General features: G+C 55.4%; 5 protein-coding genes and 2 long non-coding RNA genes across 14 annotated transcripts; 3 read left to right on the forward strand and 4 right to left on the reverse strand.

Moving 5' to 3' along the window:
• Positions 1-1,223: 1,223 nt before the first annotated feature.
• LOC116575047 lies at positions 1,224-3,880 on the reverse strand. The gene is made up of 3 exons (XR_004279576.1): positions 3,788-3,880; positions 2,480-2,582; positions 1,224-1,326 (listed from the first exon to the last, which is right to left on the reverse strand). It is a non-coding gene; the product is annotated as an uncharacterized LOC116575047 (long non-coding RNA).
• GDF15 (growth differentiation factor 15) lies at positions 1,234-4,546 on the forward strand. Its single transcript, XM_032316122.1, has 2 exons — positions 1,234-2,013; positions 3,554-4,546. Exons 1-2 carry the CDS (start codon positions 1,770-1,772, stop codon positions 4,195-4,197), a joined length of 888 nt encoding a protein of 295 aa, XP_032172013.1. The 5' UTR covers positions 1,234-1,769; the 3' UTR covers positions 4,198-4,546.
• A 3,254-nt stretch (positions 4,547-7,800) lies between these two features.
• On the reverse strand, positions 7,801-11,504 carry LRRC25 (leucine rich repeat containing 25). The gene is made up of 3 exons (XM_032316114.1): positions 11,389-11,504; positions 9,978-10,771; positions 7,801-8,236 (listed from the first exon to the last, which is right to left on the reverse strand). The coding sequence occupies exons 2-3, from the start codon at positions 10,760-10,762 to the stop codon at positions 8,098-8,100; spliced, it is 924 nt and encodes a 307-aa protein (XP_032172005.1). The 5' UTR covers positions 10,763-10,771; positions 11,389-11,504; the 3' UTR covers positions 7,801-8,097.
• Positions 11,505-23,541: 12,037 nt separating this feature from the next.
• Positions 23,542-38,582, forward strand: SSBP4 (single stranded DNA binding protein 4). 5 transcript variants are annotated; one of them, XM_032316194.1, is made up of 18 exons: positions 23,542-23,818; positions 30,417-30,489; positions 30,861-30,922; positions 31,013-31,097; positions 34,681-34,770; positions 35,262-35,327; positions 35,553-35,612; positions 35,698-35,767; positions 35,920-35,987; positions 36,074-36,141; positions 36,442-36,487; positions 36,591-36,626; positions 36,731-36,785; positions 36,877-36,947; positions 37,042-37,120; positions 37,535-37,563; positions 37,726-37,949; positions 38,204-38,582. In XM_032316194.1, the coding sequence occupies exons 1-17, from the start codon at positions 23,787-23,789 to the stop codon at positions 37,933-37,935; spliced, it is 1,200 nt and encodes a 399-aa protein (XP_032172085.1). In that variant the 5' UTR covers positions 23,542-23,786; the 3' UTR covers positions 37,936-37,949; positions 38,204-38,582. The 5 variants fall into 5 exon arrangements, with proteins under 5 accessions (XP_032172085.1, XP_032172076.1, XP_032172089.1 ...); XM_032316185.1 differs by lacking the exon at positions 23,542-23,818 and adding an exon at positions 23,829-23,989; XM_032316206.1 differs by lacking the exon at positions 23,542-23,818 and adding an exon at positions 23,831-23,989 and having other exon boundaries at positions 37,726-37,833.
• LOC116575093 lies at positions 25,511-28,517 on the forward strand. The gene is made up of 2 exons (XR_004279613.1): positions 25,511-25,949; positions 27,954-28,517. It is a non-coding gene; the product is annotated as an uncharacterized LOC116575093 (long non-coding RNA).
• A 217-nt stretch (positions 38,583-38,799) lies between the features above and the next one.
• ISYNA1 (inositol-3-phosphate synthase 1) lies at positions 38,800-44,933 on the reverse strand. Of its 4 annotated transcripts, XM_032316152.1 has the most exons (12): positions 44,441-44,933; positions 42,582-42,629; positions 41,770-41,898; positions 41,460-41,621; positions 41,025-41,157; positions 40,707-40,900; positions 40,331-40,480; positions 40,032-40,247; positions 39,736-39,900; positions 39,528-39,641; positions 39,237-39,454; positions 38,800-39,099 (listed from the first exon to the last, which is right to left on the reverse strand). In XM_032316152.1, the coding sequence occupies exons 1-12, from the start codon at positions 44,648-44,650 to the stop codon at positions 38,898-38,900; spliced, it is 1,941 nt and encodes a 646-aa protein (XP_032172043.1). In that variant the 5' UTR covers positions 44,651-44,933; the 3' UTR covers positions 38,800-38,897. The 4 variants fall into 4 exon arrangements, with proteins under 4 accessions (XP_032172043.1, XP_032172034.1, XP_032172049.1 ...); XM_032316143.1 differs by having other exon boundaries at positions 42,582-44,933; XM_032316158.1 differs by lacking the exons at positions 42,582-42,629; positions 44,441-44,933 and adding an exon at positions 42,005-42,113.
• An 88-nt stretch (positions 44,934-45,021) lies between these two features.
• On the reverse strand, positions 45,022-118,994 carry ELL (elongation factor for RNA polymerase II). The gene is made up of 12 exons (XM_032316175.1): positions 118,816-118,994; positions 71,895-71,942; positions 65,341-65,462; positions 64,732-64,895; positions 62,389-62,663; positions 58,811-58,935; positions 54,626-54,722; positions 53,021-53,495; positions 49,639-49,705; positions 49,204-49,375; positions 48,018-48,062; positions 45,022-47,371 (listed from the first exon to the last, which is right to left on the reverse strand). The coding sequence occupies exons 1-12, from the start codon at positions 118,948-118,950 to the stop codon at positions 47,255-47,257; spliced, it is 1,842 nt and encodes a 613-aa protein (XP_032172066.1). The 5' UTR covers positions 118,951-118,994; the 3' UTR covers positions 45,022-47,254.
• Positions 118,995-128,474: the final 9,480 nt, after the last annotated feature.

Raw genomic sequence — 128,474 nt, forward strand, 5'->3', positions numbered from 1 at the left:
GTCTAGCCACTGGTGCCCCTTGCTGACCTGTCCCTACCAGTTCGGATTACTCAGCACTCTGGCTTGCCTTCAGGGCCCGGCCTCTGCAGAGGGCACGGCAGTGTGGCTGTGAAGTGGCCCCGGGCCTTGTCTGGTCGGTCCAAGCCCCGTTACTAAGCACTTACTGTGTGTGCCAAGCTGGTGAGGCAAGAGGCTGTCCTTCCCAACAGCCCCCGTCAGGATCGAAGTGACGGGGCGGGAACCAGTGTGTTTACAAAGCACCTGAAGGCCCAGAGCATCACGGAGCAAGGAGTGGGGGGACATTGGGACCCATAGCTGGGTGATGATGCCACTTCACAGAGGCTGAGATTGAGACTCAGGGGGGACTAAGTCTTCCCAGTGGGTGCTTTCTGGGGTTGGGGAAGTCCTGACCCTCTTCGCCCAGGGGGGACTTGCTGTGTGCGCCCCCCAGCACATCCTTGTGTCTCTCGCCTGCGCACACTCCATCACACTTGACACACCCCCTCCATCTATCTCACACAGCTTTCCGTCTTCTCTCTGGCCAGGAAGCTAGATGCAGGCACGAGGGGTGAGGCCAGGGGTCCTGAACCTTGGAGAAGGCTCTGAGGGGAAGACCTGGGTCTTTCTGGGGCACCCCTTGGCCGTCCACCATCTGGGGTCTGGATCTGACGCACTAGGGGTGAGGCCAGGGGGCCTGAACCTTGGAGAAGGCTCTGAGGGGAAGACCTGGGTCTTTCTGGGGCACCCCTTGGCCGTCCACCATCTGGGGTCTGGATCTGACGCACTAGCCCTCCCTGACCTAAACCCCAGCACTCCAATTCCCCGCCAACTTGCTCTGGGCCCAGAGCCAAGAGACTGGGTCGCAGAGTAGCTTCAGCTCTGGCTAAGGGCCTCCCTCCAGTCTGGGGCAGACAGAGCCAAGCACAGACATGCCCAGGGCTGTGAGGTCAAGGCTGGGCTGGGGGAAAGGATAGGGGTTGGGAGCACCCAGCTGAGCCTGGGAAGGTAGTGTCAGAGAAGGGGTTTTTTGAGTAGGGTTTTGAGGAACAAGTAGGAGTTCCCCTAAGTTAAGTTCTAACTTAACTTAGCTGGAGTTCCAGCTAAGGATGAGTGACTGCAAACACACCCAGTTAACTACATACCTCCTATGTATCTGGCCCTGTCCCTTCTACCTCATTTGAACTTGAAAGACTCAGTTCTCATTTTCCAGATGAAGAAACGGAGACAGGATGGAGAGGACTGACTTGATTTAGGTTGTATTTTCTAGCTCTTCCTGTCCTTTTCTCCTCTGCTTCCTTTGTTTTTCAACATCTTCAGTCTTTGGTCCTAATCAAGAAGGGAGAGCAAGAATCCCATGAGGGAGAACACCACCACTTAAGGTGCTGCTGTGGAATTTAGCATATAGTTGGTAGCTAATTAAGTCTTTTTTTTTTTTTTTTCACAAAAGCATTCTTTCCACCAGCCCACCAAGCTGGAAGTCCCTATCTCATAGAAGAGGATACTGAGGTTCAGAGAGGCTTCTAGGGGGAGGGTACCCCTGCTTCTCCAGGAGAAATCCCCCCAGAAGGGCCTCCCCCTGAAAAGCAGCCCAAGACTCAGCCAACTATGGTCCCCGGAGTGTTTACTCTGCACCCAGGGCGGAAGGGACCAGGCAGGCGGGGGCGGACAAAGTCCGGGGGTTATAAAGGCCAGTCCAGCAGCGTCCGGTGTCTCAGTTCAGAGCTCAGCTAGTTCGGCACAGCTGGACAAGGGCACCACACTCCTCACCCATGCTGCCAGTGCTGCTGATGTTCTCGTGGCTGCCTTCGGGAGGTGCCCTGTCTCTGGCCCAGGAGCGCCTCCCAGCCTTTCCAGGACCCTCAGATGCACACTCCAGTACGGACATCTCCAGAGCCCAGGAGTTTCGGAAACACTACGAACACCTGCAGACCAGGCTGCGGTTGAACCAAAGCTGGGGTGATTCAAACTCTGACCTCAACCTTACAGCTCCAGTCCGGATACTCACTCCAAAGCGTGAGTGAAATCTAAGAGACCTCTGTCCCCTAGGCAGCTACCATCATCTAACCAGTGGTTCTGAGTCCTAGGGGCCCAGGCCTGCCACCGAGCCTCTGTTTCCCCATCTGTGAAACAGACAAGAACAGCTCCCGTTGGGGCTGATGGGAGGCTGGTGGCCTGGTTTATGCCAAGACAAGGTGAGGCTTGGCCAAAGTGAGATGTTACAGATTGCAGATGGGGAAACTGAGGCTCAGAGAAGCCAGGGATGCTTCTGAAATCTCACAGAGACTGGAATGCCCTGAGACAAAGTCTGGCGGCAGGGTGTGTGTGTGGGGCGGGGGGGGACTTATCCTTGGATGTGAGGGTTGGGGGAGGGCGTACAATCCAGGAGAGTGGGTGCAGGGGAGCCAGCAGAGTGGACAAGAGGGGTGGGGGGAGCAGAGGAGAGCAGCATAGCCCAGGGGTAGACGGAATGTGCCTGTACTTGTTCCAGATCTGATGCAATCCCTTGACACGGCATCGCTCAAGTCGCATGTGGCATGTGCCTTAGAGAGGGAGGAGATATTCTCTTGCCATCCACAGAGGGTCTAGGGGGAAGAGAGGGCAGAAGGAGATCTGGGTTATGCTAGAAAGTGGGAGGGGTTAGGGGAGGAGTGTCAGGCCAGAAGGGAGCGTTACTATGGCACCCTAATCCTACTAGAGCTATGAGACTCCAGGTAATCTTCTTCTTGTCCTTTCTGAGCCTAGTGAGTCCAGGACCCTCAAACCCTAGTCCCCGAAGTATCTCCAACACCTGCACCAGCCTAGGGCCCTGAGAATCCTGGGGATCCAGATATCCTTCATTTTCATATATGGAAACCAAGACGCACAGCGTTGAAAACAAAGTAGCTAGCCCCAGCACTTAGTAGGCCTTCAGTGAAATGTTTTTGACTGCCACAAGAGGCAGAACCAGTGTTTGGATTTTAGTCCCTCTAAATATCATGTAGACATTAATCCTGCAAGTTTTTGTTTGTTTGTTTGGTTGGTTGGTTTTTTTTTTTTTTTTTTAGTTTTATTTATTTGAGAGAGAGAGAGAGAGAAAGAGCACAAGCAGGGCTAGGGAGGGGCAGAGGGAGATGGAGAAGCAGTCTCCCAGCTGAGCAGGAAGCCTGACATGGGGCTCCATCCGAGGACCCTGGGATCACGATGGGAGCTAAAGGCAGAGGTTTAGCCGACTGAGCCACCTAGGTGCCCTAATTTCATCAAGTATTTTCTAAATACCTACTGTATGCCAGACATGATGGTAACCAGGCAAACAGAAATCCCTGAGGGGATTCAGGAGGGGAGATGAAATGATACACAATGAAATAAAAGAAAATAAGGCAGTGCCTATTTTAGGCAGGCTGGGGGGATATGTAGCCTGCCATGCTGACAGTCAGGGGAATAGTGTGCTTGGAAGAGGAAGCAGCTTGTGCAAAGGCCCTGAGGTGGGATGCTGCCTGGCGCGTGGGAGGAAATGGGCACTCCGCGCCTGGCGCACAGTTGGCCCGTGGTTGACTGGCTTTCCTCTCTTCCTCAGTGCGACTGGGACCGGGCGGCCACCTGCACCTGCGCATCGCCCTGGCGGACCTGACCGAGGGGCTCCCCGCAACCTCCCGCCTGCATCAGGCGCTGCTCAGGCTGTCGCCGACGGAGCCCAGCTCGTGGGACGTGACTCGGCCGCTGCAACGTCAGCTCAGCCTTGGAGGTTCCAGGGCCTCCGCACTACACCTACGACTGCTGCCTCGGTTGAACAGGTTGCGAGCAACGTTACCTTCCGCACGTCCCCAGCTTGAGCTGCATTGGCGGCCAAGCGCGGCCAGGGGGCGCCGCGACGCGCATGCGCACGCCGGAGACGGTTGCCCCCTCGGGGAGGGACGCTGTTGCCGCCTGCAAAGCCTGCGCGCGTCGCTCGAGGACTTGGGTTGGGCCAACTGGGTGGTGGCGCCTCGCGAGCTAGACGTGCGCATGTGTATTGGCGCGTGCCCAAGCCAGTTCCGGTCGGCTAACACGCACGCGCAGATGCAGGCGCGCCTGCACGGCCTGAATCCCGACGCCGCGCCTGCGCCATGCTGCGTGCCCGCCAGCTATGAGCCGGTGGTGCTCCTGCACCAAGACAGCGACGGTCGCGTGTCGCTTACGCCCTTCGACGATCTCGTAGCCAAGGACTGCCACTGTGTATGAGCGGTGCTGGTCTTTTACTTACGGCTCGTGAGCAATGGAAGCGACCTCAGAGATCCTTGTCTGTCGAATGGGCTTGTGGGACCTGAGATACCACCTCTGCTGTCAACCCCCCCTTCCCACACCTCTGTATTTATAAGTTTGTATTTATTATTAATTTATTGGGATGCTCTCTGTGGGGACTGGAGGGCTGGGGAGGGCTAGTCTGACGGTGTGCGCTTATTTAAAACTGTGGTAATAAAAGTGAAGGTGTTTGACCTGAACCCCGTGGTGTTCAGGATGGAGCTGGTGACCTTGGGAGGAATCTTCCCCTCCCTGGCCTCAGTTCTTAGAGCCCTATTGGGGGCTCGATTCCAGGACCCTGAGACTATGACCCAAGCTGAAGGTAGAGCTTAATCCACTGAGCCACCTAGGCGTTCTTCCCTGGCCTCAGTTCTTACAGGGCACCTGTCTCTTACTGTCCTTCTGCCTCTCTCTGCATTGGAGTCACCTTTCCAAATACAGGCAGCCCGAGTCATGTCCATCTGCAGCCAAGTGTATCGTGTGTGATGTTGCCTCCAACCCAGAAGAGTCCCATCACTTCTATTTGGGGCATCTCCCTCCATGTTAATGGTACCTCTATTCTTTCATTTAAAAAGAGCAAGGGTGGTGTGGGGGGCACCGCCTGTGCAGCTAGGACAGCTGGGAGTTATGGGGCTCTGCCTGTGCTTGGTTTGCACCAGTCCACAAGCGACAGCATGGCAGCCATCCCCTCTAGCTGCTCACTGGTCACCACCCATGGTCATTACCAGCGCTATCTGTGATCCATTTTCAGCCACAGCTCACGCGGAAGTGCAGAGTACCCTGGGGAAGCCATCCCTCAGCACCCTGGTCTCCCCAGAGCTGACCAGGGTCACTGGTGGGCGAGCTTTTTTTTCAGGAAGTCCACTCTCCCATACATGGCTTCAGTGTTAGAGTCCCCAGAACTCTCAGGATCTCTCCAGGCCTCCAGAAACAGAATCACCTGTGACTTGGTTCTGGAAGCCATGAGGAAGCAGCTCCGTGGCCAGCCTGGCAAAGCCAACTCCCCACCCCAGTCCTGTGGCCACCCGGGCCACCAGGCCTCAGGCAGCGCTGGGCTCATCAGAGCCCTTCCCCTCTCTTCACCTCCCCTCCCCCAGACAAGGCCGGCTGCAGCAAGCAGAAGCAGTTTTTTTTTCTTCTTTTTTTTTTTTAATATCAAAACAGCAAAACACCAAAAAGGAAGTTGAGAGAACCCCACTCTTCACTATCCAAGCCACATGCATGCTCTCCTGACACCCCATAACTGGGTGCCCTGCACCAAGTGGAAAAGTAACTCCAAGCAGTCAGTTAAAAAAGAAAAAAAAAAGGGGGGGGGAGGAAATAGATATGTTGTGAAGAACATTTTCATGCACATGGCATCTCCCATTTTATCTAGTCTTTCTACTTAGGATCTTGGAATCCCCGAGATGTGCCAGGTCCGCCCCCTCCCCACACCCACCTGCCTGTCCACCCTGAGAATCTCCGGAGGGAAAGGTTATGGGGCCTGGGGGACCTGCTTGCAGCAGTGAGTGAGGTGTGTAGCCTGTGAATGCTGCCACCCAGAGGCAGACCTGAATGATTGTAAGTACCCCTGAATGTATTCAGCAAATGACAGCTTTGTGCCAGACCTTGACTGGGCCACTGAGGACACAGGAGGAACAAGACAGGCAAAAGCATTCCATCTGAGCCAGTTGAGTGAGGAAGACAAGTGAGTACAAAGAGAAATACTAAGAAGGTGGTGGATTGTGGTAGGAATTGTGCTGAGGAGTCAACCTGGGGAATGCATTAATGAGAGAAGAGGTGATGTAGATGGGGGGCGGTGGTGACATCTGAACCGAGACCTGGAGGAAGAACAGGACTCGGGGGACAGGTGGGGAATGGGCATTTGTGGAAGTCAGAACAGCAGGTGCAAAGGCCCTGGGGTGGAAATGAGCTCAGTGTTCAGAGGCAAAACTGTTGAAGATGGGGCCAGTGGGGTGGGTGGGGGCCAGAATCCACCGGTGGTGGTGAGGGGTGTGGGTATGTTTGAAGAGCCAAGGGTAGATGTGAAGGGTTGGGAGCTGGGGAGGGCTGGGATCTGATTTACCCTGGAGGTGAAGAAGGGAAATGATCAGGGACAATAGTGGGCATTATAACAGTGTCTAGGGTGGGGACGCAGGGGTTCAAGGAAGCTAAAGACCCTTACAGGTTCCCTCTCCCACCTCAGATCATTCCCAAGTTCTGGGGAACCCAAGAAAGGCTCAAAATTAAGCTCAATTCCAGGGTCCCCCAAAGCTAACAGATGCCCTGTAAGCATCTCCCCAGATATCAGCTGTTGCCTTTGCTGAACATTGTAATAGCGGTGTGCCTTTTCATATCTCTAGTTGCAATTTACCAAGCTGGTCCCCCTGCCCAGTATTCGTGTCCTCTCCACTTCTCAAACACTTACACATCCTTCAAAACCCACTCCATGTTTCCTTCTTATGCACAGCCTTTTCCAAACTCTTTCGTTTGTCTCCCTCTGGAGCCCTTGGCCCCATCCCTCCCTCCAGCCCAGGCTTAACCTTTCAGGACCGAGGGTGTCCGTGTCCAGCTGTCTCGCCTATACTGGAGGATTGACAGGAGCCAGGCTGGGAGCCCCTGACAGGAAACCCAGCTGAGGCACGAGTTTGGAAAAAAGTCCTGAAATACACAGAGCTCTGGGAGTGATTAACTCTGCCTGAGGAGGAACCGAGAAAGGCCTCAGTAGAGTGGCATTGAACCTGGCCTTGAAGGATGAGTTAAGACATCTCAGCTTATTAAGCTAAAGCAGCTACAGCGACTAGTTGCCTGTTGTACAGATGCGGAAACTAAGGGCCTGTTAGTGGCAGAGTCCAGACTTGGACCCATGCCTTCTGACACTCAGACCAGGGTTCTGCATCTGTATTAAGATGTTTAAGAGTGAGGGCGCCTGGGTGGCTCAATGGGTTCAGGTCATGATCTCAGGGTCCTGGGATCAAATCCCGCATCGGGCTCTCTGCTCAGCAGGGAGCCTGCTTCTCTCTCTCTCTCTCTCTCTCTCTCTCTGCCTGCCTCTCTGTCTACTTGTGATCTCTGTCAAATAAATAAATAAAATCTTTAAAAAAAAAAAAAAAGATGTTTAAGAGTGAGAAAAAAATGGAAGGAGATGGCATTCTGGGCAAAAGGAATGGCATGGGCAAATGGAAATTTCAGGAGTGAGGTGGGCTGGATGGTGAGGAGGCCTAGACCAGAAGAACAGAAGAGGGTAGTGATAGTGAGGTGAGTAGGGCAGAATTACGCAGGCCTCAACCACCAGGCTGAAGTCCTGGGGGAGGATAATGGGGAGCCACGGAGGGTGTGTGAGCAGGGGAGGGGCACAGTCCCATTCATAAGTTATAATGATCCCTTGGGGCTGGTGTGGGCTGCCCTGGGAGCTGAGCCGGGGTACCAAATGGCTGGGAACAGGGCCTGAAAGGGACAGAGGGGACGGACCAAGAGTGGGGAACAATTCGGGAATCAGAGAATCTGGCTTGGGGAGCTTAGGGAATCCCCACCTCAAAGAACCCACTTGCCCTGAGCCAGCAGCTTTGTGAGCCCTACGGCATTTATTAAGCTCAGTCTGCACACCAAGGGTGATGACAGAGTTCACGAACTGACCCCTCCTGTCGCCATACCGGAGCCTCTCCTCTTCCCCTTCCAGCAGCTTAAGGAACTGAGAAGCAGAGCAGGGGCTGGAGAGGGAGCTGAAGAACCTCCCTGGGGCCTCAGCGACGGTCCTTCCCTGTCCCCATTCCTCAGGTGGGAAGACTGAGGCCAGGGAAGAGTCAGAATGCCCCAAAGTCACATAGAAGGCAGCAGGCTGGAGGTCAGGGCATCAGAGGCTCAGCGCCCAGGGATCACATACTCCTCCTCATCCAGCGGGATCTTGCGCAATGACTGCAGGTTGCAGTAGACAGGCTGGGAGGCATGGTCCGGGCCCTCGTAGTTCATGTAGAAGTCGCTATCCTCTGTTGGGTGAGCCCTGGGGAGACGGATAGACAGGAGGAGGGGGGCTCTTAGGGGTAGGCACGTCAGCTTTGAGAGGCAAAGAAAGCTCTGGGTGCCTGAGTCCCCTCCTAGTATTTACATAGGAGGAAACTGAGGCACACGGCGGTATTCTCCCAGCCTCCCAACTTTGTCTGAGGAGAAGAGGTGGGGGCCAGGGATTCAGGGAAGATTCCATGGATTCAGCATTGTAATGCTCTGGTCCGAGGACCTCAAGCCCATGGTTGAATTGTTTCCTTCCTTAAAGTTGAGATAGTTGCTCACTTTTTACATTGACGTCTAGATTTTTTTTTTTTTTTAATCTTAACTCTAATTTTTCAGTTTCCTTTTCAAAAATCAGAAGCTCTGGTCACACCAAAGACATGCACACAGTGGCTAGGGCCAAACCAGTGCCCTTTCAGCTGGGAGTTGTTTTCATTAGATTCTCTAAAACAAGAGACTTTGTGACCTGTGACCTCGATACAAAAACAAATTGGAGTCTTAGTTTCTGAATCCATAGAATTGGTGTAGGAGAAGATAGCTTCTTAGTGATGTCTAACTGTATATGGCAGAGAAGAACATCCTCTTAACCCCTCCACCCCCCCCAAAAAAACTCTCCTGCTTCTAGAACATTCTAACTCTATTCTCTACTGGGTAACTTGTACCCAGCAACTACTCATTTTTTAAGAAAAAAACCAACCCAAACACATAAAAGCTTGTCCACAAATAAAAAAGAGTAGAAACCAAACTCATACTTGCCTCAAATTTGCTATGTTTTTGGGCCAGTCACTCCCCTGCCTCCCAGAGCCTCCATTGGTACAAGTAGGGTGAGAATGACAGATCCCGTTCTAAACAATGCCTTTGGTGGAGACTGATCCTGAGGCTTTGGTGACATTGAGGCAGAAGTGAGCATCACAGCCCAAGATGCCTTAGGGAGATGAGTGTATTCGACTCCCTCCTCCAGGCCACTTCTGCCTTTGAGCCCTATTTGCATCTGCTTTCCATATCCTCTCATTTCTCACCCACAGCTTCCCACCAGCCTCCCCACTTTGTGGATTCCCCTACCCACACCCATCCATGACTCTGTTCCATTCCTGCCTGGATTCTCCCAGGCCCTCTAGCCTCAGCTCTCAGGTCTTGCCTTCTCAAACTGATTCACAGAAGAGTCTCCATTCTCTCCCACCTCCAGGCCTTCACCCCTGTGGGGGTTGCCTCCTGCAGCAACTCCTTTCATTCCCTCACCCAACCTGGAAAAGCTGAACCCATCCAGCTAAGTCCAGCCAAGTCTGGAGGTATCAGGGCTTTGTGGGGGAGAGAAGGACACAGCTTTCTGAGCCTCTCTAGTGTCAAAGGGATATGTGGAAAGGGGAGCTGTCCCCATTTTACAGAGACTGAAAGAGAGGCTCAGAGATAGCCCTGGGTCACACAGGATCTAAGCCCAGGCCACCGACTACTTCTGCAAAGCCCCTACTCTGCCTAGAACACTTGCTTCCTCTCTCCCCATCCTTGGCCACCAGAAACTCAAGTTTGCAGGTCACGAAGGAGGAAACTTGTCTCATATACAGGAACTCGCTTAATTCTTATCCCAACTCTATTAGGTGGGGGCTGTTATTATCCCCATTTTACAGATGAGAAAACGGAGGCACTGAGGTAAATCGACTGGCTTACAAGAGATGGCACCAGGATTTGAACCCCGGCCATCTGGGCCAGAGTCTTACAGACAGATCTGAATCACTCACCCATGTTCGGCCCACTGGTGCCCGGCAGCTGGCTGGCCCACGAACACATTCTCATAGTCAGGGGTGCAGGGTCTGGGCACGGCTGCTGCTGGGGGCTTAGGGCTGAGGCCCCGGCTACTGTATCTCGGCTGCTTGCCAGAGCCAGACCGAGAACCATCCTGAGCAGCCCTTGTTTTGTTCACGTCCCGTTTACTGATCCTCCCACGGCCCCAGAGTCTCCAGGCCAGCACTAGGCCAGCAATGGTGAGCCCCAGGAGCAGGCTCCCACTGGCCACCAGTGCCCCGATGACCGATAAGGATAGGCCAGGGGGGCAGCCAGCCTCCAGGAAGGAGGAGACATTGTGCCAGCCACCAGTAGCTGTGTCCCTGCACTGGAGAGGTAGCCAGCCAGAGCAGTTGTCCTGTCGGATCTGGTGCCAGGATACTAGGACACAGCTGCAGTCAGCCTTCAGGTCAAGCGTACAGCGCAGGGCCAGCTCCCCATCCACGCGGTCCAGTGGGTTGTTCGTCACATCGAGGACACTCAGGTTTCCCAGCAGTTTAAAGAAGAGTGGTGGTAGCTCTCGAAGACCATTCCCAGACAGGATAAGGTGGAGCAGGCTCCTGGCCTGCAGAGACTGGTTCTGGGGCAGTCTGAGGCCTTGGCCACTGAAATTCAGGCATGTGTCTTTGAACTCTGTGTTCCAGTCCATGTTCCCAGACGACACGTTGCAGGAAAATGCTTGGCTGCCTGGATCCTGCAGCAGCAGTGGCAACAACAGCATCCACGCCAGGGAGCCCCCCATTCAAGCAACCTAGGCAGAGACACCAGAATCCAGGCCCGGACCTTAGCCTGTGGTCACCTCACCCTCACCTCCTGTGTTTTATTATTATTCTTATTGTTATTACTATCATCTCAGAGTGGCCCAGGCTGTTTCTGAAATGGTAAAACGCGGGCCCTCGCTTGGCGCCCCTCTGGTTGGCTCTAGCCTCTGGCTTCAGTCGCCCCCTCTGGGGAATGGGTACATAATCCCGGTGCCTGATGGTGCTGGAAAGCAGGAAAACCCGGTCCAGTCAGCCCCTCCCCTTCTCCCAATGGAGTCCCTTCTGGTTAAGTCTTCCCTTCCCCCCCACCCCCCATCACTAATATTTCAGGCGCCCTCATTGGTCAAGACGGGACCATATGCAAAATAAGAGGTTGCCCCGGAAACGGCCTGCAGGGGGCCGCGCTAATTGTTTCACAGAAAACTGCGGGGTGCTGGGAGTCTCGGGCTGGGGTTGGACGGGGCTGCAGTAAGGAAGCCCCTCCAGTCTGGCTTGAGGTCCCTTCCCGGACCCAAGTTCTAGCGCGTCCGTTCTGGTCCCACTGCCACGCTCTTGCCTCGGCGGTGCTGGAAGGATCTGGGGCGGGAGGGGCTGCGTGGTGGCTCACCTGGACGTGGGGGCTGAAGTGGTTGGCACCCTCCGTGGATCTGCTGTGGTCCGGGGTTCTCCTCAGGATCTGCACCCAGCGACTCAGGGAAGAGGAACTGGTGTCCGGGTGCAATGCTGAGGGGAAGAATGAAGACACTGAGACCCGCCCCCCTGCAAGGCCTGAGGCCCAGGATTCTCACGGGAGGGGGAGGGGCGACCTGCTTCTCTTTTGCTGGAACCCAGTGACTAAATGTCCCCCATTAATACCCCAACCAACCGACTGCTACCTCATCAACTCGCTTCCTGGTGTCAGCTCGGTTGACGCCCAGCCCGTGCATTCTGTGTTCATTCTACAATCACCCAGGCTGGACTTCCAAAAGGCCTCTGTACGACCAGGTTCTGCGGGAGCACCGAGTCCTCCGAGTGGACAGAGCTAGACACACACCAGACACACCCTGTCCAGTGGAGTCAATCAGGTCCAAGAGAGGGACACAGTCCTGGAAGGCTTCCTGGAGGAGGAAGCATTAGAATTGGGGCATCAACACGTGAGTGGGGTTTTGCTGAGGATTCCTAAAACCTGCCTTTGACTCTCCAAGCTGCTAGCCTCCCCCACAGCCTCAGAGCTTCTGTTCTGGTACAGGGATGCCTCCATGCTGGAGGGGGCTGTGAGGAGGGTGCCCTGGGGAACGAGACGGTTGAGTCTGGGGCTTGGAGGATGAGTCACACAGTAGCTGACAGAAACAAATGCAAGGAAGATTCCAGGCAGAAGTACAACAGGAGCAAAGCCCCCCCACAGCTCGAGAGAGCAGGCCCCTGGAACTGTGTGTTGAGGAGTGGAGCGGCTGGAGTGGCCGGGCTAAGAGGACGAGATGGTGGTGTGGGCAGGGGGTGGGCAATGCTGGCCTCAGAAGCCAGGCTGAAGACTGGGATGTTATTTCCAGGGCCATGGGGAGCCAAGGAAGATGTGTGAGCAGTGGAGGGGTACTGTGTTGTAAGATTCCTCTGGAGTGAGCCTGGTGTCTAGAGATGGGGAACCTGGGGAGGAAACCAGAGTCCCAGAGGAGGAGGGGGGCCTGAATCAGACCTAAGCGGCAGTAAGAAAAGTAGATTAAGGAGGAGATTAAGGGCCTGGAGAGGGTCTCAGCCTCACCGGGGTCCTGACATCAGGCCCACCAGGTTCAAATCCATCCCGGACCCTGCTCACAATGCAACTTCAACCACTCTGTGCCTCAGTTTCCACACCTGTAAAATGGGATAAATGCTAGAGCCTTCTCCCTGACTGTGGGAAGTGGAAGTCCACTCCCCCACGATTTCCCCTCTCCTCAAACTCTGCCCCTCTACATCTTCGAGCTCAGAGGAATTCACCAAAGGTTTTGAACTGAGACTTTATAGAAAGTTGCAAATCTTTGATCCAACACACCCAAAGGTACACACTCCGCACAGAAAAATTACAAAGCACGACTCTGGGGTACTGTGTGTGTTTTTCCCCTTTAGATTGGTAAAACTTCAAAAGCGTGATAATGTTTGGTGCTGGAGGGGCTGTGGGGACAGTGGCAGCCCCGTGCCCTGCTGCAGGAGCATCTGGGGCCCTGTCCCAGTGGAAGGCACAATGACACAGGCCACCAGAGTTACAAACACTTGTGCCTGCTAACCCAGCAGCCCAGTTCTGGGACACTCCTGAATAACTTGATGTTTACAAAGCGACAAGGGCAGCAGTAAATGGACATACAGTGTAATGTTACTCAGCCATAGAAAAGGACGAAGCCCTTACACGCGCTACATCATGGATGAACTTTGAAAACAACACTGAGCGAGAGAAGCCAGACACAAAAGACCACATAGCCTGTGACTCCATTGACAGGAAACGTCCAGAACAGGCAAATCCATGAGGACAGAAAGCGGGACTAGTGGTTGCCAGGGGCTGGGGAAGAGCCGGAGGGGGGTGGGAAGGGTCCGCTCCTGGGGACAGGGTTTCCAGTTGGGACAATGGAAATGTTCTGGAACTAGATATTGGTGGTACTTGCAAAACACTGGATTGTTCACTATAAAATGGCTAAAATGGTAAATTTTTTGTTAAGTGTCTTTTGCACCATTTAAAAAGAGGGAAGACAAAAAGATAGCACAGCTAAGAGATGATTCACTGTAACATTGTTGTTATGGGGGGAGGGAAGCAACCTAAGGGGTTGGGTAGGTGAAAAACAGCTCATCCATGGGGGGGGCGTGTCTCAGAGTCATAAAAACAAAATGATAGTGCTCTATGAACTGAGAAGGAAAGACTCATTCATCTTTTTCCACAAACCTTTATGAAGCACCTACTGTGTGCCAGGCACACAGTTTTTATCTGAACAAAACAGACAAAAAGCCTGGTCCTCATGAGCTTCTTGTAGCCATTGGAGAAACCAGCGATGTGCAGGATCTACCGGGAAAATAGGGGACAGGTAGAAGAAGCCATGCAGAGGAAAATAAAAGTGAGAAGCAAGCTGGGAAGGTGGTAATTCTTTTTTATTTATTTATTTTTAAGATTTTATTTATTTAGGGACGCCTGGGTGTGTCAGTTGGTTAACCATCTGCCTTCAACTCAGGCCACGATCCCAGGGTCCTGGGGTGGAGCCCCAGTCGATCTGTTTCTCCCTTTCACTCTCCGTCTGGGCTCTTTCTCTATCTCAAATAAATAAAACCCAGGGTGCCTGGGTGACTCAGTGGGCTAAGCCTCTGCCTTCGGCTCAGGTCATGGTCTCAGGGTTCTGGGATGGAGCCCCACATAGGGCTCTCTGCTCAGCGGGGAGCCTGCTTCCTCCTCTATCTCTGCCTGCCTCTCTGCCTACTTGTGATCTCTGTCTGTCAAATAAATAAATAAAATCTTAAAATAAATAAATAAATAAAATCCTTTTTTTTTTTTTTTTAAAGATTTTATTTATTTATTTGACAGAGAGATCACGGGTAGGCAGTGAGGCAGGCAGAAAGAGGAAGGGAAACAGGCTCCCCACTGAGCAGAGAGCCCGATGTGGGGCTCGATCCTAGGACTCTGGGATCATGACCTGAGCTGAAGGCAGAGGCTTTAACCTACTGAGCCACCCAGGCGCCCTCAAATAAATAAAATCTTTAAAAAAAAAAAAAAAAAGGCCAAAAAATAAACTCCTAGATTTCAATTGGCTAAAGAAACCTTGGATGAAACTGGAAAAACGAATATTCATGCTTCCCTCTTAACAGCAGGCAGATGACGGGAGAACATCACCCCCTATGTTTTTTAATTACAGCACTGAACTCAGCCAATAAACACACATAAAGACATTCAGGCTTTTGGGATAAGAGGGACAGAGGGGCAGCAGCCCGCCTCAGGCCTGGGTGTGGGTGGATGTCCCCCACATCCCACACCCTGGGTGGAGTAGGCAGCAACCAGCACTAAGGCCTCTTAGAAGAGGAGGAAATGAGGAAATGAGGAACTGCCGGGCACAGGGGTTATGTGGGAGGGGGGTGGCGGAGGGAGGCAGGCTTGGGGCCTAGGATAGTGGGTTCTGGAGGTGGGTGTGGGGGACCTGCGGGACCTGGAGTCTAGAACACTTACAGGGGTCTGAAGTTTGGGAGGCCTAGGTCCTGGGATTTGGGGGTCTCGAAATTGCTGGCATGTAGGGTGGTCCTGGGTTCTGGAGCATGCCAGCCGTCTGATGAGCCTGGGGCCTGGGTCCTTTTGCTGCTGCCCTAGCAGGTCATGGCCAGGCTATGGGAAGCAGGGCAGCTATGGGCTCCACTGCCTGAGGGGGACCAGAAGCTTCCAGAGGGCACATCTCTATACTCCGACTCCTCCCTGCCTGACATGCCCTGAGCCTGGATCTGAAACAAAGCCTGAGGGCCAGGAAGGGCCAGTCTCTCAGCACAGAGACTTCCAGAGGTCCTTAGGAACCCCTAGAGACCTTCAGAAATCCCCAGAGATACCTAGAACAGCTCAGAATCCCCAAGACACCAGGGTACTCGGAGACCTTTAGAGATCTTCAGAGACCCCCCAAAATAGCCAAGAAAACACAAAGACCTCTCACAAAGACAAAGACAGAGCTTCTGGGGATAACCTACATCCAGGGCCACCAATCCACAGCCCCTTCAATTTAGCCATATTTGCCCCACACCCTCTGACCCCCATGTACCTACCTGTGCTGGGTGAGGCCTCAGCCTGGGCCCTGCCCCCAGTATGCCGGAGACTGGTCTGCTGAAGTGGGATCAAGGGTTTGCCCTCCCCCACTATCCACCTCCCATCCAGGTCCTGGATCTCACACTTGTCCCCTTCTCTGGAGCTCTGGGGCCGCTGTCCTGGCATTTCCTTTCCCAACGTGTTCAAAGTGCAACCTTTGAATGCCAAGACATCCTTCCCCAGCACCCCCGGGGGGGCCTGGCTGCCCTGAGGGGCCCATCTCACCTGGGGGAGGGTGGAGGGCAGGGTGCCAGGCCACCCAGCCCAGCAGCGGAGGCCGCCTAGAGACCTGGGGATCTTAAGGTGTCTCAGAGGCTCTGGAGCCAGCAGATCAGGTCCAGGGGCAGGTGTGACAATCCAGGGCTCAGCTGGGGCCGCAGAGCTGACTTAGGGGCAAACCTGGACTGTGGGCCGACTTGGTGACCGCAGATCAGGGGTGCGTCCGTCAAACACTGCCTAAGGTCGGCTTGGCCACTTCACCGACGCATGACCCAGAACCGGTGCCTTCATCTCTCTCCGCCTCCGCTTCCTCCTCTGTAAAAGCCGGACAGTGAAAACCACCCCGTGGGGCGGCTGCGAAGGGCCGAGTAGCAGATGTGAACGCCTGGCACGGGGGACATGTGCGACTTAAGACGCAGGCTGAGTGTCTCATGGAGGAGGGGGAGGGGTGCATGAGGGCCCATCGATGCACCAACATCAAATTCAGAAGGTTAAAGCTGGATTTTTAACGATGCAGAAAGAGTCGGGGCAGGCGGCGGGGCGGGGGGGGGGCGGCAAACAAAACGTGGCACCGAGGCGGCTGCGGTCAAGGTCAGCGAGCACCGTCCACTGCTCGCTGCTTAGCCAAGGGCGCTCTGGCGGGGGGAGGCCACGCTGCTGGCCCGCAGGGCTCTCCTGGGGACAGTCCTCAACCGCAGGACGGAAGGCGAGCTGATTAGAAATGCCTCAGCTCCTCACCACCTCCGGTAGGACCTCACCGAGGCGGCCTTTGGCCTGTGGCTTGGAGGGCCCCCTGGGAGCCCCGTCCCTGGGAGTGCTGGTTGGCGCCCCCTGCAGGGCTCCCTCTCTCTCCTCGCGCCCCGACAGGGGCTGCGGGGAATGACTTCCCCAAACAGTTAAGCTCCCCGATTCTGTTTTTAGGGCCTGCTTCTCAGGGACCTCAAATTAAGACAGGTGGAGTGATTGGGACACCTGGCTGGCTCAGTGGGTAGAACACTCAACCTTTTTTTCCTTTTTCCTTTTTTTTTTTTTTTTTTTTTTTAAGATTTATCCATTCATTTTAGAGAGATAAGAGAGTTCCTGCTTTGTTGCTCAGAGAGGAGCAGAGGGAAAGAGAATCCCAACGCACACTTCCCTCTCAGCACGGAATGCAATGCGGAGCTCCATCCCCAGGACCCTGAGATCATGACCTGAGCCAAAATGAAGACTGGAGGGCATAATCAATTGACTGAGCTACCCAGGCGCCCAGAGCATGCAACTCTTGATCTCGGGGTCATGAGTTCAAGCCCCACATTGGGTGTAGTGGTTATTCAAAATAAATAAAAAATAAACTTAAAAAAAGAGAGACGTAATCTTCAGGATAACCGCTTGAGATAGGAACTGTCATTACCAGTTCATTGGAACTGATAAGAACCTTCCCCCATTTTACAGACAGGGAAACTGAGGCATGGCCTGTTTGAGTAGCTTGCCCAAAGCTCTACAGCAACTGAAGGTCAGCCCGGAATCTGTGGGGCTGACCATGAGGCTACACTGTGCTCAAACACAAGATGCATTTGTCTGCATCTACCTGGGGTGGGGGTGGCAGGGCGGCTGCAGAACTATTTCAAGGCACCCAATGAATCTCCATGTCACTCCCAAAGACATGGATTTGGACTTGAGTTCATGATAGCGATTCTCTGCAGCTGTGGCCTAAGAAGGTACTTTATTTGTTAGGCTTTATTTGTTTATTTTTGGTAAGATTTCTTTCCTTCCTCAAATATTTACTGAGTGCCTACTGAATGCAGCAAAACTTGTGACCTTGAGGAGCTGCTGTTCCACTGGGGAGGGCACCATGAGCCGTAAATTTTCAAATTTAAAAGCGGTTAGGAAGTAATAGCTCCATGGAGAAAAAGTTAAGGAGAGTGTGGGGGGATTTGGAGAGCAAGACGGGGTGGTTCACAGTTTTGAAAAGGTTAAGCAAAGAAGACCGCCAGAGGGGGGGAAATGCAGAAAAAAAAGGGGGGAGACAAAAGATATACAGGTCAGAGTTCAAAACGGGAAGTCTCTTAAGGTTGTAGGGGAACTGGGTGGGTTTTTTCTGTATTTTTCTCCTTTTTTGCTATGAAATAATTCAACATGTAAAAATATAAGTATGTATTTGGAAGCCAACTTGGGGGCATGGACAAGGTCAAGAGAAGCTGACAACATTCCAAGCCTGAAACTTGAGGTCTCAAGAGCTATTCTGAAGGGGTACCAGGGCAAGTCCTGCCCCTAGGAGCAGGTGCTGTGAGTCTCTGCTGTCCTCGTGTGGCCATACTCAGGACTGCAGGTGCCAGTGGCCTTGGCAGAGACAGAAAATTGGTCCCAGGCCCTTTGGACTGGTTCAGCTGGCTCTGGCTCTAGGAAGGACAGTAATGATGGGAGGATGGTAATGACAGTTGTGTCACAGTCAGGCTGAGACCCCTGAGGACACTGGTGGCCTCGGATCCCAGCACAGAGGGGACAGTGGTAATTTTTAATTCATTTGTTTAGCAACAGGTGCTTATTGAGCTCCTGCTGTGTGCCAAGCATTGCTCTGAGCACTGAACAAAACATTCAAATTCTCTGCCCTCGTGGGCCTCATGGATTACTGGTGACATACGAAATCAATGTGCAAAATCAACATTTTCGGGAAAATCCAATGTGACCCAGGTTGGAGGGCCTCTCTGAGAAGACATTGCTGGAGCTGAGGCCTGTAGGAGGAAGAGAAGCAGGACATGGGGAAGGGCTGGAGGAAAGGTGTCCCAGGCAGGGAGAACAGCCATGCAAAGGCCCTGGGCTGGGGTTGAACTGGATGCATACAACAGGATCATGGACAAAAAATACCCAATTTCTGGTGCTTAGCAAGCATCCATTCCCCAATGTTGTTATTAAGCTGAGGGACTCCTAAATGGAGAAGAAAAGATTCCTCCCCTTTACCTCCCAGAAAGAGAGTGGGACCTTAGAATGCCATGGAAACTCTTTCCTCTGCCACAGGAAGAGACTGGAGCTCTGGAGAGGGGAGGTAAGGGAGGGATGCTGCCAGTGCACCCCAACGTGGGACCTCCACTCTTTGCTGTGTGTCTTCAGGCAAGTTGCTTCCCTGTGCTGAGCCTCAGTTTTATCTGCAGAACTTTCTCTGTAGCTGCCACAGGCTCTCCCCTCCTTCATTCCTCTCTTCCCTCCTCCTTCCCCCCAGGCCTGAGGTTTCCACAAAATGCCTCCAATTTCCCAGACGCAGGCAGGGCAGGGCAGGCATGACAGTGGGTGAAGTGCTGCCTCTGGGTCACCCATGTGACTCCCTCAGTACCTCTCAGGGCTCAGTTTCCCCATTCTATAGCATGGGGAGAAGATAGGCTGCCTCCCCAATGAGGCTGCAGGATGGATTTCCCAGGGATGCTCTGATCCCGGGCTGAGTACACCAGTTTCTAATGACTGGTTTGGCTCTGGAATTCAAGTGCAGGAAGAAGAGGCAGGGACTTAATTTGTGGGCGCCGGAGCCCACAGAAAGTACTGGAAGCAGGGCAGTTTACTGGCTCAGGCTAAGCCTTGTGAAGGATGGACACAGGTGTTGGGGTAGGGGCCGGTGCTGTGGGTTTGGTTGGGGCTCCTCCTCCCTGTCCTGCTGGGTCCCTTTTCTCGCTTGGGTTCCTCCCAGCTCTGCACGCTTGGGAGTTCAGTCCTCCCCTGCTCAGAGACTCACAAGCGGACCTGCACAGCCAGGATTCAAACCCAGGCTCATCCTCCATCCGAGGAGTTCTGCCTCTGGTTAATCCGTCTTGGGAATATAGGAACCTGAAACTCCAAGGGGTTGCTGCCTCTTCAAGGATCCTACCCTATCTGAGGGAGCCTTTGCCTCTCCCTCCCCCAACATTCCTGGACTGGGGGCCTTGGTCCTCCCGCCAGGGCGGGAACTCCCACCCCTGCTCTAGCGCTCACCGGCTGTTGCGGCTTCTCCCTTCCCGGTGTTGTTTGGGTTTTAATTTTTGTGTTGCAGTTAGAAAATTACCCGTAATTACAGCTTCTGCGAGGAAACATCTCAGGGCCCAGACCCTGCTCCCAGCTGTGGCCCGCCTCCCCCGCAGGGCCGGGGCGGGGCTGCAGGAGCCGCCCTGAGGATCCCGGCCCCTCCCCACGCCTGCCACTTTAATGAGAAGGGAGGTGGGGGGCGCTGCTTCCATCTCCAGTGGAGAGGAATAACCATCATTAGGAAAACCCAAAGCCGACTTCCGAGCGACTCCTGCAACATATTCACCGGCCGCCAGAGCTGGGTCCGTAGGGAGGACAAATCCGGTGGGAGGCGGAGGCTGCCCTCAGATTATCTGATGCATCATTTTATCGTAACAGTGACAAATCCAACCAAGGCCGGTGCAGACAGAGTCCGGGATCTAGGGAAGATGCCCAAGGAAGGCAGGAAGAAGGGAGGGGAGGAGAAAGAGGGGAAGGAGGGAGAAGATGGGGGGACGGAGAAGGAACTAGAATAGGCTAAGCCTGGAGTCATACTGCCCTCCAGGCAGCAGGAACAGCTAGGGCAAAGACCGTGAGGTGGGAAGGACTGGAACGAAATGGGGAGGGACAGCCTCCCCTCCAGGCAACCCTCCAGCCCTACAAGCACAGCCAGCTTCAGGCTCCCCCAGGAACAGCCCCCCCGGCCCGGTGGTAATCCCAAGAGGCAGAGAGAATCGGCTCAAGGCTGCAGTGCCCGCGCAGCCACACGGGGGCGATCGGGAGCTGGTGGAGAGATGGCCGGTCTGGGATCCATCCTAGACGCTTAGCCTTTTCTGCTTGCGGTCCCCACCCGGGCCCTTTAATCAATTCCCGGGCGTGCCATGGCTCAGAGCTCCGGTCTGCCTGGGCCTCTTACCGGGGCAACCTCCTGCCTCCTCCATGCCACTCCAGTCTACCTAGAAGCCCCACGGAGCTTCCGAAAAATCCTGTTGCCTATCCAGCCCCTCATGGCTACACACCTTCCCATTGCTCCCTATTGCTCTTGGAACAACTCTCAACCCGTCCTCTCGGGAGTGATCCGGCTCCCTCTTCCCCCTGCTCCAGCCACACTGCACTCCTCGCTCTGCGTCCAACACCTCAACCGTGCACCCACCTCAGGGCCTTTGCACCTCTGTGACTGCAGTCTGAACATTTTGCTTTGAGATCTTTCAGATCCACCCCTCCCCTTACTAAACAAAACAAAACTTTCCTCCCCTCCCATGCTCCTCCCTCGCATGGGGGCGGGGGCGGGGGGGCCTCTTCTGTGGGTTCGGCTTTTGCTGGGCGTGCGCCCTGTTTGGGTGTGCTTGCGGCTCAGCTTCCCTGACGCCGCGTGGGGCCCCGAGCTCGCTCTTCTCGGACTTTTCCGCCGGCACCGAGACTGTTTGGAGAACCGTCCCCGTTGCCATGAGAACCGCGCCTGTCTCTCCAACCGGCCGCGCCTCCCCCTTCGCAGCTCGCGCCTCCGTCTCCCTCTTTCTCTCCCCTCTCCTCCACCCTGCTCCGGGATCCGGGCCCACTCGCCCGTTGCTTGGTCCTCTCCACCGGGAACCCCTCCCTCTGCCTAGCATGCGGTACTCCCTGAAATTATCCTACTGACTCGCCAGCTTTTGACGGTCAGCCTTCTCCGTCAGATTCTCTGCTCCACAAACAGTAGCAACGCGTCCTGCCTGGGTCCCCAGAGCCCTGCATACAATAGACGCTCAATAAATGTTTGTGGGAGGTTGGATTCAACGACTCAAGGAACCGTGGCTCAGAGAGGGCGAGGGACCCACGCTGGACACAGAATCCTGGGGAGCCACGGAGCTTTGGGAGATAAATAGGGGGTGGTAGGAGGAGCGTCCGCAGGGCCTGGGTGTCACAATTGTCACCAATTCAGTGTGTGACTTGGGTGAGGCACCCTGTCTCTGCGTCTCGTTGAAAGTAGGCGCTGGAGAGTGGTACTGGGAGCGGGTATTCCGATGAGGGTCCCCTTAACGCCCATGTCCACCCGTGGCGTCTGGGGCGCTGACGCTCCCAGCTGGAGGCCCTACAGAAGCTTGGCGGCCGCACCCCCACGACTTCGCAGCACAGGCCCCTCCTCTAAGCCGGCCCGGGCTCTGGGGTGGGGGGCGGGGGTGCTGCGGGAGAGGAAGCTGGGGGAGGGGACGACCGGCTGGACAGGAAGTGGGAAGGGCTGGCGTCCCCTTCCAACCCCGGCCGAGGCCCCTCGGGATGGAGGCGGGGCTGGGGCCAGCCTGGCCCTTCCCTTCCTCTCCGTCTGTCTGGAACCCCAGCGTCTCCCGACGTCCCGGCCGCCAAAAGGCCTGACGGTTGGGGATCCCCACTGGGGGGTGCGGCCTCTGAAAGGGAGGTATAACGGGGTCAGCTCGCAATGGGCGGGGGGTACTCCCAAGACACACACACACACACACACACGCACGCACCACGCAGGAAACCTTAGCTCACAACCACCAACCACCTAGAGCTAGCAATCAACCCACGCGCGGAAGCACAGACACACGCACGCAATGCACACACACTTGTGAACGCAAGCTGGCGGCGTCACTCGGGGCCCCACAAGCACCAAGGACACACGATCACTGGCCACAGAGCCAGGGCCAGTAGACCAGACAGCAACCTTTCACTGGGTACCTGCCAACCCTCAGGCATAACGAGGCACACGTGCACTCACACAGGAACCACGTGCTCACACACGGACACAAACACACACTCGCAGTCTGGCACAGGAAAAACGAACACCCATGTCAAGTATTCACAGAAACATCCAGACTTGGAATCACAACTGGTCTGCCTCCCCCATCCTCGTTCCAGGCAGGTCTGGGGCAGAGGTAGCCACCCCTTCCAAGCACCCTTGCCCTGGGGCCCTTATCTCTGCGTCTGTCTCCCCCCCCTTCCCCCCCTCCCCAATCTCACACCCTCTGGAGGGAGAAGGGCCCCGGGAGGGGGAATGGATTCCTGACTCCTGCAGAGGGGCAATTAAAGGTGGGATGGGCCCCATTTACAGGAGCCAACACAAAAGTTGAGAAACGGCAGCAAGAAATGACCCAGTTGACAATCACCCAGGGGCTACTATTGACAGAGGGTGTGACTGTGGGGCGGGGCAGGGTGGCTCCCAGGATGTGACCCAGGTATCCCCCGTGTGGTTGTCTTTGTGTTGCATGTGTGTGAGTGTCCACAAGCTATGTGACTGTGTGACACTGACTCATCTATGGCACTGGGAGACCCCAGGTCTGTGCGTGGAGCCCTGGGTAGGCTGTGACTGTGTTCCCCAGGGTGACCATGTGGCCCAGGGTGATCGTAAGTAGCTGAATGGACTCTTTCCACAGCTTGTCCGAAGCTGCAGCATAGCTGAGTTTCAGTGTGTCTCTCTGGTTGTGTGTCTATGTGAGTGGTGATCTGTGTGTTTTGCTGTTCTGATAGCCACTGTATATACATACCTCTGTGTATATGACAACGTTTCCCTGGGTGAGCTGTGTGTGTGGCGTTCCCTCTCAAGCTGCGTGGGGGTACCCCCGTGATTGCCTATTGCTTTATGGAACTCTCACCGGTTGTTCCAGGAGCTGTGTGGATCTATCTATGTGTGTCCGAGAGTGTAGCTGCAACTGTGTGTGGCTGTGTTCCTGGGCGTACAATTTGGGGGACTGGTCCTATGTGAGGGAGTGTGCGTGTAGCCGTGATCGACTGTATCCTGCTGCGTGTCCCCAGGTGGCCGTCCCCACCCGTGCCTGCGTGTGTGTACCCGCCCCGCCTCCCGCGGCGGGCACTGCGCGTGCGCGCCCGGCCCACGGTCCCCACAGAGGGACCCATCCGCGCGCCCGCCATCGCCCCTTTAAGAGCGGCGCCCGCGGGCGGCAGGGAGGCGGCAGGCGGGGGCGCGCGCGGCGGGAGGAGGGGGCGCGCGCTTCCCGGAACAGCCCGCGCTGAGGGAAGAGAGGAAGAAAATAAAACCCGTGGCTGGAGCTGAAGCTGGAGCTGCCGCCGCTGCCGCCGCCGCCGCCTTGGCAGTCTGGAGCTCCCCCGCGCGGACGATGCCCGCGGTGCCCGCGCGGGGCTCGGGGCGGTGAGGCCCGGGGCGCGGGGTAGCTATGGCGACCGCTAGCGCGGCCCGCGGTGCCGCCTGACAGGTGTGGGCCCCGGCGGCGGCAGCGGTGGCGGCGGCGGCTCCGAGCAGCATGTACGCCAAGGGGGGCAAGGGCTCGGCCGTGCCCTCCGACAGCCAGGCCCGCGAGAAGTGAGTCGGTGGGCAGGGGCCGCGGGAGCCGGGGGCGGGGCTCGGCGGCCGCGCAGCTTCCGTGGGCCCCAATGCCGGCGGGCACCGCGCGGGGCACGTGGGCGCGGGGGCAGGGCGTGCGGGGCCCGAGCGAGCTCGAGGGGTCGCGAGATTTGCGGGGGCGCGCGAGACCCAAGGGGCGCGAGATTTGAGGGGCGCGTGAGGCTCGAGGGGCTCGAGGGGTCGCGAGATATGTGGGAGCGTGCTGGATCGAAGGCATGTGAGGTGCTTGAGAGTTCGCGAGATTTGAGGGGGCGCGTAAGACTCTGGGGGGCGCGAAGGGCGCCAGGAGTTGTGAGGTTTGGAGGGGGCGGGGTGCGCGAGAGCAGAGAGGTCGTGAGAGTTGAAGGGGCGCGGGAAGCCCTGAGGTTCGCGAGATCTGAGGGGGCGCGTGAATCCCGAGGGCTGCGGAGACCCGACCTGCTGGAGGGGTCGCGACATTGCGGGGGCGCGCGAGACTCGAGGGCGCAGGATTTGAGGGGGCGCGCGACCTCCCGACCGTCGAGTCTTGGGTGCGCTAGTTTGCGGACGCGCGTGCGCGCGAGGTCGCGCCCGGGAGCGGCATCTCCCGGTCTCCAGCGAAGTTGCTGGGGCCGTGGATGGGGTGGGGTGGGGTGGGGTGGGGTGGGGTGGGGTGGGGTTCTGACCAGTTGGGGACCCCTGCACGTCGGGAAGAGCTTGCGCGAGGAGAGGGCGTGAGGGCTGGCGGCCACAGCCCCGGGCTGGCGGCCCCCGCGCTGGCGGCTGGGTGGGTCCCCTGGGGAGGCCACACGGCTCACAGTGGGAGGACTCTACGATCTGCTGCAAAAACACCTCCTGCGGGGGCTAAAGGCCCGGTCGTGCCTGTTTTCCAGCCCCCCTGGGTGGCCAGACCCGTCCTGTGCTTGTCCGTTGCTTCGAGAGGGTCCCATCGGAGCCTTGGTTTGGAGATAGGGTTCTGCTGCTAAAGAAAGTTTAGAAAACACCAGATGGTCACATCCCGTATTTCATCCGTGGGGGTGCCCGAGCCCTGAGAGGAAGCGATCTGCTGAGGGAGGTCTCTGGGTCTGGGGCGCGGGAGAGATCTCAGAAGGCAGGAGGGGGGAGGGCACCCTGGAGAGGATGGCTGGTTGCTCTGAGCATCCGTTTCTGAGATATGGACAACCGGCCTTGTAGGATTCTCACAAGGACAGGGGTGAGAGGCTGCAGGGAGGGCACCCCATACAGGCAGCCACCAGCGGAGCCACTTCCTGTCTCTGGGCCTCGGTTTCTTCCTCTGTGAAATGGGGGTGTGGGGAGGCTACACTGCTCAGGTCCTCAGCTCTGTGGTGCTGGGTTGTTGTTTTTTTTTTTGGTTTTGGGGTTTTTTTTAAGATTTCATTTATTTATTTGGCAGAGAGAGAGAGACAGTGAGAGAGGAAATACAAGCAGGGAAGGGGGAGAGAGAGAAGCAGACTTCCTGAGGAGCAGGGAACCTGATGTGGGGCTCCATCCCAGGACACTGGGATCATGATCTGAGCGAAAGGCAGACGCTTAGACAGACGCTTAACGACTGAGCCACCCAGATGCCCCTCTGTAGTGCTGTTTTTCTCCCGGCTGGCAGTCCTGCCTCCTCCTGCCCTTCTTCCTTCCCGGGTCCCTGTCTTGGGCCCACTTCTTGCTCCTCATCTCAGCACTAGGTCTGGGACAGCCTGTCCCCAAAATGGACTGAGTACCTGCTGGGTGCGTGGATGGTGAATCCAATAATAAACACTCCCAGCCTACAAGGCAGCCTGGAGGGCACCTACCACCCAGGACTAACTAGCACTTGCATTTGGTCCTTGGTTTCGAGGCTTTTTAAATAAGAGGACGAAGGCCACAGGGTTAGTGGAAGTCCCCTTAGTCCCCTTTATATCCTTTCCTCCGTGGCCCCAGAGGTTCTGCCGATGTGAAGTCCTGCCAGGTAGGTTTAAATAGTTCTGTAAATGACAACTGTGGTTGGTGTGTTGTGTTTTTTGCCGGGATTGGTTTTGAGAAGGGGCACCTGACCACAGGTAGTTCGTTCCGTAGCCCAGCAGGTGAGGGAATCACCTTGTGTTTGCTCTGTCTCTTGCCGGGCTTCCAGGTGTGGCTGTGGGCATCCTTGTTTGGAGGGCAAATGAGTGAAAGGTTCTTGAGAAAAGAATCCCTGAACTGAGTCCTGGAGGCTGAGCAGAGCCAGGGGACACAGGGAAGCTTCCAAGGAAGGGCTTGAGAAGAAGGAAGGAACAGGAGGAGGAAGACAGAGGGCGAATTTGTGAGTGGGGGACATCACCCAGGCCACTGGCTGGGAGAAGGGGCAAGCATGGGGGCTGCCAGGCAGATGGTGAGGAGACACCCAAAGGCCTGGCCTTGAGGGTAGCAGGGTGAAGGGGCTTGGGGAAAGAAATGTGTGGGCTGGAGTGTCCCTCTGTTGGGAAGGGATACAAGGCCCTGAGTAGAGGGCGTCTCCCAGCCCCCAGGAGCAAGTCCAGAGGCTTTAAGCAGGAGGAGGACACTGTACTAGTGCTCAGAACTTCTGTTACCTGCCATGGTTCTTTATTTTTTTAAAGATTTTATGTATTTATTTGACAGAGAGAGCACAAGCAGGCAGAGAGGCAGGCAGAGGGGAAGGGGAAAGCAGGCCCCCTGCTGAGCCAAGAGCCCTATGGAGGGCTGGATCCCAGGACCCTGAGATCATGACCTGAGCAGAAGGCAGAGGGTCAACCCACTGAGCCATCCAGGTGCCCCTGCCTTAGTTCTTGCTCATTACAGTGGTGGGGCCACATTGTAGTCTCCAAGGCTCTAATGTCCCCTTCTGTCACCTGAGCAACCCCTCGTGCATTTCTTCCTGTGAACACTTGGGGTCTGGGGACACTTCCCCGTATCCATCCACCTGTCCTCTTACAGCAGAAGCCCCTCCCATAAGTGTGCTCTTTGTTCCACATGTCATTTGCCAACCTGGTTAGGGGTGGGAATGCCAGGATTTGGATTCAGAGCCCAGGCCCTTCCCCGTAACTGAGATCAGGGCTGGGCAGGACACCTCAGGTGGGAGGCTCCTGTGTGTCTCAAACAGCATGGTCTAATGTCCAGGCTTCAAAAGTTTTTCCTCAAAACAAAACAGCTCACAGTCCTTCCCTGAGACTCTATCCTGGTAAAAATGAGAGTACGAACACTTAAGAGAAACCCAACAAAACTTAAAATATTTTCTGGCTTCTCTTTGCTTTGGGGATAAAACTCCAAATCCTTAACATCAAAATACTAAGCTGATTTTGATTTTTACTGGTGCTTACCAGTTGACTGCCTGTGTCAGTCCTGTTCTCGCAGGAGGGAGTCCCCATGTTGGTTTGTTCATTCATCTGGGTTAGCTAGGGGCGCAGGAAGCCCCGGGTGCAGTTGTAAGTTCAGTCGTGAGCTAATGAGACCAAGTCCCTGCCCTCCCAAAGCTGTTTCAGAAGGAGCTGCGGGCAGTGAGCAGGGAGACCTGTGTCAGAAGGGGATAAATAAGGAGGTTGGAGGGTGGATAGGGCAAGTGGAGGTGAGGTGTGACAGGGAAGACTGTGCCAGGTGACATTTGAGCCACATAGGTTTTTAGGTGGAAGTGCCCCAGGTGGGGGAACTCCCTGTGCAAAGGCCCTGGGGTGGAGGGGGGGCCACTGTACATGTGCTGGGGCATTGGAAGGACTGAAGGAGGGCTGTAGGGTACATGTGTATGTGGAGACTCTAGAGGCTGGGGAGAGAGTAGCCCCTGGGGGAGCCCTGTTGAAATCCAAGCAAGAGGTGGTAGTGGCCTGGACCCAGTGTGGTAGAGAAGGCAAGAGGAGGGCTCCAAAGCAGAAGAGAGAGTGTTTTCCTTAAGTTTTTCCCCTACATTCAGTAAGTGCAGTGATCTCAGGGGGATGGCTGGGTGGATAGTCATGTACCCGTGTATATCTTTTTATGAGTCAAGGCCAGACTACCCAAGTCAGATGGGACAGGGGAGGTGGGAAAGGAAGAAGCTGGTGGGGAGCATGTTGAAGATAGTCCACTGTTGAAGCATGTTGAAGATGTCATATGAACTGCGAGTTTGGGCATCTGCACAAAGATGTCATCAAAGCGGGCGAGGATGCTACCCAGCGAGAAGCTAGGGCCCAGGATTGAGCTGGGGCAGGGCTAGTGGAGGGGGAAGGGGAGCAGGCAGGAGTGGGGTCCTGCATCCTGGGTCACGTGCCACCTCTGAACAGTTGAGGACAAAAGGGAGATGTGGGAGGACCTGATGGCTGGCGGTGTTGAGTCCTTGGTGGATGTGGTAGGAGCCAAGGGTCACTTTTTCAGGAAGCTTTCTGAGCCAGAATGCCCAAAGGGCAAGACTGCAGTCTCCCTGTCCCTCTCCCTACACCTTCCTAGCTTGATTCCCCCATCCCATCCGACTCCCTTATCTCTGGGCATCTCACCCCCAAACTTTCCTGCTTCCTGCAGTGACCCCCAGAATGGGTGAGGGGCTGGCTGGATCTCTCCTCCGCCTCTCTCCTTGCGTGGAGGGTGGGGGAGGGGACGGGCAGGCCTGGGCTGGTTGGCTCTGCTTCAGCCCGTTGTTCCTTCACTGATGGACGCTGGGCCAGCAGATGCAGACCACTTGAAGGCTCAGGAAGCCTCTGAAAAGGAAGAGAATCCTAGCAGTGAGTTGGGCAGCTAAACCTGGAGGCTGTGGGGCCAGGGAGGCTGAGAGAGCAGTGTGATCATGTGGCCGAGTCAACAGCCGGTCTTGAGGAAAACCCACACTTGGAGGGGCGGGACCACCATGAGCTATGCCCCGCGGTGCCCTGTCCCGTCGGTGGCTGTCACAACTCATCTGGTGCAATGGGAGTGGGGGGCACACCTTGCCCTGGGTCCACCCACCCCAGTCCCTCAAACATCTGCTTCTTGTCCTCCCCTAGCACACACTACCTTCCTGCCTACCATAGAACTCCTCAGGTAGCCTCCAGGGGTTCATGTGTCTGTAACGTATACTGCACAAATGTGCTGGGCGAGTGTTGAATGAATGAAAACGGGTGGAGGAAGGAAGAGGATCCAGGGTAAGAGCAGAAGCAGTGGTGGGGAGCAGGGAGCAGGGGCCGGGACAGAATGGCAAGAGCTGCCTCCTCCAGGTCTGAGGGGAGCTGAGGAAGTGGGGGGTGATCTGATGGGGAGCGGGGATGTGAGGACCAAGAAGCCTGGCTGGGAAGGTGGGAGAGAACAGGAACATGAGTCAAAGCAGGGTTATTTTAGGATGGGGCCCTCAGCCAGGGAAGGGTGGCCAACTGAGTGGAGAGGCGTCCTGGAAGGGCTTCTAGCTCAGGGCAACCCTTGGGGACCCCCCCGGTCTTGGATCTAGACCCTACCCTCTCAGCCTATGTGGGGCCTGGATGGACAGTAGGTTCCTGGGAGCACTGGGAAGGGCCAGTAACTGTGGATGGTTGGGAAGTGGGTGACCCCAGGAGGCAGGAAGTTTTTCTGCTTGATGGTGGGGAGGACTGATGAGGGAGGGGTGTCGGGGCCAAGGATGTGGAGGCTTGGAAGATGGTGTAGACGGCCCAGCATTCCTGTGTGGCCTGTGGAGGACCCTGCTGGTCAGAAGGTGGCTGTGTTCTAGGGGCATGTAGCAGCCAGGCTGGTCCATCCAGGAGTACTGGGCACTGTGTTTCCACAAGGCAGTGCCATAGCAGCCAAGTGGCACCACCGGCCCTGTGGCCCCTCACCTGCCCTCACTTGTCCATACTACTCCTGCGGGGCTGGTGGAGCTGGGTCATGGCCCCAATGGTAGATGGGCTCTTGACCTGAAAAAGAAAATGGGGTTATGGGGGCATCTGGAGGAGGAAGACCTCAGGTTAGAGGGCACCTTTCTTTCCCTAGCAGAGAAAGCCAGAAGGAAATTAGGTGTTGGGCCCTGGCCACATGGCCTCAGGTACCCGCTGGGAGACCCCACCCAGGGTCTAATCTGGTGTGACATTCAGGAGCCCTTTCTCCTGGCCAGGTCGTCCTGGGGGATGAAGGCTGTTCTGGGGTCTCAACACTGGGAGGACAGGGCCAGGACTTGGCCCATGAGGGGATGTGGAACTGAACGTAAGGGGTGGCTTGCAAGTCAGGGGTCGGGGCCTGCAGGAGTGCTGCCTAGATGAAGGGCCTGCTGGCTGGGTGTGGATGAATATGTAGGAGCTGGCGGGACTGAGCACCTGATGAAGGCGTCATGTCCGGGTGGGAGAGATGGCGGGGGGGGGGCAGTTGAGAGATGGCGGGAGGGCAGTTGGGGAACCAGTAAGGGGCAGTGAGTGAGGCTGAGGATGGTGTCACGAAAGGGCTCACCAAGGCCTCTCCCGGGGACCCTTGGGGAGGGGCTTGTGGCGACAGCTGCAGGCCTCTGGAGAGCCTAAACTGGTCGGCATCCTGCCTGCAGGTTGGCGCTCTATGTGTACGAGTACCTGCTGCACGTCGGTGCCCAGAAGTCAGCCCAGACCTTTCTTTCCGAGGTAAGCCAGCCTTGCCAGGCAGAGCCCCCCAGGCAGGATCCTTCCTTGCTACCCATACCCTGGCGTCCTCTCCACCCCCTTCCACTGGGGCTCCAGTGGTGGGGTTGGGTTGCTCCTCTGCTGGCTCTGGGGACTGAGGACTGGGGGGGTCAGGGTCCGTGGGCTGGGATCAGGGCATCTGTCTGGCCATCTGAGGATCTGTGCCCACTTCTCTGCCCCTGACCCGGTTGTCCCCTGCCCCGCACCCTTGCTTGGGGTGGCTGGTTCCCCATTCCCCAGGTACCAGGCTGGGCTGGGGCTGCCTCACATTGGAAGAGGTCAGGCGGGCCTGGGCAGCAGGTCCCCCTCACCATCTTGCTTTTCCCCTGCAGATCCGATGGGAGAAGAACATTACGCTGGGGGAGCCCCCAGGCTTTCTGCATTCCTGGTGGTGGTGCGTGTGGGGCTGGTGGGGGGTATGGAGGGGGACTGGGTGGGGACGCCTAGGGAAACCATCGTCCCCCCCATCCCCTGCCGCCCACAGCGTGTTCTGGGACTTGTACTGTGCAGCACCTGACCGCAGAGAGGCGTGTGAGCACTCGAATGAGGCCAAGGCCTTCCAGGACTACGTGAGTCCCTGCCCCATGGACCTGGATCAGGGCTCTTGGGCATGGGCCAGTTTCAGGGCCTGGGGCCTTGGGGGCCTGCACGGCCTGAGGCTGGCTGGGGTGGGCAGGTGGGTCTGGTGTTGGGGTTTAATCTGGGATGTTGTCCACTTCTGGGGCTTCCCTATGCCCTCAGTCTAGAGTCACTCATGGGGTGGGGGAGGCTCCTTCCATTGCACCCAGCTCCTGAGGGTCCCCACAGCACCCCCCACCTGCCTGACCCCAGCCCTACCTCACCTCCTCCTCATCTGAATCCCTTGGGAGCCGGGAGTGGGGAGCTCTGCCTCCCCATCTGCCCTGGGGTGGGGTGGTGGAGGTGGTGGTGGTGGTGGTGGTGTGTGTGTGTGTTGGGGGGTGGGCCCACCATGGCATAGCCCCTCCCACCCCAGCCTTTTTGAGCCCCTGGGGCGATGGGCTTGGCTAAGGGGCAGGGGCACCCTCCAGCAGTAGAGGCCCAGCACAGGCACACTTCCTGACTTTGCTTGGTGATTGGGGCTGTTGACCCCACCTTTTTGGCCTCAGTTTCCGTCCAGGTTGAGTGCGGGTCCAAGGCCTATCTGGAGAGGAGGGGAATAACATGAAAGGGCTGTGGCATCTCGTCGTCATGGGGAGCAGATGGCTGCCCCTGCCTTTATCCTCTTGGTCCTGGCTGTGGGGCTTGGCCACCTGGCTTCCCAGAGAAGTCTGCGGCTGGGCAGGAAGGGCTTGGGGCCTCCGGGCCCACTCAAGGGGGAAGCAGCAGCTCAGCTGGCGTCTAGGGGCGGTGCAGCTCTAAGCGAGTTCTCCCTTCTCCCCCCGCGCCCCGCCTTGTGCACCCACTCTCCTACAGCTGCCGGCTTCACTGCCTGAGCAGTCCGCCCTGCTGTGCCTTCTCAGGCCTCCCAGGGCGTGGCCCGTCCCGCCGACCAATCGCTCTGCAATTGGTCAAGGTCGTGCACCGCCTCCCCACAAAAAGCGCTTCCTCCCCCCACCCCGCAAGTGACCGACCGCCTTTCTAGAACCAGGGTGCAGTCCACGAGGGGTAGCCATCATGTCCGGAATCCTCTCCGCACCTGTTGTACAGTGTGCATGGGAGCCCGGGTCCCCACTGGGTTCCACTGCCCCTAAGCGTCCCTCCTGCCCCCGCCCCCCACCCTGGTTCCTCTTCTGCCAGAATGGGGCTCCAGGGGTGGCTGAGCTGTGTGCGTGCATGACTCCGCGTGGGCGCTCATTCCCAGTCGGGCCCTAGCCCCCTCCAGCCTGCTGGTGCCCCCTTCCCTCCCCACCCCTACCCCGGCCTCTCCTCTGCCCCCCCCTCCAGCGGCCTCTCAGGTCCCCTCTGGGGAGGGCAGGAAGGCAGAGCACAGTCGGCGGGAGCGCGCTTCTGGGAGCGCGACGGTTACCATGGCAGCGGAGTGCGTCGGGGGAGATAGTGCGGGCACAGCGGGCGTGGTGGGGGGGAAGGGAGCGCCCCGGCCCCGGGTGACGGGTTCCCTGTAGCTGCGGGCGTACATCCTGCCCGGCCTCTGCTCTAACGTGGGGGGAGCACCGTGCTTGCCTCCCACGCATGGTCGGGGCCCCCTCCGAGTGGGGGCTCAGTTCACCCCTCCCGGCAGCCGACTGTGGCGTCTCCAGGAAACGCTAGCGCGCCCAACCCATCGTCATAGCAACGCGGGATGGGCCAGGGCGTCTCCGGGTGGATGATTGACGTGGGGGGGGGGTCTCGCGCAGGCCACCCGCCAGTGAGGGTGGGCCCTGTATTAACCTTTCTGGGTCTAGAGTTGGGGAGCCCCAGTGAATGTGGGATGCCCCATCTTCTCCCTGCCCCCACACCTCGTTGGCAGCCCAGAGAGCGGCTGCCCCCCTTCCTCCCTCCTGACCAGGAAATGCTTTGGCGCCTGCTGTGGCTTGAAAGGGGGGACTGCTCTCCCATCCTCTCTGTGGGGTAGGTTGGGGGGAGTTGACAGACGGAAGGCTCAGAAGTGCCTCCTTCAGCCACTGAGGCAGGCGCCTTTGAGAATACAGTAGGCGCTCTAGCTGTCCGGCTGTGTATGTCCGTAGGGGGGAATGGGTGGAGGCAGGGGGGACCTGGCAGTTTGGAGAGTGTGAGAGCTTTATCCCCCCACTCCTAGGATCTCTTGGGCTTTCAAAAGGTTGGTGATGGGCCCTAGGATTGTTTTCAGTCACCATAGGCCAGGGAAGGCGTGCCCCCCCCCCCCCAGCTTGGGACCTGGGTAGGAGACCTTTGGAGGTTGATCTTTGAGAAGGGGCAGCTTGCAATACCCAAGGGGAGGAGTATGTCTCCAGGGGTCCTGCTCTGACCCAGCCAAGGGGCCCTCTCCCTGCTTCTTTGGAGCAGGAAATGCTGTGTGACTGTGGGCAAAATGCTTCACTTCTCTGAGCCCAAGTGGCTGCAGTTTTACAAATTCCTGAGCATCCCCATGTGATGGCTGGGTCAGTCCCGGGAAGAGCTGTGTCCCAAGCAGACCATCCCCTCCCTCTCAGATCCCGTTGGGGGTGGAGGGGGTGCAGATGATCCCTCAGGCAAGAGAGGAGGGGCCCCCACAGAAGTACTGTCTTTACTCAGTCCTTGCAGAGTCCCCCTTCCCTGTCCTTTAATGTGTTCCCTCTACCCTGTAGACTAGGCCTCCATTTCCCTCCTCCCTCCTCTGTTCCCAAAGGCAGACAAGCCTGGGACTTGGAACCTACCAGAGGAAGTGGCCTGTCAGCCTGTCCCCCTGCCAGCTCTGGCCTGCCACCAGCATCTCCACCCTTGGCTGACATGGGAACTCCCCTGTCTAGCACCCGGTCTTCTCCCCTCCTCCAACTGAAGAGAGGTCTGGAGCCTGGACACCCCGCCCCCTAGTCCTGCTCTTCCTCCCCCTCCTGACTGGAAGGGGGGTGCTCTGCCCCCGCAGCTCCCAGGAGGAGCCCTTTGGGAGGGAGGTTCACCTTGAAGCTGCCAGTTGATTTCTGTTTATTTGGGTGTCTTGGGCAGAGCTGGGAGTCCAGCTAGTCCGTCTTCCCAGCCAGGAGGACCTGGGGCACATGGGGCTGGGGCTAGAGTCAGGGATGACGCGCCCACTAGTCTGAGGTGAAATTCCGATGGGAAGAGCGAGCCGTGCCAGGTGGGGGGGGCACGTGCCCACGGAGGTCCTGGGTCGTTGGCATCTTCAGACCCCCAGAATCCTCAGGCTTGGGACTGACTCCTTAGGAGCTGGGATCCCCAAGTCTCTGGCCTCCTCCCTGGGCTGTGGGTGGCGTCAGGCAGGGCCCCGACCACTGCCAGTGTCTTGGGTGCTGCCAAGAGGCAAAGCTTGTGTCCACACAGCAGGTTTGAGGACAAAGGAGCAGCCCTGAGTGGGGGCAGCTGACACCGGGCTGGGGACAGGGGCAGCGGCTCCTCCTTCATGTAGAGAAGCCTCCAGGTGTGCTCACACCCTCACCAGGGTGGAGGATCCCACGGCCCAGGCTCCTTGTTCTGCAGAGTGGGCTGTTTGCAGGTAGGAGGGGGCACTCAGCAGGAAGTGACGAGAGCTAGTTCTCCTGGTCTTCTTCACCCCTGCAGAGTGCTGTAGCGGCCCCCAGTCCTGTGATGGGGAGCATGGCCCCCAACGACGCGATGGCAGCAGGCCCCATGGCCCCCGGCTTCTTCCAGGTACAGCCAGGGCCGGTGCCCCTTGTTCTCCAACTCGAGTGGGCATATGTTGGAGGGTGAAGGCATGGGCCGTGAGGGTGGGGGGCGGTGGATCTTAAGGGGAGAGGCCCAGGCCGGCTGCAGGTGGGTCGGGGGCTTTCCAAGAGGTGGGTATTTGTGTGGTGGCTTTGGTGGCAAGGGCAGGGGTGGGACCGTTTGGGCTGGGCCCCAAAGCAGGAGAGGGAGGCGTCTCTGTGAGGTTGGCCAGTGTGGGCCTGGTTGCTAAGGGCCTCAGAGCATGGCTCTCTGAGCCATGGGTCTTGCCTGTGACTGTTCCCTAGGGCCCCTCACTCCAAACCCCGTCTTCCCCTCGGGGGAGCACAGGGCTGGCCCACCCTCCCACCTCCATGGTGTCCCCTCACCCTCCCTGGCCATGCTCAGTAGGGCCACAGAAAACAGTGAAGCTTCGGTGGACCTCGCTCCTCCCAACCCACCTGGTTCTGTCCTCCTAGGGCCCCCCCGGCTCCCAGCAACCCCCCCACAACCCCAACGCCCCCATGATGGGGCCTCATGTTCAGGTAAGGACCTGTGACGCCTTGGCCCTTTGCACACGCACATCCCGGCAGATGGAGCCCCCAGCCCCACCGCACTCACGCACCGGGCACTGGCTGGCTGTGCTTTGCTGGCTGGTCCTGGAGGAGGGGGGCTGTCCAGGCTGGGGGCCCGGGCGGCTGCAGGAATGGGGTAGCTTTGGGGGGTGAGCGGGCGGTGGGAGGTGCTGATCCCCGGCCCACCTCTTCCAGCCCTTCATGTCACCGCGGTTCCCAGGGGGCCCCCGGCCCACCCTGCGGATGCCGAGTCAGGTGAGAGAGGGATGAGGGGAGGGGGGGCAGGAGTTGGGCCAGCATGGGGGTACCCATGCTCAGTGCTGCCACACCCCCTCTGCAGCCTCCTGTGGGGCTCCCCGGCTCCCAGCCCCTCCTCCCTGGCACCATGGAACCCTCCCCGCGTGCTCAGGGTGAGTAGGGAAGCTCCCGCTGCTGCCACCCTCTGCTCCAAGTTCCTTGTCCCTGCTGCCTGCTGGTGCAGAACCACCCCCCTCCAGTGCATGTCCACACTGGGGAGTATTCCTGGCCTGAGCCCCCTTCCTCCTGCCTCCCTCCCCACCAGGGCATCCTAGCCTGGGCCCTATGCAGAGAGTGACACCTCCACGGGGCATGGCCAGCATTGGACCCCAGGTAAGGGCTGGGCCAGGAGAGAGGGTGCGTTTCCGGGGCTTTCCCCAACATCTTGGCCTGCATTCACCATGCTTTTGCCTTCCCAGAACTACGGAGGTGGCATGCGGCCCCCACCCAACTCCCTCGCTGGCCCGGGCCTGCCCACCATGAACATGTAAGGCCAGCACCCAGCTTCATGGGCTGACGCTGCTGGGGCATACTCAGTCTGCACAACCGCTCTGGTGGTTTACTCTGTATTGGGGGGTAAACTGAGGCCCAAAGGCCAGTGAGTGATAGGATGGGATTCGGAGGCTAACTGGAATCCATCCCTGGGTACCAACTCTCAGCCAACATGGGCTGCTCTGCGGCCGTGTTTGGGGGACGGTGGGGCAGAGTGGGGGAGGTCACGAAATGTGTAGTAGGGGGCTGTATACCACCTGGCCTCACCCTGGGATCCACCCACTGTGTCTTCTAGGGGCCCTGGAGTGCGAGGCCCCTGGGCCAGCCCCAGTGGAAACTCGGTGAGAGGCGGGCTGGCGGCCCCGGGAGGGTGGTGGGTGGATGAGCAGATGAGCAGTGTCGGGGTACAGCGGGGCAACTTCTCATGGCTGCCCTTCTCCCCAGATTCCCTATTCCTCCTCCTCCCCCGGCAGCTACACGGTGAGTGACTGACGCAGTGGCTGGGCCACTTGAGCCAGGGGGCAGGGGTGGTGGTTGGCAAATGGGGGGGGTCTTTCTCATGTTCTGTCTCCTTCCTTGCGCAGGGACCCCCAGGAGGAGGTGGGCCCCCTGGAACACCCATCATGCCCAGCCCTGGAGGTGCTGCAGCCTGGGCGGGGTACAGGGAGGGGTGTGCGTGGCCGGAGAACTCCTTGCAGCCCTTCCCCTTATGCTCCGGTATCTCCCCCAGACTCCACCAACTCCAGCGAGAACATGTACACTATCATGAACCCTATTGGGCCGGGCGCCGGCAGGGCTAATGTAAGTTGTGGGGGTTCCAGGGTGGGTGTTGTGGCAGGCGGTGGCCCCGCCGGGGATTTGATGGCCCTAGTCCCACACTGCCCCCCACCCGCAGTTCCCGCTCGGCCCTGGTCCGGAGGGCCCCATGGCGGCCATGAGTGCGATGGAACCTCACCACGTGAACGGATCCCTGGGTGAGTGGGCGTTGAGTAGAGACACACACCTCACTCCCCACCCCTGCTACTTTGCGAGCCTTCTGCGCCCCCTGGCGGATGCTCCTGCCCCCCCCACCCCCCCAGTTTCTCTGCTGGCATCCGGGTTGCGTCCCAAGTCCACTGGCAGGGGCTGCGAGGGGGGAAGTGGCGGAAGGTGTGCGGGGTGTGGGGAGTTCCAGCAACTAAATCAAGAGTGCCATCACTGACCCCTGTCCCGACCCTCCATCCGAGACCCCCAGTGGGGTCCCAGCGGGCTGGGCCCAGGGACGGAGGTAGGGCCACGCAGCAAGTTCAGGAAGGGGTTAGTTGACCCTGGGCTGGGGGGAGCGGGGCATTGGTGCTGGCCTGTCGCAGGCACATCTGAGCCACGGTCCGCGGTCTGTTGGTCCACAGGCTCGGGCGATATGGACGGGTTGCCGAAGGTGAGGGGCCGCGGTCCTGCGTGGGTGCGGGACCTGGGACTCCCTGGGTGCGGGGATGCGGGCTGGGTCAGAGCTGGGAGGCCTAGTCGGGGTTGGGCGGAGCCGTGGGCAGGGCCCGGCCCGCGGGGCGGGGAGTCCTACGCTGACCGCGGCCGCCCCCAGAGCTCCCCCGGCGCCGTGGCCGGCCTGAGCAACGCCCCGGGCACCCCGCGGGACGACGGTGAGATGGCGGCCGCCGGGACCTTCCTGCACCCGTTCCCGAGCGAAAGCGTAAGCGACTGCGTCGACTCCCCCCCCGCGGCGGCGTCGGGCCGGAGGGGCCTGGCGGGCAGGCCCCGGCGGGGCGGCCGGGGGGCAAGAGCAAGACCGTGACCGCGGCGGGCCAGGTGGGGGGGCGGCCGCGGCATCCTTCCCCTCCCCTCTCTTTCCCTCCCCCACTCCCGCCCTAATCTCACCGGCCCTCCTCCCTGTCCCCACCCCATCCTGGGACCCGCACCCCAGGGCAGTCTCCCCACGCATCGCCACTCCTCTCTTCCCCTCCCTCCGCCCCGCCCCGTCCCCCATTCTCCCCGGGGGGCGGGTCCCAGCGTAGGCCAGAGCTGAGCCCGCCTCCGCGCGCCACCCCCTCGTCTCTCCGCAGTACTCGCCCGGGATGACCATGAGCGTGTGATGGGGCAGCAGCCCCTTGCCCACTGCCGGCCTCGGCTTCTGCCCAGTGCCCCTGCCTGGGACCAAGGTCCAGGGCCTGGGGCAGTCTGCTGGGTGAGGGTCTGAGGTCACACCTCGGGCGACTGTACTCCATCCAGTTGAAGGATTGGACAGCTTGGAGGCCCCACACGAAGGACTCTCATTTTATAAAAAAACAAAACAAAACGCAAGGACCTCAGAGACGTTCTTTCCTGTATAGGCCCTTTCCACTATTTCTATTTTGTCCCCGGGGGATTCTTGGGGACCTCCTTTCCCCTGGACGGCAGGGGTGGGCCCCATCAATAAATGTAACTTGGTTTTGGTTTTTGGTATCTGGTCTCCAGATTTCTTCGCTGTGGCTTGTGGCCACGTCCTCCCATCAGGGGTTAGGCAGAGGCCTCAGGGTTCTGTAAGTTTCAAGAGCTGGGGCATCAGTTTGGGAAGGGTAGGTAGGAGTCTACCATGAGAAAGATGGGAGATGGGGCTGGAGTTGGGGGGGTGGCTAGGGTTAGGTCGCAGGCGCCCAGAACCCACAGATGATGCTGTGGCTGAGAGTGGCACTGGCTTTATTGTCTTCAGGGGTCTTGGAAGGGTTGGGTCCTGAGGGGGCAGTGGGGCAAGAGTTTTGGGGGAGGATGGCCATGGCCTTAAGTGGTGGGCATCTGGGGTGCGTCAGCCTGTGAGAGCCCATTGGCATCACCCGTACAGCCATTGGGGGCAGTGGGTGCCGCTCCTCTCTTGCAAGGCACAGGGCAGGTGGCTACCACAGGCCCCACTCGCTTGAGCCCGGGGCGCTCCATCTTGTGCTCCAGAAGCATGTGGTTCTGCGGCGGGAGCCCCACACAGGCCCTGGGGGAAAAGTCAGGACTGAGTGGGGCCGGACTCCGAGGCCGGGGTCCCCAAAGCCTCCAGGCCCTCCAGTCCCTGTGCCGAGGCAGCCAGCAGATGTGCGGGCCTCCGATGGGGACCTCAAAGCCAGGGCCCACCTGAGGATATTCTCGATGCAGCTGCGCTGGCGGAAGAGCGCGTTCACCACCGGGCTGCCCGGAGGCACCAGCGGCGCCTTGAACAGGAAGCTGAGCAGCGACAGCACTGAGTGGAAGCCCTGTGGCTCTGGGTCGGCGTCCGTGCAGAAGCTCACACGCTGGCACAGCTCGGTCAGCAGCACCAGGTCCAGCATGATGGGCGCAGCCAGGAGGGAGTCCTGCGGGGCCGGTGGGTTAGGAGGCAGGTGGGGCCGGTGGGCAGCCCCACTCCCGCCCTGGCGGGCCCCGCACCTCGCACGTGTTGTGCAGCACCAGCGTGTTAGTGCCGCCCAGCATCAGCTCCGAGGTGTACTCGTCCAGCGCGCGCTTGCTGTCGCCAACGTATGGCACGTACTTGATGACCACCTGGGGAGCAGCATGAGGTCACGGGGGGCCCTGCCCTGCTCCACCAGGGGCTCCCCCCTGCCCCCGGCCCCCCAGAGGCCTATGGCCCACGCACGCAGTGGTCAGGCTCCTCGCCGGGCCTGTAGAGCACTGGGTTGCTCTGCACCATGTCGTCCACCACGCTGCTCTTGGACACCTCCTTGGAGCGGAACTGTGGCGGCGCCGACAGGTTCTGCCCATCGTTGTTGCCCAGGTGGTTGTAGCTCACGATGGACATGGTCTGTGAGAACAAGGGGCCCCACAGCAGCTGCAGGCCCCAGGGCCACAAGCCCCGCGGCCACAAGCCTGGTGCTTGGGGTCCAGCCCACCCCATCCCCACTCCTGAGCTGTGCACCCCCCAGGCCCACGCACCTTGAGGCCAGAGCCAATGAGGAAGTCCACAAGCACGGACTTGACCTTGGTCTGGCCTGACTTGAAGTCATCACCACCCACGAAGACACGTCGTTGCCGGGCGAGCTCAAGTGCCCCGGGCACCAGTGTGTTCTGTGGGGACCCATTGAGGAAGGCGCAGCCCTCCAAGATGCTGGCCACAGCGAAGAGAGTGGAGGGCGACACCTCCAGGCCCAGCTGTGGACACAGGCGGGGGATCAGCAGGGAGGGATCCTTTGGGACGGGTCCTGACCCCTCTCTCCAACCCTGGGTGCACCCACCTGGATGGTCCGCAGCAGGTTCTCAGCGGTGTCATTGAGGCCCGGGACCACTTCGCAGAAGCGCTCAGTATTCGCTGTCCACAGCACGATGACCTTGTCTAGCCCAGCGCTGGACCGGAAGTCACGGATGTCCCTACGGATCTGCTCCAGCTGGGTGGGGAGGGAAAGGGATTATACAGGACCCTCGACCTGGGGAGGTCTGGGCTACTCAGTTCCCCAAGTACAAAGTGAGGTCTGGAACCTCAGAATGGGAATGAGGAGACAAAAGGCCAATAAGGGGTGAGGGGCATGGAATGGGAGGGGTGGTGGGTGGTAACTCAGGCTCGGAAGGAAAGAGCAAGTGGCAAGGGATACAGGGCTTGGGGCAGGGCCGCACCTGCTGTGCGCGCGTGCCCAGTATGAGGTTGTCAGCGCGCACACTCTGGTTAGCTGCGATGAACTCGGGGATGTAGACAGAGGGCCGCGGGCGCAGCGCCTCCAGGTGCGGCCACAGTTGCTCCTGCAGCCCCCAATCCAGTACCTGCGCGCGCCGCATTGCTTCAGCCAAGTTCAGCGATGATATGTCCCAGCCTGGGGTGGGGGGGGGGGGGGGGGGGGGGGGGGGAGACACACGCCCAAGCTCAGCCCAACTCAGAACGTGGACCCCTCCAGACCCCGCCTCCCACACCAACCCCCTGCCTAGGGCCCCGCCCACCGTCGAACACGAGGTCGTCGGGTGCCACCATGGGCAGCAGTGAGCTGAAGGGCACGAACACCTCCTGGCCCTCGGCGTCCAAGCCCAGGCTAACGGTGCCCGCCTGCGTCAGCGAGCCGTAGTAGTTGGCCTCCTGGGGGGCGGCAGGCAGGGCGGGGTGAGGTGGGGCCTGGCGTGAACCACCAGCCCCCACGGCCCCACCTAGCACCCTTAAGCTCCGCCTTTCTTCTGGGCGCCTCAGCTCTGTGCTCCGAGTCAAGGCAGAAGCCATTCCCCCTTTGGAGACCACCCCCCCCCACACACACACACCCAGGACAGCACGCGGGCACTTTAGGCTCTGTCCCCGGAGGGTCGCCTCCTTCGTAGAGCTCCGCGCCCTAAAGGCTCTTCCCCCTCCTGCAGGGACTCCGGCCGAGCCCCACCCGACCCCCCCACCTTGCGGCCAGTGCGCGTGGGCCAGGAGAGGCGCAGTCGGTTGGCCAGCACCGCGGCGGTGAGCGTGGAGCCGTTGTTCCCGCCCCAGCCGACGAGCATGACCCCAAGCCGGGGCACCTGTCGAGCGGTCCGAAAGGTGAAGCGCGTGGACGTGGGGTATACCTAGGGGCGGGCAGTGCAGTGAGTCTGCGGTCACAGGCCCTTCCTCCCTCACTGTCCGAGCAGAGTCTTCGACGTTGGGTAATTCCCGTCCTCTCCCGGCTCCCAGGTTCCCCCAGCTCCCACCCTCCAGCCCGGGTCCGTTGCCTACCTTGAGGACGCTGCCCTCGCGGCTGACACACGCTGTCCGGTACTCGTACTGAGCCTCGATGGTATCGGGGCCGTAGACCACGTCGGGGCTCTCGACCACGAAATTGGCTGTGGCCTCCATCGCGGAGAGCTAGGGGCGCAGGGTGGGCAGAAGGTCAGCGGGGACACAAGAGCCGGCAGACCGGGCCCACCGCGGTCCCCAGAGAGCCCGCACCACGCCCTGGAGCCGCACTCACCGGTGCGGAGTCAACTCGGACAGTGGCGGTCGGCGAGGGATCGGGGCGCGCGAACTCCGGAGAAAAGAGCCGCAGCCACGCCCACGCCCCGCCCCTCACCCCACCCGCGCCAAGGAGGAGGGGCGCGCGGGGAGGAGGGGCGCGCCCGCCTAGTACTCTGAGGTCTGGGGTTCAAGGCCCCGCAGGCCCGAGCCATCCCTGCCCTTGGGTTCCCGCCCCACCGGGTGCGGCGGGACATCCACGTGGGCTACAGACCCGGCCACCCGCATCGGGCGCGTGGACTCGCTTCGCATCACAGCCAGTTAGGGCGCACGGCCACTTTTCCTCATTTTACAAAAGAGAACATTAGGGCTGCGAGAGAGCGAGCCAGGCCCAGCCACCAGGCAGGAGGTGGGGCTGGGCACCTGGGTCTGAGATGCTGCTGTGGAAGCTAGGGCCAAAGGCTGAGCCGGGGCTTAGTCCTCCAGCCCAGGCCGCCTCCGCCTCCCCTTTCCTGAGCCGTACTACCCACCAGGCACTCCCGACCTGGCTCACATGGTGTGTTGGAGGGGGCACTGCGAGGCCTCAGTTTCCCTACCTGTAGCAGGAGGGCTTGGCAGAGCCAGGCTGGAGGGGCCAGTGTTCCCTGAGGAGAGGAGGGGAAGGGAGGAGGGGACAGGACCAAGGAGATCAGCTGGGGAGGAGCAAGGCATGCACAGCACTGCGCCCCCCTAGCACCCAGTGATAAGGGAGCGTGGGAACCCAGCGGGGAGGGCGGGGGCGGCTCCCCCAGGAACTTTCCAAAACAACCGGCCTCCTCCGGCTGGAAAGTTTCCACCACTGGAGCTGACCCAAAAGGTGGATAGTTGGGAACACTCGCAGGAAACATGGGCCTGGCCTTGGGGGTTGGGGGCTCCAAGCTTCAACCTCAAGGGACTCCAGTGTGGGGGAGCCGGAAGTAGACTGGGGCACCCCAAGCCAGAGGCAACCTGGAAGTTGGTCTGGCAGGGCAGGCTGCCTAGGAGAGGTGGTTGCTGGAAGGGGTCTTGAGACATGACACATCTTTTATCAAGATACATGAAGAACTGCCCATGCAAAAACCTGAGGGGAATGGGTTCAGGGGCAGGTGAAAAGGTGGCCAGGTGGGATGGGGGGAGCAGCAGTCTGGGGACCAGGGCCGGCCCTCAAGGCTGGGGACAGGGAATATTGTGTAATAAGTATTTGGGTCTTGTCCCTAGTTTCTGGCTAGAGATGGAGTACAACAGCCAAAGGCTGGTGATTTCATCACACCTATGTAATGGAACCTCCATAAAAACCCCGAAACCACACAGGTTGAGCGAACACAGGAAATGTGGGAGGGGGGCACACCTGGAGAAGGGCATGGGCACCCAGTGCCATTCCCCACACCCTGCCTTCAGCATCTACCTCCTGTTTGGCGGCTGAAGTGTTGTCCTGAGTGCTGTAAGCCATTCGAGCAAACCTAGGAGGGAGCCGTGGGAACACCTGATTGATAGCCAGTGGCCAGAGACTTGTGGCAGGTGCCTGGAGTGGGGGGCGGTCTCATGGGACTGAGCCCTTAGCCTGCAGGCTCTGCTACCAGCTCCAAGAACTGAAATCCAGTTGGTGCCAGCAGTATGGAAGGCACTTGTGCCTCCAAGTGCCAGGTGACCTGGGAATGTGCAGAGACTGGAAAGGCCCCAAGACCCAGGCTTGGGGAGCCCCAGCATTCACGGGGCAGCCTGTGGGAGGTGCCGGGAGAAGGGCGAAAACAGAACAGTCACTGGGGCACCGGACAGCAATTGCAGGGACTGCCTGGGTGTGTGACACAGAGGTACTGTGCTCCCTGGGAGGGACTGGGGAATCCCTGTCCCCTCCGTAACACAGGCTACTGAAGGCAGGGGGAGGGCTATCTCCACCAAGTACCAGTGCCCATGCAGAGCCTAGCACATAGAAGGGGCCGTGGGATCAGAGTGCTGGGGGCACCTCCTGCAGCTGAGGCGCACTCAGGGCGTGATGGCCATGGTGCCTCTGGGCAGCGTGAGGGGCTGCAGGGGAGTCTGATGAAGGACCTGGGGAGCACGTGGCCACAGCAAAGCTAAGGCATGACAGGGCACAAAGAAGCAGACACTGGCCCTGGCCCCTGGACTGTGGGGATAGACATGTTATCCCCTGAAAGGACGGAGAGCCGGGCTGCGCAGGGAGCAGGGTACGCCCTGCCCCACAGGCCCGCCTGATCTTATCTCCTGTGCCCCTTGGATTCCCAGGCCACCTTAGAACTCAGGCCAAGGCTGGAGCCAGCGGGGCTGTCCAAAAGCCTAAGGCCCAGAGCCCCTGACCCCTGGACCCCTTTCATCCCAGGCTTATTATTCTTTGTCTGTTTTTCCTTTCTAAAATAAACACCCACCCCCGCCCTGTCCTTCAAAAGCAGGACCCTGACCCCTGCCTTCATCTCCTCACCTGGAGCATGGGACAAGGACAGCCATCCCTGCTGGCATTCTGGGCCTGGGGAATCCCACTGGGCCTTGGCATCCCCATCCCCATCATGGGCACAGGGGCAGCCCCTGCGAGCCGGCCTGGTGGGAAGAAACAATAAAACAGCGCCATCACTGCCCTTTTCCCCACCCACAGGTCATTTACCCCCAAGGAAGGGCACTCCCCTGGCCCCATGTGTCCCTACTACTCCTGGGGGCTGTGGCATTTTGGAAGGCCCCTGCTGGACCTGGTCTACCACCTGAGGACACAGCCCTACTCCTATACCTACCGTGGCTCCCCACTATCCCCATAGCTTGTCTTCATCCTTTCCTACCTATGACCAGGCCGTTTGACCTCATGCCTCGCATTAGCAGGGCCCATGCGTCTCCGCTAGTCTCTACCTGCCCGCCTCCCTGCCTCCCACCCTAACCCGCACCTCATACCTGCTCAACACCACGGCTGCTCCAGCGCCCCGTCTCCTCCCGACCCCAGCCCACCCCCACAGGGGGCCAGGAGGCCCCGGTTAGGACAGACACAAATGCACCCAAGCACCTGGGGCTGCAGGGTTCGGTTCAGTGAAATTTATTGTAGGTTGAAAAAATCAGCATTCACCTGCTTAGTGTACAAAAAGGACACTAGATCTTTTAAGAAAATATTAGGAAACTGAAGACGCAGATGCCTTTCAATCGTAACATTTTGGCAAAAGTGAAAAGTTCTTGTAAACACCAACTCCATGGCTCAAAATAGTTTTTCTCCACAGTACAATATTAAAAGGGGGGGGACACAATATCAATAAGTTAGACCACATTTAATCAGCTAGAACTTTTGTCCATCATCCCCCAAAGCACAATACTTTTTTTAGCTTCATAATTCCTTAAAAGGAGAAAAACAACAACAATAACAAAAAAACAACAAAAAGCCAACAACAAAAAGGAAATTCAACTTAGAGTCCCTTGAACTGGTTCCCAGGGCAGAGGGCTGGCTCAGCCCTCTGGCTGCAGCCTCCTTAAATAATCCTTCACCCGAGTCTGCCTGTCCGGCTGGGTACAGTCTGCGCACGCGACACGGCTATATGTGGAGCTCGGGGGTCCCTGGGGTCCGCTCAGCCCTCCCACTCCATCCAAAATGAAAAACAAAACACTTATTGAAACATGAAGGATCAGTTGCCTTGGTGCTCTGGGCATCCCAGGGGCACCCAGGAAGGCACCAGTGGGCCGGGCACGCTGCAGGGGAGCCTCCACTCGGCGCCGCTCTTTGGGAAGCCAGCAGGAGACCTCCCTGTGGCTTAGAAGAACAGACCTGCCTGCCGATCACTCATGCTCTCCCTGCCTCACTCCTGTGGGCGGCCGCATCCCCAGCACCCCCCAGCTTGCCAGCCCCAGGCTCCAGGTTGCAGCCACTCCCTCTGCCTCCCCAGTCCTGGTGGCTCCATGGACTGTGGCCCTGAATGTGAACACACGCCTCAGGCCCCACTGCAACCCGGCAGGGTTCCCCCCCACATACACACACACGTGCATACGCGCGCACACACAGGTGCATGTGTGTGCATGGTCCCCCAACACTCTGGGGGACACTGGACTAGGCACAGCTACTAAGCAGCAATTATGGTGTCCATGGAGCCCATGCCCCCAGAGTGGGCAGACAGGGCACATTTTCTGAGCTCGCTCTCGGTGGGGGGATGGGGGGGGTCCCCCGACCCCCCTGACCCCCAGCTCCTCCCTGAGTGCAAAGCCTGCGGTGGCTCTGCTAAGATGACCCCAAGATCCACAAGCGGACTGAGGGACAGAGCGAGGTCAACAGCATGGAGACCACACAGTCTCAGCGCGAAAAGAAAAGCAGCAGCAAAGGGGGAAATTGAGAACATAATAAAATCCGACACTGCTCTTGCAGTGTGAGCTCGTAGCCCAGAAAAGCCCCAGTGACCCCCTACAGCTGAGGGCCTGAAATAGCAGGGCAGGCCCGGTGGGCCAAGAGCCGCTCTGCTCCCGCAGCTGCTCCGGGCCAGCTGGAGTTCTTGAAATAGCCCTGGGCGGGCCTCCACCCCGGTACAGCAGAAACCCTGTCCTGGCCTGGGGGTGCCCTGAGGGCTGGGGAGGCCAGGGCAGGAAGGAGGGCCCAGGGCAGGAACACAGCCAGACACCAGCCCAGGAGGACAGCCTGGGAGGCCAGCCCAGCCGGCAGCAGCCCCTGCGCCCCACCCTCCCCGGCCCCCGGCCCCCAGCTCTGAACTTTGCGATGGCATCTGTAATACTGCAGGCAGGACACAGGGCGGCATCTGGACCCTGGTATCCAAGGAGGGGAGGCACAGGTTTAGAAAAGATGCTTTCTCTCTCATACAAAAATAGACAGGAGTCTCCTAAGTAGTAGCTAAAAGTGGCTGTCTTTGTATAAAACTAGAAAAGGCAGACAGGCTGGCCTTGGAGTCTTTCCAGGAGGGGACACTGAAACCCCTTGGGCTGCAGGCTGGAGAGGAGGTGGGCCTCCTGAAGAGCCCATCCTGGGTGGGAGCTCCCCAGGAGATGTGGGGGGCTGGGGGCGTGGGATGAGACACTGGCCACCCCACCTTCCTCAGTGAGCTGAGGGCAGCAGTCTGCGGGGGCTCCCCTGAAAGCCGGCGTTGCTGGCTCAGATGAACATGTCTTCCTTGTGTTTATTTTTTTAAATAAATCTCTTTTTCCGCTCTGTAGCCTCCCCCACCCCCGCCCAGCCCCCCCACTCCCCCGCTGTCCAGAAGGGTCAGCCCAACAAGGGGAGCTGGCCCAGCAGGCCGCGCAGAACCTCCGGCGCCCTGGCGTCAGGCTAGGGCCAGGCCTGCAGCTGCCGCTGGTCGTACTCGGCAATGAGCCTCTTGATGTGGGCCAGCTTGCTGTGCAGGTACTCGCAGCGGTGCTTTTCCTGGCTGTAGTTGGTGTTGGTCTGCAAGAGAGAGGCAGACTTGAGCCACATCCCCCACCAGCCAGCGTCCCAGGCGCAGCAGGGCCAAGTGCTGCCTCGTGTGCCAGCCTACGGGCAGCCCTGGGCTCCCACCCCCCTGCCTGCAGGCCAGCGCCTACCATGCAAGGACAAGGACCCTTGCTCTACCTCAGGCCAGAGCCCTGGGCTGGTGCCTCTCCCCAAGCCCCATCCTGGGAAAGAGTCACTGCCAGGATGAGGGCGGCCAGAGGCAAGACTGTCAGGAAGCCTCCTTCCTGGACTGGAGGCCTGGCACACAGGGGCACACACATGGCGAACCCACAGCTAGCGGCCTTCAGAGCAAGAACTGAGAGAGCCCTGAAGGTGCATTCCTGCTGCAGGGGGGCAGGGAGCTTCAGCTCCTCCCCTGTCCTTGGGGGGAGCTGGAAAGAGCCTGGGGGCTGCACCCACAGAGGAGTGGGAGTGCTGGAGGGTGTTTTGCTGCCAGGGAAGGGATGCGCTGAGCTTCTCAGCAGTAAATGGTGGGGGAGGGGGAGGCAGGAGCTGCTCTGAGGACTGGAGACCTAGCCAAGGCGCTTCCCTAGTGTGGCTCACCTTGAGCCATCTTCATCTGACCCCACCCCACCCCCCACAAGGGGTGGAAACTTACCTTTTTGATTTTTCGATATTCCTGCAAAATCTGGCCCCGAGTAGTCTGGAGGAGAAACAAAAGAGAAAGCGAACAATGCTCTCGCCTGCAGGAGGCCCCGACTGAGCTTGTCTGATAACCTGTGACCTGCAGAGTCACCACCAGCCTTGAGACAGTAGGCTCATCGTGGCCTGAGAGAAGCTGACAAAGTAAAGAGAGCCAGGCTGGGGTTGGGGGTGGTGCGGGAGGGGAGGATGAGCAGGGCAGGAGGTGGGGGAGGATGCCGGGCCAGGGCAGTGAGGGGCAGGGGCCCAGCCTCTCAGACAAACACAGTGGCCTACGCAGTGGGAGGGAGGAGGCTAAGAGCAGGCCGGCGGCCTCCTTCCCTCACACCCAGCTGGCCTGCCCACTGTTCAAGGCCACGAGCAGAGCCCCCCCACCACCTGGGGGTGCAGGGGGGTACTGAGGAACGTCCATGTGGGGGCTACAGGAGGGAGAAGAGCAAGACCCCAGGACTCCTCTGTCCCAGACCCTCAGAACCCTCATCACTCCTCCAACTATGAGCTGTTTCCTCTGGAAACCAAAGAGGTCCCCACAACCCCAACACCCTAATTAATCAGACTAACTCTGAAAGGTGGCACGAGGGGAGTGACCAACGGCACTGCCCCCACTCCTCCCAGCAGGGAGCTCCCAACATGGGTCAGCTTGAGCAGAGGGGGAGGAGCCACAGGGACTCTCCAGCCCCAGCCCTGTGGCTCTGATAGCACAGATGGGCTGTGAGCTGCACAGCAGACCCAACCCTACAGGTCCTGGCTGTTTCAGGGGCTCTGAACAAGACTCCCCAGGTGGGGGGCCATCTCCTGCCTGTGGAGCCGGTCTCCAGTGTCCCCACTGCACAGGAAGTGGAGCTGGGCCCCAGAGCCCTGGAGGACTGACCAAGCACACCAGCAGCTAGGGACAGCTGCCTGCCAGGCTGCGACAGGGAGAAACACGGGCTGAGCGAGGCAGCCCTCCTCACCTGGGAGAGGTAGTGGCCAGGCTCTGGGGCCACGGGTGGGGTTGGAAGTCTTGGCTTTGGCTGCACCCACGAGAAACCTGCCACCCTACCCAGGCGGGGTGCAGAGCACAGGGACTAGCACACCCCACCAGGGGTGGGGAGCAGGGAACGGGGTGGGGGGCCGGGGGCCATGGCCGGGGCGCTACCTACCTCGTATTCCTCGGAGCCCTGGGACAGCTGCCGGAGCTGGGCGTCCAGCTGCGTGAAGCGCCGCGTGATCTGCTCGATGCGTGCGTGCAGGTCGCGGTACTCGCTGTATTCTGCATTGAAGTCGTTCTTGTAGCTCTGGCGCTGCTCCGAGGAGGAAATGGTAGCGTATTTTCTGAGGAGACAGAAAAGAGGGGCCGGGCAGGGCTCAGGGGGCTGCGGGGGGAGAGGCTGGAGTGCCCCTGGCTGCACGCCTGGCCCCACCGGGCGCCAACGTCATGGGCAACCGCCCGGCTCCAGGAGGAGCCTGGGCCTGGAACAGGCTGTGTGGCCCAAGAAGACCCCCGCCCCCGGGGAAGTCCTCCAGAGGCCCAGCTGCAGCGCAGGGCAGAGGGCAGGGTGGGGAGAAGGCGCTAGGCCAGCAAGGGAAGTGCTCACAGCAAGTAGTCGGGCGTCTCTGAGGTCGATGTGGGGACACTTGAGCTGCTGCAGGTCCCGTTCAAACCTACAAAGAAAGATCAAAAGGTCTGTTGTCTGAAGGACACGGAGGGGCAGCAGAAGGGGAGTCGGATGGCAGAGGCAGGGAGAGGGCCCGTCAGGGGCCACCTAGGGGGCCTCACGGGACCCGGCAGCACCACAGCCGAGCATAGCGTGTGTCCCCGAACCAGTCGTGGGATGTGCAGAGAGCATGACGGTGCCATGTGCAGGTTTTCAGCATGGAGCTGCAAGCAAGTACAAGTTCATTGCAGGCCCAGAGCCTGAGCTAGTCAGCAACACCGCTGGCTCTGCGAACTGCATGGCAAAGACCATTACTCTGGAGATAAGCAACCCACCTGCCCACCTCTGGCCAGGCGGACAGACCCAGAGGGCTGCATGGGAGAGCCCTGGCTCCAGCCTGCACCCCAGGCCGCCCACGAGGTGGGACTGTGGGACATGGGACTGTCCATGCCACTTGGGGGCACAGCTGACCAGAACTACAATGTAGCCTTCCCAGGGGCTTCCTTCCAATGGCCTTTCTTCCCAGCGTAGAAGAGATTCTGTCACTGTGCCACATGTCAGTACACAGCGTGTGTCCCTAGAGGGGCAGTGGACCCCCCGGGAATCCCTGTGCCCCGGGAATCCCACTAATGGAGGGAGCGTATGTTTCCCACCTCTCAGGGCTGTAGCCCAATGAACACACATGTGAGAGCTTAGGCCATACTTCTGCCACACATGCTTTGTGTGAGTTATGCCTTCCAGAGTGTTCTGCCATTTGTGGGCCCAGTCAACACAGCCTCATTTAGCCCTTCTGAATCTTTACCAGGTGAGAGAACAAACAGAGAAACCAAGGCTCAGGGTCATATTCTCCTGGCACTTAAGCCACCTTCGAGCTCTAGCCTGAGGCAAACCTCAGGGCTCAGCCCCCACCAAACCCGCTGAGCTGGTTCCCACGGCAGGGCTGGGGCCTAAAGGGAACCCTCCCCGCAGCTGCCTCCTGCCCCTTCTACCAGCTTCTCCTGTGCTTCCCTGGGGCTGGGTCCCACTAGGAGAAGGCTCCCCACCCAGCACACCAGCCTGCCCAGGAAGGCACACGGAGGCAGCAGGAGGGGGACACAGACCGAGCAAGAGCGGGGAGCAGGCACGAGAATGGACAGAGGACCCAGAGCTGGACCGGTAGCACGGGGGACAGGTAGCCCTGAGGGACACAAGTTGGGGCTACAAGGTCCAGGTTGGCATCCACACAGGGGTGGCTAAGGAGAGCCATCCGCTGGACAGGTGCAGGCTGCTGCGTCTGCCTGGGGCAGAGGTGAGCATGGTGCGGGGCTTGGACGGTGGCCCACGGAGGAGTGGGGTTCAACTGATGCCGTCCCTCCCACATGAGACACAGATGCAAGGAAGCTTCCTCACATGCTGCCCTGGAACCTTCTCCAGCGCATCTGAGGGAGGGGCATGGAGCACAAAGAACAATGCCATTGTTAAGGAAGGTGGGTGGTTCCAGCATGTGTGGCTGCCCCCACCAGCAGAGCACACAGAGGACGTCCCAGAAGGCATCCGGGAACAGGGCGGTAGGCCTCTGTGCTCGGCCATTCCTGTTACATTTGAGGCGCCTGGGAGACGGAGATTCAGATGGACAAAACATTGCTTTTAGTACCTCAGTTGTCCTTATCTCTTCCTTGGGCTCCCTACTCCCTGCGGTGCTGATTCCAAATCTCACTTTCCCACCTTAACCTGGGGGCAAGATGCCCAGGCCCATGTGCCCTGGACAGGATCTGAAGCCAGCTGAGTGCCACATGTCCTCCTCCCTTCCCGGGCCCTGCTGGGGGAACATGGGTCTTTGCTTTCACCATTTAGCACAGGACGTGCTGCCTGGCTGGGCCTGCTCAGGGTTTGTCTCTCCAGACAGGACCACCTCCGGGGAGCCAGGCCTTGTCTCCCCACCCCGCTGCTGCCAACACCTGCCCTCCAGCCAGAGGGAGGGGCTGGCAAAGGCCTTTCTGGAGAGCAGGTGAACAACTCATTGAAAAGCCTTCAGGAAAAGCAGCTCTGTTCTTGCCCCAGGAATGCCTCCTGGGTGGATCCTTTGGGGGGAACTGATCTGAAAGCAGCAGCAAGTTTCACAGCCAGGAGTGTCTGCAGCCGCAGCTCTGTGGCCACGCCATGCCCATCAGGTTAACAGCAACATGGGCTGTTCCACTCAGGAGCCCTGGGCTACAAACTCAAGGTAGCCCAGGCTCTGAGGGTGAAGATCCCTACTCCCACCCCAAGTCCGGCCTGTCCATACACCTCCACAGTGTCTCTGGGCCTCACAAAGGTTCTCTGGCTCAGCACACAGCCCCAGCTGGCCCCACACCCCTCTCATCCTGCTGCTGTGATCCCAGATCTCTCGACTTCCCACTCTGTGACCTCCTTCTGACTCCTATTGCCTGCTGTTCTATGGACAGCTTCCCAAACCCAGTCTCCACGTGCTGAATGTTTGCCAGTCAGCAGGCTACATGAGGCCTGTGGCAGTCCAGGTGCTGCCCCGCTCCAGCCAGGCCCTGCACCCCACTGCCTTCCTTGAAACCCAGCCCCACCCTGCTCCCTTTCAGTGTCTGGGACCTCCCAGCAACCAGAGCTGAGCCCGGAACTAGTTCCTCTCTGGGTGGACTGTCTCCTCCCACGGGCCCCAGGTCAGAGGCTCTGTGCTCCCAGCACTGGCCTGACACACAGCAGGGCTGAGACCGCTGGGACCTTCACAGACAACCTTGTATAAGAACACAGGGTGCAGGGGCGCCCGGGTGGCTCAGATGGTTAAGCATCTGCCTTTAGCTCAGGTCATGATCTCCAGTTTTGCAGATCACGCCCCACATCGGGCTCTAAGCTCAACAGGGTATCTGCTTCTTCCTCTCTCTGCCTCTTCTCCTGCCTGGGCTCTCTCTGCCTCTCTCTTTAGTGAATAAACAAAAAATCTTAAAAAAACAAAAAAAAACACTGGGCATAGGTGCGCCGGGGTGGCTCAGTTGGTTAAATGTCTATCTTCGGCTCAGGTCATGCTGTCGGGGTCCTGGGGTCGAGCTCCACATTGGGCTCCCTGTTCAGCAGGGAGTCTGCTTCTCTAACCGCTCCCAACCCCGCTCATGCTCTCTTTCTCACTTTTTTTTCAAATAAATAAATAAAATCCTAAAAAACAAACAACCAAACACATGGCACAAAGAAGCTGAATGTGCAGGGCATACCACTATGGGGCTCTTGCGGTGGTAGAGTCCCTCTCTGGGCAATGGTGGGGGTAGGCTGGAGCTCAGGCTCCTGGCACTGTCCTCCTACAGAGTCCCCCACCCCAGGCCTGCCTCCTGGTACATACCCGGGGCATCTGATGGGGCTCCTAGGGGGCTGGGCATGTGGTCTGGCAACCGGGCCCGGTGTCTATCCTCAGCTGCTCTCTCCTTGTCTTTGTGCTTCTTGGACTTCTTCTTGGATTTGCTGCGTGATGAGCCACCATGGGGCCTGCTGGGCTGGGCACAGTCCGTCAGCAGGGGCAAGCTGAGGCACGTAGTCGGGGCCGGCGCGGCCACTTCCCCGTGCTCACAGTCCCGGCCACTGTGACCCAGGTCATTGCTGACGTCAGCTAGAGGGTCATGGGTCCTCGGGGGCTCCAACCGTGGGGGCAGGTGGGCATCTGAGCCAGCTAGTGGGCCTGGAGTGGGCAGCAGGGCCTCACGGCCGTGGGGTGCACTCAGCTTCCCATTGATGGCAGGCTGAGCTCTCTGGGTAAAATGTGATATCCTGGTTTTCTTGCTGACCAGGGAGTCGGTGAAGTCAGGAGGCTGTGATCGTTTCTGCAACGGGAGGGAAACAAATTTAAAAGGGAGACTGTGTCTGGAGCCACTGATGTCTCCTGAGGAGGAGGTGGGGAGCAACAGGCCCTGAGCTCAGGAGGCCCTAGGAAACCTGGGGCCTAACTGCAAGGCCCACTCTGGCCACAAGGGGGCACAGCCAGAAAAGAACCAGCCTTTTGCTAACCTAGGCTCAGCTCACCCTGAGGACAGAGCCAAGGAAGGGCAGCATCATGGAACTAGCCAGCTTGAGCAGTCAAGAAGGGCCGTCTCTACAGACTGCTCTGAAACTTGGCAGTATTCGGCATCATCTCTGGATGATAGGGATGGTGAAAGGACCAAGTCTGAAGGACACACAGCAGCCCCTCAGGCTGGGACCCCCCCCCCCACCAGACCCAGGACTACTTGCATCCCCAAGGGACACCCTGTGACATGGTGCAGGCGCAGCCTTACTCCACAAGTGAGAACGCTGAGGCATGTGAGACGAGGCCAGACCATGGATCTCCCAGACCCTGGGAAATGACTAGAGAGCAAGGTGGCGGGCCCACCATCGGTGGGGGAACAGGGTAAGGAGGCTGTCAGCCCTCTACTTTGGCCCAGGGCCAGGGCAGGCACAGACCTGACCTCTCCACGAGGAGGATTCAGGGCCTTGGACATACGCTGGGAAAGGGGGAAATAAGGGACTTAGGGTGAAGGACTCACGAGCCAGAGCGCACAGGTGGGGACACCTGAGCACCCATCCTGACTACTGACTGAACTAGCAGTGGTCACGGCTCACAAGGCCCTGCACCTGCAGCTGGCCTGCTCGATTCTACGGAACCTTCATGACAGCCCTGGGAGGCCAGTGCACTTGCCATGCCTGCTGTACACAGAGCACTGGGCTCAGGGCAATCCAGGAGCCTGCCCTCCCTTGGCCACAAGACCTACAAACATTCGAGGGAGCTGCACGGAGGGCCCAGGCCCAGTCTGGGGAAGGTCGGGCAGTTGCTCATTCACCCAAGAAAACACCTGCCTCTGAAGGAAGGGTCTCATGGGCTGCCCTAACACAGCTCAGGCCTGGCCCACGGGCCCCTCGCCCACCCTCCTCCCTCACCGCCACCGCGTCTTGTCCCAGCCTGGCCCACTGCTCCTACCTGAGGGGGTGAGGCCGAGTTTCCATGTTCCCTGGGAGGACTGGCGGCAGCAGGGTCTCCGGGCAGGCCAACGGCACTCTGTGGCTGACACAGCTTCCTACAGAGGAGAGGCGGGGTAGCTGTACGGCCCCACAACCTGCCTTCCCGTTGATGCCACACTGTGTCTCCTACACCAGTGATTCAGGGTGGGCCCGCTGTCCCAATGAACCAGAGCAGGGCCAAGTACATGGAGTACCTCAGGGCATGGCGGGCAGAGAGCAGTCCGAACACCCCTGCCCCCCAGGCTCACCCACAGCCTGGAAGATGGCCCACCCGGAGTCCTGTGTACCCAGAGAAGGCTCAGTGGGCCGCCCGCTCACCCAGACACCTGTTACTGTGGAGACCAGAGACCCGAGTAAAACTAACTGGATATTCAAGCTCTGTGCTATGTCCCTGTGGAAGCTGGGAAGCTGGGCACACTCGAGCACCGACCCCTCCTTTTAAAAGCAATAATTCGGGCGCCTGGGTGGCTCAGTGGGTTAAGCCACTGCCTTCGGCTCAGGTCATGATCCCAGCGTCCTGGGATCGAGTCCCACATCCGACTCTCTGCTCAGCGGGGAGCCTGCTTCCTCCTCTCTCTCTACCTGCCTCTCCGTCTACTTGTGATTTCTGTCTGTCAAATAAATAAATAAAATCTTTAAAAAAAAAAAAAAAAAAAAAAAAATAAAAGCAATAATTCATCCTAACAATGCTTACTGCAGAAACCTTAGAAGATGCTGCAGGGGACTGTGATGCCCTAGCCTCACAGGAAGGACTCCCGGATTCAGGTCCCACATTCCTGGGAGCCAACATGACAGTATCTCCTCAAGGATGACAGGGGCAGTCACCAGCCTACCGGTACCCGAGCACAACAGTGCAGCCAGGGACCAGAAAAGAGACACCGTGACACTCAAAGGGCAGATGGAGGCCCCACTAGGGACCCTGGCTTGAGGCCGCCCTCTGATCCCCTCTCATATTCCGAGGCTGCGAGTCTCACGGGAGCCCAACAGCCAGCCCGGTGCAGTGCGTGGAGAGAGCAGCACGATCTAATGCTGAAAGCAGACATGGGGCCCCAAGCCACAGCACCCCCCGGCCCGGAGCTCAGAGGCTCAGAGACCTCACAGAAGGGACTCCTGCAGGGCTGTCCCTGCTCTGCTCTGGGGCTGTGGGGAAGGAACCCACAGTGTCCTAGGAGGCCAGGCTGCTCTAGCCACACCTGGACCATGGGATGGACAGAGGTGTGGCCTTAGGAGACTGAGGAAACAGAGGGGCCCACGGGGGGTGTGGAGAAAGCTCGGCAGCCCTCCTGAGGGGACAGAGCCACTCAGAAAAGCCTTGAAGGGCTGCACCGAGGCCTCCAGGTAACAATGTCAGAGTCCAAAAGAGACAAGAGAAAGCATCTGAAAGCAAAGAGAGACTCTCTAAGCAAATGAAAACTTTAAATCCACTACAGAAATACCAGCCTCAGTATCCCCAGAAAGACAAAGTACTTGAATAGAATTTCTCCAAAGATGATAAACAAATGGCCAATAAGCACACGAACAAGTACACGTGTTTGGTCATCAGGAAAATGCAAGTCAGAACCACAAGGAGATATTACCTCACACCCACTAGGAGGGCTGGAATAAAACAAAACAAGAACGGAAAAGAACAAGTGTTGGTAAGAAAGTGGGGGAAACTAGAAACCTGTGTGTGTGTCGCTGGAGCGGGAGACGTTTGCAGTTTCGCAAAAACCTCAATTCCACTCCTCCTGGAGAGAATGGAGAATCCATGTCCATACAGATTCTCGTACACAAATGTTCACAGGACCCCAGACTCCCATGCCGGGAGGCGGAGATGGCCCCATCAGCAGACAGACAACTGTGGCGGATCTCCACGTGCACCAGGTACCCACAGGGCGCACGTAAAGGAACGAAGCTCTGATACATGTTATGGCCTATGTGAACCCTAACTGTACACAGATAGAAGGCAGTCACAAAAGGCCAAAAATCCCAAAGTCCCAAAGATCCCATTGATAGGAAACATCCAGAACAGGAAAATCCACAGAGACCGAAAGATTCATGGTTGCCAGGGGCTGGGGGGAGGGGGCGCGGGAGTATCTGCTGACATTTGGGGTTCCATTTTGGGGCACGTGTTCCGGAACTAGTACAGGTAGCAGCTGTACAACACTGCAAATGTAATTCACACCACTGAATTGTGAGAAAGAAGAACAAGGCTGGAGGCCTCACAATCCCAGATTTCAAGATCTACTCCAAAGCCATAATAGTCAACACAGTATGGCCTTGGCATGAAAGATAGACACAAGGGGAGTGACTACAGGGCTGGGCACGGCTGCTGAGGCCTCACAGTGCCCTGGAACACCCGGGACAGGACGGGCCCCAGCAGCCCCACACACGGGAAACAGAAACACAGAGGAAGAATCAAAATGGTGGTGGCAGCAGGTGTCCACGTAGAGCCGAGCCTCAGGGGCCCAGGCTAACCCTGGAAGCATCAGCATACTTAGGTCAGGTATGATTTTGAACAAGCTGTAGGAAAAGGAGGCAGCCCAGCTTCTGGGTGATACCAATCCTCAGCGACAGAAATACCCCAAGGCCTTATTTTTCCTTTTTGCTGCGAGGCTTCAAGAACTGCTATAAATTCTTCAGGGAGGGAACAACCTAAACTGAAGGAAAAAAGTGTGCAGACGGGTGGCTGGGTAACCTTCAGTGCGGTTGCTGGCATCGAGGATGCCGACGGTGACCTTTGCACACCAACCGGACCAAGCTTCCAAGGACAGCAGGTGCTGCTGGCAACAAGTGGTTTCTGGCATGGCTGATCCCCAAGCAGGGCCCCGGTACTGGCCTTGCTGGTCCAGGTGAAGGCTGAGCGCTCTGGGTTCACACAAGGCCCGGCAGCTCACTCAGCGGAGCAGGAAGGAACAGGGAGGAGGAGCCCAGAATGACAAAGCTCCAGAGCCGAGATTCCTACTGACCCCACCTACACACCAACACACAACAAGGCTACTTGGTCTCGGCCACGCTCCTTCTGGAGCACTCTGTGCGGCCAAGGCCCTTGGGTTTTGAGAAAAGCAGCTACCCAGCAAGAGACTCTGAAGGGAGGGCAGGAATAGCCTTGCAGTGTCCCTAATGCACGCCTTGTCACCTCAAAGCACTTCAGTGGGTAAATTTGACCAATTCAACACCAGACTCTTTGTCCAAAAACGTCTGATGGATCAAAACACCTGTAGGTGACAGAACAAACGCCAGGCGCGTTTAGCTGTGGCAACAGGAAACGCCAGAAAGAGGATGGGGGTGGGAGCGGTCTTCTGCTGAGAACAGCTCCTCAAGCCCCCCATGACCTTTGGACAGTCGGAGCGGTGACCCCAGGCTGGTTTGGAAGCAGGTACTGGTTTGGGGAGGAGTGCCCTGCAGGGCTGAGGAGGAACTCCGGGTTCACCTAGAGTTGCCCCAAGTCTTCATGCAATTACTGCTTTAAAAAGCCGAGCTTTAAAAAAAAAAAAAAAACCACAACCACATAAATAACTCAAGTCCCTGAGAAATCATTTAAAGACTAATTAGTCTATCAGCCAGTTCCGAGTGGCGCTTCACAGCCTGCGCTCCCGTCAGGCATCGGCAGAGAAGGAAATCATTAACTGCTCGCCTGAGCCAGGCAGGGGCCTACTTAACCACTCTTCCCCGGAGCCACCAAGGCCACTCCTGACCTTGGGTCCCAATTAATCTGAAAGGGAATGTGTTTAATTAATGCTACTTAATCACGCCTGTGGGGAGTTTTGTTTTGCTTTGTTTCTCTCTGCTTCAAGTTCTTGGGAGGTTCTTTTAAAGAGGAGGCGGCCTGTAGCTCAAGCCTGTGGGGCTGCGCAGATTTTGGAAGGGCGCTTGACAGGAAAGAAGCGTGGAACAAGCAGAGCGGACCGAAGCGTCCTGTGTGGGCACTATGGGGCTCTGGTGCGTGACTTGCACCCTTCACTCCACTCAGCAGGTGCTGGCCCGGCCCTGAGGTGTCCCAGGTAGTGGGAAAGATGCCAGAGAGTCTCCACAGATCCCCTCCACCCTGCTCAAGGGCCCTATGACCTTCAGGACCATACAAGGCCACCCTAGCTCCCTCAGGATGCTATCTGTCCCAGAACCAGGGTGGGGGGACATGCCTAGGCACGGGAGGTGGCATTACCGGACAAGCATCCGTTTCAACAGCTGCTGGTCCCCTTCCGAGTAGCCAGGCCAGTCCTTCTGCACGTCCTTATATACACAGTCCTTCAATGTGCACGTACCATCCTTGGCATTCACGTTGGCCACCTGTAAGACAGAGACAGGATCACCTTGCTGGAAGCCTAGGAGAGGCAGAAGTTACTGAAAGTAGGTGATGGAGGCTGGGGGGAAAAGACACACAAGGGGAAAGAGGACAGCACTCCCCCAATCCCCTGCACACCAGGGCAACAAGCCTGAGGTTGCAAAAGGATCCGAACACCAGGTCCTGACACCCAGGTCTTACAGCTGCTGGAAGACACTTCGGCTCCAAAGCAGGCGGGGCTGCTGTCTACACTCCCAGGACCCCAGCACCAGCCTCCCCTGTTATGGACTGAAGGTTTTCGTCTTACCAAAATTCATGTTAAATCTCAGCACCCAAAATGAGATATTAGAAGGTGGGGCCTCTGGGAGGTGATCAGGTCATCAGGATGGAGCCCTCATGAATGGGACCAGTGTCCCTGTAAAAGAGACTCCAGAAGCTCCCTCCCCACCCCTGCCATGTGGTAACACCGTGAGAAGACAGTCTGTGAACCGGGAAGGGGGTCTTCAGCAATCACCCAATTTTATGGTGCCTTGACCGTAAGACTTCCCAGCCTCCAGAACCACAAGGAGTAAACATCTGTTGTTCATAAGCTTCCCAGTTTATGTTATTCCGGTAGAGCAGTCTGAAGAGACAGACACCCCCTCTTGGACATGCACTCCAGTGGCAGAGATGGCAGCAGGTGGGGGAGCTGGGGCCCCCAGGGACCAGGCTAAGTCCATCTTCCCTGCAGCCAGCTAGCCCTGCTCAGGCTGATTAACTATGGCCGAGCTTGTCTCCAAGATGGCAAAGATGGACTCAGAACGTCGATCTTAAGGGCACTTGAAGAAGTTCAGGTCCCGCTCCCAAGCGGGAGCCCCCGTGCCAGCCTCGCTGGGCCCACAGCACGCAACTGCGGGGGAGCTGGTGTGACAGCAGCCGTTTTTACTACCACGGGCTTCTAAGGGGACTCCAGGTCACAAGGGTTTCCACAAGGAGCATTTTTTTTAATGGCTGAGTAATATTCCACCAAGCATCTGCACTGGGTGCCATTTCCAGTTTCTCTGTAGCTTAAATAGACACCACTGTGTGCAGGTTCTCCCACGCTGGTGACGGTTTCCTTCAGCCAGCTTCCCAGAACTGGGATGAGTGGGTCAACGGCTCTGAACATTTTTACAGCTCTTGATGCAGTTTGCTAAAATGCTCCCCAGAAGAGCCACCCACCCATCCACACTCCCCCCTCACAGAGGATGAGCCTCCAGGCTTCTCTGAGGCCCTGCCAGCACCGGAGACAGATGTTTTTATAGAAGGAAGAGAGAAGGTGCCTTTGAAGAGTGTGATTTCATCTGTGCTGCTCATCAGAATCCCTGATCCCTTGGGGTGGGGGGGCTGGAAATGACCAGCCCACAGTATCCCCTGAGACCTTCCCCTTCCTCAAGCTGCTGGGGTCCTGCTACTGCACCCAGCCCCCAGGGATGACATGCTGGGTAGTAAATACAGAAGCACAAAGCAGACGGGGCCATTCAGAATAAAACAGAGTACACAAGGGGGGATGTTCTGCCCACAGACACCAGATAAGCTGCCCCACAGAAGGCTGCTGAATTCGAATCAACCAGAGAAGCCGGAGCCCAGCACGGGGCCTCTCTGATCCCAGGCAAGGGCTGGGAGCAACAGCAGCATCTCAGAGGTTAGAAAAGCAGGCACCCCAGGCAGAATGACATCAGTACCAACAGATCCCCAGCTCTTCAAAAACCGAGCCTGGCCTGCTGGCTGCACTTGAGGGTTGCTCAGAGGGTAAATCTCAGATGTTAACTGTGTGCTTGGTCAGCCAAGTTCCACATTCTGCATTTGAGGGGCTCATGTGCTTCTTCTTTATTCTGGGCACAAACAGGGTAAGAGAGGATGATGGGAGCAAGGGCCACTTCCAAGAATGCCACAGTAGGGGCTGATGGCAGCCTGACCGGCCAGCAGTGTGGGCTACAGCACACCCGGGGACAATGCTGGCTCACGTCTAAAGACCCGGCATTTTGCCAGCCCTGCCTCATTCTCTCCGAGTTCCAGCCCAGGGGAAGGGCCTCCACTGTGCCTCCTTTGAGTTCCCACGGATAAGGCTGACACCTGTGACCTTCCAAGGAAACCAACCCCCTCAGAACATCATTCCTGGTTCTGGAGTTTTCTGGATGCTTTGACAGGCCCCTATGCCAAAGAAAACTTCTGAGCTGTGAAGCTACACGTCTATCTTCTAAACAGGCCTTGAGCCGACCCGTATGCTCAGAGGGAGAACTGTGCAGCTTGGTCCTCACCTGCACTACTCCGGGCGGGGGAAAGTGTCTCAAGAGTTCAAATCCAGGGGCACCTGGGTGGCTCAGTTGGTCAGGCAGCTGACTCCTGATTTCATCATGATCTCAGGGTCATGAGATTGAGCCCCGAACCCCGTGTTGGGCTCCATGCTGGACATGGAGCCTGCTTAGAATTCTCTCTCCCTCTGCCCACCTCCCTCCTGCCTTCACACGCACCCTTAAAACAAGAGGCCATATCCAGAGTTTCCCGGCAAGTGGCGCCCCTGAAGCCAGAGTCCCAGTGACAAGGGGCAGTGAGCCCCATAGCTCATCTTCAAACACAACTACTCATTATCACAGTATGTGAATTTTGCACTGTCTGCACGCCCAGAGCATCTGAGGCAGGATGTAAGGGGGGCAAGTGAGCTGGAGGACAGAACCCCTCGAGGTTCAACCGTGCCTCCTCCACAGGACAGGACTGTCCACTGCCAGCCAAGTGAACCTCTTGGCAGGGCCCCGAGGCAGCTGCATGGTCCAGCTGACGTGGCGAGGCCAGAACAAGCTGTTCACCTTCCCAGGGGTCCTCCAGCTCCCTCCACAGGCTCTGGGAGACAGGGAAGGGCGTAGGGGAAGCGGCCAGGCCTACAGCTCTTGCTCCGAGGCCTGAGCTCTTCCATAATAGCAGGCTCCATCTGCTGACATCACTTTCCCCCCACAGCTCAGCCTCTCACCCCGCACGAGGTGCTGCAGTCAAGCTGTGGCCACACACAGCAGCCCAAGGGTCCACAAGTGAAGCCCCTTGCCCAGGGCTGCGGCTGTCGAGTGGCAGGGAAGCTGCCTGACTGAGGAGGCTGAGCTCTGCGGTTACCCAGGCTTCTCTGGACTCTACAATAACTGGGCAACTATGTCCAGGATCCTGTGTGCTGTGCCTGTTGCCTGTGTGTTCGCAGATGGTACAGACTAGGGTGCTGACCTCACACTGACCAACCTCAAGGCCACTGGACAGCAAGCACCACAACCAGGGACATGTCCGTGACAGCCCTAAGCATGTCCTAACCGAGAAGGCCGAGGCTCTGAGGCAGGCTGACACTCCTGGAAGAGACCCCAGGAAGGGCCCTTCCCAAGCCACCCTGTGTCCAGACCCGGAGCAGAAGCCACTCAAGGCTGACTGGACCCTCAACCTGGCCCCGGGCAAGCACGAACCTGCTGGAGGAGGCCATCCAGCGCATCCTTGTCCGCCTGGGCCAGGCCGTCCTTCTGCAGCCGCAGCAACAGCTCGGCCTTCCGGTAGGGCCTCAGCGCCAGGAGGTGAAGCACCCGGTCGCGGAAGGGCCTCTGAGACACCCCACTGCCCCCGCTAATGCCACCAACATTGCTCTTCTTGATGGCACTGGCCAGGTTGATGGGGGTCGCCCGCTTCCGGGAGGGGACAGCGTCCGTGGCCCCGGGGGCTGGTTTCCGAAACTGAACCTTCTTGCCTGCAACAAGAGCCAAGGCATTAGGGATGTGAGGGGGTGAGGGGGTATCCCTCAGTGTCCCTCTGCCTGGGGCGGATGCCAAGTTCTGAACGAGTGCGAGGATGCCCACCGATGGCCGCCAGCCCCAGGGGAAGGCAGTCTGAGCTGGGCCCTGCCCGGGTGGCTCAGTGGAGACCCAGGACAGCTGAGAGCACCACCTGCTGACCGCACACAGCTCAGCAGGGGCTTACAGGGCCCCCAGCATCAGAAGCGGGAGCTACAGGAGACAGAATGGACTTCATCATGGGCAGTCCAACCACTACAGGGAGAAGGGGCCAAAAGTAAAAAGAGTGGGGTTCCTGAATGGTCAGAGACAGGTATCCCCAGAGCCTATACATCAGCACTGTGCTGGCCCCACAGGATCCCCCATTCACTTTTATGAAAAAGGAGGACTGAACAAAGGCATCGGGCCGCTTGGGTAGCTTCTCTGGAGATGCCAGGGTAAGAGCAGCTCCCTGGCTGCAGCCCCATCAGGCACTTCTTGGGCAGACATGGCTATGCTCAGAGTCCCAGGGGCAGCAGCCAGATCCCCCCACCCTTTCAGAGCAAACAGACTCCAGCTCTGCTCTGGATGGAGTGGCCTCGGCTCGGAAACTGTGAACTCCACTCTGGACAGTGGCATCACCCCTGAAGAACATGCACGGCCAAGGGCAGGCAGTGCATGCCTCATGAACTTGGGCCAGAAAGCTCTCCATGAGGACTTCTTTTTGTTGTTTGCTTTTGTTCTCATCCCTTAAATCTCATTTGTCAAATTAACACAGGAAGAAGTGCTATCAGAATCCTCAGGGTCAGGCTTAGGGTCAGCGAGAGGCCTGACACAGTGGGACATGCATGTCTGTCTTCAGAGGCCAGGAGATAAGTGTTTCCGCCAGAACCGAAACCACTGCAAAACTCTTGCTGTACCCTAAGTGACCAAAGAAGCCACATTTCTGTCCCAGTTTTAGGCTAAAGGACCAGAAATTTATGAATATGTGTAAGCACGTTCATGTTTGCACATCAAGGTGACAGCAGGCAGGGGAAGCATGCTGGGATTCTGACTGAGGTTCTGGGGGGTGGGGGGTGGGCTCCGTCCCCAGCAGTGGCTCACACCCCAGAGCATAGGCTCCCTCAGCACGCATAGCCACGTCCACCCGGATGCAGCATTCACTGGCAGCACGGACTCCTGAAGGACGTCTGGGGTTTTGTCCAGAGTCAGTCCCACCGCCAAGCCAGTGAAATCACATGCGCCTTTGGGGGGGTCTTTGAAATCCTCCTACCTTTTCTTAAAAAAGAAAAGCCCCCAAAGCCATTTGCTGTAAGCCACCTCGTGTCTCCCTCAGGCCTAACACCCTTCCTCCTGGCCTTGAATCCTGATGACTCGTGCATTTGTCTGGGCCTAGGTGCTAGGAAGCCTAAAGCAGCCACAGAGCTTCCTAAGTAAACACACTCTCCACACTGGGGGTGTCTCAACTTCACCAAAACTGTTTCCAAACAGATGATGCACTGCCAGGGGCTTCTCATCCGGCAGGGGGTCAACACATCTCCTTCCCAGGTGCGACCTGATAGCCCCTCACTGACACCAACCCAGCAGCAGGCCTTTTGCCACAGGGCACCTCTCGCCATGTGCACCTTGCCACTGGCCGTGTTGGTCTTGGGGAAGAGTTGAGCAGGCAGGTGAGGGCAGGGGTGGCCGCTAGAGGAGGATAAACCGCAACCTTCAAGGAGCACTATCTCTCTGACGGGTAGAGATCCCTGAAGCCAGAGCGTAGGAGAGGGGCCCGTGGATTTGGAATTCCTAGAGTTCTTGGGGCTCTTATCCAAACTGGGCAATGAACAGATGTCACAGCCCCCAGCTGACTCATCTAGTGTAATGGGACCTTCCTTTTTGATCCAACAACGACCTGGCTCACCCTGCTTGGGGCCATACCCATCAACCCATACCTCCAGCTCCTGGCCAGGACAGGCCCTGAGTCTCTCCTGCTCCCCACCCCCACAGGTGCCCAGCAGGCACGAGCCCCCCACAGGTGGGAGTCCCGGGCTTCATCCTCACCCAGGTAGCGGCCTCCAGCCTTGATGACGATGGCCCCACGGCTCCGTGTCTCCTCTTCAGCCTGTGCCATGCTCTGCCGTGCTTTCTGGTAGGAGTCGTCGGTGGCACACACTGTGATTTTGTCCTGGATGCTGCCAAGGCAGTCCAGGTGAACATCCCCGTGGCTGTAAGATAAGGGGCCAGGAGCCAAGGTGAGCTCCTGGGATGACAAGGACAGAGGGTCTAGGAGCCCGTGCCGCCCCCCACCCCATGACCCTCAGTTGGGAAATGGGGTCAGGGCTAACTTGAGCAGCATGTTTCCACATGGCACGTCTCGATCTGGAAGAAACAAGGGAACTCAGGCCCCTGGGCAGACGCAGCAGCAGGCCAGAACTTGTACCCGTGCCCCAGACACGGTGAAATAAGCAGCAAGGCTCATGCAGAGAAAGGAAGGAGGCACCGGGCCAGCCTGGCTGGCTCAGCCTGTAGAGTATGCGGCTCTCGATCTCGTGGTCCTGAGTTTAAGGCCCATGTTGTGTGTAGAGATTATTTAAATAAATAAACTTATGTAAAAAAAGAAGAAGAAGAAAAAGAAAAAGAAGGGGGCACTGGGCCTGGGTGGGACCTCACCTGGAGACATATTGCTGGATGCAGTCGAAGCTGCCCTGGGGGCTGTCACGGCCAATGTTGGAGAGGTAGAAGGAGAACGTCCGTGCCTCTGTGGGGCAGTCAGGCTGGGGGATGGAGATGTGCTGTGCAGAGAACGGGAGACATCACTGGGAGGTTCACAACACAGGGGCATGGGGGGTGGGGAACCATGGAATGGCCCATCCACTGGACCCCAGACCATCCCACAACTTGACACAATGAGAATGTGCTAGCGCTTTCTAAGCAGCAATGGCATCTCAGTCTGAGGAGCGCAGAGTGCTTAACATACACCCAGAGGCAGAAATCCCAGCTTGATCTGGGCCATGACCCAGCTTCCTGCCCAGCATATGGGGCAGATCTGGCCTGGGACGTGCGTGAAGATGAAATGAGACAAGATGGGCATCAGGAGCCATCAGAGCACGCGGAGCAGCCAAGATGCCCCAATCCTTGCTCCCCTGTGTGATGCAGACTCCACCTGAGTGTCCGTCACTGCCCGGCAGGCCCTGAGGGGCTCACGGATGGGCAGCACTCACCCCAACAAATTAGGAACATGGTTAGATGTGACATAGGATGTATGTCTTGGTTAATGTAAACCTCACTTTGGGCAGTGCCTCTGCAGAAAGGATGGCCAGCCTGGCTAGCAGACAGACAGACAGACAGCAATGATCCCACCCAAGGTGCAGGGCTCAGCACAGGTGGGATAGCCTTGTGCCCAGAGGCCACTGCAGGATTCCAGACCAACCCTCCCTCGGTGAGGTCCTAGGGACTATGGAGGGACTTGTAGGAAGACCCCATGTTCTGGTTGCTGGCCAATATTCAGGGTGCAGGATGGGCCTCTAGAGCCCTGTCACCAGTGGTCACCCCTCATAAAGTAATCCCTGGGTTTTGGGTGCTAGAGCTCATCACAGCTGGCAAATGCACAAGGGGGCACGAGTGGTAAATGGAGGTTAAGGGGATAGGCAGGCCACATTCCGGTCTCATCCCCAGGCTGCCAAACCACCTCGGTATGTCCAAGCCCTGTTTCCTCTCCAATGAAGTGAGCACGCCAACACCCTTCATCAGCACCAGACTGAACGCGGCGCAGCTGAATTCCAGCCCTGCTCCGCTGTCATGGGTAAATCAGGGCAGTTCAGCCTGTCTGACACTGAGGACGCAGTGGCTCAGGCCATAAGAAGGGATGCTGCTCCTGACCCGGCTCCACGGCCTCCTGCCTCTCCCCTCAGGGTGGTGCATGGACCCATAGGGAACCTGCATATCCACCTGGCCTAGAGTTGGTCCCCAAATACTGAGTGATCTGCCCAGCATACAGTCAGTCCCTGCCCCAAGGAGAGGTCCGGATATGCACAGTGAGAGCCAGCCTGGCTCAGAGAGGCTCCCAGACCCAGCAGTGGGGGCCTGTCTTGCCCGCACATGGGATCTCCTTTCCAACACATGGGGCTACCCTGTGCTTCCACTCATCCCTTCCTGGATGTGACTCCTGTTTTCCTTTATAGAAGTAGCAGAAAACACGCTGCCCAGAGGCCAAGGTTTAGGCTGCTAAGGGTCACTGCAGGAGATGCACCCAGAGCCAGACGCACACTGACGCAGTGGCCCAAAATGCCATAGGACACTCACGCACCACCAAGTCAGCAAATCAAAAGCAGCTTCCAGTGAAGCCGGATACCTGCTGCCATGGCGGGGCAGGGGGGCACTTTCTTCACCTCACTCTTGAACCTCTCCCTTATTCCATCCTGGCTCTGGTGGAAACATGGCCTCCCCAGGTGGCATTTTCCACCTCATTCTGCTCAGGACAGTGACTGGGCTACGCCCCTAAGAGGAGGGAAGGCGGTCAGGTCTGACTCCCAAAGTGACCGTGCTTCTCTGTGGGTAGGGCCTGTGGGGGACTCTTCACTCTGACTCTTTTACCCCACCTAAACCTTTACCATGCAGGTGGGTATGCCCACTTTCAAAATTCATTCTAGAAGTGGGGGTCCCAGCACAGAGCCCAGAAGTGGGTTTGTGTAGCTCCTGGAGCCATAGGACGATAAGGATCCCAGGGCTTGAAACTGATGGACGAGAACATGACGCTGCCCATGACAGGGGAGGACACATGTTGAGGTCTCTGGTATCCTTCGGGACAAAGCGGGGAGCACCCGAGTCGGGGAGGGAGGAAAGTAGAGGGGAGGTTTGCCAGGGGCCTGGGGTGGCCCGTTCTGTCAGTCCCAGCTCCTTCCCAGCACTACCACGGCCTGTGGAATCCCCTGGTTAACAGGCTGCTTTGCCAGCCCCCAAATGACAATGGTTACTGGTTACCAGTCACCGGGAACCAGGCAGGGAAATTAGCCAGTGGGGCATGAACAGCCCAGGAGTGCATGGCTTTCTCTGGGTCAGCAAAGTGCTTGACACATGTTCCAGGATGTGGCCTGAAACTCAGCCCTGCTTGGCTGGACCATGTGCCTTCCAGACCGAGTCTCAACTGCCCCACAGGGGGCATGATGTGGCCCTCAGCTGGCCTGAGCATGCAGGTTTGGGTGTGTCTAATGACAGCCTGGACTCTGGGTTAGGTCACTATTAACCTAATCGAGCATCTGTGCACACAGACCTGGAGCAGCAAACGGGTCTATCCTTCCTTTGTGGCCCTGAGTGCTTCTGAGGTCTGCAAGGGGGCACGGGTTCCTGCCTTTGAAATCTGTCCCAAGCGGGGCCTGCCTCTGCGGGTCCCCCCCACCCCCGCACCAGCCCCGGTCTGCAGGGCCTCGTCTGTGGTGCAGGTGAGGGCTGTGAAAAGACACAGCAAGTCTTGGGGGCAAAAACTGGTGGGGGAAAGCACCTGATATTCCATCTGGGCAAGAACGAGGGCAACAGGCATGTACAGGAACCCAAACGCCAACGGACCAGGAGCTTCTCTCTCTCTGGCCAGAGGAGTTTGTAGACCTCATTTGTTTTCCTACTTACTGTCACTTCCCAAGGAAGCTTCAGAATAAAACGTATTCTGGGTAAAGAGAACTACCGCTGCTGAACTGGATTTCCAAGAGCAAAGCACTCTCTTCTGCCCAGGGGCACTCCATCAGCTCCAGCCCCAGGATGCACAGTAAGCACCTGCCTGCATTCCAAAAGCCGCCTTCAAGCGCTCACTGACTCAGGAGGCTCAGGAGAGGGAGCACACAGCCCCTGCACTCTGTTCAACCCTGGCACATGGTTGCCCCCCAACTCGGAAACGCCCCATTTTATAATTTTTTTTTTAAATTTATTTAACAGACAGAGATCACAAGCAGGCAGAGAGGCAGGCAGAGAGAGAGAAGGAAGCAGGCTCCCTGCTGAACAGAGAGCCCAATGCGAGGCTGAATCCCAGGACCCTGGGATCATGACCTGAGCTGAAGGCAGAGGCTTCAACCCACTGAGCCACCCAGGCACCCCAGAAACTCCCCATTTTAGAAATTTTTTAGACTGTTTCCAAATTGCCCCTGTTAAAAATGACGCAGCAGCAGGCACCTAGTGGTTCAATCTTGTATGTGCTCTTACCTGCAGAGACGGCTCCTGGCCACACACACAAAAACTGGTCAAACACCTCTTACCAGAGCTGTCAAACCTCATTCTAGAAAGTGCAGCTAAGGCTCCTGGCACAGTGCAGGGAAATGCCAAGACCCTTCACAGCCCTGGATGCCGACCCAACTTCTCTTTTTTTCATCAACTGAAGAGTTTCAGGGTGAGGCTGGCCAGGTGGGGGTTTCTCTTCCCCTCTGGAGCTGACTTTTCACAGCTGTCAGAGGTTAACGACTTAGAAGTGACCACCAGAGACCAGAGGGACCCATGTCAGCCAGCGTAGTGTCTAGGACAAGGCCAAGAATCCAAACACAAACACGTACCCGGCAAATGAAACAAAGATGAACATCTTGTCAGGGCACATGACACCCTAGAGGCCCAAAACACTACAGGCAGGCTGGGCTCTCTGGACGCTGTGGCAAATGCCATTAGTCACTCCAAGGAAGCAGCCAACACCAGGGCCCAGCTGCACACCTCCCAGGGCAGGTTGGGCTCATGGTGCTTGTAAGCATAGGCAGGGAAGTGGCCAGGCCAAGTGGCACCCCCCACCTGGGCGGCACCCAATGCTACAGCCTGATGCTGGCTGTGTGCATGGAGGGGGACACACATAAGAGGCTGAGTGAGCTTCTTCCGGGCTGCAGGGAGGACACTGGTTCTCCTAAGGCCTCATTAATGGCCCACACATGACCCCTGAGGGAGAGAGCCCATCTCCTGGGCAAGGAGGATGAGGCATGGTGAAAAGAACTGGCCAAGCTCCCTGAGCTCAGGAGCCCACAGATGGGGTCTCAATCTTCAGTCTGTTAGCTTCATGGGGCTCTGGGAAGGAGGGTCCCCGTCACCCTACAAGGAGCCAAACATGGAATCAGCCCATGTACCATGAAAAATGAATGAGCCTGCCCAGCCCCACCCCACTGACCACTGTCCAGCCTACCTTACTGGTTCATTTCCAGCCCCAGCTATCCACAAGCGGCTGAGCGACCAGAAGTGGGAGGTGAGAGCCCGGGTGCCCTGCATCTTCCCGCAGCAAGGTGACTATGTGGATGCGGCCTGCTATGTGCCTAGCACCATGCCAAGCCCGTCACAACTGGCAGGGAGGAGGGGACACATCCCATCAATGCCCAGGAGGAGAAGGACAAGCTTAAGAGAACACAGATGGCAGACCTAGTGCCTGACACCTCACGGCAAGCGGGGAAAGAATAGTATTCCTCCTCGCCATTTGGCATCCTCTAGCCCTCACACAGGCTTGCACAGGGAACAGCCTTCTAGCAGAGAATCGTGGTCTGGCTTGCCCAGAGCTGTAGCATGGGACCTCTGTACCCTCAGAACCCTCTAGAAACTCTGTAACACATGAGAAAAATCCAAAAAGAAGAAAAAGCAGGTAAAACATGATTCTAAATCTGAGGTGGAGGACCCCCAAGTTAAATGGATGTGGTTCTCAGGCTTTGCACAGAAATTTAGGTAACACAAAGCACGGCCCAAGAGGACCTCGTGGTGCTTCTGTGCCTTTTGTGAGTGGTCGTGTGGTGTCTTGCTGACCAAAAATGCTGCTCACTAGATAAGCCACAGAACTCAGTGGCTCTTTCCATGGATCCACTTGCTCTTCTTTCCCTGACTGCTGAGGGCGCAGCAGGACCACTGGCCACCAGAGGGCGCCATGAAGGCTAGCCTGGCAGCAAGCCCAGGGAGTCCTGCCCCCAACACTGACCTCTGCTCTTGGGGAAATGTCCCAGGGAAGACAAAGAGAAAGCTGCCACAAGACTCCCGAAGGGGCCCAACAAAGGTGTGGATGTCCCAGAGGAGGCACTGCGTGGGGAGCAGGGAGTCTGGGGCCTTTCAGGGAGTCTTGCTGACCTTGACAGGTCTTAGTATAATGGTCAGTTCAGTTCACATATGTACCTGGCCAGGCCACAGCCCCAAGTGACACCTTCAACGCTAATCTGGATGGAGGTATTCTATAGATGTGGTGACATCCACGACCAGCTGATTTTAAGAAAAAGACCTTCAATGGTCTGAGTGGGCCTCATCCAATCAGCTAAAGGCCTTAAGAGGGAAACTGAGGTTTCCCTGGGGACAAAGAAGCTCTCCTGTGTACTACAGTGTCCATTCCTGCCTGCCCCATAGATGGACTTCAGCCTCAACAGCCCCACAACTGTGGGAGCCAATGCCTTACAATGTATCTTCTGGTATCTTTGCATCTGCACACAGACACAGGGATCTTCTACAGGCCCTTCTACAGGCCCTGTCTCTCTACAGCATGCTGGCAGGGGGTGAAACCCACAGACCTCCTCCATAAGGAGGCAGCCGGCCAGCTGTCAGGTGGAAACTGACTCAGACACTTGCAGCAACACTTCAGATTTAAAAAAAAAGAATTACAATAAAGACCAGAAAAAAACCTGAAATGTTCCAAGGCATGTTTGGTAGGCGAGGGATAAGGGGGTGGGGGTGGGAGATGTCCAAGCTTTGGGGGGCAAGGATTGTGGACAACTCATCCTTTCTTTTATTCTCCAATTTTTCTGTAAGATGGTCATTTAGAATGAAATAAATGCATTTCAGAAAACATGGAGTGCTCAGTTTCTATAACAACCCCCTTCCCCCATCGGTAGCCGAGTACTAAAATCAGACACCCATGGTCTCAGGTGCACCAACAAACCAGGTCCTGGGGAGGCCACAGCTCCAGGCCTGCTTGGCCCCTGGGACACCTCAGTTTTGAATCAGTGCAGAGATGAGATCAGAATAGAGACCTGGGGGTCTGGGAGTCAGCTATGCATTGGCTACAGGAAGGAAGGGGAGTCTGAGGGGCTGCTGGACAGAAAAGCTGCATTCACCCGAGAGCCTCTTGGTATAGCCCAGGTGGGACCAACCTGGCAGACCTTAGCTCGGCCCAGCACCTGCCCTGACACACAGAGATGGGACCAAAATGCTGCCCCCAGCCCGCTTCCGCACCCAGCATGCCACGGCAGGCCAGAGACCACGCTGCCACAATTCCAGATGTGCTTAACACAAAGAACACTCACCCCCTGACTTCCTTGAAATCGGATTGATGGTCTCAGTGAAACAGACTCCTGCAAAAAAGCAAAATGGGAAAATGTCAATAAAGATATCTCGAAATCCAAGACTCACTTCCCAGTTTTAGAAAGAGTAGGGTAGGATGCCTGGGTGGCTTAGTGGGTTAAGCCTCTGCCTTCAGCTCAGGGCATGATCTCAGGGTTCTGGGATTAAGGCCCACATCAGGCTCTCTGCTCAGCAGGGAGCCTGCTTCCCCCTCTCTCTCTGCCTGCCTCTGCATACTTGTGATCTCTCTCTCTGTTAAAGAAAGAAATAAAAAATCTTAAAAAAAAAAAAAAAAGAGTAGGGTAAGGACAGTGTTTTCAGAAGAGGCAAGAGAAAACACACACACATCTAAAAATTACAGGAAAGGTCTCTGGAGCAGGATTTTGAAGGCTCCTAGGAGTTCCTGGACGGCATGGGGGCAGGTAGATGAGAGGTCAGAATGGAGACACAAGCAATGGGCAGCCCCTCACTCTTCCCCCAGATCAACATCAGCCCAGACCGCCCTGCCCTGGAGACACCCCCGGGAATCACGATGGATGAGCACCGCTGACCAGAAGGCTCCCAGGACAGGGCCCAAGGCCTGCTCACCCACACATGACAGCTTCAGAGCAGTTTGTCACTGAGCCTGGGGTGGCGGAATTTCCAAATGTCACAAGAAAAAATATACATAAAAACTCAAAATACTTTAAGCTTCAGCTATTCAGAGATCGGCCTTCTGTTAGAATTTCAGAAAGAACGTGGATCCAGATGGAGGGTCGCACCTAACTTTTCTCACCCATCTTGGACCCGAGCACCCACCTTCTGTACAACACATTATCACCCCATGGCGTGGCCCTCGTTTGTCATCAGAACCCCTTCCCTCTGCCTCCAAACCCCTCCTTGCTTCTGTGCCCAATGTCCTCCGCAGCCTCCTCCAGATGGCTGGGCCTCCCATCTCCATCCGAGTCTGCCGTCGGGTCTGCACCCCAGCCTGACTGGCAGTGAGAGAAGGCACCCCCCAGCCGGTCCCCACACTCCTAGACCCCAGGTGTCTGGAGTGACTACTTGTCTGCTCCCCACCCAGACTGTCAGGCCCACCACGGGCCTTGGGTGGGTGAAGCAGCTCTCTAGAAATCTGGAAGGACCAACCAACGGGCAGGTTGGCCTCTCGACGTGCATGGGTCCATAAGGGCTCCGCTGAGGGCTGTGGTGGTATGAGGCAGGCACGGCCCACACAAGCCACACATGTGCTCCCCCCCAACCCACACTTTGTTTACCAAGAGCTTGCTCTTTTGCCAAATCTCAAGGACTCTTGTCATCTGCAGCAGCTTGTCAGTGAACTTGGGGCAGAATTCCAAATGTCCTGAGAGACCACACCAAGCACCAGCACTTATCTGACACCCTAGAAACCAGCTGACACTTCCTACACAGCCTACACTTCCAAAGCACGTCACCTCTCACTGCCAGGCTGTCAGACGTGAGACATCCTCCAGCCCCTCATCCGGCTCCAGGACTGGAAACCAGCCCCTGCCTCGGAGGGTCGTCGTGCTTCGAAGACAGAGGCCAGGCTTCCCCAAAGCAGGCTCAGGACCAGCTGACCCATCCTATAAGCTATGACCACCCTCTGTGCTGATGTTCAGAGAATAAGAAACAGCACCTGTGGGGTCCCTGGCCTGGCCTGGGCCCTTGGAGACACAACATTTAAGAGGTCTTTGCTTGGGATTGGATTAAAGACAGAGACCAAAAAGAAAAACCTGCAGGTGGCTGATGAGCTCACGAGAAGATGCAGGTTTTGCAGGAGATACCATGCACTTATCAGGATGGCTAAACTAACAAGGACAAGACTCAACACACCGGTGGGAGCTCAAACAGCAAAGTCACTGTGGAAAATGGTCTGGTAGCTTCTAAAAAAAGGTTAAACACAGTTACCGTATGACCCCGCATTTCCACTCAAAGGGACAGACCAAAGAGAAATTAAAATATAGGTCTACACGAAAACGTATGTGCACAGCAGAATTACTCGTAGGATCCAAAAGGCAGCAACAACCCAAGCATCCACCAACCGGCGGACTAGGTAACAAGAGAATACTACCCCGAAGAAAAGGAACAAACTCCGGGTAGACACGTGGCTAAACCTCAAAGCCACTGCCTAGTAAGTAAGCACACCTCCACAAAGGACACCCTGCACCATATGACTCTGCTCACATACATGTCCAGGAAAGGCAAAACCAAAGAGACAGAAAGCAGATCAGTGAGTGCCTGGGCCACGGGCGGGAGAAGGGAGTGGCTGCAGGAGGCAAGGTCTAGGGCGCCGTGTTAACACTCACAGGCTCTACACCTAAAATGGGTAAGTTCCACCGACCCTCAGCACACCTCCGTGACAGCTGCGACCTGACCTCAGGCTCACGGAGGGTCTTTCTCTGCAGACTCCTAGGCAATCACCTGAACCCAGAAGATTCCTGAACACCCGGGGGAGATATTCCATTCTGTTAACCATTTTCAGTGCAGGATATAGAGCAGATGGAAGAAAACAGCAAAAGATACAAGAACACCACAGCTAAGGCAAAGCAGTCCTCGGAACTCTCTACCTACCTTACCTGATCGTCAAGGACAGGAAGGCAGGCTGCTCCTGGCAGAGAGAACAGCAGGCACAAAGCCCAGAGCAGACACACGGGATGCCACAGTGGCAGAGAGCTCCTGGGGCTTGCTTCTCGGACCCCAAGGTCTGCAGGCCCAGACCCCCATGTGAGCCAGCCTGGGGCTAACTCAAGGGCCGTGTGTGTCTGCTATCAATACAGGGCAAGGCCTGTGGGCTCCAGAGGCTTGGGGGACAGGGGCCATGACAATGGTAATGATGCAAGTCTGGATTTAGAGTAATAATGGGGAGGAACCTGAAAGGGCACATTTCCCCAGAAGGAACCCCACCAGGGCAGCCCCAGCAGTGCCTGGGCACCAACAACCAGCACCCCCACCAGCTGGTGTGGTGGGCCACCCTCCCCCTGGACCGCATGCTCCCTGTGGGCCATTTGGTGAAGCGTTTAACTGGTTTGGAAGCTGTCAAGCAAGTTATCTAGAAGACTCCTTTCCTGCAGTCACTCATTCCCCAAGAGCCATGACTTTACCCATTGGAGAAGCTGGCAGAGAGGCCCAAAAGCCCAGGCTTTCCCAACAATGCCAAGTACATGTCCCCACGCGGCCTATCATCATGGAACCAGGCCCTTCTTGTCAACAGCAGAGCCATTCACGTATCCTATCACATACATACCTGGTTGACTTCCCACAGGCCCCATCCATAGCCCCTAACAAAAAGAGTCACCAGGCCTGGACCCAGCTAAGTTCCACTAGCCCTGTGCAGGCAGGGGGATAGAGGCCCCACCTGCTAAGACATTAGAAGAGGGAGAAGCAGCCCCCAGTGCTCTCACACTCACTGGATGACACGATGTGCTCTAATGGCTCTCAGGCCATGCCACCCAGCAGTGGACAGCTGGTCACAGTCCTAGCCACATTTACAGGCCCAGCAGGACCCACCCTTGGTAATCGGGGTTAATGAGGCTGCCTGACTCAGCTCCTCCACCCCAGGGCAGACTACCTTGACCTTTTGTGCAAACTCTTTCACATGGGGCACCTGCTCACCACTGTGCCCACCGCCCCCTGCCCCGCTTCAGATTTCCAGGAGGAACCACAGGTCCCAGCTGGGGCTCCTCTCCTAGGGCTGCAGGAATCTGATTTGGAATGGTCCTGCACACTGGCATGTGATCACCCCACCTGCCACAAACTCCCAGCTCAGAGGCCCAGCAACATTTCAATGAAGGGTAACAAAATTAAAATTGTTATGAAAAGGCTTAAGAAAAGAGAAATCTCTAAAGAGTTCTAAAATGTACTAAAACCACTTGTGTGTCTCTAACATCCACTCAAGTGGCCTTTGGCACACACTCTTTTGTTGTGGGGGGAGATTTGCTACTTGCAATGGAAATCTGTTTTTAGATCAAAGTAAAGTTTTTATTTTTCTAAACAAAGGTTCTCGGCTACTTATTATAAAGCAAATATATTTAATTTGAATGACTCAAAACACATCAAGCCTATCACCTCCAAGAACCTACTGGAATAAAGCTGGCTGCATAATTCATCAATTCTTCACCTTCCCTCTGAGTCAGGTTCAGGGTGGGGCAGGCAGGCTCAGGAGAACCCCAAATGCTGTAGGCCCCTGTGGCAGTCTCTGCCTGCCCAGCTCACTGCCTTAAGAAACCTTCCAGATCATGGGCTGGGGAGGCTGAAGGCACCGGATGTGTGGGCAGAGGCACGAAAGGGAGGAGGGGGCAGTGCAGAAGCCTCTCCTGGAGCCTGCACTTGGGGCCCGGAGCTGCTCCCCTTGAAGGCTCGGGGGCAATCCCCCTAGGCAGGGCCCAGGGCCAGAGGATGTGGCCTAGGAGATGTGCCATATGTGTTGCTAGTCCAGGGGAGCCCTCGTTGTACCCCATTCAGCAAGGGAGCAAAACTGGCCCTCAAGTAAAGGCTTCACTCAGTTCCCTTTACTAAAAAAATCTCAGAAACAAGCTTCCGCAGGATCAGTTGATCCACTGGCTGCTAACCCAGCAGCAAGCAGCAGAACCAACGCACTTCGAAACAACGAAATCCACCACACGACCCCATGGAATTCACACCACTCAGTATCCGAAACCAAAACCTCCAAATGTGTGAAGCCATAGAAAAATGCAACCCACCTCTAACCCAGGAGAAAATTCAGCAAATGAAAACAGACTCACAAAGGACAGAGACAACGGAACTGAAAGACAAGGGTTTCACTTCAGAGCAACTACTACCTTTGGAAAACGTTCAAGGACTTTAAAGAAACTTGAACTGGTGAGAAGAGAAATATGAGGCATGAGGAGAGAGCCACATGGAACTTCTAGAGCCGAGAAATGAAATATCTGGAAAGAAAAACTCACGAGGTGGGACTGATATTAGACAATGTAGAAGAAAAGGTTATGAACCTGATGACAAACTACCAGAAACTATCCAAGATGAATCATACACAGACAGAAGTCTACAGAACCGTGGGATGATGGTACCAAGAGTTCCAACATATGCGTAACTGGAATCCCGCAAGCGTGGTATTTGAGGAAAGAATGGCCCAAATGTGAGGAACACAGTAATTCCACAGATCCAAGGAGCACCAGCAGGAAAACAAAGAACCATGTCACAGCAACACCATAAGCAAAACCGTCTGACCACTGACTGCCATGCTACGAACCCAGGAGCAAAGGTAAGATTCACAAGGCCAAGTGTCAGAAACAAGCCTGGAGACCAGGGAAGGATATCTGTAAAACACCGAGGGAAGAACAGTGAATGCCAATGCCAGCAATGTTCCTCATCCAATGAAGGAGAAGGGGAAACAAAAGCTTGTTCAGGCACACAAAGTCTGAGAGCATCTCTGCAATAGAGCTGCACTGCAAAGGAAGGTTCCAGAAGTCCTTCAGGAGGGACAGTGACACCAGATGGACGTGTGGATCTGCACACTGATTTAAGAGCACCAGGGCACAGGGAGTGTGCATATAAACATGGAAGACTGTCTCGTGGCTACGTTTCTACAGACGATCATGGACTACTGAGGGCATAAACAGTGACGAAGTACAGGATTTGGAAGTGCAGCCCTGAAAATGTGGCAACAGGGCACAAGGACTGGGGTGGGCGGGGTGGGGAGATGGACGCAAACTATGCCAGGGTCCTGCCACCATATGACCTGCGGCACAAGGTTAACTGGAGGGCTGCGTTCCCCCAGCTCCAAGCTAACCCTGACCTCCCTGAACCATGGCTCTGGGGTAATAGAGCAGCCAGGCTCTGTACATTTGCCTGCTGGACACACTGTCCGTGCACCTCTAGCATGGTGGGACCACTCGGCCCTTTACGTACTCGAGGGGTACTTCCCGAGTTCCTCGGGTCCCAGGCCAGGCCCACAGAGCATGGCCGGCAGGTCGGGACAACTGGACACAGACCACACCACCACATGGCCATGACTGCACATGAAGGATCAAGTGAGGGGTACAGCGCACACGGCCAGAGAGTAGAACTGACCAAGGGCGGGCAGCGGCTGGTGTGGAGCAGCAGGGCTGCCAAGGGAAGGTGGGACAATGGCCCCAGGTAAGAAAACATGGTGCAAATGGAAGTCAGTGGCAGTGTGGCAGCTGTAGGCCTTTCCTCAGGCTCATGGACTTGCCCCAAGGGGTGGCACCAACAGTATCTGTGAAGCAAACAGCCAGAGCCCTTGTCAGAGATGCCTTCTCAGTGGGACCCACGCTCGCCCTCTGGACCCGCCGGGCCTGGCCCAGCCCCAGCAGCTGGGACACCCTGGCAATGCATGGGTGCACCATGCTAACATGGCCGACCACGGCCTTCTAGCTGGCTGTTCCCTGCAGGGGATGACAGCTCACAGGACCAGGGCCATACCATTTGTTAGGGAAGCCCTGTCACCCTATTACCTTGCCTCCTCAGCAGGACAGAAGGCAAAAGGCAGTGAACATGACAAGGCCAGGAGGGTCCAACAGACTAGCCAGGGTGTTGCCCATTTCCCTGTTGCCCTGGCAGCTTTTGCGTTATTACACAGACTGTGACAAGCAAGTCACCAGGTAATGTAACTTTCTAGAACAGTCTCTGGCACATGGTACTACCTGTCTGCATGCGTCGCGCTCAGGGCCTGTGTGGGCTGTGCTTCAGGCTGGCAAAGTTACACACGATGCCTCTAGTCTCTGCAGACCTTTTTGAGGGGGTCACGTCACTCCCACCCCAAGCTCAGAGGTCACATCCGCCCTAGGGACCGAGCACCCCAGTGACCGCAGTGACTGCAGCAGGCATGAAGGGCCGCCCCCCGCCCCTGCTGGCCCCATCAGGACCCTGTGTAGCAGAACCCCATCTCCGACTGGGCATGTGTGGGGTTTGAAACCAGGAGCTCAGTGGGACAAGTGTCACTGCTGGTGCTGTGCTTCAGCCAAGAGCCCGGCATGAGTCAGGAGGCCCAGTGGGGGCGGCCAGTGAGGCATCACCCCAGGACAGCCTGCGGTCTTTGGCCCAAGCAGCTCCCACAGGCATCCCAGAGGTGCTGATGCGGGCAGGAAGACAAAGGGAGCAGACAGGGCAAGGGAACAGACAGCCCCGTGGGAGAGGGCACGGAGTCCTGCTCAAGACCCCACCACACTAGCACCAGGAGAGGGCGAGTGAGAACTTCACCATGGCCAGAATCTCCCTATAGCCCCCCACGGAGAAGAATGCTTCCCGGGTGGAGCCACAGGACAGAGCTTTCAAAACCTGCCTGAGTCCAGGAAGCACCCTGGGTAAGGCAGGGAGTTACTCTCAGGATTCTCAGGTGAGTGATCGTGCCCCGGGGACACAGGTGACATCTGGAGACATCCTTGACTGGGGAGCAGGGCACTTCTGGAATCAGGTGCAACAGGGCCCAGGATGCTGTGCCCCCAGCAGCCCCACCCCAGAGAGGCCCAGCCCCCAGCATCAGCAGTGCCAAGCCCAGAGCCCTGAGCTAAGGCTGCCAGGAGGAAAACAAAGGGGAAAGCAATCGTCAGAGCAGAACATGGGCCACAACGTGGGACAGCCCACGGGACAAATGACCTGGTTTCAACAGATGGATGGCACAAAAGGAAGAGGGATGGAGTGCTATAAATTGCCAGACTTGACAGGCATACCACATGTGGCTCAGCGCGGATCCCGCCACGTGAAGCTCCAGCGGACACAGCCTGCAAGGACGCCAGGGGCGGCGCTCAGGTGCTCGGGGAGGGAAGACCAGTCTGCAAACAGTCAGTGTCTGTTAACATTTAACTTGTCTTGGAAAAAACCAGTGCGGAAACAAAAAGACACCTGGGATTGTTTTACAAATGCACCAGCAAAACTAAACAAACAGAAGTGGGGAGGGCACCGGGACCAGAAGGGCCAGGCTCTCACAGCCGGCAAGGCAGGACGACGGCAGAGGGCCGAATGTTCTTCTCATCTCTGTCACCTCCACACGTTAGCATTCCCATGTGAAGGGTTTAAAATAAAAAGTGCACATGTACGAGACCTCCCATGCCACACAGAATGGACATGGGGCAAAGCCAGTGAGAGAGACAAGCACAGAGGCTGCACATCATCTGGGGAAGGGGGACAGAGCCAGCAGAGGTAGGACAAGTGAGAACTGGCCTGACCTGGACAGAGCCCCACGAGGCCTGCCACTGGCCCCACCTGGGAGCAGCACTGAACTCCACCCCTCCCAGCTGCCAAGTGCATGTTGGGCTCCGTGTCAGCTCTGCCTGGAGAGACATGCTCCTGGCAATTTGCAGGGCCTGACCCCCATGGCACAGAGGTGCCTGTGGAAAATGGACCCAAAAGAAGGCGAGTCTGTTAAAGACTGTCTTGACAAAGCACAAGAGGAGTGCACCAGGACTTCTCAGGGGCTGCTATCAATCAATCTCCCTCTCCTGAGCAGAATGTGGCCAGGAAAGGGGGCAGTTAAGTCCCGAGAAAAGGCCTGGCTGCCGACCTCCTGGCAACTGTTCCCCCCCCTTTCCAGTAAAGCACAAACAATTGGGAAACTCCTTTCAAGGAATCCTCCCTGCAACTTCCTGGCAGACTCAGAGCAGGATGCCGAGGCTGTGGAGAGTTTAGACAGTGTCTGGGACAGTGAGGGGCCATTTCCGTGAAGTAAGACAGGGAGAACGGCAACACACTGATCACTACACGGAGGGGCACATAAAAGCAAGAAAAGAGGAGGGGCGCCTGAGTGGGCTCAGTTGTTAGCATCTGCCTTAGGCTCAGGTCAAGATCCTGGAGTCCTGGGATCAAGCTCCCTGCTTGGTGGGAAGCCTGCTTCTCCCTCTCCCACTCCCTCTGCTTGTGTTCCATCTCTCTCTGTCAATAAATAAATAAAATCTTAAAAATAAATAAATAAATAAATAAATAAAGGCAAGAAAAGAGATTCCAAGTGGCCAAGAGCCAGGTGTAAATCAGGACTACACAATGGCCAGCACAGCACATATTTCTATCTAAATTCATGGAGGTACAGAGTTGTTTGAGGTTTAGAAAAGATTGAGGACTAGGAAAAAAATAAAAAGATGCAAATCACCTGAAACTGTGACCCGGACACCCCCACCCCTGCATGTTCTGTTTGCTCCTCTTGGGTCCTCAAAGAAAGGCAGACTAGAAAGGCCATCTTCTTTCCACTGATTTCTCGTGCCCACCTGTACTCCAAACCTCTGCCACCCTCGGTCCCTGGCAATCACAGATCTGTTTTCTTTCCCCCTACAGTTGAGCCTCTTCCCGGTTACATAAATGGAATTACACAGTCTTAGTTTCCTGTGGCCACTGTAACAAATCACCACAAACCTGGTGGCTGGAAACAAGAGAAGTGTATCCTCTCCCAGTCCTAGAGGCCAGAAGTCTGAAATCAGCATTCCCCGGCTGAAATCCAGGTGTGGGCAGGGCTGCACTCTGCCCAGAGGCTCTCGGGGGTGAACCTTCCTCACTTCTTCCAGCCTCTTGGGACCCCTAGGGATCTCTCAGCTTGTAGTCACATCACCCCAACCTCTGCCTATGTGGTCATACCACCTTCTCTTCTTTGTCATATTTCTTCCTTTTTTTTCTTTTTTTAAGATTTTATTTATTTATTTGACACAGAGAGAGCGAGCGAGCGCAAGCAGGGGAGCAGCAGGCTCTCCGCTGAGCAGGGAGCCCGATGCGGGGCTCGATCCCAGAACCCTGGGATCATGACCTGAGCTGAAGGTAGAGGCTTAACCAACTGAGCCACCCAGGTGCCCCTTCCTGCCTCTTTCTGGCAGGGTCACTTGTGATTACATGTGGGGCCCAACCAGATAATCCAGGATGATCTCCCCATCTAAAGATTCGGAAGTCCCATCTACAAAGCCCTTTTTTCCATGTAAGGTCCCATTCACAAGTTCTAGGTGTTGAGTCCTGGACATTTATCAGACCGTTGTCCCACTGACCACATAAACTGAGCAGAACGCCTTTGAGATACATCTGTGCTGCTGTCTCCAAAGTCCCTTCCTTTGCGCTATCGTTAAGCTCCTGCGGTATACCAGTTTGTTCATCCATCTGCTACCCGAAGAACACAAGCCTTGTCTCCTATTCTGGGGACGAATGAATGAAGTTGCCATAAACCTTCACATACGGATTTTGTATGGACATGAGTTTTCTTTTTACCCAAGAGCATAACTGGAAGGTCCTCTTGTAAGTGTCTGTTTAACTTTACAAGAAGCTGCCAAACCACCTCCCAGTGTGGCTTCATCACTCTGCGTCCCACCAACGGTGAGGGGGTCCAGCCACACTCTGTCCACACCAGCACTGGGCAGTGTCGGCTGTTTTATTTTAGCCATTCTCAGAGGTGGGAAGTGGGAGCTCACTGGGACTTCAGTTTGCAATTCCTTATTGACCACTAATGTGGAGCGTCTTTCTTGGACTAATCTGCCATTCTTGTACCTTTGTGGTAAAGCTACACAAAGCTGTGGAGCATTTTTACAAACTGGTCGGGGCATCTGGGGGCTCAATGGGTTAAGCGTCTGCCTTCAGCTCAAGTCATGCTCCCAGGCTCCCAGGATCGAGCCCCACATCAGGCTCTCTGCTTGGCGGGGAGTCTGCTTCTCCCTCTGACCCGCCCCCATCTTGTGCTCTCTCTCTCTCACTCCCTCTCTCAAATAAACGAAATCTTTAAAATAAGTAATTAAAATAAAAACAAAAAAATGGGTCATTTTCTTAATACTGCATTTTATGAGTTCTGGCTACAAGAGCTTCATCACGTTAACTTTTGGCAAGTCTCTCCCAGTCCACAGCTTGTCTTCTCCGTCTTATAACCGAAAACAGTGTCCTTCAAAGAGACGTTCTTGGGACGCCTGGGTGGCTCAGTTGGTTAAGCAGCTGCCTTCGGCTCAGGTCATGATCCCAGCGTCTTGGGATCGAGTCCCACATCGGGCTCCTTGCTCCGCAGGGAGCCTGCTTCTCCCTCTGACTCTGCCTTCCACTCTGACTGCCTATGCTCGCTCTCGCTCGCTCTCTCTCTGACAAATAAATAAATAAAATCTTTAAAAAAAAAAAAAAAGAGACGTTCTTAATTCTGATGAAGTGGCACTGACCATTTTTTCTTTTATGGGCCTTGCTCTTTGGTGTTATAACTATCCCTTTCCTTTCTTCAAATAGTTCTATTTTAAGAAAATCTTCTAAATTGCCATTCTTACCAACTCTCCCCTTCTTTCCCAGAAAAGAAGCTCCTGGGACCTTCCAGGTCCAGCCCCCTTCCCCCAGAGTCCCCACGGAAGCATTTCTTTCCGATTCCCATGTCTGGCGTACTCAGATCAGGACCATGGATGCTCCCTGGATGCTGACTGCTCAGACACCATCTGGACTTCGCCTCCTGACCCTAGTGGGTGGGCCGGGTGCTGTCTTCCCTCCACAACTGCCCCTCACCGTGAACTACAGCCCTCACTGCTTCAAGACTTATACACTGGTGCGGCCAACAAGTTGGGTCGGGGCCACATGGGGCCAAGACCCAAGACCATTCCCGCACTGGGTTTCGTGTCCCCTTGTGTGTCAGCCAACACGATTACCCCTTGGTGCCCAAAGCAGTGACCCTACAGTGGGGACACCAAGTGAATCAGAACACAGGGCACACAGGGACACAGGAAGTGCAGAAGAACCCTTAAGGCAGGGTCTGGCGCATGTTCCTCTCAGATGAGGGTGGGCCACATCTGAGCCCTGACCAGAGCAGGTGCTCCATGGACTTGCTAGTCACAGGCTTGGTGCAGAATCTGCAGCCAAACTGAACATAACAACTTGTGATAACAACCAGCCTCCATCGTAAAAACCCCTCTTCAACTACTCAGGTAGCCCAAAACCGTTGTTACAAGTGAGGAAAATGAGGCACAAGGAGAAGACAAGGCTGCTGGAGGTGACGGGGCTGGGGGGGGGGTAGGGGCTGGGGTCCCCACTCCACAAGCAGAGCTTATTTCAGCCTCACAGAAGACCAGCCCTGGGGCCCCCGCCTGCCTCACGCTGTCACCGGCTCATCTGATCTTAATCCAATTTCACAATTTATCCAAATTCCTTATGTAAGCTGCACAACGCCACGGTGATGGGATGAGACAAATATTCACTAAACAAAACTTCACAACGAAGTGCTTCTATGCCACCGGGCCCTGCTCCATTCGCAGAAAACACTGCCCGCGGCAAGGTGCTCCCACAATCGCAGGCCCGCTCCCAGGGGAGTGCGGCTATCGTGAGCTGCCAGCCAGGGCCACCTCTCTGAGTCATGTGACCTGTGCCTGGGCCAGGCCCTCTTTTCAACACTTATGTCTCATTACTATTTCATCTTTCCCCTCTGTCTTTCCTCAAAGAGAGGAATCAAGCCGATCCCTCCCCCGATGCTTGCTGCACACCCTCCATGCACACAGCCCGCAGAGCTGAGTACAGCCTACGCAGGGGCCAGGTCCTCACGTCAGACTTGGCCCCTTTGTCCCCACGGTGGCGAATGGCCAAACCGCCCAACCTCAAATCTCATCTAGTCTGTGTTACCATTCACCTTCCGGGACAGAGCAAGCTCAGGTACAGAAGCCCTAGTGCCCAGCCCGTTGCTCTGCTCCTGGGATCCGAGACTCCTCTGTCTAGGCAGGAGCCAACCTGCCTAGATGTGTCCTTGGCCACTAGTTTCTCTCACAAAGTCCTTGAGCAACCCAACGAAAACCCATGGGAAACCCGGATCAACGAGCAAGAAAGCACACGGAGCACAGCCCCATGAGGAGCCTGAGTGCTGGGGGGGCTGCTTCGGCTTTCCTAACTTGACTAAAACTCATCACACCAGGCATTGAACTCAGTGTCAACTTTCACTCTGCCCAGAGCCTGGTGGGCAGGGGTCGGGGGCATGACAGCCCCGCTCCCCAGACAACTGACAGAGAATCGAGTAATAGTGGAGCAAGCTGAGGGCCTGACTAGGTCCCCAGGTCCCCAGGGGTACCGCCCGGGATTTGGGCTACTGATGCTCTGCATCTCACAGCAGGCACAGCTGCACGTGTCCTGTCTCACAGCCCGCCTCCTGCCAAGTGCCACGAACTTGTCCCTGGAGACGCGGGCCCAAATCACAAGGAAAAGTGATGGCTGCAAACTGAGCCTTCTCTTCCCTTCGGGGCACAGCGGTACCCCAGGGCCTCTGGTCAGTACCTAGTGAAAGGTCATTCTCCGACATCCCTGTCACAGACAGAGCAGGACCTGCAAGTAGGGAGCAGTAGGCCGGGGACCTTCCCCGGCCTCAGCACTCATGTTGGTCCAGCCCTGTCTCCTGGGCACACTCTGGGATTCCACAGCCTCTCCACCCCTCCAGCCCCAGCGAAGCCTCCAGGTAACACCAGCCTCCAAGCCTGGGTATCAGCTCCAGGCCGTGCTCAACACCCGGCGCCAGCTTTCTCAGCACACTGCAGTAAATCCCAACTTCTCAGGAACGCAGAGCAGGCGGACTCCTCCACTCGCCAGCCAGGGCCCCGGGAACGGGGACTGCCTCTGCGCCAAGGAGGCTGCTTCTGCCAGAAGTCCGGTTCAGAGACTCGACCTTGGAACACAGGGCGAGGTTCACCTGGGAAATCCCTTCTAAGACCTCCAAAGACATCCCTGAGGCTTTAGGGGGCCGTCTGGAGAAGCCAACCTCCCCAGGGAGCTGGGTCACCCTCTCTTTTTCTAGAAGCTCTAATATTTTAAGCCAGAACACTTCAAACGTCTCAAAGAGATGTCAAAATTGTCTGAGGCTCTGGGCCCACCCACGTGCCAGTTCTGAGTCCCTCAGTCACTGGCAACACACTCTTGCTGACACCAGAGGGAGGGCACTGGGCCCAGGGTTCAACTGGACCTACTCTCTAACGAGAGTGAGCAGATGTGACCAACACACGTGAGGTGGGTGCAGTGAAGCCTCCGAAAGCAGACCTGGCTGCCGTCGGCCCGTGGTGCTCCTTCTCCTGGAGAAGCTCACAGGCACTGTGCAGGGAGCCAGACTCGGGGTTCAGGGGTCAGGCTCAGAGCAGCCAGCTGGCTTAGATACGGGCCCCTAGTTACCAGCAGCACGTCTCAGGAAAGCTCTCACCCTCACTGGGTCTGACACAAAGCAGGCTGCATGTAATCCATACATTTTTACTTTCTTTTTTTTCTTTTTTCTTTTTTTTTTTTAATATTTTTTTATTTATTTATCAGAGAGAGAGTAGGGGAGAGAGCAAGCACAGGCAGACAGAGTGGCAGCAGAGGCAGAGGGAGAAGCAGGCTCCCTGCTGAGCAAGGAGCCCGATGTGGGACTCGATCCCAGGACGCTGGGATCATGACCTGAGCCTAAGGCAGCTGCTTAACCAACTGAGCCACCCAGGCGTCCCTTTACTTTCTTTTTTTTAAAGATTTTATTTATTGGGGCACCTGGGTGGCTCAGTGGGTTTAAGCCTCTGCCTTCAGCTCAGGTCATGATCTCAGGGTCCTGGGATCGAGCCCCGCATCGGGCTCTCTGCTCAGCAGGGAGCCTGCTTCCTCCTCTCTCTCTGCCTGCTGCTCTGCCTGCCTGTCTTCTTGTGATCTCTGTCTGTCAAATAAATCAATAAAATCTTAAGAAAAAAAAAAAGATTTTATTGATTCACTTGACAGACAGAGATCACAAGTAGGCAGAGAGGTAGGCGGGGGTTGGGGGGAGCAGGCTCCCTGCTGAGAAGAGCGCCGATGTGGGGCTCGATCCTAGGACCCTGAGACTATGACCTGAGCTGAAGGCAGAGGTTCAACCCACTGAGCCACCCAGGCGCCCTGTGCATTTTTACTTTTAAGAACCAGAACCTTACTTGGCCCAGGCCAGGCTGGGTTAGGTCCCGCAGGGAGGCTCCAGGACCAAACAACACCCTGCATCCTACACCCACAGAGCGCCACCATGTCTCCTCAATGAGGTCCCCTGTGGCTGCCAGGTGCTCAGCTTTCATCACCAGTAGAGCCAAGAACAGATCGATCCCTTCAGATCCTGGCTTGGCTTCCAGGGGGCCTAACTGTTGTCTTTGGGACAACAAGATCCGCTGTCACCTGGACAAACAGAACGGACCATCCTGGAATAACCTGGACTTTCAGCCTCTGGAGGCTCAGGAGCTGTGGAGCCCAAGGAGACAGAGCCTATCCACCCATCCACCTGTCATCTCAGGAACGGGCTCCAGACCTATCCCAAGAAAGGCGCTCTGCCTGCTATACCCACCTGGAGCGGAATGTGGCCCCTCTAAGTGCAGACAGACAGGCTGAAGGGCATCTGAGGGGTAAGCATCCTCAACCACACTCCCCCTTAGGGCACCTGGCAGGTGAGCAGCTAAGGGAAGTTTGTCCCACACTGCTGCTTTATGCACGGTGGCCACCACCCCGCTCCCACCACCCGGCTCCCATGACACAAAAGGATCCGTCCTGTTCTCAGGGTAAGTCACACATAAACATCCACCAAGGTCCACTGACAGGTTACTCTGCAGAAGGATGGCCATCCCTGCGAGCACACTGCCCAGTGAAAAGTGCCACCAAACTGGGCTCATCCTGCAAAGCACATGGGGAGAGAGCAGCACGGGCTCTGTCAAGTGCCCAGGGCCCCCTGGCCCTCAAGAGCCTGGCTATGGGGACCTCCTGTGTACAAGGCCATGCATTTCCAGGGCCAGCTTCAGGCAGATAAGGAAACAGGCTCAGGAAAACCAGGCAACTGATTCAAGACCACCTGCTCAGTAAGCAGCCAAGCACGCACTTGGACCCAGGACCTACCTCAAGGAAGGAGGAAGCAGGGCTGCCTGGGTGGCTCAGTCGGTTAAGCGTCTGAGTTTGGCTCGGGTCAGACCTTAAGGTCCTGGGACTGAATCCCCTGTTCGGCTCCCTGTTCTGCAGAGAGTCTGCTTGTCCCTCTCCTTCTGCCCCTCCTCCTACTTGTGCTCACTTTGTCTCTCTCTCAGATAAAGAAGCAGAAAATTCTTTTCTCTTTTTGAAGACTTTATTTATTTGACAGAAAGAGATCACAAGTAGGCAGAGAGGCAGGTGGTGGGGGTGGCGGGGAAGCAGACTCCCTGCTGAGCAGAGAGCCCCATGCGGGTCTCCATCCAAGGACCCTGAGACCATGACTTGAGCCGAAGGCAGACGCTCAACCGACTGAGCCACCCGGGTGCCCCAAGAAACATAAAAATTCTTAAAAATAATAATAAGGAGGGAGCAGGCCCACTGCTACTTCGGATCTGTCTTTTCTCCTGACTGCCCTTCCTTCCACATCAATGTGGTCACACTGCATTGGACACGCCTGCCACCCTTCCACACCGGCTAACCAGCCTCGTCAGCTGGAGCTATGCGGGGGGGCTCCCCATTTCTGCAGCTCTGCTTTCCTTAACCCATCGGCTGGGGAAGAGCCTTGCCCTGACAAGACAAATGAGCCAGAAGTCTGAAACTGTCAACGGGCTTTTTACAGAACGTTTTGTCACCTGCCTAAAAAACAAAAGTGCCTGATCTCGGATCAGAGTTATAAGATGAGCATCACATAGTTGCCAAAAGCTGATGTGGCCCAGAAACCAGGAGGCAGCTCAAGTTCTGCTGAGCAAACTGCAGATCCAGGTAAGGACCACACAGATGCGAACGCAGAGCTCCTCTAGCAGCTGCAGCACAGCCCTTGGAGCTTCAGAAGAATAGTTCTTAAAGTATGTAAAATCAGACAACGTCACTGTGACGGAAAGGTCTAGAGATGGCAGTCCAAGCCCGGATGGACTTCAGGATGGCCACCTCCCTCTCACATGGTTTACCCCCTGCCATGCTCCCTCCTGAGTGGACCTGCTCACCCGCTGACCCCAAGGCACTATACCTCTCCCCCCAGCCAGCTCCCCCAGCTCCTCCCAGACCCCCAAGATGGGGGCTCCAATCTTGTACAAGCATCCGTTAAATCTTGCCCTGCAGCCCTGAGCGCCCACACCGGCCCCCTTCATGGTTCCCAGACCCAGCACTCACGGGAACCCCCATCTACAGCACTGGTCCTGGGGTCCACCCCCCGGACTTCTCAACAGAGGGCTCCTCAGACAGACTTCCCGCCAGGCACACTCACTCAGACCCTAGCTGAGGGCTTCTCCCTGACCGACGTGCTTGAGTGGTCTCTCCCTACGTGAAGGTGAAGCCTAGGTGGAGAGTATGTCCCATCAGAGCCCCAGGGCCTAGAGCCTGGCACCAGGCTGACAGAGGCTGCCCCACCTACACCATGTGTCCGGTGAGACACGCTGCTTCCAAAGGCAGGGAATAAGTTCCACTGCCCAGTTCCCTCTCCTAGACGTGATCTAGAAACAATATCAAACTCACAGAAAAGCTGTAAGGGTGCAATGAACGCCCAAACACATTTAAACCCCATGCTGGCCTGCTGTTAAGTTTCCCTCCCTGTGCTCACAAGCATGTGGGTTTTCTCCCTGCAGCCTCCCAACATGCAGACCAACCCAGGGACACACGCTTGCTTTCCTGGATCACCTGAGAGCAAGCTTCACACACCACCACACATCACCCCTGAACACGCGGCATGCTTCCAAAAGTGACGGCACTCTCCCACAACCACACGGCAGCTGCCAGCCGCACTACATTTCCTGTTAACAGGTAACAGGACATTTCGCACCACAGTCCAGCTTCCATGTTGCCACCTGGCGCAGTGGTGTCCTCGCATCACTCTAGGGAGAGTACCACACTGAGCCACCCCACCCTGAAAGCCAGCTTTAATCTGGAAATTTCTTAGCAGTCCTTTGACATTTAGGCACTGCCGTTTGGGGATAATTCAGGACAGCACCCCCTTTCTTGACTAGAGTGTGGTACATTTCAGGTCTGACTCATGCAACCCATGGTGGGTTGCTCCAGTCGCAGGCCTCAAGGTGACAGTGGCCCTCCATGGCACCCCACCTTCAACACACAGAGTCCGTCAGCTCTCATGGGGCCATGAACACTGATCACCCAGGCAGGGCCGCCCTGCTCGGTCCACCTTCTCCCTGTGCAGCTCAGAAAGGATGCCTCCTCCCAACTCACAGTCTGGGTTCCACCCTGCCATCCACTGCTTCAGGGCTGCGGCCAGAAAACCGAGTTCCCGTCTCTAGCAGCCTCGGCATCCCACAGTAAGCAGGAGCCTTCCCTTCTTGATCATTTATTTCCATGCCTGCCATCGGCAGTGCGATGCTTCATTTTATGTGTCAGCCTGGCTAGGTCACAGAATCCAGCTGTTTGCTCAAACACCAGTCTAGATGCTACAGCAAAGACACTTTTTAGATGGGAAAAACATTCAAATCAATAGACTTTGAATAAATTATCCTTCACAATGTGGGTAGACCTCTTCTAAGTCGAAGTCATAAGTCGAAGGCCTTATGACCCAAAAGACCATGATATCCTGGAGAAAGAAAGAATTCTGCCTCCAGACTGCCTTTAGACTCAAGATATACCATTAGCTCTTCCCTGGGTCTCCAGCCTGCCAGTCTGCCCTGCAAATCTGGACTTACCAGCTCCCACAACTACATGAGTTGATTCCTTAAAAATAAGTCTCTCTCCCTCTTGCTCTCTACTGGTTCTGTTTCTTTGGAGAACCCTAATACAGAGAGATTTGAGGAGTGCCTTTTGTAAAGGCCTCCGGCGCACTACAGTCCTTAATTATCTTGATGCTCAGACTGCCCCAGGCTGGCTCTGGAGCACTTGGTGGTGGCTCTGGCCCTACCTCTGCCCTCCTCTGAGTCCCCCCTGAAGTCCTGGCACCACAAGAAGCTCCGGGCCCCACCTGGCCCAGGGCAGCACAGCAGTAGCATCTCCTACCTCTCTAAGAGCCCTGGTTCCAAGACTGAAATCTAGAAGCTTCATCTGTCAGAGCAGCTTACAAAGGCCCCTACCAGGATAGCTCCTAAGGGCACTGCATCAGAGGAAGTCCACAGGACATGGCTTGAATTTGGGGTGTTCTTGAATTTGAGTGGGAAGAAAAAAACGTATTTCCACTAACTGAAATTTAGCTTTTTTTTTTTTTTTTAGTTAAAAACACAGCTGACCTTGAACAACCCTGGCTTAAACTACAAGAGTCCAGTTACATGCTGGGTTTTTTTTGTTTGTTTGTTTTTTGAGAAATACAGTAACCGTACTTAAATATATTTTCTCCTCCTTATGACTTTTTTTTTTAAAGAGGGAAGGAGAGAGGAATGGGGGAGAGGGAGAATCTCAAGCAGGCTGCACACTCAGCCTGACACAGGGTTCGATCTTGCCACCCTGAGATCATGACCCGAGCCAAAATCAGAGAGTCTGACCCTTAACCGACTGAGCCAAGCAGGCACCCCTCATCCTTATAATTTTCTTGATAACATTTCCTTTTCTCTAGCTGACTTTGTAAGAATACATATGACACACAAAGCATATGCTAACTGACTGCGCTGTCGGTAAAGCTTCTGGTCAACAGTAGGCTATTAAGTTTTGTGGGAGTCAAGAGTCATACACAGATTTGCAACTGTGTGGCGGAGTCAGCACGCTAGTCCCCACATGGGTCAGGGGTCGACTGTGCAGTAGGACGAGGAGCATCAACTCTGCTATGCTCTAGCACATCAGACGACAGCTGTATCGGTGCCTTCAAATGTCATTTCACTCACCATTATTTCTAAATTACAATATGTGTAGCAGCAATTAAATCTCACCATTTAACACATTAATAGTAAATGCGTTACTAGGTCACAAATTTCTACTTAACGCATTACTTGCTGTCTGCATAGCGCATTGCTTTGGTAATTCTACATATTTTGGGTCTCTGAGAGGGACCTGTGTCCAGAAAAGCCCAAGGCCCCTGCCTGTGACTTGCTGTCTTGACACAACCTGCCTTAACTGAGGTTCAGGCATGGAGGGCTGCATTAGGAAGGTACTTAAAAAGTAAACTGGAACTAAAAAATAAAAATAAAAAATCAGCCTCAACAATCTGCTTTTTCTGAACCAGTATTTACTCCTGGCTACAGAAAGCCCGAGTGAGGCCTTACCATATGAGCCACATAAACCGCTAGCTCAGGCATGAAACATCAAGAGCCCAATCCACACCAGGGCTGCTGGGCACTGACATCCCCGGAGCTGCCTGGGACCTACAGGGGTCGGGTGAGCGGTCTCCATGCAGCAGGAAACACATAGACAAATGCACGAGGATTTGGTTCTCGTTACTAGAAATGCCATAACTACACCATGAACACAAGCAAGACTTCACATGACAGAGGACACCTAGACTTGAACGCCCACCCCCACCCCCCAACCGCAGGCCCTATGGGAGCCCCTGCCTACCCCCTGCCTGGCCTCTTTTGTGCCTTCCCTTCTTGGGAGCCTCCCACAGCTTTCCAGGTGGGCACAGATGGTACACCCTGGAGTAGCTACCCCTTCTGCTCCAACTCCCCACAGCCCCAGCAGAGAGCACCTGTGCACTGCCCACAGCTCAACCTCCAGCAGCATGAACTCAAGCATTCTGCAGTGTGAAAGCACATCATTCTCTTCACCTCTGGGCCCCACAGACCTGACCAGGTCTTGTAAACTCAGTGACCTACTTACAAATTTAGCAATCATGGGGTGCCTGGGTGGCTCAGTGGATTAAGCCTCTCCCTTTGGCTCAGGTCATGATCTCAGGGTCCTGGGATCGAGCCCCACATCGGGCTCTCTGCTCAGCAGGGATCCTGCTTCCCCCTCTCTCTGCCTGCCTCTCCACCTATTTGTGATCTCTGTCAAATAAATAAATAAAATCTTAAAAAAAAAAATTCAGCAATTTTTCAGCAGTGAGCATGGTGGCTTCTGACACCAACCTCCAGCATTCTGACCCAAATGAAGTGCAACTATGCATGGCCTCCAGGGCCTAAAGCACATGGGTGCCCCCTTGCCCTCTCTGCCCAAGATGTTCCCAGACCCTTCAATGACCAACGGATGGAGGTGACAACAGGCAGGCTGAAGCTGGGGAAGGCAGCTCAGAGCAGAGAGCAGGGCTCTGAGTCCAGGGGCCAGGCCACACACCCAGGCCTCTCCCTTCCTATCCTCATGGTCTTGGGCAAATGGGTAAGCTTCCTGAAGCCTCAGTTTCCTCTTCTGGAAAACAGGATCATGAAGACACACTGGCCAGGCTGAGATGACTCCAGGAAAGGCTGGGACAAGTATGTGCCCCAGTCCCACCCTCATGAGTCCTCCTGCTAAGACCCCTCCAACCCCCAAAATGAAAAGTACAACTTTGAGCACGTCTGTGAGCAGGCCAGGCCACACAGTGATCTCACCGTGCTGCTGCTGCTTCTGATCCAGTGTGCTTTCTAAAGCCAAAAGGGACAAGCAGAGGCAAGCAAGCAGCAGCTGCCTTCGCCTACTGCATTGAGACCAGAACACTAGGGCAACCAAGAAGGAAAATGAGGGCTTAAACCAATTAAGACAAACCTTTTCTACAAGCCCAGAGATTTGTATGAAAAATTAAAAAGGAAAAAGGCAGGGGCGCCTGGGTGGCTCAGTTGCTTAAGCATCTGCCTTCAGCTCAGGTCATGATCCCAGAGTCCCGGGATCAAGCCCCACATCCCGCACCCAGCTCCCGGCTCAGCGGGGAGTCCACTTCTCCCTCTCCTATTCCCTTGCTTGTGTTCCCTCTCTTGCTGTGCCTTTCTCTTTCAAACAAATAAATACACAAATAAATCTTAAAAAAAAAAAAAAAGAAGAAGAAAGAGGCAAAAGATGGTGAGAGGCAGCTGAGAGACCAGTCACCAGAACTGCCTACCAGGCCATGCTGGAAAGTTCTGCCTTGCATCTTCCAGAAAAGACCCTCTCTAAACCATGTCTCCACGGAGCTTGCCCTGGACTCCAGGCAGCATGACACTTTTGTCCACTCTGGGCTCTCCCAAACACAGAGCCTGCGGCCTTTCATTTTGGGTGGAAAACAGAGACAATTAAATGGGAGCACGACAGCTCACTCAGGAGGATGGAATGACATGAATGTGGCCTATTTTTCCATCTCTAACCCACCCAGGTGACCCAATGAGCAGGGCAGGCAAGACAGCCACAGAGGTGTCCCATAACAAGGGAAGGAGGACTCAACTCAGAAAGTCTGGGTTCCCACACAGACACCTAAAGGCACCCCTATGCCAAACAACAGAATGTGACAGCAATGAGCAGAGATCACCATGCCGGAGCATGTGATACGTGGCCTGAGGGAAGGAGAGCTACATATCAGCCCCTGTGGACAGAATGGGTCCTTGCTTCATCCAGAAACATCCTCAATATGAAGGAAGGGCTCAAGTGCTGACTGAGACAATGCTGGCCAAAACTCTGAATGAGGCAGGAGTTCCTGGAGCATTTATGGAGCACACGCCGCCCTCCAGAACCAGCGACCCTCCCCAAGGGTGCCTTGGTAAGGTGCCACTGCAACCACTCAGCTGTCATAGGACCACACCAGACCAGACCAGACTACAAGCCACACCAGAGTGTTTCCTGTACTCAAAGATAAATAAAACCAAGTCAGATGCAAGGAACAACTTTTTAAAACATTACTAGAGAACGCCTAGGTGGCTCAGTTGGTTGAGTGACTGCCTTCAGCTCAGGTCATGATCCCACGATCCTGGGATCAAGCCCCGCACCCCCGCCTGGCTTCCTGCTCAGCAGGGAGTCTGCTTCTCCCTCTGACCTTCCCCCTCTCATGCTCCTCTCTCTCATTCTCTCTTAAATAAACAAAATCTTTTTTAAAAAAGTAAGAATAAATAAAAACATTAGTAGAAGTGTAATTTGGGTAGAAGGAACAGTGAGGCAAGCCCCAGTGACTGCAGGAGCACAGTGGCTCACTGTGGCTATAGTATCAAGTCTTCCAAGGACACAAACATCACATCAGTAACAAGAAACATCTAGAAGGAAAGATCTGCCTCCCTCCCAGACAACCCAAGGTCGTGATAATCATTTTACTTCAGGCCTGAAATTAAATTTTGGGAGCAGCTCATGATGTGCACCATCACGAGAGCAAAACCTGGCAGGACTCCAGGCCAGCCGCGTCTGCCGGAGGAGGCCAGAAGGTCTATTTAGGAAGGGAAAACGGAACTGTCTCGCTGGCACTGGCAGCTGCGTGTATCAGCAGTGAGATGCAGAGTACGATCCAACCCCTTCCTGGACTTCTAGGCTAGGAACCTGTAACTGACCAAGACCAGAGGCATGGATAACTCCAGAGGCCTTTTAAGGCCCTCCCTCATGGCCTGAGGCTGGTCTGGCTTCACACCATCACCATGCTGCCCACCACACCAGCCAGTGAGCAAAGGTCACACAGCCAGGGGCCTGGGTTACAAAGAACTCAACATGAAACTCACAGACGCAGGCAGGAATGACAAAGTTAAAGGCACTAAAACCACCCTGGTCCTGAGCTCCCCGCTCTACATCCCTGGACACTCAAACCCAACCCAGGGCTGGGGGGAAAGGGCCCGACCTCCCTTGAAAGCTGAGGCAGTGCCTGAAGGTGTCATATCCCTTATAGTAGATCTAGACCCATGCAGCACTCCTGCCCAGCTTCCGCATCTCAACCAGTCCTAGTAGGGACAGGGAACCAAGGGCTCAAGAACAGGAATGACACACTAGGCCACTGACAGCTACTGGGAATTAAAAGCGAAACTTCTGTCTCAGTGCCCAGAAGCTGAGATCAGAAGATTCACTTCTGCTTCAGGATGGGCCATTTAAAAGCTGTATGACAGGGGCGCCTGGGTGGCTCAGTCCGTTAAGCGTCTGCCTTTTGCTCAAGCTGTGATTCCAGGTCCTGGGATCAAGGCCCACAATGGGTTCCCTGCTCAGTGGAGAGTCTGCTTCCCCCCCCCCTGCCCCTCCCCCAGCACACTCTCATTCTCTCTCTCACAAGTAAATAAAATCTTACACAATAAAATCTTAACCAACAAAATAAAGTAAAATTTAAAAAAGCTGTGTGAGCTAAGTGAGGTAACTGAATCCTTCTGGCTTGGTCTCAAGCCATCCTTCTTGGGCTGGTGATGGAACTCACCAGGCTGCTGAAACAAGGATGAAAAACACACACCAGCTCTGCCACACAGATGACCTCCAGCTCCCACTTCCATGTTTCTGTGCACAGGAAAGTAAAGCACTGCAACGTTCTTCGGGGAAGAGAAAACAAACAAATAGGAAATGCAAGTAAGGGGGCAAGGCCACTGGAGTCAGGGAGTCAGGGAGACCACCCCTTAACTGACCACGTGACCTTGGGTGATGATGGATGGCATACCTGCACTAATCAGTTTCCTCATCTGTGAAATGGGAATGATCCCATTCTTGACTTTCAATGGCTGCAGTCAGGACTGGGCAACTTTACACCCTCAACCCTGAGAGGCAATAAAGAGGGAACAGGCACGTGACCTCACTGTATCATTTCTCTCAGGTGCCCCAGGAGGCCCCCATCAGGGATAGCTGATGGGACAAGCCCTGACAAAGGAAGTGCCCCATCCCCAAACCAAGAGAACCATCAGAAGAACCAGATAACCTTTCTCAAAACTACATCAACGACTTTAAACAATATTCAGCAAAGTAATAACAAGCAATTAATAATAATAGATGCTCATTTAAGGAAAACATGGCTAGCGGCCATGCTCATGTCCCCATGTCTACCACGTATGTGGCAGGTTATCATCACAAAGAGTCTGGCACGCACTCGACATCTGAGCAAACCCCCTTAGGTGATGCAGAGAACTCACCATGTGGAGGCGCCATAGATTTCACAGCAGCCCTGCCAACCCTCCAATCATGACATCTGAAATCCTGCACACCAACTGTGGTCTTCTCAGGAGGGACTGCTAGCACCTTCCTCCTCCAACTACCTCCTCTGACAAAGGTGGAAATGGGAAATGTCCTTGCAGGAGGAAGGGATGAAAGGACAGAGAAGGAACCATGAACTTCAGGGAAGTGGCTGTGTGGTCAGAGCTGACAGTGCACCCTTGTCCCTGCAGAGGTCAGCATGGCACAGGTGCCCAAACCTCCAGAGCCTTTGTTCTGCCCCAGTGACAGGAAGCACTTCACATGGCCCAGCACTATGGCCCTGTCCCTGCTTCCAAGATTCAGCAGTTGTGAGTTTGAGCGTGACATGTGTATGAACAGACTTTGGGAACCATCAGGAGTCAAACAGAATTTAGTATTTTCCAATTCACAAATGCCACTTCAGTTTTTTCACTAATATGTCACTGAGATAAGGTGAAGCAAACCTGAGACCCTGGAAAAGAGCCTGACAACATAGCCCGAGTACTTCAAAGTCACCAGCCAGCTGGGTCCACTGTCAAGATCAAGGAAATGATAAAAGGCCGCTGGGTGCGAACTGCGCACATTTAATTCACCAGAGCAGAGCCCTGAAGTAACTGCCACTTCCAGCCACCACCTGAGGCCAAAGCTCACAGCAAGAGGGGATCTTGCTCCATGAGCAGCGTGGTGGGTCACACCAGGGAGAAGGAACATGCCACACTGCCAACCTCACCCTCTCAGCCAGCAGACAGCACTCAGAGAGAACTAGGATCAACCCGTGCTAGAGAAAGCCCCATTAAAAGACAGATCAACCAACTGGAAATGAACACAGCACAGACTGAAAAGATAGCTGCAAGTTGTCAAAAACACGAGAAGTCATCAGCAAAACACAAGAAGGAGGTATCATTTTTGCCCAGCACTACCACAAAATTAGGAAGAATCAGATAATCTGGTGTGCAAGAGGAAGTGGGAAAGGCACGGTGGAGCTAGGGGGCGGAGAGAACAAGGCACAACCCATGGGTCAACAGCTCAGAGCCGGGCCCTCCCTTGGGTCTGTGTGGGCAGGCTGGGCTAGTGTCTCAGGCCAGGGCCACTTGCTCAGACGAGGACAGACAGGAGTCACGGAGTGGAATCCACGGGCCTCAGCAGGATGTGTGTGAGGAACGTAATCCCAAGCACTTCCCGCAGGTATGGCTGCACACCTGGCTGGTGCCCAAGAGCAGGTTAGGACATGTAAAAGCAACATGAAGTCAGAAGCCACTGATCCAGAAAAGAAAGGTCCAATCCAATCCATGGGCTCGCAGCGAAGGCCTGGTGTGTGCTGCCCTCCCACACACACTCTGTCCTGAGGAGAGTCCTGGGCTCTGGGAATGTGCCTCTCAATGGGTAGGAGGGTGGGGAGGCAGAGAGGGTACGGAAACTGGAGAGGAGACTGCCAAAGAGAGGCCCTCAGCAGCCAAGGAGAGCACAGTGGGGTCTGAGCAGCAGAGCCCTCAGGAACCCTGGGAGGGTGATCTAGGCATGGGAGACACATGATCAGCGTTCACCCACTCACTGCCACTGTAAGCATCCCCCAGTGGCACTGAGTGGCACCCCTACCCAGCTGGCTGAAACAACGGGTTTGTAACCGGCGGAAGAAGCCCTGTGTTAGGCTACCAAATGTGCCAGAGCTGTGGGATAGGAATGCCCCAGAAGTGGCCCCTGTCACTGCGGCTCAATATCCTCCATTAAGAATCCACTCTCTTGGGGCAGCTAGGTGGCTCAGTCAGAAGTGTCAGACTCTTGGGGTGCCTGGGTGGCTCAGTGGGTTAAAGGCTCTGCCTTCAGCTCAGGTCATGATCTCAGGATCCTGGGATCAAGTCCCATATCAGGATCTCTGCTCAGCGGGGAGCCTGTTTCTCCCTCTCTCTCTCTGCCTACTTGTGATCTCTGTCTGTCAAATAAATAGATAAAATCTTAAAAAAAAAAAAAAAAGTGTGAGACTCTTGATTTCGGCTCAGGTCTTCATCTCAGGGTTGTGGGTTCAGGCCCTGCTATAAGTAAAACAAAAAGAACCCACGCTCTCAGTCCAGCCAGAAATGAAGAAGGGCTCCGGGACAGCAGGGGACCGAGGGAACATGCGCAGCCACCCTGGGGTGATGAGCCACAAGAACACAGGACAGGCTCTGTGGCTGTGGGTAGAGAGAAGTTTCCGGGAGCCGTGACCACAGAGCTATCTTTGCTGACAGGGCATTTTCTATGGGCTATGGGCATGACAGGAGTGAGTCAGGAGAGGATGGAAGGCATCTCAGGTGAGAGGGTCCAGGAGCACAGGCCCCTGAGGAGAGAGAGGCACAGGTCTGCACTGACTGCCGCCTCTGCTCCAGGCGGAAGCTCTGGTGAGCCGCAGGCACTCACCCCAGTGTACCACGATGGCAGTGCCCCAGGCAGGGCCGCCAGAAAGCAGAGAGAGCTGGCTTCAGTCAATCCGGCAAACAAGGACCACCAACCCCACCACCGCAGAAAATCCTGCAACCAGCTAAATTAGGAGCAAATGTTTAGAGTTGAAAAGGTAAATGTTCCTCACCAAGGACGTTCTAGTACCCTAAATATGGTACTTCCTTCTCTGAAGGAAGACAAACGTCAGTGATGACATTTGCCACTTGTTACATGGCAAAGTGCCAGCATCTGGGGAATACAGCATGGTCGGTGTTCTGTGAGGAAAACCAATGACCTCTGTCTTTCTGCTTCTGAACCAAGTTAGGGAAGAAGATTGGAGACCATAAATGCAGAATCCAAAGCCCCTGCCTGGGGAAACCACTCAGCAGCCTCACCAGGTTTGCCAATGCCAGGCACGAGCCTGCCTGCGGGAACATACAGGCCGGGGCCCCAAGCAAACAGCCCTGATGCTGCAGGCCAGGGCCCCCCCACGGGAAAGAAGAGGGAGCACTCCATACTGAAAGCACCCCACAGGGGAAGGCACTGCCCGCAACCACACAAGGCCAAGAACTCGCCACCGGCCGCCAGCTCCTAGACAGAGCCAGGCCACACTGTGAGACTCCCTGCCCCCACTCCTGCCTCCTTCTTCATGAACCAGCACTTTATACCCGGGTTTACTTGGTAAAAAGGAAACTCAACTCAAAAAGAAAAGAGTGGGGACGCCTGGGTGGCTCAGTTGGTTGAGCAGCTGCCTTCGGCTCAGGTCATGATCCCAGCGTCCTGGGATCGAGTCCCGCATCGGGCTCCTTGCTCCACAGGGAGCCTGCTTCTCCCTCTGACTCTGCCTTCCACTCTGTCTGCCTGTGCTCGCTCTCACTCGCTCTCTCTGACAAAAAAAAAAAAAAAGAAAGAAAAAGAAAAAAGTGTAAAAATACGTGTAGCACCCCAGGCACAGGCCTACAACCAGGAAGACACCGTGAACAGCCGTTTCAGGGCACGTCCGACTACCCTGTCCGCCCTGTGGGCCCAAGCTGCCGCAGGCCGTTTCAGAGGCGCCCGCCCGGTGCTCTGTGAGAGACCACCACCAGTCTGGGCTGAGAACCGGGATAATGCAAGTGAAAAGGAGGTGGCAGGGCTTTCTTTTTGGAAAAGGAATCTGGCAGAGCTGGAGAACAGCAACAAAATCAAACATATGAACATGGAGAGGCCTCTACAGAGGAGTTACCGTGGAAGCTGAGCTGCTCGTATCCAGGCCCCAACCAAGACGTTCACCTTTGGAACAACAAAACAGACTGTGCAAGGGGAACTGGGCCAGGAGATCACACAGGACCTGTGTCACTCCCCTGATGTGGCCCCCCGACACCTTCATGCGGTAACAAATGATTCACCACACCCCTGCGTGCTGAGACAGAAGCTGACCTCTGGGGACACACTGAGTGCTGGAAGGCACGTGGAGGAGAGGCCCTCTGGCCAGAGATGAAATAGAAGGGCCAGGGAGAGGGCCAGGAAGACCTGGAGGAAGAGCATTCCAGGTGTGGACATGGTGCACTATGTCTTGAAGCCCAGAAGCATGTGGTGCATGTCCTGACCACCCCCCCACCCTGACCTTGGTACCCAAGGGAGAGGGCCAGGCACTCCCTCAGCACATCCTTCCTTCCAGGCCTCCTCAGGGTATAGGCTCTTCCCCACCACCTGCTCAGGGCCCAGGAACGCCACTTTTCCTTCAGGTCCTGACAAATATCTTCTCTCCGGGGAGCTCTCCTGGCCCACAGGCAGGATTAGAGCCCATGAGACTGTCACTCTTCACTTGGGACCCTCACTGCCCAGCACAAGGCCAGGTGCTAGAGGGCTGTTTGCTTGCTTCGTGGTCATACCTGGGGTCTGGCTGCAGTCTCGCCAAGCTTAAGGACACACCTTGGAGGCCAGATGCCCAGGCCTGACTGGGACCCCACATGTACACATCCCACTCACTCATCACCCATGGCCTCACCTGGGCTGGAGAGTCTGGGATGACTCACCAGGTGCCACAGTGTGAAGATGGGCACACATGGCTTCATTTCAGGCCCTGGGTAGGGGGATGCTCATCCACCGTGCAGGTGGGCCAGGGTGGCACAGGGGTTAAGGAAGGCCGGCCCCATAAGTGGCTACAGGACAGGGAGGGGAGCTACTCTGTTAAGCGATCTGCCTGTGTGGGCGGACTGATGCCCCTCCTGTTCTGTTTCTTAAGCGCAATCTCGTGACTCTCTGGGTTACCCAAATCTCAACACACATCCTGAGTAAAAACGATGACACGGGGCTTGCTTTTCTGAATTTCCCCTAAATTTTCCGCAGACTTCAAGATTCCTCCCGGACTCCTAACAGAAAACTGCTGTGCACATCTGATTTCTGTCATGTTCATCTATGACTGGGGCAGAGACAAGGGGAAGCAGCTAAAGGCTTCAGAACCCTCAAGCCTGGGACGCCTGGGTGGCTCAGCTGGTTAAGGGTCTTCCTTCACCTCAGGTCATGGTCCTGGGGTCCTAGAATCGAGTCCTAGATCGGGATCCTCGCTCAGCAGGAAGCCTGCTTCTTCCTCTGCCTGCAGCTCCCCCTGCTTGTGCTCACTTGCCCCTCTCCCTCTCTCTCTCTCTCTCTCTCTGACAGATAAATGAAATCTTAAAAAAAAAAAGAAAAAAAAGAAAGAAAGAAAGAAAAGCCAACACTCAAGAAGCCTGGAACCTGGTTTTCAGAACAGCGATGCTCCTCTCCCCAGAAGTGGCCAGCTTGCAGAGCTCAGTCTCTGGGCCTCCCAACCCCACGTGTCAAGCCTAAAGTGAGCTCAGCACCACCCACAGCTTTAATCAATAGGTTAAAAAGTAACAAGAAACATTAGGCCCAACTTGACACAAACAGAGCTACCCAGGCTACATCCCCTGTAAAGCCCCACAGTGTCTGCCCAGGAGCTGTGTCCCCACCCCTCCTCTAACATGCCCTGCGGGCTATCTTGAGACAGCGCCCACAGTGGGAAGCCCTCCATAGCCACCACTGAGGCCTGCCACCAACCTGTCCAATCAATAGGTTCTGGGGACTCACACAGACCCTGCAGCCTTGAGCACCCACGGAGCCGGCTGGCCTGGGGTCTGTGGCATCTGTGCTCAGGAGACCCTTCATCCAGTGTTTCAACCAAGAGCAAAGTCCTGACTTTGAGACATCGCAGGCCTTAATTATTCTCCTAGACAGCCGGGGCTACGGCATGTAAGGAAGACACAGACACACGATATAATGATGACCCCCACCCCGCAGGGTGGTAATCTGAGCCCCAAAGGGTGGTATTGCTATAGAGCCAGCCCCTTCTCCCCTCCTCCTCCCTGTCCTGTGTCCTGCTCTGAACTTCGAAGCCACCTAGCCATGTCAATACCTGTGAAGGTTTGGAAGCAATATAGTCTGTCCCCTACCCTGGTCCTCAGCTGTCCAAGGGACAGCAGCTCAGACAGCTGGAACCTGGGCCTAGGCACACCAGACATCCACATGAACTCCAGGCAGTGGCAACTTCCTGGGTCTGCAGGCTGCTTCAGAACCGGCCCCAGCTCAGTCGAGGTGAGGCATCCTGTCCCACCACCCCCGGCCTGAGTCCTCCTACATCCTGCACCCCCCAGTGACCTGCCTGCAACGTCCCCCACAAGCTTGTCCGCCCCCTGAGCTTCACAGCAGCAGAGGGACGCCCACACGTGCAACACACAGGGTGCTTGCTCTTGACTGGCTGAACCCCAGGAACAGCACCACGAGCCCCAAGGAGGGAGCAAAGAGGTAATACCACGTGCACTCAGACCAGCCACTCCCCAAAGCTGAGCTGTGCCTAGCAGATCACATGCTCACTAATTCCTATCACCCGAGAGCATGGGGCCTCAGTGAATTTACACATGAGAGACCAAGAGAAGAAGAGAGGAGAGGCAGGTGGCGGAGGCCATGAGAAGATCTGAGAATGAATGTTAAATAGAGACACTGCTCTGGGGTACAGACCCGTGGGAGTTGGCATCCACCCCTGAGGAGAAAGGGGTCCAAAGCCTCAGGTCTTTTTGGAACAGCATCAGCCCAGCCCAACTTCTGCTGACAGCCTGCAAGCCTCGCCCTGCATACCTGGGCACAAGCGAACCTGGTCCTCTGGCCACATTCTCCCAGACCGCGCTCACCCAGCGGATGGGGTGGTGGCATTAACCTCATCTGTTCAGAGACAAGACAGGACCCTCCTCAGAGACACTAGCTGGCAGAGCTAAAGGAAGGAAGGAAGGGCCAGTATCGTCAATCCTACACTCTAGGCCAAGCCTGTCTCAGAATCCTTGACACAGCTCCACTTCCTATCAGGAGGAACTGGCACAGATCACTGGGTCATGAGGCTCTGTGCACAAGGCTCCCAACCAGCAGGACCCTGTGCACAGGTAAGGGAGCCAGCAAGGCCTCACCCCAATGCCAAAGCGAGCTAGAGACAAGCTGAACACAGTGCTGGTTGTCCTCATCCCACTTGCCAGATCCACTGCGAGCTGAGCACATTTCGCTGGAACAAGCAGACATCTGTGAGCGTCCAACACCAAAAATAGTGTGACCAGGGGAGGAAGGAACACACTCTTCTAGCTGTGACCTGTCTCTGCCTCAGACATCTCCCTGCACAAAGGGAAATCCCCGCCAGATCCTCCCCACCATACTATAACCCCCCACCCACCCAGCCCACACCTGCTCAACACCCACCTGATCCTGAAAAGGGAGAAAAAAAGTCAAATGATAAGAACAGCAGCGGCACCTGGGGGGCTCAGTAGGTTATGTGCCCGACTCTCGATCTTGGCTCAGATCATGATCTCGGGGACCCGAGATCAAACTGCCCATGAGCTCTGCATTCAGTGGGGAGTCTGCTTCAGGATTCTCTCTCCCTCTACCCCCATCATGTGCACCCGCTCTCTCTCTCTCTCTCAAATAAATAAATAAATATTTAAAAAGAAAGAAAAAAAGAAAAGAACACCAAAATCATGCCATTTCTGCTGACAGAACCCAGAAACCTCAGCCCCTTGGCAGAGAGGCCTTTCTGAGAAGGCCTTCTCCAGGCTTTTCAGGCTGCTGGTATCTAATTCAGAAGCCATTTATAGATGAAACTCATCCTGAGCTGAGAAAGCTCTGCAAGATTCACCAAGGCCCCCCAGCCCATGGAAAGCTCACTCCTAGGGAACAGGAGACACCTGCTGCCCAGTCTCCACACAAGGGACCCATCCGAAGCCACTGTCATCTGGTTGTTTCTCCTGCCATGAAGCACACATCTGACAGGCACCCATACAAACAACGAACCCCTAACTGAGCACAATCCTCCCTTGGAAGATGACACTGGTCCCACTGTATCCCCGGGGAACTGAGGCTGAGAAGAGGAAGGGAGGGGAGGGGGATGCTGCCCCCAGAGCCTGACTCCAATGGGAGGCAGATGCATGCCCTCCCAGCTCCACCCGGGACACCCATGCTTGGCCCTTCCTGCCAGGCTATGTGTGAATGTGTTTCCAGAGCTCACCAGCAGGTCACGAATAAAAAGTAAGGCCCACCAAAGGCTCTGTCAGTCTTGACAACGTGCCTGAGAAAAACTCCTGGGAACCCCAGGGACTCGCAAATGGGGTGGGAAGCATTGCAAGTCTGCATGGAATCAGGGGTGGGGAGAGGGGGAGGTAGTCCCAGAGCAGACACCCTTGGGTTTGAAGCAATTTAATCTACACTGACCATAGGCCCTCAAGTCAGCCAGCATCCTCTAGACATCCCATCAGTGAAATGAAGGGGCCAGATCAAAAGGATGCTCCAAGATCTCAGTCCAGCCAAGATGTGACAGGAAGCCAAGACCCACAGGGTGTTAGGTCACAGCACAGAAGCCCAGGGTGTGAGGTCTGGACAGCACATTCCACTAACACAAACAGTTCTCATGCCACATACACATCCCAACACTCCAAACCACAGCTCTTGAACTTTGTCTGTAATGGGCTAGAGAATCAACCACAGGTTTTGAGAATTAGACAATCTCTGTCACAAAGACTCAGATGCTTTCATACAGCAAAAGCAGCCATAAACGATGCTTTTGTCCCAATAAAATATAAATACACTTGGCAGGCTGGATTTGCCCCCTGGGTCATGGTTTACCAACTTGTTTTAGATTCTAAGGTTGGCACTGAAAGAAGAGAATGCTGTAACAGTCTACTTCATTGGCATCTTTATCCAATTCTGCTCCCCTAACATGGCAGCAAACATGCTGAGGCCCTCATTTTAGGGTCTCGCAGCCTCAGCAGCACCACCAGGCACAGCAGACCTCACACCAGCACTTATGGTATGGGGAAAGCTCTACCACTAATGGTACAGAAAACAGAGTAGCCAGAAAACTGAGCACCTGGGTGGCTCAGTTGGATGACTCTTGATTTTGGCCCAGGTCATGATCTCAGGGTCCACAGATAGAGCCCTGCATCAGGCTCCGCGCTCGGCCAGGAGTCAGCTTGGAGATTCTTCCCCTCTGCCCGCCATCCCCTCAACTCCACTCATATGCATGTACGCTCTCTAAAAAAAATAAATGAATGTTGAAAAATAAAAGAAAGAGAGAGAGAAGAAGAGAGGGAGGGAGGGAGGGAAAGAGAAAAGAGAAGAGAAGAGAAAAAAAAAAAAGAAACAGAAGTGCCTGGGTGGCTCAGTCAGTTAAGCCCCTGCCTTTGGCTCAGGTCAAGATCCCAGGGTCCTGCTCAGCAGGGAGTCTGCTTCTCCTCCCTCTCCCTCTGCCCCTCCCCCTGTTCATGCATGTGTTCATTCTCTCTCTCAAATAAATAAAATCTAGGAAGGAAGGAAAGGAGGGAGGGAGGAAACAGAGCAGCCAGGATGGGGACAAGTGCACAATCCCTGTCAGGACCTTGAGAACAACATGGTAGGGAGGTCACAGGCAGGAGGCACCCATTGTCAAAGGGAAAGCCATGCTAAGCTCATGTTCTACCCCAGCTACTACAAACCTAGCTGTCCTGACTTCATTCAGTGGGCATTCTCCTTAGTGTAAGTGTTGCTATAGGACCCTTAAATCATCCCCTCCAGATGTGGGGAGAACCACAAGGGCCATATCAGGAAGCTGAATTTCCTCCAAAAAGTCATTGTGCAGAAAAAGAGAAAAATAAAAAAGGGAACCTCTGAGCCCACTTATCCTCCTCCGGCCAATGGCAGGAGACGATGGTGCTCCAAAAGGCCCCTGGGTCCCAGCAGTACCAACACCGCCAGGAAGAGCAGCATGAAGGGACGGCTGCCTCAGCCCAGTCCCTCAGCTGGGCTCTGATCAGCCTATGCTTACCTATGGGGCCTGAAAGCAAGTGTGCAGCCCCAGACACACAGGCACATCCTGCAGGAGAAGGGGAGACAGGAGCAGGACAGAGGCAAGGAGCACAGCCTCTGGAGTCAAAAGCCCTGAGACAAGTGGACTGCATCTGCCCACAGGGTCAGAAAAAAAACACTCCTGCTTCCCATCCATCTTGGGCACCGGCACAGACCCCAGGCCCAAGGCCAAGCCAAAGGTATAGCTCCCTACCTGTCTAATACCCCCCAAAGTGCAGCACCCAACCTGAGGGGCCTCCAAGCCACTTCCTATCTGGAAGAAAGCCCATTTTCCACCAGTCACCTTGTGATTCAACATGGGACACAAAGAGGTAAATTCACCAAAGCACAAACTCTGCCCCATCTGAACTTATGGCCAGGGAGGGGCTCAGCAGCCTCAGGTGCTAAAGGGCGGAACCTAGCCTTGCCCATCACCCTCAGGGCCCCTGTTTGAGGACAAGAAGGGACACAGAAGTCCTGCCCCTGGGAGCGCTGGGGTATGGTAACAGCTCTTCTTGCCCTTCCTGCCTTCTGCACCCAGGTGACCCTGATCAAGATCCTCCCTCAGGCAGGACCTAAAACTAGCCCAAGTTCATCTCAAGTGTGAGAGCCAACATGGCCTGATTTCCACTGGGGTCTAGCTCTCTGTCACCTAAGACGAGACTCCTGAGCCCATCAATGATGCAGTAGGTGTCAGCATCCTAACAGACCTTAACTCTCACTGAAGAGTCATGTACTTTTAAAGGCTCAGAGACCACTTCACACCCATCAGTACTGCTATTACAAAAAAAACAAAAACAAAAAAGCAGAAAAGAACAAGTGTTGGTGAGGATGGCTGGCTGGAGAAACTGAAGCCCTCAATCACTGCTGGTGGGAATGTAAAAAGGGAAATGGGACATCCACTGTGCAAAACAGCTTAGCAGTTTTTCAAAGGTAAACAGAATTACCATATGATCTAGCAACTCAATTTCTGGATATACACTCAAAAGAACTGAAAATAAGGACTCAAGGACTCAAGTTTCTTTCTCTCAGACCGAGAAAGACAAATACTGTAAGATCTCAATTATGTGCAGAATCCTAAAAAAGAAAAGAAAAACATAAACCACAGAAAAAGAGATCAGACTTGTGGTCACCAAAGACAGGGGGTGTGGAGAGGGGAAATGGAGGAAGGGGATCAAAAGCTACAAACTTCCAGTTATAAGATAAATAAGCACCAGAGATGTAATACATAACTTGATGACTACAGTTAACACGGCTATGTGATATACGGGAAAACTGTGAAGAGTAGATCATCTTTTTTTTTTTTTTTTAAGATTTTATTTATTTATTTGACAGAGATCACAAGCAGGCTGAGAGGCAGGCAGAGGAGGGGGGGGGGAGAGCAGGCTCCCCACTGAGCAGAGAGCCAGATATGGGGCTCTATCCCAGGACGCCGAGATCATGACTGTAGCCAAAGGCAGAGGCTTAACCCACTGAACCACCCAGGCTCCCTGTGAAGAGTGGATCTTGAGACAGTAGATCTTAGGAGTGCCTCGGTAGCTTAGTCGGTTAAGTGTCTGCCTTCAGCTCAGGTCAAGACCACTGGTCCTGGGATCAAGCCCTGTGTAGGGCTCCCTTCTCAGCAGGGAATCTGCTTCTCTCTCTCCCTCTGCTCCTACCCACACCCGCCTTGGTCATGCTCTCTCTTGCTGCTCACTCCCTCTTTCAAATAAATAGATAAAATGTTAGAAAGAAAGAAAGAGAGAGAGAAGAAAGGAAGGAAGGGAAAGGGAGAGAAAGAAAGAAAGAAAAAGAAAGAAAACATCTTAAGAGTTCTTAAAAAAAAAAAAACTTTTTTTTCTGTTTTTGTATCAACATGAGATTCTAAATGTTAACTAAACTTGTTATGGTCATGATCTCATGATATATGTCAGTCATATTATTATGCTATACACCTTAACCTTATATAGTGCTAGATCTCAAATATATCTTAATAAAACTAGGAGGGGAAAAAAAGGCAGGGACTTGACCAGATGTTTCTGTGCCCAGGTTCACAGCAGCATTATTCACAGCAGCCAAGAAGTAGAAACAATCCAGCGCCTATCAACAGACAAAAAGATAAACAAAATGTGGTATACCCCATATGATGGAACACTAGTCAGCCTTACAACAGAAGGAAACTGACACATGCTACCGCATAGATGAACCTTGGACACATTACGTTCAGTGAAAGAAACCAGTCATAAAAAGATAAATACCAGGGCGCCTGTCTGGCTCAGAGCATGCAACTCTTGATCTTGGGGTCATGGGTTCAAGCCCCATGTTGGGTGTAAAGATTATTTAAATAAACAAACAAACAAAGTTTTAAAAAATTTAAAAGGACAAATACCATATGATCTCCGCTATATGAGATCCCAAATGTTATCAAATTCATAAAGACAGAAACCACAGCAGCAGACACCAGAGGCTGAGGAAGGGAAGGGGGAGTTATGGCTCAATGCGGACCAAGTTTCAGTTTGGCAACACAAAAAAGCTCTGGGGAGGCATGGCGGTGACGGCTGTGCACACACTTCATACCACTGATCGGTACACTCAAAAACGGTTGAGAGCGGTGCCTAGGTGGCTCGGTGGATTAAAGCCTCTGCCTTCATTCGGCTCAGGTCATGATCTCAGGTCCCAGAATCGAGCCCCGCTTCGGGCTCTCTGCTCGGCAGGGAGCCTGCTTCCTCCTCTCTCTCTGCCTGCCTCTCTGCCTACTACTTGTGATCTCTGTCTGTCAAATAAATAAATAAATAACTTAAAAAAAAAAAAAAAGGTTAAGAAGGGAAAAAAACAGCTAAGATGGTAATTTTAAGTTATGTGTATCTCACTAGTTTTTTTTCAAGATTTTATTTATTTATTTGGAGAAAGAGAGAAAGATTAAAAGTAGGCAGAGAGAGAGGGGGAAACACGCTCCCTGCTGAGCAGAGAGTCTGATGTTGGGCTCCATCCCAAGACCCTGGGATCATAACTTGAGCAGAAGGCAGAGGCTTAACCACTGAACCACCCAGGCGCCTCTCACCACCATTTTTATTAAAAGGCTCCAAGAAACTTGAATCTCCCTTTACAAGGGGACAAAATGAAGGAAAGGAGCATGAATGAATGAATGAATGAATGAATAAATAAATAATTTAAGAAAGACTCTAAGAGGTTCCAATAAAGACTTACTGATTGGTCTTAGCATTCCCAAGGCCTTCCTGACCATGGCCAGTCACAGGATGGAACCCCCCAGAAAAAATGTTTGTCCATGAATGAAATCAGCACTGCGTCAGTCCCCCCACTGTGAGCCTAGACAGGGGATGGAGCTTGTCTATACCCGCTTAGGTCCTTGCAGTCACAACTCCTTGGTCAGCTAAATGACCCCAACTTCCTGCCTGGGCACCCCTTACCCCCACGCCCTCCAGCTGCCCTACTACCCCAGTCTCCCTCCTGTGGCCACCCTCTCAGATCTCACGCAGACTTCGGCAATCTCAGCCTCTTCCCAGACAGTTCCGCCTGCCCCACTTCCCACGGCACCTCCTGCCCATAGCCGGCTGTGTTTCTCCCTCCCAGAAGTCATCACCCATGGTCACCACCACCACCATGCTCTTAATGGGCCTCCCCCAGAGATGTGAGGACCTTGGGATGGAGCCTGGCTATCCTGCCCATCATGAAGCCCCCAGGCCCAGAACAGCACCTGGCCTGCCTCAACCCACCACCAAATCCAAAGTCACTCTAATAAACAGGACAACGAGGCCACATGCCACATGCACATGTCCACACAAGGGCTGTGGTGGACGTGCCACCGTATCAGAAAGAGGCCAAGGAGCATGGGGAAATGTAGGGGGTGTCCCCTGTTACTCAGCCGTTACACACTGGGGCTCCACTTGCCCAGGGTAGACGATAGAGGAAACAGACCCCCACCTCCCGTCCCTAAGGAATAGCATTCTCCAGTGGAGAGGGGGCTTAGCCCCTTGAGACTGCCCTTATGTGACTCCCCAACAGCCCTGAGTTCACATGCAACCTGAAGGTAAAGACAGAGCCATGGCATCCACAGCTCTGGGCCTGACTCCTCATACTCCATCAGCAGTGGCCCCCAGGCCAGGTCAGAAGTCTTGTCAGAAACTCAGTCAGCACTTCCTAGGTCCTCCTCTGCTCTGTATGACCCCTGCCCACTGCCCACTCCATCATCACCACCTGGTGAGGCTGCTCGAGGGATAGTGAAGGGGGACATGCACAAGGGGCCTGGGCTTCCTGGCAGAAAGGCTGATAAAGAATCTGGGGAAAGCCAGGGCACTCAGGTGGCTCAGGTCACGATCCCGGGGTCCTGGGATCAAGCCCCACATCGGGCTCTCTGCTTGGCGGGGAGCCTGCTTCCTTCCTCTCTCTCTGCATGCCTCTCTGCTTACTTGTAATCTGTCAAATAAATAAATAAAATCTTTTTTAAAATAAATAAAGAAACCCTTAACAACAGAAACAAATGAGTGGATATTTTAAACTTATGGTATAGTAACATGCATACAAGGCAGGGAGGGGCAAGGGAGGGACCGACGAGACGGGATGGGATGGCAGGACCCTCTGACCTGGGGTGCCTACTACCATCTTAGGTGTTGCTTCAACCCAGGGAAACTGAAGCTCAGGAGGAAGCCTGGGTCTCCAGGCTGTCAGCTGGAGCTAGCTAGAGCCAGTCTACCTGACCCCAACTCTTGGTCCTCAGCATCCTTTGAGGGAGGCACCTCCTTATTAGGACCCCTAAGATGTCTAAGACGGACATGAGGACAGCAAGGCAAACACTGAGGAGCTGACACCCACTGACAGTCCAAGGTAGGAGTTGGGGGTCGCTGGAAGGGCACACATTCAGGAAAGGTGTCCCGAGTCAAGCATCAGTTTCCCCATCTAAAGAACAGTGAGAACACCCACAACGGCACAACGGCGTGGAGGACTAACCCAGTCCTCAATCCGAGGCAGCTCAGGAGCTTCTCAAGGATGGGGTGATCCAAGGCCACATGTGCCACAGCACATCTGAGAAAGCTGGGAAGAGATGAGTGGTCACAAGGCCCTCAACCCAACTTTCTCAATGCTTTGGATCATATCACCTGCCCTCCGTCCAGCCTTGGCTCCCCCAATATCCCGAGCACCCATTACCCAGAAACTGGTCACACCAGCACAATAAGGGAAAGCTGGCATCCAACTACCCCCGAGCAAAGAACACAATCTAAGAACTGGGGAAAAAAAGGCTACTGGCTTCCAGAGCTGCCACATCAGTTCAAAACACCTTCCAATTACACTCAGGACACTTGAAAGAACCACATGACATCCGTGTCTGAGCACAAAAGCAGCAACCCAGAAATGTGTGGGCTCCAGAGCCGGCATCAATGAGGCAGGGTATACACATCCACCACTCGGCTCCTCGACATCGATGGGGACATGACGGGCACCTGCCACAGACCTGCAGCAGCTCTCCCATTAGCTACCCTCATCCGTCCTCCAGTCCAGAGTCACTCCAGGGGCAACTGTCAACATCTCAAGCCACACATAACGCTACTCTCACAAACCCAGCTCAGGCACGATAATAAAGCTGAGTATGAAGATGTTTCTGCCACATGGCCAGAATTAGGAAAGGTTGGAAATGTCCACCTCCCCAACTAGCCATAGGTGGCTGCCCAAACACTTCTCACACCTGTCCCCTGGCCCATTCCCCAGTGCCACCCCAGCTCGGGCCCTCAGAGCCTCCTTCCCTGGCCGCCCACCTCTAGCCCTGTCCCTCCCGGACCATCCACCACCACGGGCCAGACCACATGTTTCCCAAGCCTCAAATACATCATACAGTTGTACCCACTCAGCCCCACGCACCCTCATGGTCCGCTCTGACGCACCGGCACAGCAGGGATGCCCCTCACTGCCCTTCGGTGTCTCTGCACAGCCCTTGGCACGGGACAGCAGACAAAGCTCCCAGCACACGGGAATCCCCAGCAGCTGTGTGATGCCTGGAACATATACTTGAGGAATACTGACCCATTAGGGTGAACACTGCAAGGGAGATGCAGTCACTAAAACGTAAAGCTTACGATTATATGGAATAACAGTTAAAAGGGTGTCAGGGAAGAAGTAAGATCTAACACAATACGTGGATACCACTGTGATGATGAGGCCCAGACACAAGACAGAGGAAGGTGCCCAGGTGACAACAACAGCCCCACGGCCATGCCCATAGGAACAGGAAGTGGCTCCTTTCAGGTATTTTGCAAGTTTTCTACGCTGAGCTATACTCCCCTTTATAATAAACTTCTCAACATGTATTACTTTTAAATAACAGCTAGGTGACCCCAAGAACTTCACAAACATGTGAGGTCCACTCCCCCCCAGAATGGCTGCGGGGAGTCACAAATGTGCCCCGGTGACCTGGTGACTCAGCTGAGATCCGCGTCACAACGTGGCCAGGGAGGGACGGACCCAGAGAATATAATTAGCATCAGACTCCTGCACGGCCACTTGGTGTGGGCACAGGAGGTCTCTCTCTAGATAGTTCACTTGGACACCAGCTTTTTTACTGAAGAGTAAAGTGACAAAACTACACATTGTAGTTGTCTATCACTCACTGTGCCTACAGGTCAGAGGTCACTTGGTCTCAAAGGCGTCCCTTTGGGCACTTGGTGTCTGTTCAGCGGCCACACATCGCCGGAGTAAGATCTCAGACAACTCCAGACCATGGTTGCCACAGACCAAAGGGAAAATCACCAGGCCAGGGAGCAGGGGAGCAAGGCCCTAAAAATGAAGGATCCAGAGGAGGCCAAACCCCCAAGGCACAACAGGGAGAGCCGGCGTGGGCCTGGCCAGGCTGCATCAAGCAGGTCTGCTGCCCCAGAAGCAGATCTCCCGTGTCTGCTCTGCAACCACAGTTACTCGGAACGGGAGAAGCAGTGTTATTTTCAAAGACTCCCCAGAGATGTCACAATCCGGGTATGATGTCAAAACTGCTTCAAGGGTGATGAACTCTGGCCTTGCCGATGAGTCAACAGAGGGTGGGTTTCCGCCAAGCAGCCTGCTGTTTACACCCGATCACCACAGTCACCGTGTCGCAAGCCGGAAGCCTAGTCAAGGGTCACAGTGGCTAAGGCGGGGTCTGGCCCGTCACACACAGCGTCACTGGCTGCCTTGCAGAAATGTCCATCACTTACTCCACACGTCAGGTCACTCATACATCTTCCCACAGCATCTATGAGACAGGCACCTTCGAGGAAGGACTCACCCCACCCAGAACTACCAAGAGCCCACTCTGAAACACACATGTAAACTGAACCCCTACAGCCAGAGCGCAGGAGACAGGAAGCCATGCCCCTAACACGAGTGGGCCAGGCTGCTGCAGCTGGCCCACCCCACCGGACCACCTCCCTTCAGAGGGGGTAGCGCTTGGAGCCATACGTGGCATTCAAGCCTGATGCCTGGTTCTCAGTCCCGTCCCAGCTGGGAATTTCCTTCCAGTGATGTGGCCTCCTAAAGTCTCTTCCCTTTTCCTCACCTGAGAGGTGGGAACCATTCCCCACTGCAGGGCTGACAGACAGGGGTGAGATGAGTGTGTGCAGCAGCTCAGGCCCATGCTGGCATGTGGGGTATGATCCACAGATGTTGGTTATCACCACCGGGGGCAGGGGGCACAGTACAGGCACTACAGCAACCTCAGGAATTTTCAGGGCCACTCAAGTCACCGGTGCTTGCAGGAGTCCAGAACGCTGCTGTTTAACAAGAACTTGAGACCATGCTGGGACCCCCTTTCCTAGCTGTACCCCAGTGGCCCAAGATCTCCCCCAACTCAAGAAGCAGCCCAGGCCACTGAAGGCAGTCTGAGTGATCTTGGGGAGGTAGAAGAGGACCCGCTGAGCTCCAACTGCCCCCAATGCATAGGGAAAACAATAAACTAGCCTTCTTGCCAAGGTCACTAACAAGATGACAGAGGCCTGGACAAAGGACTTAGAGGGGCCTGGCCCACAGCTGAGAGGAGCAGCCCTGACTATTCCTAAAGATGGCCAGTCTGAAAAGCAGGCAGCGCTGGTGAGAAGCTGCCCTGCTTAGGACCCAGTGCGCACCCCCAACCCCAGAAAGGGGAGACAAGCCTACCTCCTGGAGCCTCGCTGTGGGAGGGGAACAGAGGCTAAATTAAGGCTCCTCCTGCCACCAGTGCCCGAGATGACATCCACACAGCCGCCCCCTTAGCAGCAGGCGAGCAGCCCCTAGCACAGCTCTGCAAGAGTCATGGGCTAGTTGCTCCAGGCCTCTTCCATCTCCTCTCCCCACACACCGTTCCCCAGGACAGAACCCCAGCAGCCGCCCTCTATGCCCCAACACCCTCCCCAGCCTCTTGTGTCTTAAGGCTTGAAGGCAGCATGCCTGGAACCCCCACCCCTCCCTGCAAAGGACCCCTCACCAGGGAGACCTCAGCTCTGGCCATATCCTATCATCAGCTCTCTCAGTCAGTATCCTTTCACACCGCTCCGCACCATCACATCACCCCATTTTATTTCCTTCCTGATGCTGACTGCTGACAAGTTCTTTGTACCAATTTCTGTGCTGCCCTGTTCACGATATGTCTCCTGCCTCCAGAATACCAGCTCATGATGCTAGGGGCCCATTCTGGTCACTCCTGAATGCCCCACACTTGAGCAGGAGCCCTCTACAAACCAGGTGCTCAATCAGACCGAGGCAGATGCAGGAGCCCAGGCTCCCTGTCTCTCACAGTCTCTATTCAAACCTCCAGGTGGGAACCAGCTCTGGGTACAGGCACCAAATGCTGAGAACACAGTGGGAGGGGAAGGTGTCAGGGCTGCACTGATGGCCACACATGTGTCAAAAGAATCCTCACAGCCCTGAGAAAAGAAGGAGCCAGAGCTTAGACAGGGCAGGGCACTGGGACCCTCAATAGTCCTGAGAAGGATCCAGGGATCAGAAAGAAGCCAGGCACTGGGACCCTCACAGCCCTGAGAAAAGGATCTGGAGCTGGGAGGGGTTGGGTACTGGGACCCTCATAGGCTTGAAGAGAAGGATCTAGAGCTCAGAAATGGCCAGGCAGTAGGACCCTCCCAGACCTGAGAAGAATCCAGAGCTCAAAGAGGACAGGGCACTGGGACGCTCTCAGAAGGACTCTCAGGGCTGGGAGGGGTCAACTACTGTGATGTGTACAATCCTGAGGACAGGAAGGATCCAGAGCTGGGAGTGGGTTGGACACTGGGATCCTCCCCTCCAAAGGGGAAGATCGGGACTGGGAGAGGGCCACGCACTGGCCCGAGGCCTCAAGCAGATAGAATCAAGATTTAAACCCTGCTAGGCTACAATCCTCAGGTTTCTTAAGCCCTTCCCCTGGGTCCTCAGTTTTTACTGAACAACAATATGCTCCTCTCCACCAAGGAGCTTATAAACCAGGAGAGGAGAAGGTCACTAAGCAACAGAGCCCAAGAAATCCAAAAATGAAATACCCAGGTGGTTGGAGCAGGCGCCCCAGGAAGGGACACTTCCTCAGAGTGGCCAGGGAACACTTCTCTGAGCAGGCACATTACGCTATCTTGGAAGGATAGGTCTATACTTCCTCTCTCTTCTCTCCCAAAAGTAGCCCATCACAGTGAAAAGGGAGATATATATAGGAGGAGCCACATCAGGACTCACTTGAGTTTTTTAAATTCAAAGAGAAACTGCATGAAGTCCAAGTCAATGGTGGCAGCATATGTTACCTTCTGCCACAATCCAGGCTGGCCACCAGGTCTGCACAAAGGCAGCTCAGATGCCACACCACTCTGGAGAGAGAAACCATGGAGGACTTTTACTCAGGCTCCTCCAAGAGCTAGGATTACAGGCTCTCTTGAGCCACAGAGAAAGTTTCACAGGAACTTCCTCTCCAGTCCCTGCCACATCTGAATCTGCAAAAGCCTCTTTGCAATTAAAAGTAAAAATAAAAATCCTCTCCACAAGTTGCCATTGGCAAACCATATAACCACAGTGCTACAGGATAGAAAACTCCAGACACTATTGACGGCTGTGCGGAAGAGGTTTTGTTACCTCTTCTTTTGTTACCCATACACTTCTCTGGTCACACAAACCAGTTCTTCAAGTCACTTTTCCTATCCCCACCACCCAAAAGCACCCAAGCTGCCCTGACTTTAGCTCAGTCCACTACAATGCCCAAACAAGTAAAGTTAAATATGAAACAGCTTCGAGGGGTGCCTGGGTGGCTCAATTGGTTGAGCCACTGCCTTTGGCTCGGGTCGTGGTCCCGGGGTCCTGGGATCAAGCCCCGCGTCGCGTCGGGCTCTCTGCTCAGCGGGGAGCCTGCTTCAACCCTTCTCTCTCTCTCTGCCTGCCTCTCTGCCTACTTGTGGTCTCTGTCTGTCAAATAAATAAACAAAATCTTTAAAAAAAAAAAAAAAATGAAACAGCTTCGGAGAAAAATGCAAACTAGGTCACCCTCAAAGTTTAGCCCAGCTGACCAAGATGCCCCAAATGGACTGGAGAAGTTCTTCAAGGGAGCCCCTCCTGGCTGACATCCACAGCTGGGCTCCCAGTGGGATGAGCTACTTAGAGTCTGCAGTTACCTTCACCCTCACATGAGGAAGATCCAGCTTAGTTAGGGGATGTAACCAACACCCTAAATTAAAAATAGCCGTGTGACAGCATGAGGTGGACACATAGGCGGGCCTTCCTGACGACTAGATCAAGCGAGGGCAGCATGGTAGGGAGGGCGGGGCTCATAAGTGACCAGGTACCAAGTTCACCTTATTTACATGACTCATGAGCTCTCCCCCAGCTGTTTCTAGGAAAGCCTGCCTTCCTGCAGGACAAGTCAGAATTGCCTAAGGAAAAGACTCCACACTGGAATTCCACAAGGAAGGGCAACTTAAGCTGGACACAATGTATGCTGTTCCCCCACCCCAACTTCTCACCTGCAAGGGCACCTTAGCCTCATCCTGAGGAATCCTTCTGACAAGAGGAGAACTCGCTCTTCTAAAAAAAAAAAAGAAAGAAAGAAAGAAAAAGAAAAAGAAGACCTCTTCTACCAATGGGAAACTATGATACAAGATACTAGGACAGGAAGGAAACTGCCCCAAAAAAGTGGGAAGAAGCACGGGAAGGGTGGGCACCAGGAAAGTGGTGGGAACGTAACAGGGGAAGAAATTCCCAACTTAGCTAATGGTGCTGAACAAGTCTGGGGCAGGAAGAAAGCCACATTCCTTCCTAGTTAGTCTCTCTCCTCACCCGCCCTCAGCCCCCCCATTCCCAGTATACACAAACACACACACACAGGGAGCAGGGCCTCCCTGAGCCGGACACAAGACCCTTCCCCAGCCATTTCATGACTATAAAGCTCCCACTTTCCAGACAACAAGGAAAAGAGCTCCCAAACCACTTCCCCTCAAGCCCTGACCACTCTGGGCACCTGCAACTTCTGTCCCGACAAAGAGGGCACCATGACAAACAGAAACGGGAAGAAGCAGGTTTCTGACCAGGGCCCCAGATGTGTCCGCAAATCAAGCCTGAAAGAAGGTGCACAGCAGCCTCCCCACAACCCACACACCCTGGGCCAGGTGGCAGAAGTGAAACGCCTCTAACTTCCCCCAGATGGACCCAAATCGGCCCTTGAGAAGTTTGAGAGTCAGCGGCCAGGTGCGGTGGCCAGAGCTCCCTCCCAGGTGCCCACTAAGAGCTCCCAGCCTGGGAAAGGAACCATGCCAGCGACCCCCCACACATGCACAGCTTCTCCCCCAAACCAAAACACTCCCATTCTCCAAAAATGTCCAGTAAGACAGAGTCACCTGCGAGGAGCAGGGGAGGTGCAAACAAGCTGTCAGTTTCTGCCCAAACTCCCCTTCCCACGAGCCAAGAGTGAGCCCAATTTCAAGGGCTTCATTGGTGTTAAAGCCCCCTCAAGTGCAGACTCAGCCTCCCCACACAGACGGAACAGGTTCTCCACAGGTGTCCCAACCGCGGGGCCCCACTGACCCACCCTGCCTGGGACCCGGACAGAAAAACCTCAACCCTCCCCAACCTTCTCCCCCACCCCCCAACCAGGTGAATAGCTCAGTTCCTGCTCAGAGGCTGGGTGAGCCGGGAAGGCTCCGGACGCCTCCAGGTGCCGACTCAGTCGCAAACACCGCCCCCCCCACCCCACCGCGGACCAGATGCGCTAGCTCGGAGCCCCTTGGCCGCCCCGGGCCGCCTGCCGGTGTCACCTCCCAGAGCCGTGAGGGAACGCGGTTCCCCGCGCTTCAAGCCGGACAGGTGCTCACCCCGCGACCTGTCGGTCCAGGGACCCGCGAGCAGCACGCCGGACACTGGACCCCGCGCCCCCAGGACAGGACGCCTCCGCGAGGGGCGCATGAGGCCGGCCTGCGCCTCGACGTCCCCGACGGTCGCTCCGGTCACCGCTCCGCTCACCTGGCTGGCGCGGTAGCTCTCGAAGGCCCTCAGGGCACTGTCGGTGAGCTTCACGTGGAACACGGACACCTTGCTGCCGTCGCTGACCCGCCCGCACGACAGCCCGTAGCTCCGAGCCTCCTTTAACGCCGCCATCTTGCGACCATCGCTCCCCCGCCCCCCCTTCCCGGTTCCAGCGCCGGCGCGCCAGCCCCGCCCCGCCCCGCCGCCCGCTGACGCGCTGCATTATTCATGAGACGCGGCTGACCACGCCCCTTATGGTTCTAGTGAAGCCCACGGTCATCTCTGCACGGCCCGCCGATTGTTGTATTATTCATGAATGCAGCTGGTCGCGCCCCCTATGGGCCTGGCGAAGTTCACAGTCACCGCCCCGAGGTGCTGTATATTCATGAGGCGTGGATGGCCCCACCTTTCAAGGCCCCAGAGGGGACAACTTCCGTGCCCGGACTCCGCCCCGACACGCGCACACCTTCAGGCCCCGCCTCAGGATGCATAATTCATGATCCTGGCTCCGCCAGGCAATGATCGAAGCCACGCCCCACTGCCTGCTGACGTGATGCATTATTTATGAGATCGCTCCCTGTCTTTCGTCCTCGGTTTCTGTTGAGAGCCGGCGCATGAAGGGGGCGGGGCCTGTGCAAAACACGTGGGGGGCGGGGCCGGCTACTGGCGGGGTGAATGGGCGTGACTATGCAAACCGAGTGCGCGTTGGACGCTGGGTGGGGCTGGCGGAGCTTCCCTTAAGGTAAGCAGATGGGATTCCCTGCCCGGGGCTGTTGGGGCATTAAGGATGTTGGGGAGGAGGTAAATTTTGCTAGTGATAAAAGTACAGTTTTAATAGAATAAAATTCTATATCCTCGAGGTTCCTGAGACATGGTGTTTGCCCAGCTTTCGCATTTTAAGAAAGCATTTAGGTATCATAAGTTACCAAAAATCCATTTAAAATATACTATTCAGGGGACCCCTGGGTGGCTTAGTGGGTTAAGCCTCTGCCTTCGGCTCAGGTCATGATCTCGGGGTCCTGTCAAATAAATAAAAAAAAATTTTTTTAAGATTTTATTTATTTATTTGATAGAGATCACAAGTAGGCAGAGAGGCAGGCAGAGAGAGAGAGGGAAGCAGGCTCCCTGCCGAGCAGAGAGCAGGACGCGGGTCTCCATCCCAGTTCCCCGAGATCATGACCTGAGCCGAAGGCAGAGGCTTAACCCACTAAGCCTCCCAGGTGCCCCATAAATAAAAATCTTTTTAAAAAATAAATAAAATATATTATTCAGGGGAGCCTGGGTAGCTCAGTCATTGAGCATCTGCTTTCTGCTGGGGTCATGATCCTGGGGACCTGAGATACAGCCCGGCATGAGGAGAACATGCTTCCCCCTCTCCCACTCCCCCTGCTTATGTTCCCTCTCTCACTGTACCTCTCTCTGTCAGATAAATAAATAAAATCTTAAATAAGTAATAAATACAGTGTACTATTCAGTGGCATTTAGTACATTTAGAACACTGTGCAGCCACTACAACTATCTCATTTGGGGAAATTTTTATCACCGCTAAGGAAAACCCCTACCCACCAAAATGGTCACTCTGCATTCCTCCCTTCCCAGCCCCTGCAACTATTAACCAACTTTCTGTGTCTATGCTTTTACTTATTTTGGATATTTCATATCACTGGGATCATACCATATGTGACTTTCTCTGACTGGCACTCAGTGAAAAACTCAGCATGATATGTTTGTTTGTTTGTTTGTTTTAAGATTTTATTTATTCATTTGACAGAGAGAGATCAAAAGTAGGCAGAAAGGCCCACAGAGAGAGAGGAAGGGAAGCAAGCTCCCCGCTGAGCAGAGAGCCTGACTGGGGGGGGGGGGGCACTGGGGGGGGCGGCTTGGGGCTCCATCCAAGGACCCTGAGATCATGACCTGAGCCGAAAGCAGAGGCTTAACCCACTGAGCCACCCAGGCGCCCCAGCATGATGTTTTTTTGAAACTGAATGAAGGCAACCTCATTTAAAATCGAGTCAGGGACGTCTGGGTGGCTCAGTGGGTTAAGCGTCCAACTCTTGATTTTGGCTCAGGTCATGATCGCAGAGTTGTGAGATCAAGCCCCAAGTTGAGCTCTTCACTGGACATGGAGCCTACTTAAGATTCTCTCCGTCACTCCCTGCCCCTTCTCTCCCTCTCTCTCTCTCTCTCAGTAAATAAATGAAGTCAGGAAGTCAGAAGAGGGAGCTCTGTGCCCTCCTGACTCATTTTCAAATGCAAACCCCAACAGGAAGGAGTCTACTTTGCTACCCTGGCAAGATGAAGCATGATTTTCCCCTGGCCCAGCAATAGCCCAGCTAACGAACCTAATGCAACTCAGCCAATGAGAAACTGTCACTACCTTGAACTCTTACTTTCCTCCAGAGCAACCCCTTCCAACTTCCTCCTCCTCCATGAGGTAATGTTTCAACTTCTTTGTTCCATTTTGCCAAGAGTTTTGTCATAGCTTGAGTGTCCTGAGTTGCCATTCCTCTGCTATTCCTGAATAAACTATTTTGCCAGTAAAATACCTTGCTGTTTTATTTTCAAGATTGGTATTTTCTAGGGAGAGGGTGGTTGGGTTATGGACATAGGGGAGGGTATGCACTATGGTGAGTGCTATGAAGTATGTAAGCCTGAGGATTCACACATCTGAACCCCTGGGGCCAATAATACAGTATATGTTAATTAAGAAAATATAAAAAAATAAAAAATAAAATAAAAATAATTGGGGGGAAAATTTTTTAAAGAACTAAAAAAAAAGGGGCGCCTGGGTGGCTCAGTGGGTTAAAGCCTCTGCCTTCGGCTCGGGTCATGATCCCAGGGTCCTGGGATCGAGCCCCGCATCGGGCTGTCCGCTCTGCGGAGAGCCTGCTTCCTCCTCTCTCTCTCTCTGCCTACTTCTGATCTCTGTCAAATAAATAAATAAAATCTTTTAAAAAAAAAATAAAAATAAATAAATAAATAAAAAATTAAAAAAAAGAACTAAAAAAAAAAAATGATTGGTATTTTCAAGGCTGGTCCCATTATAGGATATATCAATGTTTCATTCCTTTTTTTTTTTAATTTTATTTATTTATTTGACAGAGAGAGAGATCACAAGTAGGCACAGAGCCAGGCAGAGAGAGAGGGGGAAGCAGGCTCCTCGCTGAGCTTGATCCCAAGATCCTGAGATCATAACCCAGGGCCGAAGGCAGAGGCTTAACCCACTGAGCCACCCAGGTGCCCCTGTTTCATTCCTTTTTATGACTATGTAATACCCCATTGTGTGGACAGACCACATTTTGTTTATTCATTCATCCATCAATGGCCATTTGGGTTGTTTCCATCATTTCCCTATTATGAGTAGCGCTGCTGTGAACACTCATGTTCAAGTTTTTGTATGTTTAATGTCACAAGTGATATTACTAAGTCCGATTGTAATTCCATGTTTAACTTTTCAAGGACCTGCCAGATTTTCTTCCACAGGAACTGTGCAGTTTTATCAATCTCTCATTTTAGAGGTGGGGAAACTGAGGCTGGAAAACAGCATGACTTGCCCAGGCAAGCTTCTCCTGGGCTCCTGGGTCTCCTAACCTGTGGGAAGTTCTTGTTTTCTTTTCCCCTTCAATCTAATTACAGACAGTGGTCATAAGATAAAGATTTTGAGGTAAGAGAGGAAGGTGAAGTTCAGGCACCTATGGATCTCTACCAAGGTGCCCTCCTTATTTCTGCCCACCACTGCCAAGTTGGCACTATTATTCATTTATCCCCTAACCATAAAATGCCCAAGGCAATGACAGATTCCTTGAAACATTCTCCCATACCTGCCATTAATATCTCCACTTACAAATGGAGAAACTAGGCCCAGAGGGACTTAGGACTCAGGACTCAAGGTGAGTGGGACTACCAGTGAGCTGGCTGGCTGGAACTTGAACTTAAAATCTTTCTGACCCAGAGCCTACCTGATTACCCTTCACTCTGCCTCTGGTACCCAGGTCCCTTTCTGTATATTTCCTCATTGAGCACGCTCAGCACACTGCCTAGCATGAACTAGGTGTTCAGGAAATATGTGCTGAATGAATAAATGATATCATTTAATTCTCCCAACACAGATATCAGCCCATTTTGTAGATGAGGAGATTGAGGCTCAGAATAGTTTCACACACTGCTGCAGAGATTCCAACTCCAGACTGCCTAAGCCCAGGGTCAAAACTCTGGAATCCCCTACCCTTTACCTGGGATCAGTCCCTCCTAAATGGAAGATGCCAGCACTTGCTCAGACACACTGAGCCCTCTGCCCGCTGTCTGGGCCCAGCTGTTTATCCAGGGGGTAGGCCAGATAAATATTGGAGCAGGCAGGGCTGCACTGCCCTGCACTGCAGAAGGGCAGGAATAGTGTGGCTGAGGTGTGGGCAGTCTGGAGAGAAGGATGGGGAGGATAGAGACAGCTGGACTGCTGAATGGAGAACATGGGAGGAGCCATCTTTGCGGGCTGACCAGCTCACTGTGTAATAACACTGGGAAAGGCAGGACCCCTTTCTGAGCCTCTGTGAATTTAGCTCATAAACAGTAGTAGCACTGAGTGTTTAAAATGCACCGGGCTCTGTGTTCAGTGCTTGGCATCCAAGACCACCTTTTGGAGTAAATACAGTGGTTTGGACTCATCTACCAGATGAGGAAACCAAGGCTTGGAGAAGTTAAGGGAATTAAGAACAGGGGTGCCTGCCTGGCTTAGTTGTGGGAGCGTGTGATTTTATTATCTCAGGGTTGTGAGTTCAAACCCCAGGTTAGGTGCAGAGACACTTAAATAAATATTTTAAAAAAGAGAAAGGGGTCACCTGGGTGGCTCAGTTGGTCAAGTGTCTGACTCTTGATTTTGGCTCAGGTCATGATTTCAAGGTTGTGAGATCAAGCTGCCTCTTGGGTTCCGTGCTGGGTGGAGCCTGCTTAACATTCTCTCTCTCTCCCTCTGCCCCTGCTGACCCCTCTCCCTTCCTTCCTTATTGCCCCCCACAAAGAGAGAAGGAATTAAGAACACCACAGCCATGGGCTGTGCTGCTTCACAACAAGCATTTCTCCACTTTATGCTTGATGCCCCAGTGGCTCCCAATGGAACCCCAGGAAGCTGGTTGGTCACCATGGGATGCCCCGGGACAAGCACTCCACCTGCCAAGCTCATTGCAGAAGCTCTAGCTCTATGACCCTCATCGGCTCCTCATTCCCTATTTGGCTTGGGACTTGTCTTGCCCTCCTCGGTGTGCCCACATCATAAAATAGGGATAAGCACAGTAAACGGCAAATGGTAACATCATGGAAATTGTTGTTTGTTTGTTTAAGATTTTATGTATTTATTTGACAGACAGAGAGAGACATCAAGAGCAGGAACACAAACAGGGGGAGTGGGAGAGGGAGAAGCAGGCCTCCCGACAAGCAGGGAGCCCGATGCAGGACTTGATCCAAGGACCCTGGGATCATGACCTGAGCTGAAAGCAGACGCTTAGTGACTGAGGCACCCAGATGCCCCAGAAATCATTATTATTAATGAGTTTTTGATAATTTATCTATCTAATCCCTTTCTATCATCTATTTATGTCGCTTGCAGTTTATTTATGTGTTTTTCAACCACACTGAGATGAATACCCACTCTTTGTTAGTCAGCAGTTGCTAACATAGCTGCTGTCAATACACACATTAGCTAGCTATTGCTGCGAAACAAAGCACTTCACACTTAGGTCTAAAACAATAAATGTTTATTATCTCGCAGTTTCCGTGAGTCAGAAGTCTGGTATGTCTTAACTGGTCCTCTGCTTGAGGTCTCATGAAGCTGCAAGCAAGGGGTTGACTGGCTACATCCTCATCCCAAGGCTCAATGTCCAAGCTTCTTCAGGTTGTGGGTGGAACTCATTTCCTGGTGGTTGTAGGACTCTGGTCCCCATTTCCTTGTTGTCGGCTGGGAGCCACTCTCAGGTGCTAGCCACGTGGCCCCCTCCACCTCAGTAATAGAGATTCTGCCTCTTTTGAGAGGAAGAATTCTGAATGTTGAATCTCTCTCATAGTTCAAGTCTCTCTGGCTTCGTCATCTGCAACCCATGAGGTCAGGCCCACCCAGATTATCTCCATATCTTAAAGTCAACTGTGCCCAATAACAACGTAATCACAGGAGTGAGATCCTGCCCACTTCCAGTCCCGGGATGATACACAGAAGAAATCTCGGGAGCCCCTTAAAATTTCTGTAGCCCACAGCCCTCGGAGCCAGTGTCCGACCCGCTCAGCTGCTCAGCCAGTCAATGAGCCTTAGAGATGTTGAACCATATTGTTTTGTAGCAGAGGGAATGTAAGGATCCATGAGAGCACTCACTTTGGTTTTGTTGTTGTTGTTGTTGTTTTAATATTTTATTTATTTGACAAAGATCAAAAGTAGGCAGAGAGGTAGGCAGAAAGAGAGATGGGGATGCAGGCTCCCCGCTGAGTAGAGAGCCCAATGCAGGTCTCGATCCCAGGACCCCAAGATCATGACCTGAGCTGAAGGCAGAGGGTTATCCCACTGAGCCACCCAGGTGTCCTGAAAGCACTCACTTTGGGGCCAGTACCTCTGCATGGCGGGCAGCCAGCCTGCAGTCCCAGGGTCCCAGGCCTGTTCCGCTGCTCGCTCAGCTGGGCATCTCAGAACCAGCAAGTCTAGCTGTGATATTCGTGGCCATGGTTGATCACAGTGAAAGGATAAAAGTGCATAAGGCAGAGACCAGGAGAAACCAGGCAAGCATCCAGGTGCGGACCCCTTAATTCTCCCAGAAATCTTTGCGACAACATGCACAGAGTAATGCCAACCAAGGAAGCTCACCTGAGCCTTGTCCAGGGTTTTTACTGGGAAGGAGTGCTGACCACCCATGTGCTTGAACTTAGTCTCCAGCCACTCCACAGGTCAAGCTGAAACCATGGGGCCAAAGGCCCCACCCTAAATTGTATTGTTAGCATAGACTCTCAGCCAGAACATCCCAAGAACTTAGAACGCGACCTGCCAGGAGCTGACCAAGGGCCTGTCCTTTCTTGAGAACGTGCAGGTCCGAATAACCTAAGCCTGCTTAGTTATTTTTTTTTACTGACCTACATCAGTAGGGCATTCAAGTGCCCCCAAACCTCCATTTTGCTTCATGAATCAGCTGAATTTTCCTCCCTGGGACCCATGAAGAAGGTAAGGCCTAGCATTCCGTGGGAACAGTTTGTAGGGACAGCCGTGCGGACTCTTCCTCAAAGATGGCCCGTGCGCTTGCTAGACCTCCTGGGAACATTTCAGTGTCGGTTAAAACATCTCCATCAGCCCCGGTGACTGATGATTCCATGGTAATTTTCTTCCACCCACCCATCTGCCCACAAGCATTCATGATCACTCCTTTCTGTCCTCTGCCCGATGAGGGAGGCTCCCCGATGGTCCCACACTCGGTGACCCAGGAGGTTTTCCCTTAACAATGACTTGACATGGAGGCATGCAAAGGATGTCCAGTGCTCAGATACGAATGCCCTCCCTCTCTCGCTCAAACACACACACACACACACACACGGAGCTCATTCTGTCTTGCTCGCTTCCAATTCATAGCCCACTGTGAGCTGTACCCCTCAAGGGCAAGGCCAGGTTGAGTCATTGCCTAAGACCAAGTATACAGGAGGCATTGGTACATGTTTTCATATGAAATAAAAATCCATCCTAGCTGTCCTCTGAATGTGTCATGTACTGCCTGGCCAGCACACCTCTTGCATAAGCCATGCCAGTCCTGGGAGCATGCTTCACACCTGCCAAAGTACTCCTGTGCCTTCAAGGAAACATCAGTGCCCCTTGTCCTGGACACCCTGTCCCCGCTGCCATTCAGACCAGAGGATGGAAAGACCAAGGGAAGGAACATACGAAAGTTCACACTCCTGGCCATGGCCTTCAAAGCCTCTCTTGTTTTCTGGCTCTAACCTGCAGGGAGGTGTAGACCTGGCTGGTGGGCACAGCATGGGCTCTAAAGGGAGGTTGACCTGGGGCTAATCTTGTCCATTGTGCCCAGGTGATGGGACCTTGGTTGGGAGCTGACTCCTTTCTGGGCCTCAGTGTGCTTAACCAGTAATGGGCACAACCAAAAGAACCTTGGAGCAAAGCCTGACTCCAGCATTACTAGAAAGCTACAGCCTTCAGGACAGCATGGAACCCAGCGTGGGACCCACAAAGAGGACACAGAAAACCTGAGGACAGAGAGATCCTGAGCGTGGAGCAGAGGCCAGAAGACTCACACATGCGTGATCAGCTGATTTTTAACAAGGCTGCCACAATAACTTGCTAGGAAAAAGAAAGTCTTCCCCACAGTTGTTTCTAGAACAACTGGATAGGCTACCTGGAAAATGAACCTCAACTCCAACCTCACACGAAAGTGAATCATGGATCTCCATAGAAAAGATGAAGCCATACCATTTAAAAGAAAACCTAGGGGTGCCTGGGTGGCTCAGTCGTTAAGCGTCTGCCTTTGGGTCAGGTCATGATCCCAGGGTTCTGGGATCGAGCCCTGCATTGGGCTCTCTGCTTGTTGGGAAGCCTGCTTTTCCCTCTCCCACACCCCCTGCTTGTGTTCTTGCTCTCGCTCTCTCTCTGTCAAATAAATAAAATCCTTATATAATAAAAGTAAAAAATAAAAAAAATAAAAGAACACCTTGAAAATCCTTACAAACCTGGTTAGCAATTATTGACAAAAACATAAACTGAACTTCTTCAAAATTAAAATGTCTGCTCTAGGGGCGCCTGGGTGGCTCAGTGGGTTAGACCACTGCCTTCGGCTCAGGTCATGATCTCAGAGTCCTGGGATCGAGTCCCGCATCGGGCTCTCTGCTCGGCGGAGAGCCTGCTTCCCTCTCTCTCTCTCTGCCTGCCTCTCCATCTACTTGTGATTTCTCTCTGTCAAATAAATAAATAAAATCTTAAAAAATAATAATAATAAATAAAATAAAATAAAATGTCTGCTCTAAGAAAATGAAAAGCGAGCCTCAGAATGGGAAAAATATTCATAATATACCTGCCCGAGAAAGGACTTGTCTCCAAAATATGCAAAGAATGGGTACAAAACGAAGCCACCATGTGTCCCTGGTGGACTAATGCCATGCTAATGATCAGTGCTTGGGAATGACGGCAGCTGTGACCCTCACAACAGAGGCTAGGAAGTCACCCTCCAGCCCACCATCCCGCTGGTCACCACTCGGGGGCCAGCTCCCCAGCCTGAGGTCAGCAAGACTGAGGAAAGAGGGGGTGTCCTACCTAGGACTCCAGCACCGCTAAGCATGACCAACCCACAGCCCCTACCGCAGTGCTACCCACAGAGCCCCCCTGCTGTGTCTAAGCCTAAAGCAGCTAAATGCTAGAAAGGGTAACAGGTTCAAGCCACCAACAGATCTGTGCCCAGAGAGTCATTCAGGTGGCTCACAGACCAGGACCCCAAAGTAGGCAAGCTCAAGGCCTAACTGCTACCTTCTGCTGGGTGGCTATGGCCGGTGGCTTTCCCTACTGCGGCTGTTAGGGGACAGGTGCAGCACAGATCCTTGTGGTGGTGGTCTATTCCTGGAGATCTCCTCTCCCGGAGGCAGGATGAAGCTGTGAAAAGGGTCACAGGCACTGTCCTTGACAGAGGCCTGACCAC

This window comes from Mustela erminea, chromosome 1 (genome assembly GCF_009829155.1).
Source record: "Mustela erminea isolate mMusErm1 chromosome 1, mMusErm1.Pri, whole genome shotgun sequence".
In the NCBI taxonomy this organism is placed as follows: Eukaryota; Metazoa; Chordata; class Mammalia; order Carnivora; family Mustelidae; genus Mustela; species Mustela erminea.

Coding starts and splice junctions, on each gene's coding strand:
- SSBP4 (XM_032316185.1), top strand. CDS start 23,931: ATGTACGCCAAGGGGGGCAAGGGCTCGGCCGTGCCCTCCGACAGCCAG. Junction 35,328..35,552: donor TGATGGGGCCTCATGTTCAG/GTAAGGACCTGT, acceptor CACCTCTTCCAG/CCCTTCATGTCACCGCGGTT. Junction 36,786..36,876: donor CATCATGCCCAGCCCTGGAG/GTGCTGCAGCCT, acceptor TATCTCCCCCAG/ACTCCACCAACTCCAGCGAG.
- GDF15 (XM_032316122.1), top strand. CDS start 1,770: ATGCTGCCAGTGCTGCTGATGTTCTCGTGGCTGCCTTCGGGAGGTGCC. Junction 2,014..3,553: donor CCGGATACTCACTCCAAAGC/GTGAGTGAAATC, acceptor TCTCTTCCTCAG/TGCGACTGGGACCGGGCGGC.
- LRRC25 (XM_032316114.1), bottom strand. CDS start 10,762: ATGGGGGGCTCCCTGGCGTGGATGCTGTTGTTGCCACTGCTGCTGCAG. Junction 8,237..9,977: donor CACCAGTGGGCCGAACATGG/GTGAGTGATTCA, acceptor CCGTCTCCCCAG/GGCTCACCCAACAGAGGATA.
- ELL (XM_032316175.1), bottom strand. CDS start 118,950: ATGGCGGCGTTAAAGGAGGCTCGGAGCTACGGGCTGTCGTGCGGGCGG. Junction 58,936..62,388: donor TGGATGGCCTCCTCCAGCAG/GTTCGTGCTTGC, acceptor TCTGTCTTACAG/GTGGCCAACGTGAATGCCAA. Junction 49,706..53,020: donor AGCCCCATCAGATGCCCCGG/GTATGTACCAGG, acceptor CTTTCTTTGTAG/GTTTGAACGGGACCTGCAGC.
- ISYNA1 (XM_032316143.1), bottom strand. CDS start 42,872: ATGTTTCCTGCGAGTGTTCCCAACTATCCACCTTTTGGGTCAGCTCCA. Junction 41,622..41,769: donor GCGAGGGCAGCGTCCTCAAG/GTAGGCAACGGA, acceptor GCCCGCCCCTAG/GTATACCCCACGTCCACGCG. Junction 40,901..41,024: donor CGACGACCTCGTGTTCGACG/GTGGGCGGGGCC, acceptor CCCCCACCCCAG/GCTGGGACATATCATCGCTG.